The sequence below is a fragment of the Pan paniscus genome, chromosome 12 (assembly GCF_029289425.2).
Source record: "Pan paniscus chromosome 12, NHGRI_mPanPan1-v2.0_pri, whole genome shotgun sequence".
In the NCBI taxonomy this organism is placed as follows: domain Eukaryota; kingdom Metazoa; phylum Chordata; class Mammalia; order Primates; family Hominidae; genus Pan; species Pan paniscus.
In genome coordinates this window covers 98,892,368-99,021,033 of record NC_073261.2, presented here as the reverse complement: position 1 = coordinate 99,021,033, position 128,666 = coordinate 98,892,368, and the positions used below count along the sequence as shown (strand labels likewise).

The 128,666-nt window shown below is 42.9% G+C and overlaps 4 protein-coding genes across 6 annotated transcripts; 3 read left to right on the top strand and 1 right to left on the bottom strand.

Annotated features, from left to right (window-relative positions):
* Nucleotides 1-920: 920 nt before the first annotated feature.
* On the bottom strand, nt 921-4,302 carry FNDC4 (fibronectin type III domain containing 4). Of its 2 annotated transcripts, XM_034952848.3 has the most exons (7): nt 3,930-4,302; nt 3,599-3,755; nt 3,403-3,518; nt 2,980-3,184; nt 2,434-2,523; nt 1,704-1,828; nt 921-1,516 (listed from the first exon to the last, which is right to left on the bottom strand). In XM_034952848.3, exons 2-7 carry the CDS (start codon nt 3,729-3,731, stop codon nt 1,481-1,483), a joined length of 705 nt encoding a protein of 234 aa, XP_034808739.1. In that variant the 5' UTR covers nt 3,732-3,755; nt 3,930-4,302; the 3' UTR covers nt 921-1,480. The 2 variants fall into 2 exon arrangements, with proteins under 2 accessions (XP_034808739.1, XP_034808740.1); XM_034952849.3 differs by lacking the exon at nt 1,704-1,828 and having other exon boundaries at nt 3,930-4,282.
* Nucleotides 4,303-4,610: 308 nt separating this feature from the next.
* On the top strand, nt 4,611-32,777 carry GCKR (glucokinase regulator). The gene is made up of 19 exons (XM_003827113.5): nt 4,611-6,025; nt 6,305-6,460; nt 6,623-6,691; nt 7,318-7,386; nt 7,787-7,860; nt 8,205-8,271; nt 8,460-8,513; nt 10,205-10,299; nt 12,599-12,704; nt 14,807-14,925; nt 15,567-15,665; nt 15,874-15,971; nt 16,321-16,397; nt 16,766-16,862; nt 17,063-17,160; nt 17,254-17,337; nt 27,880-28,029; nt 31,551-31,685; nt 32,357-32,777. Exons 1-19 carry the CDS (start codon nt 5,966-5,968, stop codon nt 32,525-32,527), a joined length of 1,878 nt encoding a protein of 625 aa, XP_003827161.1. The 5' UTR covers nt 4,611-5,965; the 3' UTR covers nt 32,528-32,777.
* Nucleotides 32,778-45,179: 12,402 nt separating this feature from the next.
* On the top strand, nt 45,180-87,618 carry SPATA31H1 (SPATA31 subfamily H member 1). Its single transcript, XM_055108122.2, has 6 exons — nt 45,180-46,780; nt 70,085-70,163; nt 70,792-70,846; nt 71,037-71,132; nt 71,485-86,342; nt 86,424-87,618. Exons 1-6 carry the CDS (start codon nt 46,637-46,639, stop codon nt 87,401-87,403), a joined length of 16,212 nt encoding a protein of 5,403 aa, XP_054964097.1. The 5' UTR covers nt 45,180-46,636; the 3' UTR covers nt 87,404-87,618.
* Nucleotides 87,619-87,895: 277 nt separating this feature from the next.
* Nucleotides 87,896-127,873, top strand: ZNF512 (zinc finger protein 512). 2 transcript variants are annotated; one of them, XM_008952485.5, is made up of 14 exons: nt 87,896-88,018; nt 88,535-88,593; nt 102,861-103,045; nt 104,377-104,472; nt 104,764-104,847; nt 105,486-105,610; nt 106,151-106,237; nt 107,248-107,346; nt 107,925-108,092; nt 112,662-112,856; nt 119,934-120,035; nt 121,028-121,090; nt 122,239-122,337; nt 125,932-127,873. In XM_008952485.5, the coding sequence occupies exons 1-14, from the start codon at nt 87,989-87,991 to the stop codon at nt 126,238-126,240; spliced, it is 1,701 nt and encodes a 566-aa protein (XP_008950733.1). In that variant the 5' UTR covers nt 87,896-87,988; the 3' UTR covers nt 126,241-127,873. The 2 variants fall into 2 exon arrangements, with proteins under 2 accessions (XP_008950733.1, XP_003827166.1); XM_003827118.6 differs by having other exon boundaries at nt 102,858-103,045.
* The last annotated feature ends 793 nt before the right edge of the window (nt 127,874-128,666 follow it).

Here is a 128,666-nt window from a genome sequence, read left to right as displayed (position 1 = left end):
CTTTGGAGTCCCGTTCAGAATTTTTGGCCTATCTTCTACCATACCAGAGAGATTGAAATGCAGAAAGGAGTTATTCATAAGCCTGCTCTGAAATGATCCAAAGTTGGGAAGATCTGTAACTCTCCAGGAAGTGTAACATATGCTCTCCAGACAGACTGTGGGTCCAGAAGCCTTCCCCCACAGTGGTTTGCAAGTGTCAACAGGTGTTTGTCTCATGGCCACCAACCACCCCTTAGAAAATAGGAAAGAGCAGAGGACAGCCCCTATTTTCACAGGAAACAAGTAGGCCTCAGAGCTCAAATGAGAATTATTTTGACAGGGGAGTCCCAACCCCTCAGTTTTATTTTCAGAATCCTCCTCTGGATATGGTGGCAGAGCATGAATATAAACTCACTTATGAATTACAGTTATTACTGACTTTGACTGACTAAACAGAGACAGAGATGAAAGGGAATGCAAAAGAGGGAAGAACAGACACAGGAACACATAGGACAGGAGCATGTGGCACCAAGGAATCCATGAGTGTAGATGTCCTTTCATTAGTCCCCAAGACACTGCTTAGTCCTTTTCTGACCATTAGCCCAGGGTTGATGGAGGAGTCAGAAGAGTAAGTGGTGAGGAGCTGTGCTGTCAATGCAAGCAGTGAAGATAAAAAGGCTACTACCCTCTCATATGATATGTCTTAGTTTTCAGTGGTGCAGGAACTTATATCTTTCTCTTCTCTTTTTCCCCTTCTCACCCAACAAAGCAAAAGAATCTGGGGTTAGTTTTCTATACCTCTTCTTCCTGGCCCTATCCTAGGGTGGGGTATTATCACACCTTGCAATGCTCCTGTCAAGTAGGTGATGGTGTAAGGGGCCCTTGGAGGGTCAGGAGAGAGACAAGGTGAGGAAATGTCTTCAGCATACTATACAGTCAGCTCCAGTTTGTCCAAGAACCTTTATTGGAAAAATGTCCAACAAGTGATATCACTAGCAGCTGAAGGGGCTGCCAGGTGAGAGGGGGAGCACCTGAGGCTCCATGGAAGACATTGGAGTAGTGCAGTGCAGCATCTGCCTCTAGTGTCAGACAATTCCTTTTATTTGCTGGGGTAAGAGGAGTACCCACAGAAACACCCCTCTCTGAGGCCCAGAGGCAAGATGTGGGGCAGCTGGGGATGCTCAGAGTCCTGATACAGGTGAAATGGGGCCCCCATTTGGGACCTAATGGAGTAGGGTACAACTAGTGACTCTCGCCTGGACCGGGGAATGGAAGGAGATACCCCATCTGATATCCACTCCCCAGGTCCAGGGGCACAGACTCTAAACAGACCTACCTTCTGGCTCTGCTCACAGTGGAAAGAGGATGGGTACCAGGCCTGAGATTGTGGGAGTGGCATTACCCTCTGGGAGTCTCGGGCAGATCACCATCTTGGGCTCCCCCTGACCCCATCCCTATCCCCAGTTGTTAGTGCATCTCTCTTCTGGGTGTGTTTCTTCACTCAAACGTCGATGGTGTTGATAGATGGTGACTTTTTCTGTGAAAGAAAATGGCCTGAGTCTCAACTTCAGGAAGGTAATAGGTGCCACCCTTTCTCTCCAGCCTCCCCCATCCCAGATCTTCCATTCTCCATCTTTTTCTGCCCCTCTTTGACCTTCTTCCTTTCCCTGGCTGCCCCTCAGGGGCAGAATCACCCTTTCCGCCCTCACTGGCCCCCACATCACCTGTCTTGTCCCCACTGGCCTTCCCTGAGGACTCTGTTCCGGCCCCTTTCCCTTCTCCTTGGGATTGTTGTTGGAGTCATTGTCCTTGATGATGTCATACTGACGGCAGAACAGCCCAATTACAGCTGAAACACAATACAGTCTGAGCCTTCATCTCCACTTCCCCCCTCATAGGGAGATACCTACGTAGCTTCTAGAAAATCCATGAAGAACATCCTGAATTCCTGGTGCCCATGCAGTCCTCCTCTCTGGGCTCTCAACAGCCTCCTCTCCCTCTCTTCAAAGTTCAAATCATCCCTCCTGAACTAAGTATCTCCCCACTCCACTCTATTTCTCTTACTTTTTTTTTTTTTTTTTTTTTTTTTTTTGAGACAGAGTCTCGTTCTGTTGCCCAGGCTGGAGTGCAGTGGCATGATCTCGGCTCGCTCACTGCAACTCCCACCTCCTGAGTTCAAGCAATTCTTCTGCCTCAGCCTCCTGAGTAGCTGGGGTTACAGGCGCCCTCCAACACACTCTGCTAATTTTTGTATTTTTAGTAGAGACGGGTTTCACCATGTTGGCCAGGCTGGTCTCAAACTCCTGACCTCAGGTGATCTGCCTGCCTTGGCCTCCCAAAGTGCTGGGATTACAGGCGTGAGCCACTGTATCTCTCACTTCTTTTTCTCCTGACAACCTTTGCCACCTCACACCTTTACTGAGTCCCTGGTCCCCTGTCTAGCTGCTTACTCACCAGCCCACATGAGCAACACCACCACAATGATGACCACTTCCCCAGTCTGCAGTGGCCGCTCTCCATCCAGACCTTCCACTGTGATGTCACCTGAGAAGGGAGAAGGCAGAAGGCAGACTCCAGGTTACTGGGGAATAGCTATCTATGCAGACATGCAGGATGGAGATGCTGGGGATTAGAAAGGGTAGACCCATCATAATGTTGCCCTTGGAGTGTAGGGTAGCCCCTCCCTGGGAGGAAGCCATTGGTGGACAGGTGGTTAGCGACCAAAAAGCGGGATGGCTGCAGGTTAATTACTCACTCATGCAGGCTGCAGCTGATGTGAAGTTGGGTAACAGGAAGCTTAAAAGGCCTTCCCCCGAACAACTCAATACCAGCCTGTCTATACCCAATCCCCTTCCCACCTGCTTTTCTTTCCTTTCCTGGCAGTACAATGAATTAAATCATCCTATTCAACTCAGCTAGTCTGTTGCTTGTCTTGGGGAAGTAAGTAAGAGGCTGCAAGCCAGGTAAGCAGCCAGAGAATCCAATAGCACAGATCCTCACCTGGGCTTGAACTGTTTGTAGGTAGCCGGTCAGAACCCTTGAGAGTTCGGAAGTGCACCCGGGGCCCTGGGGGACTCTCTCCCCGAAGGCCGATGCTCCTGACCTGCACTGTGTAGTCACTGTCTTCAGCCAGGCCCCAGAGGGCACAGGCCCGGGTGGTGGTGTTCACCTCCCGAATCACACGCTGCCCTGGGCCATTCTGCCGCTGCAGGGAGATGAGGGGAGAGGAGGACAGCCTCACCCCAGTGCCAGGCCACAAGGCTCAACCAGAGACTCTTCAACATCCAAGCACTCCGGGGGAGTAGCGTGAAAAGGGCAGCCTGAGCCAGGATACGCCAGCTTCTAGATCCCCCCCCCACTTAAGTGAAGAAATGTGCCGAAATCCAAGGACACAGGTTGGGGGAGCAGAAGGGTGATTCATACTTGCTGGGAAATGGAGTAGCCAATGACAATGTTGCCTTCTGGGACGTCCCAGGACACAGTGGCCGAGTTGGCTCTGAGGTGAGTGACCGTCACATTCACAGGAGAGGGAGGCCGGTCTGCGGGAGCCAGGGTGTTTAACAGGTTTCACCCATTGACTAGCTGTGGTTGACCCTCAGCCCCGTTCCCCTTTACTTACCTGCTCGCACGAAGCCCAGGTCACAGCTGACCAGCAGGAGGACCGTGGGGCTTAGATATGGGGAAAGGGGCACCAGCGAAGCCATGTCCCCACGGAGTCCGCTGGGGGGGGAACTGTGGCATCCGCTTGGCATCCGCTTGACATCCAGGCGGGGCTCCTGGAGATGGCAGGAGTTGTGGGGGGTCAAGGACTGCCCAGAACGCACGGAGGTGGGGGGGCAGCAGCTCTCCTGGGCTCCCCACAGCTCACAACAGCCCTATTTTCTCTACGCCCTCCCGCCCCCGCATTGCCCGGGCGGCCCCAGAGTGCGGTCCGCCCTGCCCACACCCACCTCCGCCGGTCCTCGCGGTTGGTCAGGCCTCCGGGGGCTGCTCGGTGCCCAGAGGGCGGCCCATCGCCCGACTCGGTGGCGCTGCCCCTACCCCATCCCGGCGCGGGCCCGGCGACGCGGGCAGCGCGGGGCCGAGCTGCGGGCGGAGCGGGCGCGGGTCTGCGGAGCCCCCAGGGCTCGAGCGGGCCACGGAGTCTGTCCGGGAGCAGGGGGCGTTGCCCGGACGCTGGCCTGGGTCCCCGGTGCGGGAGGCAGTGCGGCGGCCTCCGCCCGCCCCTGCAGCGGGATGTGACCGTCCCGGAGAGCCAGCCGCCGCCTTCTGCAGCGCTGGCCCCGCTCGCTCCGCCGCAGCCCGGCCGGGACGCGCGGGCCCGCCCCGCCCAGCCGGGGTTCTCGCCGCCGTCATTCCCCTCCCGCCCCCTCACTCCCGTCCTCTCGGGGCTCCTCCCACGACCCTCCCAATGGCGCCTCCGGAGCCCCCATCCCTTATCCCTTCTCTCTCCCAGCTGAAGCGGACGAGTCGGCGGGGGCGTGGGGGGTGAGACGCGGGTGCTAGGGTCTCCGGCACCTGGGAGATCCCCTTCCTCCCCGCATGGAAGAGCCAAGTTGGGAAGAGGAATTCCACCTCCAGTGCCCGAGGGGCTAACAGGAGAGGGGAGAGAGTGAGGGAGATAATAATTGCTTTAACAATCCCTTACTTGTAGACTGCGTCAGCTTTTAAGTCTCTTTCCCATTCATAATCTCATTTAATTCCGTTCGCTTTCTCATTCATTCTTTCATTTATTCACCAAATATTTATTGAGCATCTCCTATGTGTCTGGCATTATATTAAAACCTGGAGATACAGTGATTGTTAAGAGTGTTGGGCTTCTCGGGAGAATCAAAGCGCAAAGACCTATGGCTTTTTAAAAAAAAAATTATTATTCCTTTCTTTTCTTTTTTTGTTTTTCTAAAGCTCTACCACTTACGGTGTGGTTTTGGAGAAACTGGTTTATCTGTGCTTCAGGTTTCCCACCTGTAAAGCAAAGCGTGTGAAATCTCACAGGGTTGTTGTGAGACTCAAATGAGACAATGTTGGGGAAAGATCTTTATAAATCTCACAACACTATGTGACTGGATGATGAAGATTAATTTGCACCAATCTGTTAGTTACTTCTTTGTTCAATAATATGTAAGCCCTTACATTATATCATGCTTTGGTTGAGCTTGAAATCTGAATTGAGAACCTGGGTGTGAGTCCCAATTTGTCCAGCTGTGTGATCTTAAGCAACCAACTAAACTACTCTGAGCCTGTTTCATCATCTGAAAAATGAGGGTGTCAATATTGACCAACATCTTAGTGTTGGTGTATCCAATGAGATACTGTCTGTGAAAAGTGTGTTGTTCAGTGTAAATAAATGTTGGCTAACATTGTATTTAGGGCAGATTCTTTGGTTTCTAATTCTCAATGCAGTATTTCTGTTTCTGTGGGATTTTTCCCGCTGTAATATCCAGTACAGTGTGTGCACACTTGGGGCTCAGAAGCTTCTACTGCCTTCCTTTCTGAGAGGAGAGGATAAAATGGGACCAGTGGGACTGACTGTGCGTGCTGAGCATGTGATCAAGCCATGGGCCAGGTCCTCTGACTTGTGCTGACTTGGTGACCCTGATCTCTGGCCTCGGAGGACACTTGCCCAGGGATTCTCACTGCCGTGGGTGTTGTCCTGCACTCCCAGGCTCCAGGTCCTCTGTAGAAGAGGGCATTGTCCCGGTAGGGCAAGAGTCCCGAGCCTCAGGTCTTCCTCTTCAGGGGCCAAAGCAGAGGCTGGCGAGTCAGGGTGCTTGCAAAGAGGAAGCCCAGGAGTTTCCCTGGGGTTACCAGAGGGCTGGGGGCCTAGTGACCAGGAAAGGGTGGTGCTCTGAGAGCCCAGGGTGCTTGGGTTAATCATCACTGGGGCTCAGATAAGGCCCTGCCAACTGGAAGCAGAGTCATTGTGACCAGAGGGGTTTGTGTGGCTGAAGAGGCAGGAGGAACAGTGTATCCACAGCGTGGGACCATGCCAGGCACAAAACGGTTTCAACATGTCATTGAGACCCCGGAGCCTGGCAAGTGGGAGGTGAGACCCCTTCTTCATGTTGGCTTTCTGTGCTGATTCCTAGAATTATTTTTCATCCAGTCTTCCCTCCCCGCTGGTTTCTGCTCACCTCTTCTTCTTTCCTGATGTTCTTTCCCTAATATGCCCAGAGCACCAAGTGCAGGCTGAGTTTCTGGTGTGGTATGTGTGTGCGTGTGTGTAAGTCCAAACTCTGTGCCTGCTGCCACTCCCACCTCCAGCTCAGCAGGCATGAATGAGGCTTTGGCTTCCTGCTCCATCCTTGTCCCCTCTTCCTTCTAGTTGTCTGGGTATGAGGCAGCTGTGCCAATCACAGAGAAGTCAAACCCACTGACCCAGGATCTAGACAAAGCAGATGCTGAGAACATTGTTCGACTGCTAGGGCAATGTGATGCTGAGATCTTCCAGGAGGAGGGGCAAGCCCTGCCCACATACCAGGTAACCAAGACCCAAGACCTGGACCCTGGAAATAAACATGCCAACCCCAACCCCACCTCTGCTCTCCCTCACCATGGCTCCTAATATTGGAAACCCTGAGACCCCCTCCCCCATTCATCGTCCTCCTTTTCTTGGCTTCTCATTCCTGCATATTCCCTACAGAGACTCTACAGCGAATCCATTCTGACCACCATGGTACAGGTGGCTGGGAAAGTTCAGGAAGTGCTGAAGGTACTAACCTTCCTTCTGTTCCCTGCCTAAACTTTTCTGTTTCCCTCTTTCTCTTTTTACTGTCTCTATTTCTCACTTTGATAGATCTCATTCTCCTTTCTCCCTTTTGGAGATCCTCCCTTTTGGATCCTTATTTTCATCTTATTAATAAATAATAATGATAACTTCTCTGCTTAATACTTTATAATTGACAATCTACTTTCACACCTGTTACCCTCACAAAAGCCTGTGAAGTTGATATGACTTCTGTTTGTTTTCCTCAGATGAAAAAAAAAAAAGATTTAGAAAGGATAATCACTGTAGCTTGCTCAAATACACTGAGCTAATAATTGCTGGATAATGCTGCTTTTATTATTTACTTTTATTTAGATGACAAAGCTGCTTTCAGTTCTTTCTGGGAGAAGTAAGGATTTGAACAAGTAGTGGAGCAAGACATGGGAGTCAAACTGGTTTCTCTAATCCAATGTTCTTTTTGCTACACTACATTGCATGTATTTGTTCAATTTTGTGATGAGAGGAGGGATAAGGAGTCTTTCCAATTCCTCTTGCATTACTGACAAAGAAAAGAATATTCTTCCCCCAACCTGAGCCAGGCCCCGGTAATATATGCCTCTTTCCTTCTTCAGGAGCCAGATGGGGGGCTGGTTGTGCTGAGTGGAGGGGGCACCTCTGGCCGGATGGCATTCCTCATGTCGGTGAGCACCCTGGTCTCCAGTTTTCTTCCCCCTCCACTTCTGGAGGTGACCCTCAGGACCATAAAGATCATCATAACTAAGCTCCCAGGTGGCCCCCTCACTAGACCTGGACTCCAAGCCTGGCTCTTTCTCTCTTCCAAAAGCTAGATGTCACCATGAAGTCCCATTTCTTCTGAGCCCATCTGAGTCCCGCCAGTATGTTGCCAATGTCTCTACATCCCATGCACCACCAACTAATCTTCTCCAAGTAGCAGCTTTAAGTGCGAGATTCCATGTAGGACTGGGTTAAGCACTGGTCTAAGAGAATCATTATATAGTCTCTGCCCTCTAGGAGTTGAAAATCCAAGATAATTGTTTCTTCTCTGTCATTACCTCTTTACATCCTCTCCCTGCTTGACAGGTGTCCTTTAATCAGCTGATGAAAGGTCTGGGACAGAAACCTCTTTACACCTACCTCATTGCAGGGGGTGACAGGTAAGCCAAGTTAGCCTATGAATATTTTGTTTGACCTAAATAGTATTTCTTAGAAATTCAGTTTGAATACCTTTAGACAGAGATTGTGTCTGGCTTGTCTTAGTCCTCACCATTCCTTATTCCCTTACACTTGGCCCACTTCACATACTTATGTCGCCTGACTGGCTGTTGTAGGTATTTGAGTTTTTCAACTCTATGGAGTGTCTATCATGCACCAACAAACTGTGGGTGCTCATTCAATGATAGTTTTCCCTTTATGCCCATCTCTTAATGTAGCCTGCCCTAATACACCATAGGCTTCTGCTTCCCCGCCACTGCCACTGACCTTGAGTCTGTCCTCTTAGGTCTGTGGTGGCCTCTAGGGAGGGGACAGAAGATAGTGCCTTGCACGGGATTGAGGAACTGAAGAAGGTCTGTGCTTTTCACTGACATTGACCAGAGACCTCTATCTGTTCCTTCTCATGGGGACATAAAAGCCCCAGCATTCAGCCAAAGCCTATTTCCTCCCTCCCCTGTTCCTGGCCCTGATATCCTCACACAGTAGATTTGTGCCCTGGAATCCTCCCAGTTACACTACCTTGTCCATCCTCCTCTCCTAGGTGGCTGCCGGGAAGAAGAGAGTGATTGTCATTGGCATTTCTGTGGGACTCTCTGTGAGTAAAAAGATGGGTTGAGTGGATCAATTTTAGAGAGAGGAAGTGAGTGGGAATGGAATAGCATGGAAGATAGATCAATGAGATCGGTGCTAAAAAGCAGGAAGTTTGCTCAAGGAATTTTGGTTTTAGTTTCACTAACTTGGATCAAGTTGTGTGAATGTGGGAAGATGGGGAAGGGATTCTATTTCAGAATAACTGTGTATCAATCAATCAACAACCAAGATAGGTGGACTAGTCCAGGGGTAAGCAAACTATACTGGCTGGCCAATGCAGCCAGCTGCCTGTTTTTAAAGTTTTTTTTTGTTGTTGTTTGTTTGTTTGTTTTTGAGATGGAGTCTCGCTCTGTCACCCAGGCTGGAGTGCAATGGCATGATTTCGGCTCACTGTAAACTCCACCTCCCAGGTTCAAGCGATTCTCCTGCCTCAGCCTCCCAAAAAGCTGGGATCACAAGCGCCCACCACAATGCCCGGCTAGTTTTTGCACTTTTAGTAGAGACAGAGTTTCACCATGTTGGCCAGGCTGGTCTCGAACTCCTGACATCAGGTGCTCCACCTGCCTCGCTCAGCCTCTCAAAGTGCTGGGATTATAGGAGTGAGCCACTGCACCTGGCGCTAAAATAAAGGTTAGTGTTTTTTTTTTTTTTTTTGGTTGTCGTTGTTGTTTTTGAGAGTCTCCCTCTGTCTCCCAGGCTGGAGTGCAGTGGCATAATCTTGGCTAACTGCAGTCTCCTCCTCCCAGGTTCAAGCGATTCTCCTGCCTCAGCCTCCCGAGTAACTGGAATTATAGGCACATGCCACCATGCCTGGCTGATTTTGTGTTTTCAGTAGAGACAGGGTTTCTACTAAAAAAGAAAACTGGGGACCAGGATGCTCACCGACATGAGGAATGCCATGTTGGCCAGGCTAGTCTTGAACTCCTGACCTCAAGTGATCTGCCCACCTTGGCCTCCCAAATTGCTGGGATTACAGGCATGAGTCACCATGTCCAGCCCCTAAAATAAAGTTATTGGAACACAGCCATTTTTGTTTACATATGGTCTAAGGCCTCTTTTATGCTATAGCCATAGGGTTGAGTAGTTGGACAGAGACCATAGGGCCCACAAACCCTAAAGTATTTAGTATCTGGCCTTTTACAGAAAAATATGGCCCCTGGACTAGTCCCTTGCTACTTAAAATGTGGTGCCTGCACCAGCAACATCAGTGTCACCTGGGACTTGTTAGAAATGCAAAATCTCAGGCCCCACTCTGGACCTACTGAGCATTTTAACAAGATTTCCAGGTAGTTTGAGAAGCACTGAGCCAGATGACTCCAAGTTTCCTCTCAATTCTGCAGCTCTCTGGCTCTAAGAATTCACTTCGCAGAAACTAGATCCCACCAGTGTTATATATGGAAGGAAGCACACAAAGAGAAGAGGATATTGACTTCAAAGAGTTTACGATTTTAGTTCAATAGTATTCCAACTTTACCGTGCAGAAGATTTCCTTGGGGAACTTGTTAAAAATGTAGTGCCCTTGAGGTGCTTGTTAAAAACGTGCTCCCCCTTCAAATTTGGATCCAGTAGATTGTGACTGTACCTGGGAATCTGCATTTTGAATAAGCATTCTGAAGGATTCTGATGCACTTGAGCCTTGGGCACCACTCAGAGTAATGACCCCCTCATCATGCCCTTCTCTCTCTTCACCATCAGGCTCCCTTTGTGGCAGGCCAGATGGACTACTGCATGAACAACACAGCTGTCTTCTTGCCAGTCCTGGTTGGCTTCAATCCAGTGAGCATGGCCAGGTGAGCCTTCTGGAATGACTGGGCAGCCCTGGGGCAGGCTGGAGGGGAACATGTCAAAGTCTACAGTACAACCACAAGGGAGAGAACAGATAGTCTTGTTCACCAAATCTCAGAATATTAAAGTAAATATGGGGTGCCCCTAAGCTTATAAGGTTTTTTGTTTGTTGGTTGGTTGAATGATTCTCTTCTTGTTTCAGAAAGCATTAAAGGCAGCTTATAAAGGATGCATAAAATATAAGATAGCATACATTCAAAACAGGGATTGAAGAGGCAAGAGAAACAAGGGATAAAATGGAGGATAAAATGGGGTCAGGAAGATGCATACCACAAAGATTTGTGCTTTCATATGGGGGTGAGCCACAAGCACCTTTTCAAAGTAGTAGTAGTGGGTGCCAGATGGCCTCCTACTCCTCTTTGTCCAGTTCCCTTATTTAGTGCCCATTCTCTCTCATCATTCCAGGCACCCCTTTCCTCCCCCGAGGATCCTCAGATCTCTCACTGTCTTCCCTTCCCTGAGAGCCCCTCATTACCAAATCACCTCCCTCTTATTCTCTATGTCAGTGGTCACTCTTATTTCAGAATAAGTCAACATATTAAACCAGTAGTGCTCAGATGTGGTTCTGTGCACGAGCTGCCTGGGGAATGTTACAAAAAAATAAAGAAGATTCTTAGTTCCTTGTGTAAGAGGTCTGATTTTGTAGGTTTGGAGTAAGGCCCTGAAATATCTATTTTTTGAAAGCAACCCTGGAGATTCTGATGCACAGCCAGGTTTGGGGAACTCTGCTAAATAAACCATTGGAGTGGGCCACCTGACAAAGCTGAGGGCTTCCTGACACCAGAGGGATGCGGCAAAGGCTTGTTGATTATTTTAGAGCAGCTTTTTGTATTTAGCGGTGGTCTTGGGAAGGGGGACAAGTGGGTTTTTCCAAGGTGCTTTTTCACCTTCCAGATTCTAGGCGGTAGTATAATTTATGCGAAGGTGTAAATGAATCTGAAATACTCCTAACCCTGATCCTTTTCATGGAGGGCTCTCCTTCACCAAAAATGTATCTGCTGCAGTGGATGCTAATTTCAGGCCCTATGACTAAGTGAAATGAAGAATTTCAAACAACGTAGGCGTGGAGATCTTCCAGTTGTTCCTTAAATCAGTGGCTCCCAAACTTGGCTGATTTTCAGAGTCATCTGGGAAGCTTTTTTAAAATACAGATTTTTGGGCTCCACTCCAGAACTACTGAATCTGAATCTTAGGGTGGACTTGGTACCCAGAAATGGGTAGTTATTAAAAAACAAAACTCCCCAGATGATTTGGATGCCCAGCTGTGTTTAGGAATCTCGACGTTAAACCATACGATATGAACCCTCTCTGCTTTAGTCTCCTCTTTCTTAGGACTCTAGGAAGTTTCAGAAATAGTTTGAGGAAGAATGACAGGAGACATTTAATACAACGGGCATGAAATATGTGAAACTTGTCTGCCCTAGAAGTAATACAGAAGAAAAAAAATACAAAAATAGTTCAAGAAGGGAGGGAACCTTTGCAGGATGGGATGATAAGGTGAAATTAGGGGTGCCATGTACAGAAGTAACTAACTCTTTGAGGTCCTGCCACAGTGGGCGATTCACAAATTATCCCCTAGCAAAGCCATTAGAAATCAACTAAAGAAGATCGTCATTCTTTGAGATTCCATGATTTGTAACTAAGCAGATAACAAGTCTGTAGCTCTCTTGCCTCATGAACACGTTTATTTGTTCCCAATTAATTTACTCAAGGAATGTTCAACAACTGTGAGGTGCTACCTTGAAGCTTGGTTCCCTCACTGTTATCCCTCCCTCTGGTACTGAGGGTTCACTCTTTGGAGGGATGTATTCCCTCCAAATGGGAAGAATGCATTCCCACAAATGGGAAGGGCTTCTGATGGACCCTAAGATGGAAAATAAGGTGACAATTTTGACATTTGAATAACAGGCCTTCCCTAAAGGACCTGCAGAGAGTGACATTAGTATAGCCATGGCATTGGGGCTTATGCAAGGAGCAGGACACAAGATAGTTTGGGTCTCAGGCTGGGACTTTAAACTTGAGTGTTGGCTTTGCTCTGGGCTTGAGGTGCTGCATGTTTTATTAACCACTGTCCTTGGGGTTCAGGGACACAGTGCCTCTAAAAGTTCCAAAGCATATGTCTGTATGAAGTTGTTGACCTCTGACCTCAATCCCAATGCAGTCTTTGATCATGACTCCCAGCTGAGGCCCTTCTTTGAGATCCTCATAGACAATCTCCCCACCTTGTGTCTCTCTGGACCTCAGAAATGACCCCATTGAAGACTGGAGTTCAACATTCCGACAAGTAGCAGAGCGGATGCAGAAAATGCAGGAGAAACAGAAAGCTTTTGTGCTCAATCCTGCCATCGGGGTAGGGCCTCTCCTTTTTCTATGTTCTCCACCCCTCCAACACCTGGGAACTGCTTGCCACTTCCTTGGGGCCTCTGATTTTAGGTTCTATTATATCTTGTTTAAATTCCTGAGGTATTGTGAGTCAGCTAAAGTGTTATAAACCAAATCCTATTTTCCCATTTACATTTTCACCTTAAGATATTTCGTCTTCATTCCAACCCTCTCTCTCAAATTGGTAAGCCTTAAACACTTCAGCGGTCTGGGACAGTTTCTATTTAAAGAAGCTCTTTGCCATCTATGTATAGAGAGCGTTGAATAGCCATTGTTATGTTTCAGTCTGTCTCTCTCACATATTTACATTTTAAATATGGGCTTTAAAAAATGGGGTGCAGCTTTGTTTCATTCTTCTGCCTTTCTAAATCCTCTCCAAAATTGGGTGGCCCTTCTTAGGTTGAAAGCTGTTTTCTCCTGTTCCTTTTTTTCTCATCTGGATTGCGCATACATTTCACTAGCACCATTTCTCCTTACTTGGGCCTTACGAGGGCCTTAGCCAAATTCCAGCCCGTGCCTCCCTCTACCAGTGGTGGGCACACCATCTGCGACATTCTCCTCCATCTTCCTTTTGTGAGATAAGAAGGTAGAATTCCATATGACATAAGAATTCCACGGCTTTCACCTCCTAAATGCTCATCTGTCTTTCCTCCTCCCTGCAAATGTTGACTTTCAATGGCTTTCAATCTTCTTTTCTCAGTCACTACTTTTTTTTTTTTTTTTTTTTTTTGAGACGAAGTCTTGCTCTTGTCACCCAGGCTGGAATGCAATGGCCTGATCTTGGCTCACTGCAACCTCTGCTTCCCTAGTTCAAGCGATTTTCCTGCCTCAGTCTGCGGAGTAGCTGGGATTACAGGTGCCTGCCACCACATCTGGCTAATTTTTGTATTTTTAATAGACAGCCTGTTGGCCAGGCTGGTCTCGAACTCCTGACCTCAGGTGATCCGCCCGCCTCGGCCTCCCAAAGTGCTGGGATTACAGGCGTGAGCCACCGCACCCAGCCTCAGTCACTACTGTTATCATTCTGTTTGCTGTAGCCTCTTTGTCTGTCTGGTGTGCTGTGTGCCACATCTGGACTGCTGCAGTCACTTCTTCATTGGTCTGTCCAAAGCATATGACATGTGGTATTTGGATTGATAAACTACCACAGAAAATGGTGGAAGTGGGGGAGAAATTTCTTGGAAAGAAACACACTCTCTGGTGTGGGTGTGGTGGCTCACGCCTGTAATCCCAGCACTTTGGGAGGCCAAGGCGGGCAGATGACTTGAGGTCAGGAGTTTAAGACCAGCTTGGCTAACATGGTGAAACCACGTCTCTACCAAAAATACAAAAATTAGCCGGGCGTGGTGGCAGGTGCCTGTAATCCCAGCTACTTGGGAGGCTGAGGCAGGAGAATCGCTTGAATTTGGGAGGTAGAGGTTGCAGTGATCCAAGATTGTGCCACTGCACTCCAGCCTGGGTGGCAGAGTGAGACTCCATCTCAAAAAAAAAAAAAAAAAAAAGCACTTTGGGAGGCCAAGGTGGGCGAATCACGAGGTCAGGAGATCGAGACCATCCTGGCTAACACGGTGAAACCCCATCTCTACTAAAGATACAAAAAATTAGCCGGGCATGGTGGCGGGCGCCTGTAGTCCCAGCTATTTGGGAGGCTGAGGCAGGAGAATGGCGTGAACCCAGGAGGCAGAGCTTGCAGTGAGCCGAGATCCTGCCACTGCACTCCAGCCTGGGTGACAGGGTGACAGAGCAAGACTCCATCTCAAAAAAAAAAAAAGAAAAAAAAAAGAAAACAAAGAAAAGAAAAGCACTCTGAAAAACCCTTGACCCAGCTGACAAGAGACCCAATCACTGTGACTTCCTCTCCAGAAAGTCCTGAGTATACCTAGGAGTGATCAGAGGAGGCCCTTCCCCTCTTTCTAATCTTCCTCTCGGTCAAGCCCACCCCAGCACCCTTCCTCACAAGCACACTGGGGGCCACTGGTACTATCACATGCATGCCCGGGGGTTACTAACAAGTGGTCTACGGGGTCTTCATCCTCTCCCAATTCCTCTTGGGTGTCTTCACCTCTTCAGCCCGAGGGTCTCAGCGGCTCCTCCCGGATGAAAGGTGGAAGTGCCACCAAGATTCTGCTGGAAACCCTGTTATTAGCAGCCCATAAGACTGTGGACCAGGGCATTGCAGCATCTCAAAGGTAGGGAGGATCTGGATAAGAGAGAGCTCAGAGTCAGGCGAGTGTGAGATGGTGTGGATGGAGATTGGCAGGTCTAGATCCAAGGACTGGGCTGGTGGCAGTAAGACTGCAGCCCACCACGCCTCCCCTGGGAAGGGAGCTGGGTAGTACATGCTGTTGCTCCCACCTCATAGTTGCAGAGTCCGAATTGTTTCCAGTGGATCCTGGATTCCTCAGGCCCAGACCTAATCCCTGAGCCTGCCTGGGGCCTCCAAAGCTAGCCTGGCTCCCTAGGGTCCTTTGATTTGGGGGTGGTCCAGGCCATGCAGGTAGAGCTTATCCTACTCTGGACCTGCCTCCCTCTCCAGGGTCTCTAGCCTCACTCCTAGGCTGCTCATGCCCCTTCCCAGTGGCTCTCAGATCCTGCTCCTCCTGGTGCTTTCCTGCTGCACTCGTCCCTCTTTCTGCTCTTTTGTTTTCTGCCCATTGAAGCCCTTGCTGCCCCTCCGGAACGCAGTCTGGGCCTACTCTCTGCACCTCTCCAGGGACCAGCAGAATTTAGTTCTAAGGGAGCTGTGCCTTCACCTCCCCGCTCAGGGAGGCACCTAAGCTTTCTGAGGGGGAATTGGGCCCTTCTTGAGAGCTGGTGGCTTTTCTCCCAGATGCCTCCTGGAAATCTTGCGGACATTTGAGCGAGCTCATCAGGTGACCTACAGCCAAAGCCCCAAGATTGCCGCCCTGATGAAGAGTGTCAGCACCAGGTGTGTGGATATGCGTTTAGAGGTGAGGATGTGGCCCGGATGGAGAATACTGAGAGCAGGGAGACTCTGTGAGACATGTTAACATGGTATGGGCGATAGGATTGCATGTTGAAGGGTCATGGTTTGTTGACTCCTGTGTTCTTCTGTGGACATATCTGGCCTCTTTGCACTGTGATCTCTCATGTCCTGACCTCTGACCCATTCTCAGTCTGGAGAAGAAAGGCCACGTGTACCTGGTTGGCTGGCAGACCCTGGGCATCATTGCCATCATGGATGGAGTAGAGTGCATCCACACCTTTGGTGCTGGTGGGACCCCAGTCCAGATGTTCTTCCTGCTTCCTCCTGATCCCAACCATTCGGGCTGCTCTCCAAACACTGTCCTACTCCCAACCCATGGGTGTTCCTCAGTGTCCCACCTTCCCTATCTAAATAGGCACTTCAGTCAAATTCTTCTTCCTTAGAACCCCAACTCAGTCCTTGATCCCTTCTCAGCTCCCACCCCTGTGCTTAACTATGGCCTCCCACAAGGGCTACTCCTCACTCTACGCCCCACTTGCCACTTTTCCTCCCAGTCCCATTTTCTCCCCATGAAGCCTAGAACCTTCCTTTCCTATATAGCCAATCACTCCTCTCTCCTTGTTCTTAAACTTCCTAGATTTCCGAGATGTCCGTGGCTTTCTCATTGGTGATCACAGTGACATGTTTAACCAGAAGGCTGAGCTCACCAACCAGGTCGGAGAAGAACAGGACTTGGGGAAGCTGGGGAGATCACTAGTGTGCTGAGGGTGGAAGAAAAGGGGAAGGCGGAGCTAGGTGGGAAGTTCATTGGAATAGACGGTCCAGAGAAGAGAATATGGGTCAGAAGTCATGAGGCTTTGGCTTAGCATGGGCAGTGTGGAAAGCTCTAGATCCAGTCCCCAAACTTGGCCCTAGTCCACTGACTTGTTACATAATCTTGGGCAAAACACTGTACCTTTTGAACCTCAGCTCTTTCACCTGTGCACAAAAGTGTTAGATCTCCTCCACGGCCCCCTTTAGTCCTCAAGTCTGTGCTTTAGATGTTTTCATGGGAGGGACCCTCCCATCTTCTTCTGCCCCAGGGTCCCCAGTTCACCTTCTCCCAGGAGGACTTCCTGACTTCCATCCTTCCCTCTCTCATGGAAATCGATACTGTGGTCTTCATTTTCACCCTGGATGGTGAGAGGGAAGATGGGAGTGGTGAGGGGTGGGGAGGGGGGAAATAGAATGATTCAGAGGAGCTGTTGTTTTTCTGGGTCTTAGGGTACCTGCTCAGAGGGAGGGACGGGGTGAATATCCTGACTGGACCCCAGCCAGGGGAGCAGGAGGAACAGCTGCACAGCCAGCCTTTCGACTCTGATGCCCTCCCCTTCTCCTAGACAACCTCACGGAGGTGCAGACTATAGTGGAGCAGGTGAAAGAGAAGACCAACCACATCCAGGCCCTGGCACACAGCACCGTGGGTCAGACCTTGCCGGTGAGAGTCCAGCCGTGACAAAGGGACCCAGGTGGCAGTTGCAGCCAGGCCTTCCTGGAGATGCCTCTCCTGCTCCTCTTTCTCTCTCTCCAGATCCCTCTGAAGAAGCTCTTTCCCTCCATCATCAGCATCACATGGCCACTGCTTTTCTTTGAATATGAAGGGAACTTCATCCAGGTATGGGGAATGAGAAGGTCCTATCTGCAGTAAGGGGCTCAGAGGGTGAGGGATTCCAGGAATGAAAAAACCCAAGGCTGGAGGGCAGAAAGCTTGGAGACCTCTCTGACCCTCACAAAGCCAGCTGGGCAAGGTCATGGGTTACCAGGTTACTAGTCAGAATTCCCAAGGCAATGAACTACTGGGCTCAGCTGTCTCTAGGAATATGCAAAAAGTTGCGGGATAAGCCTCCAGTCACCTGACAGATGTTCATTTGTCCTTTGGGACAGGTTAATTATTTTTACTTTGAGACGGAGTCTCACTCTGTCGCCCAGGCTGGAGTGCAGTGGTGCAATCTTGGCTCACTGCAACCTCTGCCTCTTGGGTTCAAGCGATTCTCGTGCCTCAAGTAGCTGGGACTACAGGTGTGCACCACCATGCCCGGCTACTGTTTGTATTTTTAGTAGAGATAGGGTTTCCTCATGTTGGCCAGGCTGGTCTCGAACTCCTGACCTCAAGTGATCTGCCTGCCTTGACCTCCCAAAGTACTGGGATTACAGGTGTAAGCCGCTGCGCCTGGCTGGGACAGGTTAATTCTTGATACCAAAGTCATCATCATTATCCAAAAGCTTTTACCACACCTTTTTTTTTTTTTTGCAAGTTTACTATGCTGAATTCATTGCAGATAACTTTATGTGCATATAGTCCCTGCTTGCCAATGAATTATAATCCAGCACAAATACTGATAATAATTACAGAAATAATAATCAGTGTGTGTGCTCTTTGCAATTTAGAGCTTTGTGTGGGCATTGGGAGCTCTGGATGCCGGTCTAGCTCTACAGTGTGGCCCAAGAGAGCAAGCAATTTTACATCTCTGGTTCTCAGTTTTCTCATACACCACCTGCCCACCCTCCATGGGCAGAATCAGGGCCCTGAAGGGTTGCTCTGGAGAGATGTGGTCTCTTATTCGTTATTCAAACCATGTCTGTCAGAAGTTTCCTGGCTTGACCAGACACTGCTGAAACACTGACTTACCTGGACTCAGAACTCGTATAGAAGCAGAAGTTTCTCTGCCCCTGAACAGGGAATCCACTCTCCTTCCAATGTCTTTCATTCTTTTTATTTTTTAAAGACAAAGTCTCACTCTGTGGCCCAGACTAAAGTGCAGTGGTGCCATCTCAGCTCACTGCAACCTCCGCCTCCCCTGCTCAACTGATCCTCCCACCTCAGCTTCTCAAGTAGGTAGGACCACAGGCACTCACCACCATGACTGGCTAATTTTTGTATTTTTTTTGTAGAGATCGGGTTTCTCCACATTGCCCAGGCTGTTTGCCAACTCCTAGACTCAAGTGATCCACCCGCCTTAGCCTCCCAAAGTGCTGAGATTGCAGGCGTGAGCCACTACACCTAGCCAAAACACTGTATTTTTAAAGAAAAATGTTCATTTCAACAGCCATACATTTTTTATAGATACATTTTTTATAGTAAAACGTTACAAATTACAGAAATGCAAAAAAGAAAAAATCACTCCAAATCCACCATCTTCAAAAAAAAAAAAAACACTCTAACAAATTTTGGAGAATGTCCTTTTAAATTTCTATTATATGCATATATAAATATATTTGTACAAAAGTAAGACCATACTTGATATGCTGTTTTAAAGTTGCTTTATGAACATCTTTCTGTACTAATAGATCACCATCATTTTCAAAAATTATTATTATTTATTTTTATCATGCCGGGACATGTTCTCATCTGATAGATCACTACTATCATTTTTTTTTTTTTTAAGATGGAGTCTCGCTCTGTCGCCCAGGCTGGAGTGCAGTGGCGCGATCTCCGCTCACTGCAAGCTCTGTCTCCCAGGTTCACGCCATTCTCTTGCCTCAGCCTCCTGAGCAGCTGGGACTACAGGCGCCCGCCACCATGCCCGGCTAATTTTTTGTATTTTTTAGTAGAGACGGGGTTTCACCGTGTTAGCCAGGATGGTCTCGATCTTCTGAACTTGTGATCCACCCGCCTCGGCCTCCCAAAGTGCTGCGATTACAGGCGTGAGCCACCACGCCCGGCCACTACTATCATTTTTAGTGTCAATGTAATATTCCACTGTATGGATGTACCATAAATTGTTTACTCTAACTCCGATTATCAGACACAGAGACTTCAATATTATGGTTTTTATTAAAGTGCTGCAGTGAACATCCTTATAAACACATCTTTTAGGCATTTCAATTGTTTCACCAGGATAAACCCCAAAAGCGAAATCACTGGGTCAAAGGGGATGTAAAATTTTGAAGCTTTTTGATACATATAGCCAAACTGCCCTCCAAAGAGGTTTATAAATAAAGCGTGAAGTTGCTTGTTCCCTTACACCCTTATACATACTGGATAGCATTCTTATAAAAAAATCTTTGCTAATCAGTAAAGCAACAAAAGGGCATTTTAGTGTTGTTTTAATTTATATTTCTTTAATTATTGTGTAGGTGGACTACTTAAAAATATATATTGGCCATTTGATACTTTTTTTTTTGTCTTTCATGTACTGCTTCTTGTCTTTTGGGTCTATTTACCCATTCTTTCTTTGGGGGGTATTTTTTTTTTTCTTATTTGTAAGAAGGGGTGTGTATAGCAAAAACAGTAGCCCTTTCTTTCTTTTCTATATTTTTCCCAGCTTAATATTTTCTTTTGTTTTTACGTTTTTTATGTAGAGACATTTTATTTAAAATTTTACATAGTCAAATCTATCAATCTTTTCCTTTGTGTTTTTTGCCTTTTGGTTGATGTTGGTTTTATTTATTTGTTTATTTATTTGTGAGACAGAGTCTCGCTCTGTGGCCCAGGCTGGAGTACAGTGGTGTGATCTTGGCTCATTGCAACCTCCACCTCCCGGGTTCGAGCGATTCTCCTGCCTCAGCCTCCTGAGTAGCTGGGATTACAGGCACATGCCTCTATGCCCTGCTAATTTTTTCATTTTTTTGTAGAGACAGGGTTTCACCACGTTGGCCGGGCTGGTCTCGAACTTCGGACCTCAGGTAATACGCCTGCCTTGGCCTCTCGAAGTGCTGGGATTACAGGAGTGAGCCACTGCACTCAGCCTGGTTTTATCTTTCTAAATGAATTGGAATTGTTTGAAATAAAGAGGCTTTGTTTGGGCTGGTCAATCTTTAGCTATAGAAATATTTTTGACAGACGCCGTGACTCACGCCTGTAATCCCAGCACTTTGGGATGCCAAGGCGGGCAGATCACCTGAGGTCAAGAGTTCGAGACCACCCTGGCCAACATGGTGAAACCCTGTCTCTACTAAAAATACAAAAAAATTACCTGAGCATGGTAGTGGGTGCCTGTAATCCCAGCTAGTCGGGAGGCTGAGGCAGGAGAAGCCGAGGTTGCAGTAAGCTGAGAACGCACCATTGCACTCCAGCCAGGGCAACAAGAGTGAAACTCTGTCTCAAAAAAAATAAAATAAAATAAAAATTAAAAATAAAAAAAAAGAAATATTTTCGATGTAAACTGTTCCTACACTTTTATTTTGTTTTGTTTTGTTTTCTTTTTTGCCCTCCGAAGTGACAGTGGATACACTTTTATTTTGATAAAAATCAAACCTACAGAAAAATACGAAAATGGTGCAAGGAACACCCATATACTTTTCCCTGGATTCATCAATTATTAACATTTTGCCATATTTGCTTCATCTCTTTCCTTTCCCCTGAATTATATGAAAGATAATTGGAGCCAGGTACGGTGGCTCACGCCTGTAATCCCAGCACTTTGGGAGGCCAAGGCAGGCAGATCACAAGGTCAGGAGTTCGAGACCAGCCTGATCAACATGGTGAAACCTGATCTCTACTAAAAATACAAAAATTAGCCAGGCGTGGTGGCTTGGACCTGTAATCACAACTACTCAGGAGGCTGAGGCAGAAGAATCGCTTGAACCTGGGAGGCAGAGGTTGCAGTGAGCTGAGATCATGCCACTGCACTGCAGCCTGGGCGACAGAGCAAGACTCCATCTCAAAAAAAAAAAAAAAAAAAAAAAAGCCGGGCGTGGTGGCTCACGCCTGCAATCCCAGTACTTTGGGAGACTGAGGTGGGTGGATCACAAGGTCAAGAGTTCAAGACCAGCCTGGCCAACATGGTGAAACCCATCTCTACTAAAAATACAAAAATTAGCCGGGCATGGTGGCACATGCTCATAGTCCCAGCTACTTGGGAGGCTGAGGCAGGAGGATCACTTGAACCTGGGAGGTGGAGGTTGCAGTGAACCGAGATCATGCCACTGCACTCCAGCCTGGGTGACAGAGTGAGACTCCATCTCAAAAAAAAAAAAAGAAGATAATTGGAGATACCTGATACGTTATACTAATTACTTTGGCATGTGTCCTCTAAGAACAAGGGCATTCACCTACATAATTACAATATACTTTTCCACTCAGGAAAATGACAATTAATATACTATTATCTATTATCTAGACCATATTCAAATTTCCCCAAATATTCCTGTATTGTTTTTATTTCCCAGATCCAGGATCCAATCAAGGATAATGCACTGCATTCAGTTATCAGGTCTTTTGGGTTTTCCTTTACTCCAGATGAGTTTCTCAGTTGTTCTTTATCTCTTTGATGACATTGATATCTTAGAAGTAAGTCCAGGTCAGTTGTTTTCCAGAATATGCCTCACTTTGGATTTGCCTGATTGTTTCTTCATGATATTCAGGTTAAATTTTTTGGCAGGAGTACTGCATAGGGGAAGTTGTGCCCTTATCAGTGTATCACATCGGGAGGTACCTGATGTCAGTTTGCCCCTTTATTGGTGATGCTACATTCCATTGTTTAGCTAGGATGGTGTCTGTTAGATTTCTCTGTATCCTATTCCTCAGCAATCTTTCACCCAATGGTTTTAGCATCCACTGATGATTCTTGGTTGAATTAATTATTACTATGGTAGTTTTTCAATGGTGATTTTCTATTTCTATCCCTTCCATCTATATTCAGTAGTTGGCATTCTTCTGTAAAGAAAATCTCTCTCATCCAGATGCGGTGGCTCACATCTGTAATCCCAGCACTTTGGGAGGCTGAGGCAGGTGGATCACTTGAGGCCAGCAGTTTGAGACCAGCCTGGCCAGCATAGCAAAACCCCATCTCTACTAAAATACAAAAATTAGCTGAGTGTGGTGGTGTGCACCTGTAGTCCCAGATACTCAGGAGGCTGAGTCGGAGAATTGTTTGAACCAGGAGGTAGAGGTTGCAGTGAGCTGAGATCGTGCCATTGCACTCCAGCCTGGGTGATAGAGCGAGACTCCGTCACAAAAAAAAAAAAAAAAGAAAGAAAGAAAATCTTTTTCTTCTCTCCCCGTCCTATCTACCCTATCTATCTTTGTTTTTTTAGTGTCGATATGGACTCATGAATTTTTTGTTGTTGTTAAATGTGTTTTAATCCATTCTTATTATTCATTATTTATTTTAATGCTCAAAATGAGAGTTCATTCAAGCTGGTTCCTGTGTCCTTGTGACATATCCACATCAGTATTTGAACACTCTTTGTTGTGTTTCTTTTTGTAAAGTAATAATAACCTTCTTATGCAAAAGGTAGCATCTTTTTTATATCTTGCATTTTTTGCTTAAGATATTCTGAAAATCACCGCAGTGCAGTTTATAGATCTCTTCCTCATTATTATTATTTGCATTTTTGTGTGTGTGTGTGTGTGTGTGTGTGTGTGTGTGTGTGTAACAATAGTTTGCCCTGTCAATCTCCTATGCAGGAACACAAAACCACTGACCCAGGCTCACCTATACTTTCCCTGATCCAGCCCTGGAGTCAGTCATTTTTCTGAGGAGACCTGATCTTGTTAGTGGGTTCTAGTATTTAGAAACCCAAATGCTAGGTATGTTCACTGCTACTGGTGTGTCTTTGCCTCTAAGCCCTATCAGTAGAAAGAATAAGGGTGTGTGTATGTGTGTGTTTATGTATATATACATGCATACATACATATACATATGTATATTTGTTTACATACAGATGAATGTGTCTGCGTATATATATATATACACACACATACATCTATATATACATCTATATATATACTGTATATATATTCCCACTCTTCTTCCTCTTTCCCTTAGTGATAATGTTGATTTCCAACATCATCAATATATCTGCCGTCTCATTCCATTTCCATTCATACCTGTAGGGAATTAGTTTAATTAGTTACTGGCTTATCCTCCTATGTTTCTTTTTGGAGAAAAGTGTGTGTGTACATATGTATAAGTTTGCACTTCCTATACAAAAGGCAGTCTACTATACTCTTTTGTGCTTTAAGAAGATATTCTGAAAATCACTCCATATTGGATCATAGAGCTCTTCCTCATTAATTTTTACCTTTGTGTGTTTCCACATATGTAATAGTTTACTCAGGCAATCTCCTATGTAGTACATATAGGTTTCCCATATTTTGCTATGATCAATCATGATGTAATGAATGTACATGTATTTTTATAATGTCAGAAGAGTATCTTTGGGATAAATTCCTAGAAGTATTAGAGCTGGGTCAAAGGGTACATACATATGCCATTTTGTTAGATATTGCAAAATTTCCTTCCATAGGGTTTACTATTTTGCTTTCCATACCAGCAATATACAAGAATGCTGCTCTCCTACAGCCTCTTGGAGAGTTTCATGAAGTTTTTGGATTTTGTCAACCTGATAGATTAGAAATGCCACTTCTGTATAGTTTTCATTTATTTATTATTATTTTATTACTATTATTATTATTGTTTTTTGAGATGGAGTCTTGCTCTGTCACCCAGGCTGGAGTGCAGTGATGTGATCTCAGCTCACTGCAACCTCTGCCTCCCAGGTTCAAGCAATTCTTCTGCCTCAGCCTCCCAAGTAGCTGGGATTACAGGTGCCCAGCACCATGCACAGTTAATTTTTGCATTTATAGTGGAGACAGGGTTTCACCATGTTGGCCAGGCTGGTCTTGAACTCCTGACCTCAGGTGATCTGCCCATGTCGGCCTCCCAAAGTGCTGATTACAGGCGTGAGCCACCACGCCCAGCCTTATTTTATTATTTTTTTGAGACAGGGTCTCATTCTGTCACCTAGGCTGGAGTGCTGTGGTGTGATCATGGCTCACTGCAGCCTCAACTTCCTGGGCTCTGGTGATCATCCCACCTCAGCCTCCCGAGTGACTGGGACTACAGGCGCTTGCCACCATGCCTAGCTAATTTTGTTTCACCATGTTGGCCAGGGGTGTCACCATGTTGGCCAGGCTGGTCTTAAACTCCTGACCTCAAGTGATCCACTCGCCTCTGCCTCCCAAAGCACTGGGATTATAGGCGTGGTCCAGAAAGCTTTTTCTAACATCTAAATTGTAAAGGAATTCCATCCATGTTTTCTGCTAGTAGAGATGGTTTCTTTTTTTCTTTTTTAAACACTTAGATCTTTCATTTATTGGGAGTTTATTCTTATGTATGGGGTAAGGCATGAATCCAATTATTTATTTTTCCAAGTGATTATCCAATTGTTCATATATATATATATATATATATATATATATATATATATATTTTGAGACAGAATCTCACTCTGTCACCCACGCTGGTGTGCAGTGATGTGATCAGATTTCACTGCAACCTCAAACTCCTGGGCTGAAGCAATCATCCCACCTCAGCCTCCCAAGTAGCTGGGACTACAGGCACATGCCACCATGCCTGGCTAATTAAACAAAAAAATTTTTGTTTTTTTTGTAGAGACAGGTTCTTGCTATGTTGCACACGCTGGTCTCAAATCCCTGGCCTCAAGCAATCCTCCTGTCCCAGCCTCCCAAAGAGCTGGGGTTACTCGGGTGAGCCACCGTGCCTGGCTCCAATATAATTTTTTTAAGTTCATCTTTTCCTGAGTGATTTAGGGTGCTATCTGTGTCACATACTCAATTTCTATGTGCATTGGTCTATTTATGGACTTTCTATTCTGTTCCACTGGTTTGTCTATTGATGTGCTGGTACCATATGTTTTAATTATGGAGGCGTTATGGTATGTTTGGTATCCAATAGGGTTTGTTCTTCATTCTTGTTTTTTTTTTTTTTTTTGAGATGGAGTCTCATTCTGTTGCCCAAGTTGGAGTTCAATGGTATGATCTCGGCTCACTGCAACCTCTGCCCCCCAGGTTCAAGTGATTCTCTTGCCTCAGCCTCCCAAGTAGCTGGGATTACAGGCACGCGCCACTACACCAGGCAAATTTTCTTTTGTATTTTTAGTAGAGATCGGGTTTCACCCTGTTGGCCAGGCTGGTCTCAAACTCCTGACTTCAAGTGATCCACTCACCTCAGCCTCCCAAAGTGCTGGGATTATAGGCGTGAGCCACCGTGCCCAGCCTATTCTTCTTTTTAAGGATTTTCCTGGCTATATCCAGGCCGATTTTTCCATGTGTACTTTAAAATGAATGTGTCGCACTCCAAATTTTGTAAAATTTAAAATATTTTTGTGTTAATGGTGTTAATGTTAATGGTATCAATGGTTAGTGGTATAACCTAGATCTAATTGACCTCTCTCCCAAAGTGCAGTCTGACACGCACCCTATAGCATCAGTACTGCATACTTACTGGCCAGTTTCATGCTGAAATTTCATGCTGTTCTTATATTTAGTGTTGTGGACATTCACTTATTAAAATGTTTTCAATATACCCTCTTCCAGGGTTTTGTGTGAACAGCTATTTCTAGAGTTTCAGAATAAAGAGGTAAAAGTAGCAGTAGCCTGTTTCCTCAGCCTGGCTAGGACCACGTGTATTAGTACCTTTTTTTTTTTTTTTTTTTATGGAGTCTCATTCTGTCGCCAGGCTGGAGTGCAGTGGCGTGATCTAGGCTCACTGCAACCTCTGCCTCCTGGGTTCAAGCGATTCTCCTGCCTCAGCCTCCTAAGTAGCTCTGACTTACAGGTGCTTGCTACCATGCCTGGCTAATTTTTGTATTTTTAGTAGAGACGGGATTTCACCATGTTAGCCAGGATGGTCTCAATCTCCTGACCTCATGATCCGCCCACCTTGGCCAGTGCATTTTCATACTGCTCTAAAGAACTGCCCGAGACTGGGTGATTTATAAAGGAAAGAGGTTTAATTGACCCACAGTTCAGCATGGCTGGGGAGGCCTCAGGAAACTTACAATCATGGTGGAAGGTGAAGGGGAAGTAAGGCATCTTCTTCCCAAGGTGGCAGAAAGGAGAAGAGCCAAGTGAAGGGGGAAGAGCCCCCTTATAAAACCATCAGATCTCATGAGAACTCACTATCCCAAGAACAGCATGGGGGAATGCCCCCTGCCCCCCATGATTCAATTACCTCCACCTGGTCTCTCTCTTGACACATGGGGATTATGGGGATTACAATTCAAGATGAGATTTGGGTGAGGACACAAAGCCTAACCATATCACCAATTAATTAATCCCCTCAACACCTTTACTGGGCCCCAGTTTCCCTGCTAATGTGCCAATAGGTGTTATAAGCGCCCCAAGGTGGACAAGATATAAGGGCCAAAAACAAGGGGCAGTTTTATACTCGCGATACCACATGTTTGTACAACTTTTTAGTTTTCAACATGCCTTTACATAGGTTGTCTCATTCATCCAGGAGATATTTGTGGCAAAGTAGGAAATGCCCTCATCATTGAATCAGAAGACCTGGATTTAGGTCCTCATTCTCCATCTCGTTATCATATGAGCTTCTCCAAGTTAATTTACTTCTGACCTCTAGTTTCCTCATATGTAGAAATGAGGATAGGTAAACTTATTCTGTAGGGCTGTTAGAAAAATTAAATAGAATTCATTTTTCAACAAACATTTTTTTTTCCCCTGAGACATAGTCTCACTCTGTTGCCCAGGCTGGAGTGCAGTGGCACAATCTAGGCTCACTGCAACCTCCACCTCCCGGGTTCAAGTGATTCTTGTGCCTCAGCCCCCCGAGTAGCTGGGATTACAGGTGTATGCCATCACTCCTAGCTAATTTTTGTGTATTTAGTAGAGACAGCGTTTCATCATGTTGGCTAGGCTTGTTGAGAACTCCTGACCTCAGGTGATCCCCCCACCTTGGCCTCACAAAGTGGTGGGATTACAGGAGTGAGCCACTGTGCCCGGCCTCAACAAATGTATTGATCAGCAAACATGTGTCAGTCATGGTCTAAAAAACTGGGGCCCTGGAGCAGAATAAGTCACCATCTCTGCCCTTTCAAGAAGCCTGTGGTTTAGTGGAATGAATCCCACTCCTCCTGTCTGATACCCGGGGAGAAAAAGGAATGATTCAGCAGGATCAGAATTCTAATGTGGAAGGACTCAGAGAACATGTCTGTCTACCTAGGGGTCAAAAACACAAATGGGTGAAGCTACCAGGTTTGCCTGAGACAATCCTGGTTTACATCTATTGCCCTAACATTTAAACCCTGGGCTGCTCAAACAAATCATGTTTGCATTTTGGTCCGTGTTTCTTGACAGTTGGTTTCTTGTCTGATAACAGGGCCCTGTTCACTCTGCTGCTTTTCTGTCCTCTAATTTTTGACACTCCCATGTGTCTGCCCTTTTCAGAAGTTCCAGCGTGAGCTAAGCACCAAATGGGTGCTGAATACAGTGAGTACAGGTGCTCATGTGCTTCTTGGTAAGATCCTACAAAACCACATGTTGGACCTTCGGATTAGCAACTCCAAGCTCTTCTGGCGGGCGCTGGCCATGCTGCAGGTAGGGATATGATGGGGCAGGGTTGGGTGGGGCCTGGCCTCAATGCTTAGGCTGCCAGAGGAGGGTATTTTGCAGAGGTATGGAAATGTGCAAGGGTACAGGCTGCCTTTTCTGTGTGCTTCTGCTCCTCCTATTAGGTGCATCTTCCCCTTAAGGAGTGTGTGTGCACACATGGGTGTGTTTGTGAAATTGTAATTATTAGGCAAGACTCTTTCAGTTACAAACGTGATGGAAAACAAGTTTATACTGGTTTAAGCTAAACAAAGAAAATGATGGCTGATATAACTGAACAATCTTAGGGCAGCTGAATCTAATGTGTTCCAGAACTTTCCACCCTTAACTCTGTTTTCCCCTGTGTTGCTCTCATTCTTTTTTTTTTTTTTTTTGAGATGGGGTCTTGCTCTATCACCCAGGCTGGAGTGTAGCGGTGCTATTTCAGCTCAGTGCAACCTCCGCCTCTGAGGTTCCATTGATTCTCCTGCCCCAGCCTCCCGAGTAGCTGGGATTACAGGCACCCCCCACCATGCCCAGCTAATTTTATATTTTTTAACAGAGACAGGGTTTTGCCATGTTGGCCAGGCTGGTCTCGAACTCCTGACCTCAGGTGATCCACCCGCCTCAGCCTCCTAAAGTGCTGGGATTACAGGCGTGAGTCACTGCACCCGGCCGTTGCTCTCATTCTTAGGCAAGTTTTTTCCATTAGGTGGCAAACTGGCCACCAGTAGTGCCAGCCTGACAATTTACGTAGCAACACTAGTGGGCAAAGTGCTTGCCTGTCCTGTGGTTCTTGCAAATGCCTGGTCGGGGGCTCTTGCTTGGGACACATGCATGTCCCTGAAGCAATCACTGTTCTCCAGAGCAAGGGATGCTCTGCCCAGTCTGGTTCATGTGCTTTCCCTTCAGGATGGTGGTGGAAGAAGGGCTGGGAGGTGAGCCTCAATCCAACCTCATTACCTGAGCATGGGGAAGCGATAGATCCTCAGAGGAAAACCAAGGTGCTGATACCAGAAGGAGGAGTGGATGTTGAGCAGACGGCATGACAGATGGTCATGAAAATGGGGTCGCCAGATTCAGCAAATAAAAATACAGGACGCCCAGTTAAATTTGAATTTCAGATAAATATGGAATAATTTTTCCATCAAGTATGCCCTATGCAATATTTGAGATATTTTTGATTTTTTTCATTATATATTTGGATGTCCTGTATTTTTATTCACAAAATCTGGCAACCCTATGTGAAAGGAATCAATCAATGAACATTTAGTGAGCACCCACCAGGTCCCCAAAATAAACTATGGTCCTTACTGAAGTCCAGTGGAGGTATAAAGAAGGTGGGGGTCAGAATGCATTATAGCAAAAAGAAGGCCTCATGGAAGGGGTGATATTTGAGCTAGGCCTGGTGGTTATGGCTTGGATAGGTGGACAGAAGAGCATTCCTGTTAGGTCATTCACCAAGTCCCAGAAGGGGGACTGGGCATGATATGTGAGGGACACGGGTCTAACCAGAGTGGCGAGTCACTTTAGAGCACAGTGAGGGATTGTGAAGAAGTAGGAAGGGGAGGGATGTGGGAGGTTAAAGCCAGGCAGGAATTTGGACTTTGCCAAATGTAGCTAGACCTGCGCTGTCCAAAACATTGGCCACCAGCCACATGTGCCTATTGAGCACTTGAAATGTGGCTAGTGTGACTGAGGAACTGAATTTTTAATTTTATGTAAAAACCAAAGCTGTATACTTTTTAAATTAAATGTAACTTTAATATTTTGGTAGGACTACATTTCGCTTTTTAGCATTGCAAACCTAGCACCCAAATTGAGGTGGGCTGGCTGGGCACGGTGGCTCACGCCTGTAATCCCAGCATTCTGGGAGGCCGAAGCAGGCAGATCACTTGAGGTCAGGAGTTCGAGACCAGCCTGGCCAACATGGTGAAACCCCGTCTCTACTAAAAATAAAAAAATAGCCGGGCATGTTGGTACAGGCCTATAGTCCTGTCTACTAGGGAGGCTGAGGCAGGAGAATAGCTTGAATCTGGGAGGTGGAGGTTTCAGTGAGCCAAGATAGTGCCACTGCACTCCAGCCTAGGTGACAGAGTGAGACTATCTCTCAAAAAATAAAATTAAAATTAAAAAAAGCCACAAAAAAACAAATTGAGGTGTGCTCTAGTTGCAAAATACACACTGGATTTCAAAACACAAAATCCGAATATAGAAAAATATTGCAAAATATCTGACTAATAATGTTTAATATTGTTTACATTGGGTTATATATTGGGTTAAATAAAATATATTATTAAAATTGATTTCAGGCCAGGCGCGGTGGCTCACACCTGTAATCCCAGCACTTTGGGAGGCCAAAGCAGGCAGATCACAAGGTCAGGAGAAATAGGTGAAATCACATTTTTTTTTTTTTTTTTTGAGATGGAGTCTCACTCTGTCTCCCAGGCTGGAGTGCAGTGGCATGATCTTGGCTCACTGCAACCTCCACCTCCTGGGTTCAAGTGATCCTCCTGCCTCAGCCTCCTGAGTAGCTGGGATTACAGGCATGCGCCACCACACCCAGCTAATTTTTTTTTTTTTTTGTATTTTTAGTAGAGACGGGATTTCACCATATTGGCCAGGCTGGTCTCCAACTCCTGACCTTGTGATCCACCTGCCTCAGCCTCTCAAAGTGCTGGGATTACAGGCGTGAGCTGCTGTGCCTGGCCAATTTCACCTATTTCTTTTTTTAATGCAGCTACTGAAAACTTAAACTTACATATGTGGTTTGCATTATATTTTTTTCTTTATTTTTATTTTTTTTAGAGACAGGGTCTCACGCTGTTACCCAGGCTGGAGGGCAGTGCATTGGCACCATCCGGCTCACTACAGCCTCAAACTCCTGAGCTCAGGCAATCCTCCCACCTCAGCCTCCTGAGTAGCTGGGACGATAGGCAGGTGCCACCATGCCCAGCTAATTTGTTTTATTTTTTGTAGAGATGGGGTCTTGCTGTGTTGCCTAGGCTGGTCTCGAACTCCTGGGCTCAAGTAATCCTCCTGTTTTGACCTCCCAAAGTGCTGGGATTACAGGTGTGACCCACTGTGCCCAGCCTTGCATTATATTTCTACTGGACAATGCTGAGCTAGACAGAGAGGAGGGTAGTGACAAAATGGAAGCAGTGTTTGCAGATGAACAGTCTTACATTAGTGTGCAAGATGGATTTGGTTACAGAGGAAACTAGAGAGAGGGAGTCCAGATTACCAACCTACAGGATTGGTGGAACACATATGCAAATTTGAGTAATTTGCCATTAATCCTCCAGTTTAACCCAGCCAGTCAAGCCCACCACCAACCCCTTTAACCTAGTTTTTCTTTACACCTGGGAATTACAATTTAGGATTGCCAACATGGACAAATCATCTACAGCCTCTATAGCCAGGCCTCGGGATCCCAGCCTCTCACTCTCATAGTTCATTCTTCTCCCTTGACTCCATTCTTAGTTCCTCTGGCCTTTAGCCTGACACTGATCTTACCACTTCTTCCTTAGCGGTTCTCTGGACAGTCCAAGGCTCGATGCATCGAGAGCCTCCTCCGAGCGATCCACTTTCCCCAGCCACTGTCAGATGATATTCGGGCTGCTCCCATCTCCTGCCATGTCCAGGTTGCACATGAGAAGGAACAGGTATCCTGCCCACTGCTGGTCATTCAACAAATACTTTTTGAGCACTTTCAGTGTGTCAGGAAGTTTGTTCGGCACTGGGTTTACAAAGCTCAGTGGCACTCTGCTCACAAGGACCTCCACATTCATGGGGTCTTTGGACTGGGTTTTGAAGGATGAATAGGAGTTTTCCTGGTCAAAGTGAAGGTTTCTCTCTGCTCTTAATCCACCTCGTTACCACCTTCTAATCTTCATAACATCCTATTTGCATCTAACCTAGTGGCTCCTGATTCCTGTGTCAAATGCTTTAACTCCTCCAGGGTTCTGTTTTTTTTTTTTTGAGAGAGAGTCTTGCTCTGTCACCCAGGCTGCTGGAGTGCAGTGGCGCGATCTCGGCTCACTGCAACCTCTGCCCCTGGGTTCAAGGGATTCTCTTGCTTCAGCCTCCCAAATAGCTGGGATTACAGGTGCCAGCCACCAATGCCTGGCTAATTTTTGTATTTTTAGTAGAGATGGGGTTTCACCATATTGGCCAGGCTTGTCTCAAACTCCTGAACTTAAGTGATCTGCCCACCTCGGCCTCCCAAAGTGCTGGGATTACAGGCATGAGCCACTGCGCCCGACCTTCCTCCGGGGTTCTTTCTCTGATGACCTCATTCCCTCAGGCTTCAGTGCCCACTGCCTCTTCCTCACAGGTGATACCCATCGCCTTGCTGAGCCTCCTATTCCGGTGCTCGATCACTGAGGCTCAGGCACACCTGGCTGCAGCTCCTTCTGTCTGTGAGGCTGTCAGGAGTGCTCTTGCTGGGCCAGGTCAGAAGCGCACTGCAGACCCCCTCGAGATCCTAGAGCCTGACGTTCAGTAAACCCATGTTTCTGGGTGGGTGAAAGGGGCCCAACCCTGCCCACTTCAGCCCAGCCCGCCCAAGGGGACTTGTGCCAGCAGAACATGTGGGAGGAAGAAGCCCCGTTTCCAGGGCATCCGCAGCCCAGGGTAGGGAGAAATATTCTCTCCACTTTGGGGGAGAGTTCTTGCTCTCGACCTACTGGTTTCTACTGTCACCGACTTATTCTGATTTCAGAAATAAAATGAAATGTCTTATTTTGGAAAGTTAACCTTTCAAAGTCAGTAAATCAAACAGTAGATCAGAGGTGGGATAGGATGGGTGGCATGGGTTGGTCTTAACAGCAGATTTGTTTCTTTAATTCTGTCCCCAACTCCATTTCATTGGTCCCTAACACAAGCCTTATACTGGCATCCCTGTATTTTCATTACCAACATGCAGCCACGTGTGCATGCGTGCACACACACTCCAGTCCCACACAGACACACAATGAGAGGTGGGAACTTTTAGATAATTCCAGGGGAAGAGGGAAGAAGTTGTGTACCTAACATAGGAAACCCAGAAAAAGGGCAGTCTTAATCAGACATGACAAGATCTAGAATGACTGCTACATCCACGCATTAGACCATGAAATGAGGGTCACATCCCCTGCCCCGTGTTTGTAAGAGGAACATAAGGAACTCTGGGGGTGCTGAAAGCCCTTGGTGGTGGGACCCAACAAACACTAGAAACCCTGGGCTGTACATTTTAGACATCAGCTGCCCCATGTTTTGACAAATTAAAGACACCCTTGTTCATCCTAGATTCATGCCAGCTCTTTAGGGCCTGTGATATATGGCCCTGACAGTAGAGAGCTGGTTCCTCCTTGTGCCTGAGAAATATCCAGGTAATAGATACTCAGGAACATTCCTCTGGGGATGAAACTCTCTGGAAAGGTCCCTGGAACTTTTAGGCAGGAGGGTGACTGCAAAGGAGCCAGATTTTGGTTTTATGAGGATAGAGTAATCAACCTTTTTAAGGTGGCCATAGGCCCCTCTGTGCATCTGAGGGCCTGCAGCCTCTATGTGAGCTCTGTTTTCCTGTTCCACATCTTCACACTGATGCCTTGGATGATCAGTAATCCCCCTTTCCCCAGCCACTACTCTCACGATGCTTCCTGAGTACCACCCCTTTCATCTTCCACAAACACCTCTCCCAAATTCAAGATGGCTAAAGTTAGGAAAGGCTCCTGCAAAGTCCCTCTGCTTCTCTTTACCCACAACTCTCTACCACGTTCTTTCATCGGGTCAGTTCATCTCTCAGCATGGTGTCATGAACAGTGTCAAGTCTGAGAAGATACCTAGCATTCTGGGACCCCAAAGGGCAGAGCACCCCTTGATCCTGTTGATGATGCCAACTGTACAGTAGCTCCCCTCCCACATTTGGAGGGGATAGGGCACAGGGTTAGATTTCTCCAGGGCTGGATGCAGAAGAACTCTAGAAGCCCTGAGTTCTTTTAGTTGCCAAGTACGTGGATGGCATGAAGACATCAAGTGAATTCAATTCTTATGTAGTTGGACACAATATTCAGGTATTATGAATATTGTGGGACATTATTGTGGGACATTATGAATATTGTGGGACAGCCTTGGGGGACATTAGAAGCTAGACACACTCTGGCCTTGTGGCAGAGATGAAGATGACTAAGATCTGATGCCTACCCCCTAGAAACTCACAAGCACATAGCAATTCGAATACAAGACAGAGTTGAAGTGGATTAAACAGCGGGATAAGTACAGAGAGCTGCTGAAATTACAGGGTAGGCCAAGAGTCAAGGAAAGTTTTGGAAGAAAGGAGGCTGGGGTGGGGTAAAGGAACAGCCAAAGAAAACGCAAGAAGGTTTGAAGATTCACACTGGGATATGGATCTGATAGCAGAGAATCTGGTCATTGTCAATGGGATTTGTGCTCCAGGCAGAGCTAAAGAAGTTCAAAGATTTTTTTAGAACTATCCAGACACAAATGATAGGGTGACAACTTTTGCAGTTATTTGGAGAAAGTAAACATCTGAGGGCAAAAACAGCAAGAGAATAATCCATTATTAATACAAGGCAGTAATTATGTAGAAAGGACTAAAGGGCCTGGGCCTGAAGACTGGATTAGATTGTGGAAGATGAAGAAAACAATTTCCCAGCACATATATTTGCTGGATCAAAAGCAAAAGGGGGCTAGGTGTGCCATCCTAGCTACTTGAGAGGCTGAGATGGGAGGATCACTTGAGTCCAGGAGTTCAAGGCCAGGCTGGGCCACATTACAAGACCCTGGCTCTAAAAAAGAAAAAAAAAAACAAGAGGGGGTGGGGCAAAATATATTTGGATATCGCACATACTCTAAGCCTGACGTTATATATATATATGTGTATATATATATATACACATATATGTGTATATATATATACACATATATATGTGTATATATATATATACACACACATATATATGTGTATATATATATATACACATATATATGTGTATATATATACATATATATGTGTATATATATATACACATATATATGTGTATATATATGTGTATACACACACACACACACACACATATATATGGAATATATAATATATATCCATATATATATACGGAACTCATGAACTCGTCTCCAAAATATAGCTAGCTATTCTTTTCATAATTTAGATGGTCTCTCTCTCTTTTTTTTTTTTTAAGGAAAGTGTCTCACTATGTTGTCCAGGCTGCAGTGCAGTGGTGTGGTCATAGCTCACTGCAGCCTCGAACTCCTTGGCTCAAGCAATCTTCCTGCCTCAGCCTCCCGAGTAGCTAGGACTACAAATGTGCACCACCACACCTGGCTCATTTTTAATTTTTTTTGTAGAGATGGGGCCTTGCTATGTTGCTCAGGCTGGTCTTGATTCCTGGCCTCCAGTGATCTTACTGCTTTAGCCACCCAAAGTGCTGGGATCGTGTGTGTGAACCACCACACCTGGCCAACATTCGTCCGGTCTAACATTCAGATTGTTTTGAATGTTACACAGCCTGGAGCCAGCTCTTGAATATTAGATAAGCTATAACGTTGAAAGAGGATGTTGGGACCAGGTAGGAGACAGAGGGGTCTCCATCTGGTTCCAGGGATGGGCTCTACAAATACAGCAAAATGCCTAAGATCCAATGGAAACTTAGGGTTGGACCCAATTGGACAGGTGAGTCAAATCCTAGGGTTGAGAGGACAGGTACTATATCTAGGTGATGCAAAATGCTCCCATCCTGGGAGAGAGAAGTGGGTCATTTTTAAGCTAGTAACTGGGGTGCTGTGGAAAAGACAAGGAAAAAGACAGGAAGAGGATCCCTGGAGCATCTTGTAGTCACAGAAAGTAAAGAATTGCTCAAAACCTCCACAAGGATGACAATATGTCAAAGGGGTACAAGAGCCAATGTGAAAGAGCTCCTAGTGCCTAAAGTGGGAACAATTTGAGCAACAAAATAAGTAACAAGCTGGTCATGGTGGTAGGCGACAGCAGTCCCAGCTACTTGGGAAGTGAGGTGGGAGGATCGATTTCTTAAGCCCAGGAGGTTGAGGCTGCAGTGAGCTGTCATCATGCCACTGCACTCCAGCCTGGGCGACAGAATGAGACCCTGTCTCAAATAAATAAATAAAATTTTAAAAAACCACTTGGTTTAAAAAAATACATAAGTACGCGTGAATTCGTACCGTTATAAGCAAAAGATTGAATAAATAAAGTGGGGGAAAGTACCAATTTTTCCTAAAGAAGAATTCTAAATAATAAACACACACACACACACACACACACACACACACACTCCTTTAGGAAATGGAGCTTAATCATCCCACACCACCTCTCCTCCAATGTGGGTTAGATTTAGGGGCTCACTTACAAAAAAACAGAGTATGGGAAAGGGAATGGGTTTTACAGTGGAAAAACCAGGCAAGCACTACCCTAATCAAGTAATCAAGATGGGCATCACCAGCAGGTATCACGTACCTCCTGATATGATATCATGAGAAAGGCATGTCACCTCTGTGGTATTCTTCCCCCAAACACATAACCTCAGTCTAAGCATAAAGAAAACATCACAGTAACCCAGCTTTAGGGACATATTATAAAATACCTGCTCATATTACAAAATACCTGAAAATTTTCAGTCATGGAAAACAAGAAAAGACTGAGAAACTGTCATAGACCAGAAGAGACTCAGGAAGCATGACTCACCTACAGGGTGCTACCCTCGGTTGGATCCTGGAAAGATAAAGGACTTTAGTGGCAAAACTGGTGAAATTGCATGAAATCTGGAGTTTAGTTAATAGTAAATATACCAATGTTAATCTCATAGTTTTGACAAACGTACCAAACTTATGTAAGATGTTAATGTTAGGTGAAACTAGGTGAAGAATATATGGGAATTTGCTGTACTATCTTTGTAACTTTTCTGTAAACCTGAAATTTTTCAAAAATAAAAAGTTTATTCAAAAAATAAATTTAAACTGAAAGCCTTTCCTCTTAGATCTGGAACGTGACAAAGATCCCCACTTTCACCACTGATATTCAACACAGTACTGGAAGTCCTAGCTAGAGCAATCGGACAAGACAAAGAAATAAAGGGCATCCAAACTGGAAAGGAAGAAGTCAAATTATCCTTATTTGAAGGAGATGTGATTTTTTTTTTTTTTGAGACAGAGTCTTGCTCTGTTGCCCAGGCTGGAGTGCAGTGGTGTGATCTCGGCTCACTGTAACCTCCGCCTCCCGGGTCCAGTCGTTTCTTCTGCCTCAGCCTCCTGAGTAGCTGGGATTATAGGTGCACACCACCATGCCTGGCTAATTTTTTTTTTTTTTTTTTAGTAGAGACGGGGTTTCACCATGTTGGTCAGGCTGGTCTTGAACTCCTGACCTTGTGATCCACCTGCCTCAGCCTCCCAAAGTGTTGGGATTACAGGCTTGAGCCACTGCACCTGTCAAGATCTCTACAATGAAAGCTATAAAACACTGATGAGAGAAATTGAAGATGGCACAGAAAAATGGAAAGATATTCTATAATCATGGATTGGAAGAATCAATGTTAAAATGTCCGTAGTACCCAAAGCAATCTACAGCTTCAATGCAATCTCTATCAAAATATCAATGACATTCTTCACAGAGATAGAAAAAACATCCTAAAATTTATATGGAATCACAAAAGACCTAGAATAACCAAAGCTATCCTGAGCAAAAAGAACAAAACTAGAGGAATCCATTACCTAACTTCAAATTACATTACAGAGTTATAGTAACTAAAACAGCATGGTACTGGCATAAAAACAGATACATAGACCAATGTAACCGAATAGAGAACTCAAAAACAAATTCACACACCTGCAGTGAACTCCTTTTTGACAAAGGTACCAAGAACATACATTGGGGAAAAGACAGTTTCTATAATAAATGATGCTGGGAAAATTGGATCTCTGATATGGTTTGGTTCTGTGTCGCCACCCAAATCTCATGTTGAATTATAATTCCAGTGTTGTGGGAGGGGCCGGGTGGGAGGTGACTGGATCATGGGGGTGGAGTTCCCCCATTCTGTTTTCATGATAGTGAGTGAGTTCTCACAAGATCTTATGGTTTAAAAGTGTGTGGCACTCTCCCCTTTGTGCTCTCTCTCTTTCCTGCTGCTATGTGAAGAAGATGTTGGCTTCCGCTTCACCTTCCACCATGATTGTAGGTTTCCTAAGGCCTCCCAGTCATGTTTCCTGTTAAGCCTGTGAAACTGTGAGTCAATTAAACCTCCTTTATTCATAAATTACCCAGTCTCAGGTAGTATATCCATATGCAGAAGAATGAAACTAGACCCGTATCTCTTGCCATATACAAAAATCAAATCAAAATGGATTAGAGACTTAAATCTCAAACTATGAAACTACTATCAGAAAACACTGGGAGAAACTCTCTAGGACATTACCCCGGGCAAAAGTTTCTTGAGTAATTCTCTACGAGCACAGGCAACCAAAGCAAAACTGGAAAAATGGGATCACATTAAGTTAAAAAGCTTTTGCACAGCAAAGGAAATAATCAACAAAGTGAAGAGACAATCCACAGGATAGGAGAAAATTTTTACAACTACCCATATGACAAGGGATTAATAACTATATATATGTATATATATATGGAGCTCAACTCTATAGGAAGAAATCTAATAATCCAATTTAAAAATTGGCAAAAGATGTGAATAGCCGGCCAGGTGCGGTGGCTCATGCCTGTAATCCCAGCACTTTGGGAGGCCAAGGCGGGCGAATCACGAGGTCAGGAGTTCAAGACCAGCCTGGCCAACATGGTGAAACCCTGTCTCTACTAAAAATACAAAAATTAGCTGGGCATGGTGGCACGTGCCTGTAATCCCAGCTACTAGGGAGGCTAAAGCAGGAGAATTGCTTGAACTGGGACCCAGCAGGTGGAGGTTGCAGAGAGCTGAGATTGCACCATTGCACTCCAGCCTGGGCTACACAGCGAGACTCCATCTCAAAAAAAAAAAAAAAAAAAAGAAAAAAAAAGAAAAAGAAAAAAAAGATTTGAATAGACATTTCTCAAAAGAAGACATGCAAATGGCAACCAATCATATGAAAAAGTACTCAACATCACTGATCATCAGAGAAATGCAAGTCAAAACTACAATGAGATATTATCTCACTCCAATTAAAATGGCTTTTATCCAAAAGACAAGCAGTAACAAATGCTGGAGAGAATGTGTAGAAAAGGGAACACTTGTATACTGTTGGAATGTAAATTAGTACAACCATTACAGAGAACAATACCACTGCTGGATATAAAGACAAAAGAAAGGAAATCAGTATATTAAAGAGATATCTGCACTCCCATGTTTGTTGCAGCACTGTTCACAATAGCCAAAATTTGGAAGCAACCTAAGTGTCCATCAACAGATGAATGGATAAAGAAAATGTGGTACATATACACAATGGAGTACTATTCATCCATAAAAACAATAAGATTCTGTCATTTGCAACAACATGGATAGAACTTATTTCACTTATTATGTTAAGTGAAATAAGCCAGGCACAGAAAGACAAATGTTGCATGTTCTCACTTATTTGTGGGATCTAAAAATCAAAACAGGCTGAGCATGGTGGCTCACCTGTAATCCCAGCACTTTGGGAGGCTGAGGCAGGTGGATCACCTGAGGTTAGGAGTTCAAGACCAGCCTAGGCAACATGGCAAAACCCCTTCTCTACTAAAAATACAAAAATCAGATGGGTGTGGTGGCAGGCACTTATAATCTCAGCTACTTGGGAGGCTGAGGCAGGAGAATGGCTTGAACCTGGGAGGAAGAGGTTGCAGTAAGCCGATATCGTGCCATTGCACAGCAGCCTGGGTGACAGAGCAAGACTCCGTCTCAAACAAACAAACAAACAAACAAACAAATAATTGAACTTATGGAGATAGAGAATAGAAGGATGGTTACCAGAGGCTGGGAAGGGTAGTGGAGGGGTAGTGGTGGGGAGGTGGGAATTGTTAATGGGTACAAAAAAAAAATAGAATGAATAAGGGTGGGCACAGTGGCAAATGCATGTAATCCCAGCACTTTTGGAGGCTGAGGCAGGAGGATAATTTGAGCCAGGAGTTCAAGACCAGCATGGTTAACATAGTGAGAGCCCATCTCTACAAAAAATATAAAAAAAATTAGCTAAGCATGGTGGTATATGCCTGTAGTCCCAGCTACTAAGGAGGCTGAAGCAGGAGGATCCCTTCAGCCTGGGAAGTTGAGGCTGCAGTGAGCCATGATTGCATCACTGCACTCCAGCTTAGGTGACAGAGCAGTATCCTGTCTCAAAAAAAAAAAAAAAAAAAGAATAAGGCACAGTATTTAATAGCACAACAGGGAGACTAAAGTCAATAATCAGTTAATTGTACATTTAAAAATAATTAAGAGTGTAATTGGATTCTTTGTAACACAGAGGATAAATGCTTGAGGGGATGAATACACAATTTTCCATGATGTGATTATTCTGCACTGCATGTGATATGGTTTGGATCTGTGTCCTCACCCAAATCTCATGTTGGATTGTAATCCCCAGTGTTGGGGATGGGGCCTGGTGGGAGGTGATTGGATCATGGGGGTGGAGTGCTCATGAATGGTTTAGTACTATACCCCTTGGTATAGTGAATGACTTCTCAAAAGAGCTGGTTGTTTACAAGTGTGTGGGACCTCATTCTCTATTTCTTCTGCTTCGGCTGTGTGAAATGAGCCTGCTTCCCTTTCCCCTGCTGCCATGAGTGTAAGTTTCCTGAGGCCTCCCCAGCAGCTGCTGTGCTTCCTGTACAGCCTGCAGAACAGTGAGCCAGTTAAATTTCTTTTCTTCATAAATTACCCAGTCTCAGATATTTCTTTATAGCAATGCAAGAATGGACTAATACTAATCATAGTATCATAATTGTGTTATGGAATATGTATTATGATCTCAAAATAAAAACATGTATTATGGAATACAGTATCATAATACAAATATCTCATGTATTTCATAATATATATTATGTACCCACAAACACTAAAAATTAAATTTTTAAAAAAATTAAAAATAAATATATAAAGTTAAAATTCCTAACTACAATAACATATATTTGGGAAGGGATAAATTGAGTTAAAATATTCTAAGGGCCTTGATTTTTCCATAAAGAAGATAAAAGTTTTTATTAATTTAAGGCTTTGATAAGCTGTGTGCATATTGCATTTTAAAAGGTATCTGCTAAAAACAGGGTTGGCAAACTTTTTGTGTAGAGATAGATAGTAAATATTTTAGTCTTTGCAGGCCCTGTGGTCTCAGTCATTACTGTTCAACTCTGCTGTTGTAAGCTTGAAAACAGCCGTAGACAATATGTAAAATGAGTGTGGCTGTGTTCCAATAAATCTTCATTTGCAAAAACAGGCAGCATGCTGGATTTGGCCCACAGGCCATAGTTTGCCAAGCCTTGCACTAAAAGAATAAAAACAGTATAATTTCTAATTAGTAAAGGGGAAAAATGAAGTAATTAAAAATAGTCATCTAATTGAAAGGCAAGAAAAGAGAGAAAAAGACTGGGCCAGGTGGCTCACGTGTAATCCCAGCACTTTGGGAGGCTGAGGCAGGTGGATCACCTGAGGTCAGGAGTTTGAAACCAGCCTGGCCAAGATGGCGAAACACTGTCTCTACTAAAAATATAAAAATTAGCTGGGCGTGGTAGCATACACCTGTAGACCCAGCTACTTTAGAGGCTGAGAAAGGAGAATCGCTTGAACCTGGGAGGTGGAGGTTGCAGTGAGCCAAGATCACACCACTGCACTCCAAAGTGGGCAACAGAGCGAGACTCTGTCTCAAAAAAAAAAAAAAAAAAAAAAAAGGAAAGAAAAAGAAACTTAAAATATAGGACAAAACAGGAAGTACTAAGAGGACAGATCATGACCCAAATACTTTGGTAATTACATTAAAGGTAAATGAAATACATGCCCCAATTAACACTTTTTTTGTTATAGATGTGTCTCTTGCAAACAGCATATATATGGATTTTGTTTATTTTGTATCCAGTATTAAAGCAAAAGCATATAGAAAGGTTGATAGTAAAAGAATGGGAAAAGATATACTGTGAAATACCAACCAAAAGAAAATAGCTATGGCAATTGTCATGCCAGAACCCTATTGGCTTCAATAGGGATAGCGTCATGTTGCAGAGGCTAGAGAAGAGACCTGGAGCTAGCAAAGAAGACATTGGGCTTATTGAGGGAAATTACATACAGGGCAGTCCACTGGTGGTGGGCTAAACAGGAGAACCACAACTGCTTATAAAAAGCATGCAGTTTATATAGTATTTTCACTTAGCACCCTCCTCCTAGCAACCTCCTCCTGGCAACTTTCATTTAACTCAAAACAAAAGGCCTCAGTCCCCTGTATGTCCTGCATGTCACAGGCCATGCCGGGGGTTCAGATGTTCGTTATACATAAGGAATAAATAAATCTCCAGATTGGCCACTTCTGGATTCCTTAGCTTGGAAATCCAAACACACATTCTTCTTAGAACATAGGGTCATTCTCAGGCTATGCTTAAGTTAAGTTGATACTGTCAGATGTATCTGCCATACAGGGTCATTCTTAGGGGTATGCTTAAGTTATGCTATCAGGTCCATCTACCATACAGCAATATTAATATCAGACAAAATAACTTAAGGCCAAAAGTATTACTAGAAATGAACAGGGACTTCATAGTGTTAAAATATTTAATTTACCAGGAATGTATTGTGATTTTAAAGAATGATTAAAAATATATAAAGCAAAAATCCACAGCTCTCAAAGGAGATATAAACAAATACACAACTGTATTAATAGGTGATTCTACATGCCTGTCTTAGTAATTGATGGATAATCAGACAAAAGCTTAGGAGTATAGATTTGAACATAAAGACTAGCAAAATTGACCAAACGGACATATAGAGACTGTTTTTATCACTTGTGGAATACATCTCATTTTAAAACACACATAGAATTTTTATAATTGACCATAAACTGGGGTAAAATCTCAAACATTTCAATGGATTGAAATGATTTAAAGTATGTATTCTGATTACAATGTGACTTGGTTAGATAACTAGAAAATCCCCATATATGTAGAAATTTTAACATGAATTTCTAAATAATCCATGGGTCAAAGAAATCAATATGGGAACTAGAAAATAGTTGGAACTAAATGATAACAAAAATTCTACATATCACAACTGGTGACATGCAGCTGAAGTAGTACTTGGGAGGAAACATGCCCTGATTTGCATATATTAGGAGGAAAGAGCTGAAAATGAATGATTTAGGCATTCATCTCAAGAAGAAAGTTAGAAAAATAGCATCAAAATACATCCAAAGAAAGTAGAAACGAGGAAATAAGGCAAAGGCAGAAATTATTGACATAGAAAACAAACATACAAAGTTAGTTCTTTGAAAGGATTGACAAAATTGACCAATCTCTAGCAAGATAGGCCAAAGAAAAGGGGAAAAAACCCACAAATAACCAACACCATGAAAACAAAGGAGACATGACGACATTTGAATAACTTTGTCAATACATTTGAAAATGTAGATTAAATGGAAAAATTACTAGAAAATATACCTTCCAAAGCTGACTCAAAAAAAACCTCTCATGGCTGGCTACAATGTCTCGTGCCTGTAATATCAGCTACTCAGGAGGCTGAGACAAGAGAATTGCCAGAGGCCAGGCGTTCAAGACCAGCTGGGGCAACATAGTGAGACCCTCATTTCTAATTTTAAAGTAATTAATTTTTATTCCCCCCCATTCTCAATAGTATAATAATCTTCAAAAATGGAATATGTAGTCAAAAATCCTCACTCAAAAAGAACTCCAGGTTTGTATGGTTTTGCTGATGAGTTCTACCAAAAATTGAAGGATCAAAGGGTTCCAATCTTACACAAACTCTTCAGAGCATTTAAAAAAAGAGGAAACATTCTCTAACTCTTGAATCCAGCATAACTTTGATACTAAAAACCTGACAAGGACAGAAAAAGAGAGAAAAATTTCAGGCTGGCCTTGATCATGAAAATAGATGGCTGGGCGCGGTGGCTCACGCTTGTAATCCCAGCACTTTGGGATGCCAAGGCGGGTGGATCGCTAGAGTCCAGGAGTTTAAGACCAGCCTGGGTAACATGGCAAAATTCCATCTCTACAAAAAATACAAAAATTAGCCAGGCATGGTGGCACATGCCTGTGGTCCTAGCTACTTGAGAGGCTGAGGTGGGAGGATCGCTTGAGCCCGGGAGGTGGAGGTTCTAGTGAGCCGTGATCATGCCACTGCACTCCAGCCTGGGGGACAGAACAAGACCCTGTCTCAAAAAAAAGAAAAGATGCAAATATTCTAAACAAAATATTAGCAATTGGAATGCAATAATTTATTTAAAGTCTAAATGGCCAATTAACTTATGAAAGTGTGTTTTAACTTTAGTAATCAGAGAAATTCAAGTTAAAACCACAATGAAATACCACTATCACACACACCACATTGGCTTAAATTAAACAGTTTGACAATACCATGTGTTGAGATGAAAATAGAGCAAGAAGAACTACCATTCACCACTGGTAGAAGTAGAAATTGACATATCCACTTTGGAAAGCAGCTTGGCACTGTCCACTAAAGTTTGTTACACATAGGCTATAACTTAGCAATTCCATTCCTAGGTAGACACTGTACAACAGGTATTCTCAAAGTATGGTCCCTGCATCAACAGCATCAGCATCACCTGGGAACTTTGAAATGCCAAATCTTTGGGCTCCACCCCAAACCTACTCAACCAGCAACTATAGGTGTAGGGCCTGGCAATCTGGTTTATAATAAACCCTCCACATGACTGTAATGCATTTTAAAGTTTGAGAACTACTGCCATAGAGAATTAGGAACTTGTGTTTACCAAGATGCATGGACAAGGATGTTTTTGACAGCATTGTTTATAATAAGCAAACACTGAAAAGAAGCCCAATATCCATGAATACCATAATGGATAAATATGTTATAGAATAGTTATATAATACAATGAAATATTAAAAAATGATGAATTACAGCTATACAAAATATGATGGCTATCTCAAACATAATGGTGAGTAAATATTTAAGACACAAATAATACATTTTTATATCCATATAGAGAAAGGTTCTTGTCAAACTATATATAATATATAAATATATTTTGTATATTATATATATAATGTTTTAAGAACCCAAAACTATGTCTTCAGTTCTAATCTTTTTTTAGAACTCCAGGCTGGCATATAACTAGTACCTGCCACTTAATGTGTGTTCAGCTCATATTACATATCCATATCTTATTCTTTATCATTATAATCTGTATAGTGACCACAGAGTATTCATAATATGGGTATAGCACATTTATTTAACTACTTTCTTCTTGATGGGCTTTTCTAGAACATTGCTTAGGCTGCCCCTGTAGGCTGAAAATTCTGTGAGGTAGATACCTCATCTGTCCTCTAAGACATTACCTGCTGTTCAATAGTTCATTGAGTTGCTTTTCCAGATTAACTTTCCTATAAGAAAAAAGAATGCCTTGGCCAGTTTTATTAATCTTTCTTATAGCATGAATTGATTCCTTGTACATTTTTTGTTTATAGTGAATTAGCCCTAGAGAATCCAGTCAAGTCTGGATGACATGACGGAATAAATGTTCTAGACTTGGAAAATGAGACTGTAGATTCTGGGGTAGAGTGATCCTCTAAGGTAATTTAATTTCCCTCTCTGACATCTCTTTTCCATCTCAATGCAGTAGCAGCTAGAAAATGTGTCAAGCCTTAGACTTAGGAAACCGTTTATCTCAAATTTTCTGAGAGTACCTACTTAAAATATCCTAGCTTTCTTAAATTTACTTGACCTTGGCCGGGTGCGGTGGCTCACGCCTGTAATCCCAGCACTTTGGGAGGCCGAGGCGGGTGGATCACGAGGTCAAGAGATCGAGACTAGCCTGGCAAACATGGTGAAACCCCGTCTCTACTAAAAATACAAAAATTAGCTGGGCGTGGTGTCGCGTGCCTGTAATCCCAGCAACTTGGGAGGCTGAGGCAGAGAATTGCTTGAACCTGTGAGGCGGAGGTTGCAGTGAGCTGAGATTGTGCCACTGCACTCCAGCCTGGAGACAGAGTGAGATTCCATCTCAAAAAAATAAAAATTACTTGACTTTGTATTCTAGTTTGTGGTTTGGGGCATTTAACACCATATCCGGACTTCCAGGGAGTGACTGGCTCCAGAGAAAATGCTTGTAGGGCAGAACAGGCCACTTGGGAGGCCTGCTTCTTTAAAACCTTGCCTACATACTCCCTACTTAATGACAAGCTGTCTAGCCCAGTCCTAGAAGAGTCATAAAGGAGTTCTTCCCTGAGCTTTGGCTGTCAGAGTGGAGCCTGTGGACAGCTGCAGGAAGGGGCAGCAGATGGTACTTTGGGTATGGCTCAGAGAAGAGAGCTAAGTAGCATGCACATTGGCTGGATGCTGTCAGATTTACCTTGGGATGCCCATTGTGATGTCATATGAAGTCACAGCCTTGAGGCAGAAAACGCTGGCTGAGAAGAGCATGGGGTTGAGAAATGGCACCAATTTGGGGGATGGACGTCCCACTGCCATCAGATATCAGCCTTCTATTATTGTTTGTTTATTTTATATGGGGGCTTTGGACACTGTTTTCCAGGAATCGGAGCCGGAAGCAGGTGGCAGCCAAGATAAACTCAGAGGTATGTGATGTAGCCCTCCCTTGAAACTAACTGGCCCCGCTCCTGAGGCCATAGAAACTGCCATACTTTGGGCCATGGGAGGAACTGGATGCAGGGAGAGGGGAGTTGAGACAGTGCCCATGGATAGTCTTCCTATAGGTCACTATAAATCCTTTTTCCTTCAATTCATTTCAACAGACCTAGAGACTATCGCCATTCTCTAGGAGCTCGAGGTGAAGTGGGGGAGATGGATATACACATAACTGGAAAGAGAATGTGATTAAGAGTTAATAGAGGTATAAATGTTGCTGACATGGGAGGTAGACAGTATTTTGAACTAGGGGGCTCTATAAAATGCCACCTGGGAGAGCTCAGGTTTGAGTGTGCTTCAGAGGAAGAGTGGGATTTTGAAGGTGGTTAGAGTGAATAGAGGAAGGCAGTGGAAACCTTTTAAAAAAGAGGGAATACATTGGAAAAAAGACGTGGGAGAGGGAAGCGTATTGGATGTGTTTGAGGAGAGATGTCACCAATCTGGATGGAGCATAGGACTGTAGGGACTCAGAGAGAGAAAAGGTTGACAAGTTAACAGAGGTCACACTGTAGAGCTTTGAACGCCAGGCTGAATACTTGGTATAAATACAACTCTGTGCAGTTTGAAAGACATCAAAGATTTTAAAGCCAGATAAAAATGTGCTTAGATCTGTGCTTTGAGGAGCACTTCTTAAACTTTAACATGCATATGAATCACCTGGGGGATCTTGTTAAAAAGCAGATTCTGATGTAGTAAGTCTGGGGTAGGGACTGAGTTTCTACAATTCTAGCAAGCTCCCAGATGCTGCTGCTGCCCTTGGAATGAGGGCCACACAGTAAGAGTGAGGTTTTGAATACCTCCAGTAAGCTTATATGGTAGTTCTCTGGCATAGCTAGGCCATTTTCATGGTTTAGTGGGAAGAAGGGAGGAAACAAAAATATCAGAGCGGCACAGTGAAAAAGAGAACGTAGCCGGGCGTGGTGGCTCTCGCCTGTAATCCCAGCACTTTGGGAAGCAGAGGTGGGCAGATCACTTGAGGTCAGGAGTTGGAGACCAGCCTGGCCAATGTGGTGGAACCCCGTCTCTACTAAAAATGCTAAATTAGCCAGGCGTGGTGGCATGCACCTGTAGTCTTAGCTACCGGGGAGGCTGAAGCAGAGGAAACACTTGAACCCGGGAGGCAGAGGTTGCAGTGAGCTGAGACCACGCCATTGCACTCCAGCCTGGGTGACAGAGCGAGACTCTGTCTCAAAAAAAAAAAGGAAAAGAGAACATAAATTAATTCCCCAAGTATTTATCACCTACTCCTACCCCCATTTCCACTCCTCTGTGCACTATTGATACAGCAGTAAGTGGAAGAGAAAAAAATATCTGCTATCAGGGATGTGAAAGTGGAGGAGGTATTGGGGTGAATGTTTGGATGTGGAAGGTGTTGCAAGATTCCCTTGCAAAGGAGGGAGAAGGGACTGAGTCTGTTTTTCCTGATGCAAAGAGTTAATTATAAACATTATCATCATTTTCTATGAGGACTGCATTCATCATGGTATTTCCAGTGCCTAGTATACTGGCTGGCATATAAGTAAGTGCTCCGTAGTTGTTTGTGAAATGAACGAACGACTTCTCAGTTTTAACCCTGAATGACTCACAAGATGATGGTGTTTTAAACGACATAGGCAACATTACACATGAAAAGTTGTGAATGTGGTGGGAGGCAGAATATGAACCATTGTGTTGGAAGTGCTTGTAAAATTTCTGTGGAGATATTCATCAAGCAGCTCAAATTAATGGCTGAGACCTGTGATGTTCAATATGGTATCTGCTAATCATATGTGACCATTTAAATTTTTTATTTTTGAGACAGGTTCTCCCTCTGTCACCCAGGCTGGAGTGCAACACATGGCTCACTGCAACCGCAACCTCCTGAGCTCGAGTGATTCTCCTACCACAGCCTCCCAATTAGCTGAGACTACAGGCCCATGCCACCATGCCTAGCTAATTTTTTAATTTTTTTTGGTAGAGAGAGGGTATCGCCATGGTGCCCAGCTGGTCTCAAACTCCTGGGCTCAAGCAATCCACACACCTCAGCCTTCCAAAGTGCTGGGACTACAGGCATGAGCCACCACACCCGACCTTAAGTTAATTAAAATTAAATAAAATTTAAAATTCTGTTTCTGGCTGGGCGTGGTGGCTCATGCCTGTAATCCTGGCACTTTGGGAGGCCAAGGCAGGTGGATCACTTGAGGTCAGGAGTTCGAGACCAGCCTGGCAAACATGCTGAAACCCCATCTCTACTAAAAATACAAAAATTAGCTGGGCGTGGTGGCGGGTATCTGTAGTCCCAGCTACTCAGGAGGCTGAGGCAGGAGAATCGCTTGAACCTGGGAGGCGGAAGTTGCAGTGAGCCGAGATCGTACCACTGTACTCCAGCCTGGGTGACAGAGTGAGACTGTCTCAAAAAAATAAAAATAAAAATAAATAAAATTTAGTTCCTCTATTGAAGTAGCTACATTTCAAGTGCTCACATGTAACTAGAGGCTCTCATATTGGATAGGACAGATATAGAATATTTGATATATTTGACAGATATGGAATATTTGATATAGATGATATTCCATCATCATAGAAAATTCTATAGGATAGCGCCAGCCTAGACCTAGATCTTGAAGACAGATATGGCTATAGTTATATGGGGGTCACAAGGTCCTTTCCATTTTTTTCTCAGAAACATCTCTCAAATTCAGCAATCTAGATCTAGATTGTCTTAACTAAAACTTCATCTCTTGAACTATTTACAGTCTTATATAACTGGGGTCTCCTACTTTTCCAGCCTGGAGCACAGACCTTGCCTCCACAAAACAAAAAGACAACATACAGTCTGGGAGTGGTGGCTCATGCCTGTAATCCCAGAACTTTGGGAGGCTGAGGCAGGCGGATCACCTGAGGTCAGGAGTTCGAGACCACCCTGTCTCTACTGAAAATACAAAAATTAGCTGGGTATGGTGGCATGCACCTGTAGTCCCAGCTACTAGGGAGTCCCAGCTACTCCAGAGGCTCCCAGGCTCAGTGGCTTGAACCTGGGAGGCGGAGGTTGCAGTCAGCCAAGATCGTCCCACTGCACTGCACTCCAGCGTGGATGACAGAGCAAGATGCTGTCTCAAAACAAACAAACAAACAAACATAACACACACAAACCCCCCAAAGCTAATTGTGTCACTCTGCTAAAAGTAACTAAGCACACAAAATTTCTGTGTACTCTATTGCCTGCAGCAGCATTTCCAAACCTTTTTTGACTCTCAAACTTCTTTCATCCTCATAATTTTGTCAACCTCCTTAGGAACTTAAAAAGCATTTTGTCCATTTTTCATAAGTTATTTTAGATAAATTTTATTTTAAAACAATATCTTTTTATAATTGCGAAGTTATTTTAACATCATGTTTAAGAGTAAAAGACAAATGTCTACTTTTTCTTCTGTAACAAGTGATGCATGACATTTAATTGATTTTATATTAGGTATGAGAATTTTCACATCAATTGCGTATGAGAAATGGCAAGGGCTTTTTTTTTGTCTATATCAAATATAATCTGGCTTAAGCTTCCCTTTAACTAGGTTGGCAAAAAAAAAAAAAAAATAGTCCAGTATCATTTTTCCTCCCCAACCTTTGTGTTGTATAAGAACTCCACAGTTTCTGCAGTTTATCCAGAGTAGAAGTGAGTCAGGCCCTTAAGCCACAGGGATAGCTCTTCTTTTCTTCTTAGCCATCTGAAGGCAAAAAGTGTGTCTCAACCCCTCTCTACCAGCCTCAGGGGTCTTTGCTAAGGTCCCTAAGCTGCTGCACCTGGGCTCTTAACACCAGAAGGGCTCCGGGACCCCCTACCCAAGGTTCTCCTACCCAGTGCACCTGCAGCTTCAGCATTGTTTCCATTTCAAGGAGCCAGCTTCCCTCCTGTCTCAACCCTCTGGCACATTTCAGCTTAAAATTTTCGCAGATCTAGACTTATTGATGGTTGTTTTTTAGGTTCCCGACAATTTTTTTCAGTCCTGAAAAACTAAGTCCCTGCTGTGCATTAGGAGTTCCAAGACCCTATGAACAAAGGCCTGGCTACCTTCTTTGGTATGGGAAAACATGAATCTACTTCCTTTCTCAGAAAGATGCCGCAATAAAAATACAGTGTAAATTACTCAGGAAGTCACTCTGCTTCATAAATCAACAAATACAATTTCTTTCTACATATTTATGTAATAAAAGCTTTTTTGTTAACAAATACATTTTTATTAAGGTATAATTGAATACCATAAAATGCACAGATATTAATTGTATAGGGTGATGAGTTTTGATAAATTTATATACCCATGTAACTAAAACCCTAATAAAGATATGGCATAGCCATAACCCTGAATAGTTCCCTCATGTTATTTTCTAGTCTCTGCCCTCCTCTCTGCTCAGACACAACCTCTATTCTGAGTTCTATTGTCATGGACTAGTTTTGCCTGTTCTTGAACCTTGCAAAAAGTAGAATCATACAGCATATATTCTTGTGTGTCTGACTTCTTTTGCTAAGCATAATGTGTTTGAGATTCATGTTGTTGACAACAATTTTTTTTTTTTTTTTCTGAGACGGAGTCTTGCTCTGTCACCCAGGCTGGAGTACAGTGGCGCAATCTTGGCTGGCTGCAGCCTCTGCCTCCCAGATTCAAGCGATTCTCTTGGCTCAGCCTACCAAGTAGCTGGGATTACAGATGCATGCCACCATGCCTGGCTAACTTTTGTATTTTTAGTAGGGACGAGGTTTCACCATGTTGGCCAGGCTGGTTGGTCAGGCTGGTCTTGAACTCCTGACCTCAGGTGATCCGCCCACCTCAGCCTCCCAAAGCGGTGGGATTATAGGCCTAAGCCACTTCATCCGGCCGACAACAACAAATTTTAAAGTGACATTATACCATATCATGCTTGTTAATTTGGGGACCCAGCGTATATTGAAATGTAGAATGAAATTTAACGACCTATTGTGGCATTAAAAATAGCCAAAAAAAGGCTCTGTGATCTTATATTTGGAATTCTTGCACATTGCATTTCAAAAAGTCAATTTTTTTTTTTTTTTTTTGAGATGGAATCTTACTCTGTTGCACAGGCTGGAGTGCAATAGCTCGATCTCGGCTCACTGCAACCTCCATCTCCCAGGTTCAAGTGATTCTCCTGTCTCAGCCTCCCAAGTAGCTGGGACTACAGGCATGCACCACCATGCCCAGTTAATTTTTGTAGTTTTAGTAGAGATGGAGTTTTGCCATGTTGGCCAGACAGGTTTCGAACTCCTGACCTCAGGTGATCTGCCCGCCTTGGCCTCCCAAAGTGCTGGGATTACAGGTGTGAGCCACCACACCTGGCCTGTTTATTTTTTGTGGTTAAAAAAGTTATATCTATATGATAAAGAAGAAGGTTTCAGGATTTTAATTACACATAATGCATTGTTGGTGGGTTTCTTATCTCCAATAGGAGAGGAATTGCTTGGTCATGTGGTATATATGTTTAATTTTAGTAGATGACACCAGTTTTCTAAAGTGATTATACCAAGAATAGCGTCTGAGAATTCTAGTTGCTCCACCTTCTTGCCAACACTTGGCATTGTCCATCTTTTTCTTTTTCTTTTTTTTTTTTTTTGAGACGGGGTCTTGCTCTGTCTACCAGCCTGAAATGCAGTGGTGCTATCTTGGTTCACGCAACCTCTGCCTCCTGAGATCAAGTGATTCTCCTGCCTCAGCCTCCTGAGTAGCTGGGACCACAGGTGTGCGCCACCATGCCTGGCTGCTTTTTTAGGTGGGGTTTCCCCATGTTGGCCAGGCTGGTCTTGAACTCCTGACGTTGGGTGATCTGCCCCCCTCGGTCTCCCAAAGTGCTGAGATTACAGGTGTGAGCCATTGCACCCAGTTCATCTTTTTCATTTTAGTCACTCTGGTGAGTCTGTGTGGTATTGCATTGTGGTTTTAATGTGCATTTCCCTAATGACTAATGATGATGTGCAACTTCTCATGTTTATTGGCCATTTGGAAATTCTCTTTTGTGAACTGGCTGTTCAAGTCTTTTGCATATTTTTAATAATTGGGTTTCTTTTACTTAACTGATTTGTAGGAATTCTTTGAATACTATGGACATGAGTCCTTTGCCAGATAAAGGTATTTAAAATAAATTCTACCACTCTGTGACTCACTTTTTCATTTACAATTGTGTCTTAATGACCAAAAGTTCTAAATTTTAATGAAATCCAATTTATGAAGTTATGTTCTTAAGATTAGTTTTCCCCTCCCTACCCCTATCCCCAGTGCAAGAAACCTTTGCTAACCACTAGGCCATGAAGATACCCTTCTATATTTCTTCTAGAACCCTTATTTTTTTTCTTTCACATTTAGCTCTATGATCCATCTCAAATTACTTTTTGTGTGTGGTGTGAGGTAGGGGTCAACACTCCCCTCCTCCCCATATAGATATCTAATTCTTCCAGTAGGGCAGGAACTAGGATAAAAATGAGTGAGGTACTCACCTTGAACACAAAATATAAGGAACACCAAAAAACTTAATAATCGAGATATTTAATGAAACGTTCTTATTCTTTTTCTTATTGAGACAAGATTTTATTCTGTTGCCCAGGCTGAAGTGCAGTGGTGTGATTACAGCTCACTGCAGCCTCGACCTCTTGGGCTCAAGTGATACTCCCACCTCAACCTCCCAAGTAGCTGGGACCAGTGACATGCTTCACCACACCTGGCTAATTTTTGTGTTTTTTGTGGAGATGAGGTTTTGCCATGTTGCCCAGTCTGCTCTCGAACTCCTCAGTTCAAGTAATTTGCCTGCCTTGGCCTCCCAAAGTGTAGGATTACAGGCATAAGCCACCATGCCTGGCCTAATGCAATATTATTTAAAAATAAAAATTAATGCAAAAAAATCCATGATGAACAAAATATCAGAATTTAAAATCTGACCCTACACTTTCACGACTCTTTCTCACCACTTCACTGTAATCCCTGTCCTTTCCTCCAGCACCATTTATTGAAAAGACCATCCTATTCTCATTGAATTTTATTGGTGACCCTGTCATAAATCAGGTAAATGTATACATATGGGTCTATTTCGGGACTCTCTGTTTTGTTACATTGGTCTGCCTATCCTCACACTGATATCTTGCTATTTTCAATAATGTAGCTTTGTAGTGACTTAAAATTTGGTAATGTAAGTCTTCCAACTTTGATCTTTTTTTTTTTTTTTTGAGACAGTCTCACTCTGTCACCCAGGCTAGAGGGCAGTGAGGTGATCTCAGCTCACTGCAACTTCCGCCTCCCAGGTTCAAGTGATTCTCCTGCCTCAGCCTCCCGAGTAGCTGGGATTACAGGTGCACACCACCATGCGCAGCTAATTTTTGTATTTTTTAGTAGAGATAAGGTTTCACCATGTTGGCCAGGCTTGTCTTGAACTCTTGACCTCAGATGATCTGCTCACCTTGGCCTCCCAAGGTGCTGGGATTACAGGTGTGAGCCACCAGGCCTGGTCCCAACTTTGACCTTTGAAGTTGTCTTAACTATTCTAGGTCATTGACATTTCCATATAAATCTGTGAATCATCCTGTTAATTGTCACACAAAACATGCAGGGTTTTAGATTGAGAATGTATTGGATTTATAGTTTAATTGGAGATAACTGACATCCCCAAAATAATAAGCCTTCTGATCCATGAGTGTGTTCATGTCTCGTTTATTTAGACTTTCTTAATTTATCTCAATAATAGTTTTCAATATAGAGGGGTTTTTTGAAGCTATAGTAATACTTTTTCATTTTTATTAAGAACATTTTAAACAAATTGAAAATACATAGAAGTGTGTCATGAATCTTCATGGATCCATCACCCAGCTTCAACTCTCTTACCTTATTATTTTGAAGTAAATCCCAGATAATATAATTTCATTTGTAAATATTTTAGTATGTATATCTAAAACATAAGAACTCTTTAAAAATAGTTAAACACAATACCATTATCATGCCAAAAAATTTAACAGTAATTTCTTTTTTTTTTTTTTTTTTGAGATAGAGTCTTGCTCTGTCGCCCAGGCTGGAGTGTAGTGGCACAGTCTCAGCTCACTGCAAGCTCCACCTCCTGGGTTCACGCCGTTCTCCTGCCTCAGCCTCCCGAGTAGCTGGGACTACAGGCGCCTGCCACTGTGCCTGGCTAATTTTTTGTATTTTTAGTAGAGACGGGGTTTCACCGTGGTCTGGATCTCCTGACCTTGTGATCTGCCCACCTCGGCCTCCCAAAGTGCTGGGATTACAGGTGTGAGCCACCGCGCCCGGACTTAACAGTAGTTTCTTAATACCATCAAATACCCTTCAGCATTCAAACTCCAATTATCGCCTGGGTGCCGTGACTCAAGTCTGTAACCCCAGCACTTTGGGAGTCTGAGGCAGGAGGATTGCTTGAGCTCAGGAGTTGGAGATCAGCCTGGGCAACATGGTGAAACCCTGTCTCTACTAACAATATAAAAATTAGCTGGGTGTGGTGGTGTGCGCCTGTGGTCCCAGCTACTCAGGAGGCTGAGGTGGGAGGATCACTTGAGCCTTGGGGGAAGAGGTTGCATTGAGCCAAGTTTACTCCACAGCACTCCAGCTTGGGTGACGGAGCCAGGCCCTGTTTCAAAAAAAAAAAAAAAAATCCCAATTGTCTCCTAAGTGATATAAATTATTATTTATAGTCTGTTTGATTCAAGATCACAGATTGAAATGGATTTGTGAGTCTCTTAAGTGTCTTCTAATCTGTAAATTCTCCGTCTTCATTTCTTTCTTTTATTCTGTCCATTTATGTGTTGAAGAAATGGGGCCCGGTGCAGTGGCTCAAGCATGTAATCCCAGCACTTTGGGAGGCTGAGGTGCTTGGATCACTTGAGGTCAGGAGTTCAAGACCAGCCTGGCCAACATGGTGAAACCCCATCTCTACTAAAAATACAAAAAATTTGCCAGGTGTGGTGGCACGCGCCTGTAATCCCAGCTACTGGGGAGGCTGAGGCAGGAGAATTGCTTGAACCCAGGAGGTGGAGGTTGCATGAACTGAGATCACGCCACTGCACTCCAGCCTAAGCAACAGAGTGAGACTCTGTCTCAAAAAAAAAAAAAAGAAATGGGTTATTTGTCCTTTAGATTTTGCAGTTAACATTTTGCTGATTAAATGTCCGTATTGTCATTTAACATGTTCCCTTATCTCCTGTATGTTTTGTAAATGGGGAAGTTGGATCTAAGACTTATCAGAATTCATATTTTTTGAGGAGGGGAAGAAGATATTTCATAGGTGATGATAATCATCAAGAGGCACATAATGTCTGGTTTGGTGTGGTATTTTAAATGTCATTTTCTTTTATTTATTTACTTTTTTTTTTTAAGAGATAGGATCTCTTTGTGTTGTCCAGGCTGAAGTGCAGTGGCACAATCATAGTCACTGCAGCCTTGAACTTTTGGGCTCAAGTGATCCTACCACCTCGGCCTCTTGAGTAGTTAGGACTACAGGAATGTGTCACCATACCTGGCTAATTTTTAAAATTTCTTCTGTGGAGGCCAGGCGTGGTGGCTCACACCTGTAATCCCAGCACTTTGGGAGACTTAGCCAGGTGGGATCACCTGAGGTCAGGAGTTCAAGACCAGCCTGGCCAACATGGTGAAACCCCATCTCTACTAAAAATACAAAAAATTAGTCTGGCATGATGGCATGCCTGTAGTCTCAGCTACTTGGGAGGCTGAGGTAGGAGAATCACTTGAGCCTGGGAGGCGGAGGTTGCAGTGAGCTAAGATCACACCACTGCACTCCAACCTGGGTGACAGAGCAAGACTCCGCCTCAAAAAATAAAAATAAATAAAATTTCTTTTGTGGAGATGGGGTCTCACTATATTGCCCAGGCTGGTCTTCAATTCCTGGCCTCAAGCAATCCTCTCACCTTGGCCTCCCAAGGTGCTGGGATTACAGGCATGAGCAACCATACCCAGCCTTAAATGTCATTTTCTAAATGATCCTGCTACTTGAAAACAAAAGATTTTTATATATTGACTTTCTACCTAGAGACTTTGCTAAATTTGCTTATCAATTCTAATTATTTATCTATAGATGTTTTGGATATTCTACACAACTATACTGTCTGCAAATGATAATTTTATTTCTTTCTTTCTGATTCTTATACCTTACTTTGCTAAATTTGCTTATCAATTCTAATTATTTATCTATAGATGTTTTGGATATTCTACACAACTATATTGTCTGCAAATGATAATTTTATTTCTTTCTTTCTGATTCTTATACCTTTTCTTTTTCTTGTATTATTCCATTGATTAGGACTTCCTCTACAATGTTCAATGAGATGGTATAGTGGGGATTCTTTTTTTTTTTAATGTAGAGGATAGTTTGCAATAATTCATCATTTATGTGTAATGTTTGCTATATAAACATTACACATCATTTATGTGTAATGTTTGATAGAGTGTATTTACAAAATACTCTATCAAATTAAGGAAGTTCCCTTTTATTTCCAGTCTGCAAATAGTTTTAGTATGAATGGGTGTTAAATTTTTTTTTTTTTTTTTTTTTTTTTTTTTGAGACAGAGTCTCACTCTGTTGCCCGGGCTGGAGTGCAGTGGTGCAATCTCTGCTCACTGCAACCTCCGCCTCCCGGGTTCAAGCGATTCTTGTGCCTCAGTCTCCTGAGTAGCTGGGATTACAGGCAAGTGCCACCACGCCTGGCTAATTTTTGTATTTTTAGTAGAGATGGGATTTCACCATTTTGGTTAGGCTGTGCTGAAACTCCTTTCCTCAGGTGATCTGCCGGCCTTGATATCCCAAAGTGCTGAGATTACAAGCATGAGTCACTGCGCCTGGCTGGGTGATAAATTTTATCAAGTGATTTTCATGTCTCTATGTGAGATGGTTATATGGTTTTCTTGTTTATCCTATTAATGTGCTGAATTACACTGAGTTTTGAAAATAAAACAACTGTGAATTCTTGGAATAAATCTAATATGTTCATGATGCTTTTCTTTATTTTCTTTTCTTTTTCTTTTTTTTTTTTTTTTTTTTTGAGATGGAGTCTTACTCTGTCACCCAGAGTTGGAGTGCAGTGGTATGATCTCAGCTCACTGCAACCTCCGCCTGCTGGGTTCAAGTGATTCTCCTGCCTCAGCCTTTCTACTAGCTGGGACTAAGGCACCTGCCACCATACTCGGCTAAGTTTTTGTATTTTTAGTAGAGACAGGGTTTCATCAAGTTGGACAGGCTGGTCTCGAACTCCTGACCTCAAGTGATCCACCTGCCTTGGCCTCCCAAAGTGCTGGGATTACAGGTGTGAGCCACTGTGCCTGGCGGATGCTTTTCATATATTATTGGATTCACTTTGCTGATATTTTGTTTAGGACTTTTGCATCTGTGTTCATGAAAGAGATTGGCTTATGATTTTTCTTTCTAATATTGTCCTTATTAGATTTTAGAATCAAGGTTATCCCTGCCTCCTAACATAGGAGAAGTAATTTCTCTTTTTCACCTCGTATATGAGAGACACCCCTAACACAAAATTCTAAAGGCTTCTGATGTTTTATGCTAGGCACCTGGGACAAAACCAGATTATTCTTTATTATAACAAACACACATATATGAAAAAGAGACAGGGAGAGAGAGATTTTAAGAAATCGGCTCACAAAATTGTCAGGGCTTACAAATCAGAAATCCATAGGGCAGACCAGAAACTCAAGAGTTGATGTTGTAGTCTTGAGTCCAAAGTCAGCATAGGCCAGGCTAGAAACTCAGGCAAGGATTTTCCATTGCAGTCTTGAGGTAGAATACGTTCCTCTTCAGGAAACCTCAGTCTCTGCTCTCAAGGCCTTCAACTGATTGGGTGATGCCCACCCACATTATGGACATTAATCAGCTTTAAGGTGTACTAATTCTAAATGTTAAGCACATCTGAAAACTACTTTCACAGCAACAAGCAACATCTAGACTAGCTTTTTTTTTTGTTGTTGTTGTTAGATGGAGTCTCCCTCTGGAGTGCAGAGGTGCCATCTCAGCTCACTGCAACCTCCGCCTCCTGGATTCAAGCAATTCTCCTTCCTCAGCCTCCCGAGTAGCTGGGACTACAGGCGTGCACCACCATGCCCAGCTAATTTTTGTATTTTTAGTAGAGACGAGGTTTCACCATGTTGGCCAGGATGGTTTTGATCTCTTGACCTCTTGATCCGCCCGCCTTGGCCTCCCAAAGTGCTGGGATTACAGGCGTGAGCCACCGCGCCCAGCCCTAGACTAGCTTTTGAACAAACAGCTGGGCACATAGCTTAGCCAAGCTGACGTGAAATTAACCATCACAATCCTATGTTTTCTTCTGAGAGTTTTATAGTTTTACAGCTCTTACATTTAGGTCTTTGCATCATTTTGAATTAATTTTTTGAATTAGATGGTGTGAATTAAGAGTCCAACTTCATTCTTTTGCATGTGGCTATCTAGTTGTCCCAGCACCATTTGTTGAAGAGATTATTATTTTCCTATCGAATGGTCTTGTTACCCTTATAGAAAATCAATTGATTTGTAGATGTATGGATTTATTTCTAGACTCAGTTTGATTTCATAGATCTATATGTTTATCCTTATGCCAGTACCACACTGTTTTGATTACTACAGCTTCGTAAGTTTTAAAATCAGGAAGTATGAGTCCTCCAACTTTGTTCTTTTTCAAGATTGTTTTGGCTATTCAGGGACCTTTGTAATTCCATATGAATTTTAGGACCAGCTTTTTCATTTCTGTAAAAAAGGCTATTGGGATTTTGATAGGGATTATACTGAATCTGTAGATTGCTTTGGGGAATATTGCCATTTTAATAATATTAAATATTCCAATCCTTGAACAAGGGATGTTCTTTCCATTTATTTAGGTCTTCTTTAGTTTTTCAACAATGCTTTGAACTTCTCAGTGTACAATCTTGCATGTCCTTAATTAAATTTATTCCTGAGTATTTTATTATTTTGGATGCTAAAAATGGAGTTGCTTTTATTAGCTCTAATAGGTTTCTTCTGGTTTCTTTCTGATATTCTGTATGTAAGATATGTCATCTGTGAACACAGTTTTACTTGTTCCTTTCTAATTTGCATGGCTTTTCTTTTCCTTGCCTAATTGCTCTGGTTAGAACTTCTGTACAATTTTAAACAGATGAGGCATCACTGGGGCAATGTTCCTGACTTCTAGACCCACCGGAGTGAAGGACCTGCTCCAGTGGCTCTACTTGGCAAGAGTTGCACCCCCAGGACTTTGCCAGGTGGCCCTGCCCACACAGCTTTGGGTAGAGGTTGTCTAACCTGTTGAAAGTGAGGCAATGGTCCCTCTTTTTGAAACTGAGGTGGCAGCCCCGATGATCTTTGAATCACCTTCCAGGTTATTCTTTCCTTGTCTTCCAGAATAGTGTATGTTTGTGGCTGAAGAGCTCTATGGTCCCAAATTGTAAAATTCAAGAAGACCAACAGCCTTCTCTCATTCCCTCCCATCTCCTGCTCCTTCAGTTCAACCTGGCAGTTTTCCTGCTGTGGTGGCTGATTAAGTCCATGTTTCACACATATACTGATCTCCTTATCAAAGGGTCACTTGGTCACACCTTTAGTGTTCTCTTTGAATACACTTTCTCATTTTTTGCAATAGGGATAGGCTGAAAACTTTTCATATCCTTAAATTCTAATTCCTTATAATTCCATCTTCAAGTCAATTCTTCTCTCATTTTACCACAAACAGTCAGGAGAACCAAGGCACTTCTTCAAAACTTTACTTAGAAATCTCATTAGCTGGCCAGGCATGGTGGCTCGTGCCTGTAATCCCAGCACTTTGGGAGGCTGAGGCAGGCAGATCACCTGAGGTCAGGAGTTCGAGACCAGCCTGGCCAACGTGGTGAAACCCTGTCTCTACTAAAAATACAAAAATTAGCCAGGTGTGGTGGCAGGTGCCTGTAATCCCAGCTACTCGGGAGGCTGAGGCAGGAGAATTGCTTGAACCCGGGAGGCGGAGGTTGCAGTGAGCTGAGATCACACCACCGCACTCCAGCCTGGGCAACAAGAAAAAAACTCTGTCTCAAAAAAAAAAAAAAAAAAAAGAAAAGAAAAGAAAAGAAAAGAAATCTCATTAGCTAAATACCCTGTTTCATGACTCACAAGTTCTACTTTCCATAGAACACTAGAACATGAACATAATTCTGTTAAGTTCTTTGCCACTTTACAAGGATCACCATTTCTCTGTTTCTAATAATATGTTCCTTATTTCTCTCTGAGACCTCGTCAGAATGGCCTTTACTGTGCATATTTCTACAAACATTGTGTTCGTGATTACTTAGATATTCTCTAAGAAGATGGAAGCTTTCTCTACAATTCTCCTCTTTTCTTTCTGAGCCCTCAGCAGCATCACCCTTAATAGTTCATTTATGGCAATGTAGGCTTTTTCTAGCATGCACCTCAAAACTCTTCCACCACCCTCTTCTCATTATGCATTTTTTGGTGTTTGTGGCAACAGCACCCTCACTTCTTGGTACCAATTTCTATCTTAGTCCATTCAGGTTTCTGTAACAAAATATCATTAACTGGGTGGCTTATAAACAACAGAAACTTTTTTCTCACAGCTCTGGAGGCTGGGAAGTCCAGGATTGGGGTGCCAGCGTGGTCAGATTCTGGTGAGGTACTTCTAGGTTGCAGACTGGCAACTTCTTACTGTGTTTTTATATGGTGGAAAGACTGAGAGATATCTCTGGATTTTTTTTTTTTTTTTTTGAGACAGAGTCTCGCTCTGTTGCCAAGTCTGGAGTGCAGTGGCATGATCTCAGCTCACTGGAACCTCCTCCTTCTGGGTTCAAGCAATTCTTGTGCCTCAGCTATTTGAGTAGCTGGGATTACAGGCATGTGCCATCATGCCCGGCTAATTTTTGTATTTTTAGTAGGGACAGGGTTTCGCCATGTTGACCAGGCTGGTCTCAAACTCCTGGCCTTAAGTGATCCACCCACCTCAGCTTCCCAAAGTGCTGGGATTACAGGTGTGAGCCACCGTGCCCAGTCCTCTGGAGAATTTTTTGTAAGGACACTAATCCCATCCAAGAGGGAAACCCCTCATGACCTAATCACTTCCCAAAGGCCTCATCTACTAATACATTACATTGAGGGTAAGGATTTCAACATATGAATTTTGGGGGGGACATAAACATTGAGCCCATTGCAATGCGCTTTATCATGCTAAGGAAGTCTCCTTCTATTCCTGTTTGGTTGAGTGTTTTTATTATAAATTATTGTAGGATTATGTCAAATGCTTTTTTCTGCATCAATTTATATGATCATGTGAGTTTTTCTTTTTTATGTTATTAATGTGGTATATTACAGTGATTTATTTTCTTATGTTGAAAAATCTTTGCATTCTTGGAATAAATCCTGTTTTCACTACTTCTATTCAACATTGTTTTGAAAGTCCTAGGCAGACCAATTAGGCATACTATGAATAGTTTGCTTTTCTTTGACTGAAAATTTCTCTATTTTGCCTTAAATTTTGAAGGGTAGTTTCACTAAGTATAAAAGTCTAAGAGCCATGTCCTATGGTTCATGCCTGTAATCCCAGCACTTTGAGAGGCCAAGACAGGAGGATCACTTGAGGCCAGCAGTTTGAGACCAGCATGGGAAACACAGTAAGATCCCATCTCTCCAAAAACCAAAAAAAACTGGCTGGGTGTGGTGGTGTGCACCTGTAGTCCTAGCTACTCAGGAGGCTGAGACAGGATGATTGCTTGAGCCCAAGAGTTTGAGGTTACAGTGAGCTATGATTGTGTCACCGCACTGCAGTGCGGTGCAGTTTCCTTTTAGAGATCTGGTCTCTAAAAGGAAAAAAAAAATCTAGGTAGGCACTTATTCTCTTTTAGCACATTAAAAGATGTTATTCTATTGTTTTCTGGCTTCCAATATTTCTAAAAGATATCAACTATTCATCTTATTCCTCCTTTGAATATAATGCATCTTTTATTTTTGCCGGTTAAGACCCATTGTGTTAGGGCTGGGTGCGGTGGCTCACGCCTGTAATCCCAGCACTTTGGGAAGCTGAGGCGAGTGGATCATGAGGTCAAGAGATCGAGACCATCCTGGCCAACATGGTGAAACACCGTCTCTACCAAAAATACAAAAATTAGCTGGGCATGGTGGCATGTGCCTGTAGTCCTAGCTACTTGGGAAGCTGAGGCAGAAGAAGTGCTTGAATTGGGGAGGCGGAGGTTGCAGTGAGCCGAGATCGCGCCACTGCACTCCAGCATGGTGACGAGCTGGACAAGACTCCATCTCAAAAAAAAAAAAAAAAAAATTCATTGTGTTGGTATTCAGCATTCTGTAGTGTACTTAAGTTTAGGTTTTCTTTGTCTTCATGCTGCTTCATAACACTTCTTGCATCTAAGGCTTGCACCTTAGGCTTTCTCAGTTTTGGAAAGCCCTTTTTTTTTTTTAATAGACTGTATTTTAAAGCAGTTTTTAGGTTCACAGCAAAATTGAGCAGAAAGTACAGACAGTTACCATATACTCCCTGCACTGTTAGCTTTCAAATATTGTTTCTGCTTGCCTTTGTGTCTGGGACTCCTGTCTCCCCTTTCCTTCTGGGACTCCTATTACTGTGTCCCATATACCTATTGGCTCTTTTATCTATTTTCTTTCCATGCTTCATTATGGATATTTTCTTCAGACATTTCTTCAGTTGTGTCTAATCTGTACCCCTTACTGAGTTCTTTATTTTTCCTGTTCTAGAATTTCCATTAGATTTTTTTTATTTTTTTTTCAGTTTTTAGTTCTTGGCCAAAATTCTCCATCTCGTCATCTAATTTCTTGTATATATAAAGGGCATATATTTTAAAATCCATGTTTTATTACACCAATATCTGGATTGCCTTGGATTTGTTTTTATTCCCCATGTTTATCTCTTAGTCTTCAGTCAGTCAGTCTTGTCTTCTAGTAAGCATGGCAATTTTTAATTTAATACCAGAGATTTTATATATAATTTTGAAGAGAAAATTCAAGGTTCTGGATAAAGTTACTTTCCTCCAGAGAGTAGCGATATTTTTGCTTCTGGCAGTCATTTAGATGAGGGATCATCTCAATCCAATAAAGGATTAAATTTATCAGAGGCTGAGCTTCCATTTTTGAGCCTGGTTTATTTCAGGTTTATTCTTACTCCTAGGTATAGCCCTTCGGGGATTCCAGCTGAAAGCCGGGGATATTAGGGGTTCTCAACTCATTTTTTTGTTCATCTATTCCCATAAAACTGTGAAATTTCAGTTTAGCTGGGCTTATTTCCCTCCACTTCCTTTTTCTCTAGGATCTTGGCTCTTCTAGTTTTTGATCCCTTGATAGGTCTCTAATGACTTTAAATGGATATTTTAAAACATATTTTGTCCAACTTTTCTTGTTGTTTTCATTTGGAGGGTTCAAACCATTACTATAAATTGAAATCCCAAACTGGTGCTTTTTTTCTTTCCATTTTTTCCCCTTCTACTAGCTTGGAAGTTATGAACTCTGTTTCTATTCTTTTAGTGGTTACTCCTCAGATTTAAATATATGTGCTTATCCATTCTTTATTCAGAAATGTTTTATCAATGCTAGTAAGCCCATCCATTTCAGTACTTTGCATTCTTATTAATTTCTGGAAGTAAGATTTGATTCTGTTTTCAAATCTGCTAGATCACTTTTTATGGGTTTCTGTTTCTTACAAATTTATACTTGTATTTTATTTATTTTTTTTCTTTTTCCTTTCTTTTTTCTTTTTTCTTTTTTTTTGAGATGGAGTCTCACTTGGTTGCCCAGGCTGGAGGGCAGTGGCGTGATCTCAGCTCACTGCAACCTCCACCTCCCGAGTTCAAGCAATTCTCCTGCCTCAGCCTCCCGAGTAGCTGGGACTACAGGCACGCACCACCATGCCTGGCTAATTTTCGTATTTTTAGTAGAGATGGGGTTTCACCATGTTGGCCAGGATGGTCTCAATCTCTTGACCTCATCATCCGCCCACCTCAGCCTCCCAAAGTGCTGGGATTACAGGCGTGAGCCACCATGCCTGGCATTTTATTTCTTTAAATATAATATGCATAGGTGTTTTCTAATCTACCTCCGAAAATTCCAATACCTGACATCTTTGCAGGTTTGTTTCTGCACTTGTCCTTATTTTTTAATAGTTAACACTTCTGAAATTGGAGTATGTCTTACAATTGATGGTATTTAATAATTTAATTGATTATTTTTTCATTCTACTACATATAAATTGATGGTACATTTTATAATCAATAGCATCTTAAATTTAATAAAATACGATATTTGTGAGGATTTTGAAGCCTAGGATGAAGATTTTCCTCAAAGAGTTTTTTTTTTTTTTTTTTTTTTTTTGAGATGGAGTCTCGCTCTGTCACCCAGGCTGGAGTGCAGTGGCAAGATCTCGGCTCACTGCAAGCTCAGCCTCCCAGGTTCACGCCATTCTCCTGCCTCAGCCTCCTGAGTAGCTGGGACTACAGGCGTCCGCCTCCACACCCAGCTCATTTTTTGTATTTTTAGTAGGGACGGGGTTTCACTGTGTTAGCCAGGATGGTCTCGATCTCCTGACCTCGTGATCCGCCTGCCTCGGCCTCCCAAAGTGCTGGGATTAACAGGTGTGAGCCACCGCGCCCAGCCTCCATAAAGAGTATTTCATTTACTTTTGACTCTGGCACCATCAATCAGTCCAGGACCACTTTAAATTCATGGCTTGAAGGTTTTTTGGGACAACCCAGATAATGTGAACTTGAGCTGCCAAATATACAAAAGTTAGTCTGTGGTTATGACTTCTCAGGGATTTCACCCCAGACCCCTGGAATTCTCAGTGTGAAGGCAACTTTCTTTGCAGTTACCCAAGATTAGGAGTGAGTGGTAGATTTGTCATTTTGAGGTTCCATTTGCATGTGGGAAGGTCTTCTACTGGATTAAAAAATTTCTGAGGAGCCTGGCACAGTGGCTCATGCACTTCAGGAGACCGAGAAGGGAGGATCACTTGAGGTCAGGAGTTTGAGACCAGCCTGGCCAATATGATGAAACCCTGTCCCTACGAAAAATACAAAAATGGGCGGGGCATGGTGGTGCATGCCTGTAATCCCAGCTTCCCCAGGAGGCTGAGGTGTGTGAATTGCTTGAGCTTGGGAGGCAGAGGTTGCCATGAACTTTGAGCTACTGCACTCCAGCCTGGGTGACAGAAGGAAACTCTGTCTCAAAACAAAAAACTAATTTGAGACATACCAATGTATATATTTATGGTGTATAATGTGATGGTTTGTTGCATGTTTACACTGTGGATTGATTAAATCAAGTGAATTAACATATCCATCATCTCACTTATCTCTTTTTTGTGTGTGGCGGAAACATTTAAAATCTTCTTTTTTAGCAATTATGCCTATGGTTTATTTTTCTGAAGTTTTCCTTAAGGAGTTCTCTGCTCTAGGCCACAAAGATTTTCTCCTACCTTTTTTTCTATGTTCCAGTCTTACATTTCACATTTTAGTTTTTAATATACTTGGAGTCCACCTCTATATGTGGTATTAGGAAGTGATACAATTTTATTTTTCTCTATAGTGAGCCAGTTTTCCCATAACCATTTTTTTTTTGAGACAGGGTTTCGCTCTTTCACTCAAGTTGGAGTGCAATGGTGTGATCTCAGCTCAAAGCAACCACCTCCCGGGCTCAAGTGATCTTCCTACCTCAGCCTCCTGATTAGCTGGGACCACAGGCATGTGCCACCACGCCCAGCTAGCTTTTTGTATTTTTTTGTAGAGATGGGGTTTCGTCACATAGCCCAGGCTGGTCTCAAACTCCTGAGCTCAAGCAATCTGCCGGCCTTGGCCTCCCAAAGTGCTGGGATTACAGGCGTGAGTCACTTTGCCCGATTTCCATCACCATTTGCTAAACAATCATTTTCCCATTGATTTATGGGACTCCCTTTATTATAATAAATGGCCATGTATACATAAGCTTGTCTCTGAGCTCTCTATCTGTTCCATTGGTCTATGTGTTCCTGTTTTTATTTCCTACAGCTTTGTAATGTATCTTAGTGTTTGGTACAGCAAGTCCCTCCTTTGCTCTTCTTTTTAAGGTTGATTTAGCTATCAGTAGGCCTTTATTTTGTCATATTAATTTTAGAGCATTTAACAAGTTCTTGAAACATTCCAAATGAAATATGAATTGGGAATGCATTAAAATATAATTTAAGCCTGGGCAACATAATGAGACCTCGTCTCTACAAAAAATAAAAAAAAATTAGCCAGGTGTGGGGTCATGCACCTGTAGTCCCAGCTACTTGGGAGGCTGAGAATTACTTGAGCCCAGGATGTTGAGGCTGTTGTGAGCCATGATCATGCCACTGCACTCCAGCCTAGGCAATAGGACGAGACCTTGTCTCAAAAAAAAAAAAAGTAAATAAATAAATATATATATGTGTCTATATACAGACACACACACACATATATATAATTTTATATATATATGTCATTTAATTTGGCTGGGTGCGGTGGCTCACGCCTGTAATCCTAGCACTTTGGGAGGCCGAGGCGGGTGGATCACGAGGTCAGGAGTTTGAGTTCGAGACCAGCTTGGCATGGTGAAACCCCATCTCTACTAAAAATATAAAAATTAGCTGGGCCTGGTGGTGCGCACATGTAGTCCCAGCTACTCAGGTGGCTGAAGCAGGAGAATCGCTTGAACCTGGGAGATGGAGGTTGCAGTGAGCTGAGATCGCGCCACTGCACTCCAGCCTGGACGACAGAGTGAGATTCTGTCTCAAAAAAAAAAAAAAAAAAATTGGGGGAGTACTGACATCTTTGTGATTTCAAGTTATTCCAACCAAGAACTTGGCCTATCTCTCCATTTATTCAGATCATCTTCTATGTTTTTTATTAGAATTTTACAGTTTTCTACATGGAAGTCTTCTGTATTCTTGGTTTACTTAATACCTTGATACTTTTATAATTTTTATTGCTATTGTGAAGAATATCTTTTATTAAATTATATTTTTATAGTTTTTACTGTAGTAGAGAAATGCTCCTGATATTTGTAAGTTGTTCTGGTATTCAGAAACCTTGGTGAATTATTTTATTATGTCTGACGTAGAATGTCTGATTATCATTTCAACTGCTTTCATACTTACTGTCTACTCAAATGATCTATTTCTTTTTGGCCAGTTTTGGTATCTTATATTTTTTCTAGGAATTTAACTATTTTATCAGAGTTTTCATATTCATTAATGTGTAGTTATTCAAACTGTTTTCTTCTTCCTCTTCTACTTCTTTTTTTTTTTTTTTTTTTTTTTTGAGACAGGGTCTTACTGTATCACCCAGGCTGGAGAGTGCAGTGGAAGGATCACATCTCACTGCAGCCTTGACCTCCCAGGCTCAAGAGATCCTCCTACCTCAGCCACCCAAGTATCTGGGAACACAGGCACACACCACCACACCCAGCTAATTTTTTTTTTTTTTTTTTTTTGAGACTGAGTCTTGCTCTGTCACCCAGGCTGGAGTTCAGTGGTGTGATCTCAGCTCACTGCAACCTCCACCTTCCAAGTTGAAGTAATTCTCCTGCCTCAGCCTCCCAAGTAGCTGGGATTACAGGTGCACGCCACCATGCCTGGCTAATTTTTTGTATTTTTAGTAGAGACGGTGTTTCACCATATTGGCCAGGCTGGTCTCAAACTCCCAACCCCAAGTGATCCATCTGCCTCGGCCTCCCAAAGTGCTGGGATTATAGGCATGAGCCACTGTGCCTGGCTGCCCCAGCTAATTTTTTAAAATTATTTTTTATTTTTTGTAGAGACAGGGTCTCACTATGTTGTCCAGGCTGGTCTCAAACTCCTGAGCACAAGTGATCCTCCTGCCTAGCCTCCCAAAGCACTGGGATTACAGGCATGAGCCACTGCATCTGACCACTTCTACTCCTTTTTAATTTCCAAGGAGATTTACATACTTTCATCTTTTGCCCTAAAGCATTACCAGCTCAGGTTCACTCCACTTTTATTTTCAATTTGAGGGTTCCTGGCTACACAGTGGGTATAAATTAGAACTCCAAGCCAGTATGAGGATAGACTCATGGTTAAAATTCTCAGAGAAGGTGTTTTTTGTTTTTTCCCACCTAGAGTACAAATTTTCTTGTGGTGGGCAGATTTTTTCCTATCCACTTTTCCGCTAAACATGTAGCACTTTTGAGAATTCTGGCTTTTTCTCAGGGTCTCCATTCCAAATACGCACTTCACATGGGCCTTGTCTTTTGCTCCTACCTTGTTGTTAACCCAAATCCCTTCTGACTGACACTACAAATGATATGGGGCGTTGAAGTATCAGATGATTTTCTACTCATGTTTTTCAGTTTTCTCCTTAATTTTGGCCTGTAAGGATTTCCCTTACTCTTTTTCGAGGAACTTAATTTGGCATTTAAAAGGATGCTGGGCTGGGTGCAGTGGCTCACACCTGTAATCCTAGCACTTTGGGAGGCCGAGGTGGGCGGATCACCTCAGGTCAGGGGTTTGAGACCAGCCTGGCCAACGTGGCAAAACCCCGTCTCTACTAAAAATACAAGAATTAGTCGGGCATGGTGGCTTAGCTACTCAGGAGGCTGAGGAAGGAGAATCGCTTGAACCCAGGAGGCAGAGGTTGCAGTGAGCCGAGATGGCGCCACTGCACTCCAGCCTGGGCGACAGAGTGAGACTCCATCTCAAAAAAAAAAAATTGTTTTATTTGAAATTGTAACAAATGTCATTACTGCCTTTAAAATGACCTGGAGCACTTTGAAAAAAATCCCAGAAGTTTTCCAACTACAGAATAAAATTAAAATTCTACCATTAGGCATAACCTGGCTTCCATCTACCTTGTCAGCCTAGCATCTCCCACTACTTAGCAAAAGTGCACCTGACAATCATGACATGCTGATCTCGGTGATGTTCCCACTTGCCTGAAATACTCTTTCTTCACCTAAAAGTCTTGTGCTGATTCTTTAAACTCCAGTACAAATGCAACTTCTTGAATAATTCTCTTCCCTTCTCTCTTAGGAAGTTAATCACTGTCCTCTATATTCCCTGATATTTATATGATTGTTACGGCATTTACATGTGGTTATGGATGCCAACTGTATCAATATCTGATACATGAGATGTATCATTATCTGATATCTAAAAGGTGAGAAGTGCTGTCAATAAAGTCTCTAACCTAGAACATAATCTGATTTTCTTTTTTCTTTTTGTGCTTCTCTAGACTTCAAAGCAGCATAGATTGAAAAAGATCCAGAAATTAACAGGTCAGAGAGATCCTATCCTTTACTCTTCAGCTCAAGGTTAATAACAGACCAATTGTGGGTCAGCCTTATGACTCTAGCCTTAAATAGCAGGTGGAGGGAGGTTGAAAAAGAGGATGTAAATGGAAGAAGTGTGCCTCTTCTTTCTGGCATCTTCATGTCTAAAGATATGTATGTATACGGCTCCATAATTCTTTCCATGGTTCCTTTGCTTATACTTCCTTTCCTCAGCTCCTTTTGTGCAAAGCCCAAGGTATTGGGAAGGAAACTTGGTGAGATTTAGAATGGACAAAGGGTAACTACCAAGAGTTTGGTGAGGGAAGTTTCCCTATCTTTTCCCCCCTACCATAGATACTGGATAGACTCCTTTGGAGAAAAAGATATGTATCATGACCTCTGTTTCCCCTACTCTCACTGCTTATTACTATGATTATTCCTATTCTTCCCAAAGTATATAGCTTACATCTACTGTATGATGAAGGCAGCATAGTATGGCTTTTTGAAAAATCTTGAGATGGGTTAAGTCTGAGATCTACCACTAATTAGCTTTATGATCTTGGGCATAACTTCATCTTTGTTTCCTTATTTGCAAAAAGAGGAGGTTGGACAAAATGATCATGATCATCAATAGTCATGAGGCTGACAGATTCTTCACCTCTTCTCCCAGATCCACAGTGGGAAGAAAACCTCAGGATGGGTTGCACTGAAGCTAACCTGACATGGTGAGTAAAGCCTGTCTTCAGCCTATTCTACTGATAAATTCTGTGAAAGTTAGACGTAAAGTACCTGGACTCTGTTTTACTTCCTTCACTGTGATAGCTTTCTCCTTTCTAAGTTAAATCTCTCTTATTGTTTTCCTTACTGGTACTTTAATGAAACTTCAATTACATTGACATACACTGTTGCATCCAGTGTTTCAGAACTCCCTGTGGGCTGGACCCAGGAATATATACTCTGGTCAATGGAGCGGAGCCTTCAACAGATCTTCCGATACCTAGAAAGCGCAAGGTCAGGCAATGTAGTTTCTGGGTGGGGATTGAAGGTGGTAGAGGTTTTAAAAAGAAGGAAGGAAGGGAATGAAGGAGGGAGGGAGGGAGAAAGGGAGAAGAGAGAGTTTGTTTTGTCTGTGGGGGAAGTTCTGGGTTCAAACTGGTGGAAGGATCATTTCTGGGTGGAATGGGAACAGTTTCCTCCCTTTGTCCTGGTGGAGAAATTATTTCTATAAGTAATTGACGTTGGGGAAAGAAACTTTTTTTTTTTCAAATTCTCCTTCAGGCCAAAAATATTTTGCATGTGAAATGGCCACTTTTTTCGTTTTCCTATTTCAATGCAAACTGAAACATTTCTCTTTATTTCTTAGATCAAGGCTTATGGAACAGGATTTGCCTGAATCACAGGATATGATTTCTTCCTCTACCACCTCTGTTCTTGTGGCTCAGAAGACTGTTCTATGCTGTTGTGACTATAAGAAAGCAAAACATTCTACTGACCACAGCATCTCCTTTAGTTCATCATGCAATGACTCCAGTCTGTCTCATCTTCCTGTCTTTTCTGAAGGAACAACTTGGGAATTCCAGAGCCATAGTTTACCTATTTCCCACAAAAAGCAATCCTCTGTGTTCAGGAACCAAGGCACAACCCTGCCTCTTTTTCAGCTCTCAGAGCCCCAGAAATCAAAACTTTTTCAGAATTTGGCAGATCTTTCACCCTTACAACCTCAGAGCTCTTTTATCAACTCTATTTCTGAACCCCTAAATATCTGCAAACAAAAAAGGAAAAAAAATGATGACAGAATGAGCAAGAGTCATTTGACATCAGATCATGAGCCAAATTCTGTTTCCAAGGAGAGACCACGACTTCCAAGGTGGGCTACATTCAAGCTCTCTCCTTCAGTTAGAAGGGAGCTAGAAGGACATATGTCTCAGAAGGTTTTTGCTTTGCGGCAACAAACAGCACCTTTACCTTTGAGGAAATCATGGGCAATGCTGAATTATATAACTGAAGTACAAGGAGGAGTTGCTGAATCAGAGAAACCCCAAACTCAGTTATCTATGCCCATTCATCAAAACACTGAGCAAAATATCAACAACAAATCCTCAGACCTTCCATCATTTCAGCTCCATGTGAATGCTGGAGTGGGATCTGGATCAAATAGCACAGAAACAAAACTTTCACAGTCACTTATCTCAGATAAGCAGTTACAACCTGGGGATGGCCCCCAAATCCTTGGATTCAAGCCTTTAGTTACATCAATGGGCAGTCTACCTCCAAGAAGTTTAGAACTTAATGTAATTCAAGAGGAAACTCCTTTACTGAAGAATGATCCAAAACATGTGCTAGAGCTTAGTATAGAGGAGAGGGTCATAGGTTTTCCAGAAAAAAGGATACAGCAGCACAAGACACAAGTGACTAATGTGGAGTTTACCCCAAGGCTATCATATCAAGTCAAAGATAGCCTAAAGGTAACTCCATTGGCACTACTTCGGGTCATGGATTCAATGGGGATGATCCCAGAATCACATTCAGAATTTGCGGGTTTGTTCCCACAGCTGCCAAGTCAAGTTGTGAAACCAATGGAAACCATGGAAACAGTGAGCATAACCCCCAAACCACCAAATCAAGTCATTCAATCAATGGAGGCAGCCCCAAGGTCTCAGCACCAAGTTATGGAATCAGAGAGGGTGGCCACAAGATTACTGAATCAAGTCACAGATAATAAGAAAGTAACTCCTGTAGCACTGCTTCAAGTTATGGATTCTATGGGGATGATTAACAAATCACATCCACGTATAGAATCAGTGGGAACGACTCCAACACCACAATATCAAGTCATAGAGTCAGTGAAAATGAACACATTGTTGAACCATCAAGACACAAAACCAGAAAAGATGAATCTAAAGCCACAACATGCAGTTACGGAAACTGTGGAAATGATGCCAGGGCCACAGCATAAAGTCATGGAATCTGCAGGCATGACCTCAGGGTCACAAAGTCAAGTCATGGAACAAGGAAAGGCTACTCCAGGGCTAATATGTCAAGACACAAAATCACTGGAAATGATCTCAGCACCATTACATCAAGTCATGGGTTATGTGAAAGGAATTCCAGTGGCACTATTACAAGCCATGGATTTCAGGGAGATAATTCCACCAGCACAGCCACATGTTATAGAATCTGGGGGCTTGACCCCAAGTTCACAGTTGCAAGGTAGGAGATCTGTTCATCTGGTCCTACCACCAGAGTTTCAAGATATAAACACTGTGGAGCTGACCCTAAGACCGCCAACGGAAGATACAAAATCTGCGGAGTTGGCCCCAAAGCCATGGTTACACGATGTCAGATCTGAGAAGGTAGCCCCAGTACTATTGCTTGAAGATGTGAAAACTCCTCAAATGGTAGAATGTAGGAGGTCAATTCCTGAGACACAGGTGCAAGGTATGAAATATGGGGAACTGAACAAAGGGACACAATTTAAGGAAGTAAAAGCTGCAGAGATGAGCCCCAAACAAAATCATGAAGCCACAGAGCCTGAAAGATTGACCCCATGGCATCAAGCCTCAGAATCTTTAGAGATGATTTCCAGACCAGGATATCAAGGAAAAGAAGCAAAGTTGACCTCTGACAACTGTCACCAAGTGGAAAAATCTATTGGGTTGACACAACCATCTTTAGGAACTAGCCCAGGGCCACTGAGCCAAACTTCAGAATCTGTGGAGATGAGCTCAGTGTCATTCCAAGACATTCTCAAGACAATGCACCAACTTGGAAAAGCAATGGGGGAAACTCCAGTATCACAACACACAACAAAAGAATCTCTGGATTTGATACCAGGATCAGAAATGCAAAGTGTGAAATCAGAGGGGGTGACCACAGAGCCACAGCCCCATGATATGAAGTTTGTTTACTGCAATCTAGGGCCATGTTCAGAAGTTACTGAGTTGTCAGAGATACCCCCTATGTCAGAATATAAAGAAACTGTGGGGTTGGCATTGCCTCAAGTTGATAAGACCCAGGGGGTCATCCCAGTACCACCACATTCAGAAACAGGATTTTTGGAGTTGACTCTAGGACCAGGCACTCAATATGAGAAATCAGAGCCACTACTGCAAAATTTGAAATCTATGGAGTTAACCAGTGAGTCATCTCCATTATTGATAGGATCTAAAAAGTTAATTACAGAACAAAAACCACATGTTATGGACCTGACCCCAGGGCCACAGCTCCAGGGAGAAAAGTCTAAGCAGCTGGATCTAGAGTCACAGTTGCAAGATATGAAACACATGAATTTAATCCAACAGTCAACTACAGGAGTGGTAGAATCTGAGGAGATGATGCCAGAGCTACCACTACAAAGTATGCCATTGGAGGATTTGACTAAGAGGGAAGAGTTCCAACGTGTAAAATCTGTGGATTTAAATCTAGGCCCATCTCAGCCAAGTGTCAAATCTTCTGGATTGACCTCAGGGCCACAGTTGCCAAGTGTCAGATTTTCAAAGATATTTCCAGGACCACTTCTTCAAGGCAAAAAACCTGTAGAATTAATCTCACAACCCCCACATTATGGTGTGAAATCTGATGAATTGACCTCAGATTCCCCAGTTCAGGACATCAAATTGTCAGATTTTATCCCAGAGCCAACACATCAAAGTGTCAAATTTGTACAGCTGACTCCAGAATCACAACCTCAAGATGTGAAATTTGTGGAACTAAGCCCAGGACTATTCTTGCAAGATGTCAAATTTTCTGATTTGATCCCAGAGCCAAAGCATCAAGGTTTCAAACATATGCAGTTGACACCAGGAGCTCAGCTCGAAGATATAAAGTCTCTAGATTTTGTACCAGAGTCATCTTTGCAGTCAAGCCAAGGGACACATATTGAAGATATGAAATCTGTTCTGTCTACTGAAGGATCACAGTTTCACAGCATGAAATCTGCGAAATCGACCTCAGAACTACCATTTCAAAGTGTAAAATCTGAGGAAGTAAACCTAGGGCCATGGCAGCAAGATATCAAATTTTCTGAATTGACTTCAAGGCCAAAGCTGCAAGGTGTCAATTCTGTGGATCAAACTCCAGGATCAATGTTTCATAGTGTGAATTTTGTAGAGGTGGTTCCAAAGTTAGGGCTGCAAGATTCCAAATTAGCAAAGATATTTCCAGGAACTCAAAGTATGAAACAGGTAGGGCTTAACCCAGAGCTGCAGCGACAAGATGTCAAATGTTTTGATTTAGTACCAGGAACTCAACCTCAAGGTGTGAAATCTTTAGAGTTAAACTCAGGGCCACAGCTACAATGTGTAAAAGTTTTAGAGATGACCCCAGGGCCAAAGATGCAAGGGGTACCACCTGTGACAATGGCTCCAGGGCCAGAGGGGGAAGGGGTTAAGCCTGAGTTGTTAGTGCCAGAGCCACTGTTTCAAGGTGTAAAATATGTAGCAGGCAACCAAGAACCAAGCCTTGAAGCTGAAGTTTCCTATAAATTAGTCTCAGAGCCACAAATGCCAGATGCAGAATCCATGGAGTTGACTCCTGGGCCACAGTTGCCCAGTGTAAATCATTCTGAGTTGACCAGACAACCACAGTTACAAGGTATTAAATCTTCTGAATTGATACAAAGACCACAGTTACAAAACCTAAATTCTGTGGAGTGGAGCCCAGTCTTGAAACTTGAAGGTTTCAGATCTGAAAAGCTAACCTCAGAGCCACAGCTAGAAGATATGACATCTGCGGAATTAATCCCAGGGCCACATTTGGGAGATGTGAAAACTATGCAGTTAACACCAGAGCCAGAATTGGAAGATGTCAAATCTATGACGTTAACCCCAGAGCCACAGGCAGGAGGTGTAAAACTTGAGGAGGTAACCCCGGGCTCAAAGCTTCAATCTGAGTTGCTGACTTCAGGATCACAGTTGGAAGATATGAAATCTGTGACCTTAACTCCAGGACCATGCCTGGAAAGCATGAAATCTATGGAGATAACTCTAAGTCCACAGCTGGAAGGTGGGAAATCTGTGGCGATAACCTTAGGGTCACAGACAGAAGATGTTAAATCTGTGGAATTCACCCCTGATTCTGAGCTTCAAGGTGTAAAATCTGTGGAGTTGACTCCATGTTCAAGAATTCAAGATTTAAAAACTGAGGAGTTAGTCCTAGGTACACAGCTGCAAGATATGAAAACTGCTAAATTAAAACTTGGGCTAAAGATGCAAGGTGAGAAGTCTATGGCTTTTGCACCAGGGCCATTGCTTCAAGGGGTTAAATCTATGGAGACGCTTCAAAGGCCTCAGCTACAAAGTGTGAAACCTGAAGAACTGACCTCAGTCCCACAAATGCAAGATATGAAATTTGTGGAGATTACTCCATGTTTAAAGCTTCAAAGTTTAAAATCTATAAAGGAGACTCAAGATCCACATCTGCAATGTGTAAAACCTGTAAAGTTGACCCCATGGCAAAAGAGGCAGGCAGTAAAATTTGTGAATATAACCAGAGGAGAAGAGTTTGAAGAAGTAAAATCTGTGGATTTAGCCCTAAAGCAACAGTTTCAAGGGATGGCACCTGTGGATTTAACCCTTGAGCCTGAACAGGATGGTCAGATATCTGTAAACTCACAAGAGCAGCAATGTGTGAATTTTGAGCAAGTAAAGAAAGGGTCTGAGTCAGAAGGTGTAATGTCTTTGGAGTTAATTCCAGAGCCAAAATCTGAAGGTATAAAATCGGTAGACCTCAAGTCTGACCTACAGTCGAAAGGTATAAAATCATCTGAATTGACTCCAGAATCAAATATGCAAGATGTAAAAGCTAAAGAGTTCAAACATGAACCACAGTTGCAAAGTATGAAATCTCCCAAGTTGACCCCAGGACCACAGTTGCACCAAGTGAAACCCTTGGGCTCGACTGTAGAGCCACAGATTCAAAGTGTGAAAATTGTGGAGTTAAACAAAGAGCTAGAGCTTGGAAGAATGAAATCTGTTCAGTGGATAACAAGACCTGAGTTCCAAGGTCTAAAATCTGTAGGGTTAAATCTTGGGTCACAATCTCGAAGTGTCAAACCTGCAGAATTGAAACTTTCCATACAGTTGGGAGATATGATAGCATCTAAATTGGTTCTAGAGCCAAAACTTCAAGGTGCAAAACCTATGGAGTTTAACCGTGGGCCACAGTTGCAGTGTGTAAAAACCTCTGAGTTGTCTTCAGGACCACAGCTGCAAAAAGGGAAAATGCTAGCATCCACCTCAGAGCCACAACTTCAAGGTGTGAAAACTGTGGAGTTAAACCAAGACTCACAGCTTACAAGTGTGAAATCTGTGCAGTCGATACCAGGACCTGAGTTCCAAGGTGTAAAAACTATAGGGTTAAATCTTGGTTCACAATCTCAAGGTGTCAAACCTGGAGAGTCGAAATCTTCCATAGAGTCAGGAGGTGTAAAGTCATCTCAACTGACTCTAGGGCCAAAACTTCAAAGTGTAACATCTATGGAGTTTAACCTTGGGTCACAGTTGCACTTTGTGAAAGCTCCTGAGTTGTCCCAAGGACCACAGCTGCAAAAAGGGAAAATTCCAGCATCGACCTCAGAGCCATATTTTCAAGGTGTGAAAACTGTAGAGCTAAACCAAGACTCACAGCTTGGAAGTGCGAAATCTGTGCAGTGGATATCAGGACCTGAGTTCCAAGGTGTAAAAACTGTAGGGTTGAATCTTCGTTCACAATCTCGAGGTGTCAAGCCTGCAGAGTTGAAATCCTCCACAGAGTCGGGAGGTGTAAAATCATCTGAATTGACTCTAGGGCCAAAACTTCAAGGTGCAAAACCTGTGAAGTTTAACTTTGGGCCACAGTTGCAATGTGTGAAAACTCCTAAGATGTCCCGAGGACCACAGTTGCAGAAAGGGAAAATTCTGGCGTCAACCTCAGAGCCACAGCTTCAAGGTGTAAAAGATGTGGAGTCAAACAAAGACTCACAGCTTGGAAGTGTGAACTCTGTGCAGTGGATACCAGGACCTGAGTTCCAAGGTGTGAAATCTGTGCTAAAATGTGGTTCACAATCTCGAGTTGTCACAACTGTAGAATTGAAACCTTCAGTACAATTAAGAAATGTGAAGTCATCTGAGTTGACTCCAAGGCCAAAGCTCCAAAGTATACAACCTTTGACATCACTCCAGGAACATCAGTTGCCAGGGCTCAAACCTATTGCTTTGAAATCTGGGCTACAGTTGAGAAGTGTGAAATCATGTGGCCCAATTTCAACATCAAAGCTCTGTGATATAAAATCTATGGCATTCAAACCTGGGCTTCATTCGCAAGATGTGAAATCTTCTGAGTTGACCCCAAGACCACAGCTGCACAAAGTGAAACCCTTGGAGGCATGCCCAGGAACACAGCTGCAAGATGTGAAGTCTCCAGCGTTTACGCAAGCGCCACAGTTTTCAGGGGTGAAATCTGGAGTATTAAGCCAAGAGCTACCATTACAAAGTGATAAAACTGTAGCGCTGAACTCCTTACTACACTTGAAAAGCATGAAATCATCTGAATTGGCTCATCAGACAGAACTTCCAGGTATGAAATCTGAGGAGTTCAACTCTGGGCCACAATGGCAATGTGTCAAATCTTCTAAGCTGAACCCTAAGACAAAGTCCCAAGACATGAAGTTTAGAGAGTTAAACCCCAGTTCACAATTGAAAGATATCCCATATTCTGATTTGACCACAAGGACCAAGATTCAAGGTGTCAAATCTACAGACTTCAAACCTGGGCCACAGTTGCAAGGAGTGAAATCTTCTGAGTCGATACTGAAGACAAAGCTTCAAGAAGTGAAATTAATGGAATGCAACTCAGGCCCACGGTTGCAAGATTTGAAATCTTCTAGGTTGATCATGGGTATAAAGCGTCAAGACATTAAATCTATGGATTTCAGTTCTGGACCACACTTACAGACTGTGAAATCTTCTGAAGTGATTCCAGGGGGAAAGCTTCAGGGTGTGAAATCGGTAGAATTCAAACCTAGTCCAAAGTTACAAAGTGAGAAATCTGATTTGACCCTGGGGAGGAAGTTTCCAGGTGCGAAATCTGTAGAGCTGGAATCAGGCCCACAGTTACAAGATATAAAATCTTCTGATCTGATCATGGGTATAAAGCTTCAAGATGTAAAATCTATGAAGTTCAGTTCTGGACAACACTTTCAAGGTATAAAATCTTCTGAGGTAACCTCAGGGACAAGGCTTCAAAGTATGAAATCAATGGATTTCAATTCTGGACAACAGACACAAAGTGAAAAATCTTCTGAGTTGATTCAGGGAACAAACCATCAAGATGTTAAATCTGTAGAATTCCACCATGGTCTAAAGTTACAAGGTGTGACATCTTCTGAGTTAACACCAGAGACAAAGCTTCAAGGTGGGGAATCTGTGGAGTTCAACTCGGGCCCACAGTGGCAAGATACAAAATATTCTAACTCAATAATGGGGACAGAGCTTCAAGATGTAAAATCTATGGAGTTCAGTTCTGGATCACACTTGCAAGGTATGAAATCTTCTGAAGTGATCCCAGCGACAAAGCTTCAGAAAGTGAAATCTGTGCTCATGCCTAGGCCAATGTGGCAAGATGTGAAATCTTCTGAATTGACTGTAGGTACAAAGGTACAGGATAGGACATCTTTGGAGTTAAGCTCAACTTCACAGTTACAAGATAGAAAATTATCTATGTTGACACCAGGGATACACCTTCAAGGTGTGAAATCTGTAGAATATAATCCTGGGACAAAGTTGGAAGATATGAAATCTGGGTTGATAAGGCTTCAGATGGTGAACTCTACAGAAGGCAACCATGACCCAGAATTGCAGGTTGCAAAACTCTCTAAGTTGGCCTTGGAATCAAAGATTCATAGTGTGGCACCTTCTGAGTTCAATGCTGAAAAGCTGCAGCAAGATGAGAAATCTCATAAATTGAATCCATGGCCAGACCTTCAAAGTGTAAAATTTATGGTGTTCAATCCTGAGCCACATCTGCAACATAGAAAATCTTCAGAATTATGCACAGGGACAAAGCTTCAAGATGTAAAATCTATGAAATTCAATCTTCAGCAACAGTTGCAAGGTGTGAAATCTTCTGAGTTGTGCCTAGGAACAAGGCTTCAAGGTGCACAATCTTTAGATTTCAACCCTGGACCACAGTTGCAAGGAACAAAATCTGCCAAGTTGAATCCTGGGCCTGAGCTTCAAGGTATAAAATCTAAGGTGTTCTGCCTTGGACCACATTTGCAAGATGTGAATTCTTCTGTATCCATTCCAGAGCCACCACATCAGTATGTAAATTCTACTGGAAGCAACCGTGGGCTACCTTTGCAAGGTGTAAATTCTGCATCCATTCCAGCACCTAAACTTCAGTGTATAAGTTCTAATGGGTGCATCCTTGGGCCACATTTGCAAGGTGTGAATTCTGCATTCATTCCACAGCCAAAAGCTCACTGTGTAAATTCTATTGGGTGCAACCCAGGGCCGTATTTACAAGGTATGAAATCGCCTGAATTAACTCCAGTTTCAAAACTTCAAGGTATGAAGTGTTCTGAATTGAACCCAGGGACAGAAATTCAAAGTGAGACACCTATGATGTTCAACCCTATACCACATTTGCAAGGTTTAAAATCTGAATTGACTCCAGGGTCAAAGCTTCCACGTGCAGCACCTATGGAATGCAACCCTGGGCCACAGGTGCAGTATGTGAATTCTTCTGAGTTGAATCCAGGGCTAAAATTGCAATGTATAGATTCTATGGAGTGCAAACTTGCGCCACACTTGCAAGGTGTAGAATCAGGGACAAAATTTCAAGTTATGAAATTTTCTGAGTTGTATCCAGGGCCAGAGCTTCAAGGTATAAAATCTGTTGTGTTCAACTCTGTGCAACATTTACAAGATGTAAAATGTGAACTGACTCCAGGGACAAAATTTCAAGATATAACACCAAAGGAGTTCAACTCTGGCCCGCAGCTGCAAGGTATGAATTCTGAGGAGTTCCATTCACACTTCAGGCAGCATAATGTGAGATCTGTGGTATTTGTACCAGAGCCATGTTCTCAAGATGTGAAATCTGTGAAGTCAACTCTATGGCCACAACCTCAAAGTGTAAATTCTTCAGGGTTGACATCATGCTTTGGGTCACAATGCATTAAATCTGTGGCCTTTGCATCGAAGCCATGCTTTCAAGATGTAAAACCTATGGAGCTGACACCAGGGGCCCAACAGCAAGGTATAAATTATCAAGAGTTGACTTCAGGATGGCAAGATGTGAAATCAATGATGTTGGCACCAGAGCCAACTAGGAAGTTCCCATCAGGACCACTGTTGACTAGTGTCAGATTTTCAAATTTGTCTCCAGAATCACAGCAACAGGATGTGAAATCTTTGGAGTTTACTGTAGAGCCAAAGTTGCAAAGCGTAAAACATGTGAAATTATCTTCAGTGTCTCTGCAGCAAACTATAAAATCTGTGGAATTAGCACCAGGGTCACTGCTTCAAAGAGTGAAATATGGGGAGCAAACTCCAAGAACAAATTATCAAATCATGGAATCCTCTGAACTAATCCCTAGACCAGGGCATCAGTTTGCAAAATATGCAGAGATGATCCCACAGCCAAAGTATCAAATCCCTAAATCTGCAAATTTGATTTCAATACCAATTTATCACGCCACAGAATCTTCAGAAATGGCACAAGGATTGGCATATAAAGGCATAGATACTGTAGAGAAATCTGTGGGGTTGACCCCAAAGCTAACAGGTAGAGCTAAGGAATCCTTAGGGATGCTGCTGCAGCCAGATCTTCAGGTACCAAAATTTGTTGATCTGACTCCAATGGTAAGGGATCAAGGCTCAAAATTCTTAGGATTAACTCCAGAGAAAAGCTACCAAATCCTAGAAACTATGGAATTGCTCTCTCAGCCACGGCCCCAAGTTAAGGATGTGGGGGAGTTATATATGAAGCCACTGCAGCAAACTGTGGAATATGAAGGGATTACTCCGGAACTCAAGCATTACTTTACAGAAGCTATGGGGTTGACCGCTGAGGCAAGGATACAAGCAAATGAATTCTTTGGAATGACCCCAAAGCCAACAAGTCAAGCCACTGGATTTGCAGAGAGATCCCCAAGGCTCTGTCCTCAAAACTTAGAATGTGTGGAGGTGATCTCTGAGAAAAGACTGCAAGGGGAAGAATCTGTGGTATTGATTCCAAAGTCATTACATCACATCCCAGATTCTGCTTCAGGGATGACACCTGGGTTAGGACATCGAGTTCCTGAATCTGTGGAGTTGACTTCTAAGTCAGGAGTGCAGGTAGAGAAAACTTTGCAATTAACCCCCAAACCACAGCATCATGTGGGATCTCCAGGGATAATATCAGGGTTAGGACATCAAGTCCCAGAATCTGTAAATCTGACCTGTAAGCAATGGCTACAAAGGGAGGAATCTTCAGAGGTGCCCCTGAAGCAAACGAGTCAAGTTATAGGACATGAAGAATCTGTAGAGCTCACCTCTGAGGCACGGCAGCACAGGGAGGTATCAATGGGGCTAACAAAGTCAAAGAATCAAAGTATGAAATCTCCAGGGACAACCCCAGGACCACTGGGTCGAATTGTAGAATTTATGAGGATTAGTCCAGAGCCACTAGATCAAGTCACAGAATCTGCAAGGACACAGCTTCAAGTTGCTCAATCTGAAGAGGTAATCCTCGTAGATGTCCCAAAAGTTGTTCAATCTGTGAAAGTGACCCCTGGACCACCATTTCAAATTGTAAAGTCTGTGACAATACCAAGGCCAACCCCTCAAATGGTAGAATATATTGAGTTGACTCCAAAACTGCAACATGTGAGACCTTCAGAGCACCACGCAGGGCCATGTTTGCAAGATGTGAAATCTACAAAATTAATCACAAAGCCAAAACACCAGATTTTGGAAACAGTGGAGTTGACAGGGTTTCAAATTGTAAAAACTATGTTAATCCCAGGGCCATCCCTTCAAATCGTAAGATCTGAGGAGTTAGCACCAGGACCAATTCCTCAGGTTGTAGAACCAATAGGAGTAGCCCTAGAATCAGGAATTGAAGCAATAAATTGTGTGGATTTACTTCCAAGGCCACATCTTCAAGAACTGATAGTACCTGCAGAATTAACCCCAAGGCCATGTATTCAAGTGAAATCTGAAGAATTAACCTCACCGCAAACATCTCCATTTGAGGAACATACAATATTGACTCATAAACAAGGGCTTCAGGCTGTGAAATCTACAGTGATAAAAACAAAGCCTCCTAAAGTTATGGAAACTGAGGATTTGAATCTAGGACACGTGTGTCAGAATAGGGACTGTCAGAAGTTAACATCAGAAGAGTTACAAGTAGGGACTGACTTCTCTAGGTTCCTACAAAGCTCTTCAACCACACTCATTTCAAGCTCTGTCAGAACAGCATCTGAATTAGGAGGACTTTGGGATTCTGGGATACAGGAAGTATCCAGAGCTTTGGATATAAAAAACCCTGGGACAGATATTTTGCAGCCTGAAGAGACCTATATAGACCCTACTATGATACAATCTTTAACTTTTCCTTTGGCCCTTCATAATCAAAGCTCCGATAAGACAGCTAACATTGTGGAAAACCCATGTCCTGAGATTCTAGGAGTGGATGTAATATCTAAAGAGACAACTAAGAGGAAGCAAATGGAGGAGCTAGAGAACTCACTTCAGAGACATCTACCACAAAGCTGGAGATCACGATCTAGGACATTCCAGGCAGCATCAGGGGTTCAAAAAGGTCTCATCAAGTCTTTCTCGGGCAAACAACACAATGTCTGGGAGAGTCATGCCTGGAAGCAGCGACTACCAAGAAAATATCTCTCCACTATGCTAATGCTGGGGAATATTTTAGGGACCACTATGGAAAGGAAGCTTTGTTCTCAAACATCTTTAGCAGAAAGAGCCACTGCAGATACCTGTCAATCTATTCAGAATTTATTTGGGATTCCAGCTGAACTGATGGAACCTTCCCAGAGCCTGCCAGAGAAGGGTCCAGTTACTATTTCTCAGCCTTCTGTGGTCAAAAACTATATTCAGAGACATACTTTTTATCATGGTCGTAAGAAAAGAATGGCCTTAAGGATATGGACACGTGGCTCCACATCTTCCATAATACAGCAATACTCTGGGACTAGAGTGAGAATAAAGAAGACAAACTCAAGGTTCAGTGGTATATCCCAAGACGTCATTCAACATATGCCTGTCTCATGTGCAGGGGGCCAGCTTCCTGTCCTGGTAAAGTCAGAGTCTTCCCTCAGCATATTTTACGATAGAGAAGATCTTGTTCCAATGGAAGAAAGTGAGGACTCACAGAGTGATTCCCAGACAAGGATTTCTGAGTCCCAACACTCCCTCAAGCCAAATTATCTTTCCCAGGCTAAGACTGACTTCTCAGAACAGTTCCAGTTGCTACAAGATCTGCAGCTAAAAATAGCAGCAAAACTCTTAAGGAGTCAAATACCCCCCGATGTGCCTCCACCTCTAGCTTCAGGTCTAGTCCTAAAATACCCTATCTGCCTACAGTGTGGCCGATGTTCAGGACTTAATTGCCATCATAAATTACAGACCACTTCGGGGCCTTATCTTCTTATCTATCCACAGCTCCACCTTGTACGCACTCCTGAAGGCCATGGTGAGATTCGGTTGCATCTTGGCTTTAGGCTGAGAATTGGGAAAAGACCCCAAGTCTCAAAGTATCGTGAAAGAGATAGAACCATCATACGGAGAAGCCCTATATCACCATCACAAAGGAAAGCTAAAATCTATACTCAAGCTTCCAAGAGTCCTACTTCCACAGTAGATTTGCAGTCTGGGCCTTCCCAGTCCCCTGCTCCTGTACAAGTCTACATCAGGCGAGGACAACGCAGCAGCCCTGACCTAGTAGAAAAGACAAAAACTAGAGCACCTGGGCACTATGAATTCACTCAAGTTCACAACCTACCAGAGAGTGACTCTGAAAGCACTCAGAATGAAAAACGGGCTAAAGTGAGAACCAAAAAGACCTCTGATTCAAAATATCCAATGAAGAGAATCACCAAGGGACTTAGAAAACACAGAAAGTTCTACACAAACAGTAGAACCACAATAGAGAGTCCCTCTAGGGAATTAGCAGCCCATTTAAGAAGGAAGAGGATTGGAGCAACTCAGACAAGTACTGCCTCTTTAAAAAGACAACCTAAGAAACCTTCCCAACCCAAGTTCATGCAACTGCTTTTTCAGAGCCTAAAGCGGGCATTCCAAACAGCACACAGAGTTATAGCTTCTGTTGGGCGGAAGCCTGTGGACGGGACAAGGCCAGACAATTTGTGGGCAAGCAAAAACTATTATCCAAAACAAAATGCCAGGGACTATTGCTTACCAAGCAGTATCAAAAGAGAGAAGAGGTCAGCTGACAAGCTAACGCCAGCAGGCTCAACCATTAAGCAGGAGGACATATTGTGGGGAGGAACGGTCCAGTGCAGATCAGCTCAACAGCCAAGAAGAGCTTACTCTTTCCAACCCAGACCTCTTCGACTGCCCAAGCCCACAGATTCCCAAAGTGGTATTGCTTTCCAAACTGCCTCAGTGGGGCAGCCTCTGAGAACTGTTCAAAAGGACAGTAGTAGCAGATCAAAGAAAAACTTCTATAGAAATGAAACCTCCAGCCAGGAGTCTAAGAACTTGTCCACACCAGGAACCAGAGTTCAGGCCCGAGGAAGAATCCTACCTGGTTCCTCTGTGAAGAGAACCTGGCACCGACATCTTAAAGACAAACTCACACACAAGGAGCATAACCACCCCAGCTTCTATAGGGAGAGAACCCGTCATAACCCCTCTTGGAGAAACCATCGCAGTCCCTCTGAGAGAAGCCAACGCAGTTCCTTGGAGAGAAGACATCACAGTCCCTCTCAGAGGAGCCACCGCGGTCCCTCTAGGAAAAACCATTCCAGTCCTTCTGAGAGAAGCTGGCACAGTCCGTCTCAGAGAAATCACTGCAGTCCCCCCGAGAGGAGCTGTCACAGTCTCTCTGAAAGGGGCCTTCACAGTCCCTCTCAGAGGAGCCATCGCGGTCCCTCTCAGAGAAGACATCACAGTCCCTCAGAGAGAAGCCATCGCAGTCCCTCAGAGAGAAGCCATCGCAGTCCCTCTGAGAGAAGACATCGCAGTCCCTCAGAGAGAAGCCATCGCAGTCCCTCTGAGAGAAGACATCGCAGTCCCTCTCAGAGGAGCCATCGCGGTCCCTCTCAGAGAAGACATCACAGTCCCTCAGAGAGAAGCCATCGCAGTCCCTCAGAGAGAAGCCATCGCAGTCCCTCTGAGAGAAGACATCGCAGTCCCTCTCAGAGGAGCCATCGCGGTCCCTCTCAGAGAAGACATCACAGTCCCTCAGAGAGAAGCCATCGCAGTCCCTCAGAGAGAAGCCATCGCAGTCCCTCTGAGAGAAGACATCGCAGTCCCTCTCAGAGGAGCCATCGCGGTCCCTCAGAGGGAAGCCATCACAGTCCCTCTAAGAGAAGCCATCGCGGTCCCGCTCGGAGGAGCCATCGCAGTCCCTCAGAGAGAAGCCATCAAAGTCCCTCTGAGAGAAGACATCACAGTCCCTCTGAGAGAAGCCATCACAGTCCCTCTGAGAGAAGCCATCACAGTCCCTCTGAGAGAAGCCATCACAGTCCCTCTGAGAGAAGCCATCACAGTCCCTCTGAGAGAAGACATCACAGTTCCTTGGAGAGGAGCCGTCACAGTCTCTTGGAGAGGAGCCATCGCAGTCCCTCTGAGAGGAGATCTCACAGGTCCTTTGAGAGGAGCCATCGTAGGATTTCTGAGAGAAGTCACAGTCCCTCAGAGAAGAGCCACCTCAGTCCCTTGGAAAGAAGCCGTTGCAGTCCCTCTGAGAGGAGAGGACACAGTTCCTCTGGGAAAACCTGTCACAGTCCCTCTGAGAGAAGCCATCGCAGTCCCTCCGGGATGAGGCAAGGGAGGACCTCTGAGAGGAGCCATCGCAGTTCCTGTGAGAGAACCCGTCACAGTCCCTCTGAGATGAGGCCAGGGAGGCCCTCTGGGAGGAACCATTGCAGTCCCTCTGAGAGGAGCCGACGCAGTCCCCTTAAGGAGGGACTCAAGTACAGTTTCCCTGGAGAGAGGCCCAGCCATAGTTTGTCTAGAGATTTCAAGAATCAAACAACTCTCCTCGGGACCACACATAAAAATCCCAAAGCAGGGCAAGTGTGGAGGCCTGAAGCTACTCGATGAGGCGAGGTCCGCCCCTATTATTCATTGTCCTAAGTCTTCATCGTGCTGCCCTTTCCAGGCTTCTTTCCTGCTCAGCCACTGCCTCCAATTCCTGCGCCCCCAGCGTGGAAAGGCTTCCATTTCTCTCTGCCGGGGGGGAGGCGGGTGAGAATGGGTCTGTAATTTCTCTAAGATGAATAAAGGGGCAGTAAATGATCTTCCTGTGCATCTGGACTGAGACCACTGGGCGGGTGGATGGGGAAGGCAGGCTGGAGGGACACGAGGAGTTGTGCAAAGATTCGGAATGAGAGCCAGGGGTTTTGAGGCCCAGCCGAGGCTCCAAGCTCCGCCCCTTCACTCCAGACCCCACCCATAGGTTCCCGGGTCCCGCGTCGCGATCCCAGTGGGGCGGGGTCTCAGAGGAATCGGAGGGTGACTCATCACGTGACTCGCTCCGGCCGCAGCCCCCTCGGAAGCTGCTAGGCGGAAGTAGAAGTTCAGAAGAGGGCTAGGCGGAGCCGAGCCCACATCCGGGAGAGGAGAGCGGAAGTGGCGTTGGTCTGGCCGGAGCCCTTGGGTGAAATTGTTAGGCGTGGAGAGGGAGTGATGTCTTCCAGACTCGGTGCTGTACCCGCCGTGAGTTTCATGGTTTGACCGTTATGCTTTAGAGGTAGCGCTGTCGAGCCCGGAACACGCGGTCCCTCGCTTTTGTCCCATGCTGAGTTGGTTTTATCAGAGGCCATCGTAGGCCCCACCCTTCTAGATCAGATCACCTGTCCCCTTTTTCTTTACCCACGTTCTGCTGCCTGTTCCCCACCTCCTTGGATTTAATTCCTCGCCACATTACCATTAGTTTCTATTCCTTTTACATCCCCAATGTCTCTCATATCCGTTGTCTTTTCTTTTGGCCTCCCTTTTAGAGCCTGGGACAGGGCTTTGAGAATGGGGGAAGACGAAGGCTCTGGTATTGTTACCCGCCTTTGCACTGCTGGAAGATAGGACAGCATATTTTTCCTAAAAGGTGTTGCCTTCTTGTGTTTGAGGTGGTTGCCCCGGGAGAACTTCATTTCTTCTGGGCATAGGGGAATTCGTCTTTTTGTGGTCGAGGTTCAGAGGTCCCTAGCACTCACTCGTGTGCTTGTGATTTGCTAGACTTCGGGACCCACAACCTTTAAGCAGCAGAGGAGCACGAGGATCGTGGGAGCTAAGAAGTAAGTGAGGTTTTCTAAGGTCCTTTTATGATTGTGTCACCAGCGCTGACCAGTAGAACTTCTTCCTGTGACGAAAATGTTCTGTATCTGCATTGTCCAGTATCATAGCCACTAACCCGGTGTGGATTTTGAGCAGTTGAAATGTGGCTAGTGCAACTGAGGGACTGAATTTTAAATTTTATTTGCCAAGTGAGTGAGGTTTTTCTAAGGTTCTTTTGTGATTTTGTGGCCAGCGCTGTCCAGTAGAACTTCTTGTGACGAAAATGTTCTGTATCTGCACTGTCTAGTATCATAGCTACTAGCCCCGTACGCCTTTTGAGCGCTTGAAATGTGGCTAGTGCGACTGAGGGATTGAATTTTAAATTTTATTTAATTTTAACTAACGTTAAATAGCCACCTGTAGCTAGTGGCTATCGGATTGGACAGTGTAGGTCTAAGTCTAGTGTGTGGGAGAAAAACCTAGCTTGCAAAAAAAAAGTACAAATTGTAATAAAAATGGAACCAAAGACTCAGTGGTAATTCTGTATTTCTCCAGACATGAAATTCGTGCTCATAAATACATTGATGAACTTGGGATGGATGATAAAAATGGCCGTAAGAAATCCTTGTATTTTTAAACTACTTGTCTGTAAGACTGGTTTATTATTTAGTACACTGAAGGTGCTTAGTTTTTCCATGGTTAATACAAAAGAAAACATTCTTGTTAACTAGACATTAAATGGATTCATTCATTCAGGTGACATTTACTACATGTTTGCTGTGTGCCAGTTCTGTAGTAGGTTAGGAATACAGGCATGAAAAACAACTAGCAGTCTAGAAGGGGAGATAGGCAAGTAGGTCAACACAGTTCATTGTAATAAGTAAGTATTTTTAAGTAGGAATTTAATTTAGCCTTTGAGGAAGGGGAGTGATAGTTTGGAAGGGAAGGATTATCAGAGCAGGTCACTCCTAAGTAGAAACTTGAAAGTTGAGGAATCATACAGTTAGTGAGAAGGAGAAAGGTTTTTCAGAACAGAGAACAGCATGTGAACGTGTGGAAAAAGTTAATGGGATAGTAAGTAGTTCTGTATGTCTGGAATAGAGGATGAGGGATTGCAGGGAGAGCGTTTAGAGAGGTTAGTAGGGGCTAGACCATGTAGGACCTGTTACGGCATGCTAAAGTGTTTGGATTTTATCCTGGAAGAGATAATGAGGGAATGACATAGCCAGATATTGGTCTTAGGCCACTCTGGCAGCATTATGAAGGATGGATTTGGAAGGGTACTGGGAAACTGGTTCAGAGGTTATTATGATAACCTAAGAGATGAATAAAGAACATGTAGCCTATGGTGGGAACAATATACAGGGAATACGTAGGGAACAACGTATAGGGAATGTACAGGTGGTGATGATGAGAAGTGAGTAAGAGAAGGAAGATAGGATGTCTATGGGTTTCTGGCTTTGGCCATCAGGTGAATTTTGGAGTAATTCACAGAACTACGAATTTCTGAATGAGGAGCAACATTTGGAACAAAAACAAATAGGTTTGGACCTCAGATGAAGAGCTGGTCTGAAATACAGAATTGGGAATCATCAGCTATAAAAAATAATTGGAAACATGATGTTTTCTTCCACAAGCTGAGAGTTTTAATGAGCTCTTCTAGTTAAAGTGGTTAGAGCAATGTTTCTCAGTATGTACCTTGGTCACCTAGAGATAATTGTTAAAAAATAAGATTATTAGGCCCCCATCCATTAACCAGATTTGGAATCATTGGGTTTAGGGCGTAGAAATCTTTACTTTTAACTAGCTTCCTAGGAGATTGTGACATTTGAGAGTCAATGGTGAGAAGTGAGACCAGAGAAGAGTAGAGGAGGAAATCATGGAGAACGCTAGCTTTTAAAGATTGGGTAGAATTAAATAAGTTTACAAAGGATACCGAGATGAACTAAAGTACTTTTCTAATGAAATCTAAATATTTGCACATGGAAGAATGAGCTAGGGGCTCTTAAAAATTTTTAGTAGATCAGAAAGGAGTTGAAAATAGGCTAAACTTTTTATGTTTGTGATCAGAAGCTGAGAGTTGCCACACTGGTGGCAACAAATTATAAAATAAATGCAATTATGGTAGTCATTGTATCACAACAAAGCTTTTTCTTGTTATATGTATGGAAAGGGAAGTTTGAGCTTAATCTGTTTTTTTTTTTTTACAAATAATCAAATGTCCTGGGGTTGATGGGTAGATATTGTAAAATACTTGAGAATTGTTTTTGTTGAGTGCTTTAAAAATAAAACATGAGACCTGGAGGAGGGATTCCCTAACCACCTTGATTTAATCTCCAAGAGTTAATTATGATCATATGAACTGTTGCCTTTTCAGTATGCTTATGCTTATTCATAAGAGGGTATATGGGTACTGTATTTCTGAGTCCTGCACTGATAGTAAGAAATTCCTACATGGAGAGTTTCCTAAGAGTTATTACATGGGACTCGGCTCTTAATGGCCTGTTGGTACCATCAAGTCTTTGTTGTTGTTGTTGTTGTTGGAGATGGAGTCTTGCTCTGTCGCCTAGGCTGGAGTGCAGTGGCATGATCTCGGCTCACCACAACCTCCACCTCCTGGGTTCAAGCAATTCTCCTGCCTCAGCCTCCCGAGTAGCTGGGATTACAGGTGCACACCGCTGCGCCCTGCTAAGTTTTTGTGTTTTAGTAGAGGGGGTTTCACAGTGTTGCCCAGGCTGGTCTTGAACTCCTGAGCTCAGGCAGTTCGCCCATCTTGGCCTTCCAAAGTGCTAGGATTACAGGCATGAGCCACTGCGCCTGTCCCATCAAGTGTTTCTAGCATTGTTTGGGATGGTAGATTTTGGCCTTAGAGGCCTGCCAATCCATTAATTTTTAAAAATACCTTTATTGAGGTATAATTAGAGTACAATAGACTGCACATATTTAAAGCGTACACTGTGGTCAGCTTTGACGTATGTCTGTACCCGTGAAACCATTGCCACAATGAAGATAATAAACATTTTCATCTCTCTCAAAAGTTTGTTCATGTCTCTGCCATTTCTTCCTCCACTCCTGTCCACGGGCACCACTGTACAGTGGTTTGCATATTCTAGGATTTTATATAAATGAAGTCACACAGTATGTTCTCATTTTTTTCATGATTTCTTTCACTCAGAATAATGATTTTGAGATGACAAATAGTTTTTATTGCTGGGTAGAATTCCATTATGGATACCATAATTTGTTTAGCCATCTATCTTGATTGACATTTGAGTTATTTTCAGTTTTAGGGTGTCAAACAATAAGGCTGCTGTGAACGTTCATGTACAAGTCTTGTGTGGACAAATGCTTTCATTTCTTTTGATAAATATCTAAGACGGTATTTACCATCCTAGGTTGGTTGATTCATATGGCAGGAGTATGTTTAGCTTTTTAGGAAACTACCTGCTTTCCAAAGTGGTATTATTTTGCATTCCTACCAGCAATGTATGAGTCAGTCTTTTCAATTTTAGCTAATTTAATGGGTGTGTAGTGGTATCTCACTGTGGTTTTAATTCATGGGTTTTTTTTTTTTTTTCTTTTTTTGAGACAGTGTCTCCCTCTGTCACCCAGGCTGGAGTGCAGTGGCCTGATCCTGGCTCACCGAACCCTTTGCCTCCCGGGTTCAACTGATTTTCCTGCCTTAGCCTCCTGAGTAGCTGGGATTACTGGTGGGCATCACCATGCCTGACTAATTTTGGTATTTTTAGTAGAGATGGGATTTCACCATGTTGGCCAGGCTGGTCTCGAACTCCTGACCTTAAGTGTTCTGCCCACCTTGGCCTCCCAAAGTGCTGGGATTACAGGCTTGAGCCACCACACCTGGCCTAATTTGTGGTTTTTAATTCATCATATATGAATAATAATGTTGAGCATCTGTTCGTATTCTTTTTTTTTGATCTTTTATTTTTTTTGCTTCTGTTCATATTCTTTTTTATTTTATTTTTTTTGAGACAGAGTTTCACTTTTGTTGCCCAGGCTGGAGTGCAATGGTGCAATCTCGGCTCACTGCAACCTCCGCCTCCCAGATTCAAGCGATTCTTCTGCCTCACCCTCCGGAGTAGCTGGGATTACAGGCATGCGCCGCCACGCCTGGCTAATTTTATATTTTTAGTAGAGACGGGGTTTCTCCATGTTGGTCAGGCTGGTCTCGAACTCCAAACCTCAGGTGATCTGCCCACCTTTGCCTCCCAAAGTGCTGGGATTAACGGTGTGAGCCACCGCGCCCAGCCTTCATCTGTTCCTATTCTTATTGGCCATTTGTGTGTCTACTTTTGTAAAATGTTTACATTTTTGTCCATTAAAAAAAGTGGGTTATCTTATTGAATTGTGGTATTTAAAAAAATCTGTCCTGAATACAACTCGTTTGTCTGTTATACTTCCTTCCAGTCTGGTTTGTCTTTCATTTTCTTAATGATGTCTTTTGAAGAGCAAAAGGTTTAAATTTATCATTTTTTTCTTACATTTCATGCTTTTATGTATCCTATTTAAGAAACCTTTGCCTCCCTGGAGGTCGTAGCGAGTCAAGGTGGTGCCACTGCACTCCAGCCTGGGTGACAGAGCGAGATTCCGTCTTAAGAAATAATAATAATTAAAAAAAAGAAACTTTTGCCTCCCTAATTGCAGAGATTTTCTGTGGTCTTTTCTCCTAGAAGTTTTATAGGTTTTATATTTAGGTCTGTGACTCATTTAGAGTTAATTTCTGTGAATGTTTTATGGTAAGGGTCAATGTTGACTTTTTTTTCTGTTTGTATACCCAGTTGTTGGAAAGAGTTTTCTTTCCCTACTGAATTGCCTTGGCATCTTTGTCAAACTTCCCTTGGACATGTATATGTGTAGGTCTGTTTCTGGACTCTCCTTATTCTGTTCTACTGATGTTTATTTAGACTCTTGAAATCAGTAAGTCCTCTAACTTTAGTGTTCTTTTTCAAAATTGTTTTGGTTATTCTCAGTTCTTTGCGTTTTTATAAGAAGTATAGAATTGGGTTGCCAATATCTATTAAAAGAAGCTTGCTGAGTATTGATTGGTATTATATTGAATCTATAGATTCCGTTGGGGAAAATTGCTATTTTAACAATATTGAGTTTTCTGATTTATGAACATGCTATATTTTCCCCTTTAAGTCTTCTTAATTACTCTCAGCAATGTGTTGTAGTTTCATTGTTTTTAAAAGTCTGGAACGTCTTTTGTTAGGTTTGTTCCCAGGTATATTATGTTTTTCTGATGTAATTGTAAATGGTGTTATTTTTATAATGTCATTTTCTAGTTGATTGTTGCTGGTATATAAGTATTCAGTTGACTTTGTATGTTATCCTTGTATCCTGATACTTTATAAATTAATTTATTAGTTCTAGTAATTGTTTTGTAGATTCCTTGGGATTTATTTTGTAAACAATCATATAATCTGCAAGTAGGGACAGTTTTGCTTTTTTCCTTTTGATCTTGTTTTAAACCTATTGCAATGGCATTCAGCAGTGAAACTACATGGGCCTGTAGTTTTCACTGTGGGAAGGATTTCATAAATTCAGTTTATTTAATAGATATAGGGCTACTTAGATTTCCAGTTTCTTCTTGTGTCAGTTTTGGTAAGTAGTATTTTTAAAGAAATTTGTTCATTGTAATTTTTCCATTGATTAGCATAAAGTTATTCAAAGTATATTATTACTTAATGTCTACATAATCTGCGATAACCCCTTTTTCATTTCTGATATTGGTTATTTGTAGTGTCTTTTTTTGTAGATCAGTCTAAGTCTAGCTACAGGGTTGTCAATTTTGTGATCATTTCAAAGAACCACATTTCCCCTTTTGTCTGTTTTCTAGTTCATGGGTTTCTCCTCTTACCTTACCTTTTCTTTGGTTTACTTTGCTTTTCCTTTTAAGGTATCTTAAGGTGAAATCTTAAGTCATTGATTTTAGATCTTTTCTAGTATAAGCATTTAAAGCTTTAAGTTTCTTTCTAAGTATTGCTTTAGTTGCATCCTACAAATGTTGATATGCATATTTTTGTTGTTTTTCAGTGCAAAATATTTTCAAATTTCATTTGTGATTTCATTTTGGACCTATGAATTATTTAGAAGTAGATTATTTAATTTGCAGATATTTGGATTTTTTGTGTTTTTTGTTTTTAGATATCTTCCTATTATTGACTCCTAAGTTGATACCAATGTGGTCAGAGAATACACTGTGTAATTCTCATCCTTTTAATAAAAGTTAAAGTTGATGGCCCAGCGTAAGATCTAGCTTAATGAATGCATAATGTGCACTTGAAAAGAATATATATCCTGCAGTTGTTAGATGTAGTGTTGTGTAAATGTTAACTAGAGCAAGGTGGCTAATAGTGCAGTTCAGATCATTTATGTCTTTTACTGAATTTTTGTCTAGTTCTATCAGTTGCTGAAAGGGGGAGGTCTTAAATTTTCTGCTAAGATTGTGGAATTGTCTATTTTTCCCTTTAATTTTGTCAGTTTTCGCTTTGTGTATTTTGAGGCTCTATTATTAGGCACATACAGTGGGTAATTATGCCTTCCCAGTGATTTGACACTTTTGTCATTATGAAGTGTCTCTTTTTATCTCTGGCAGTACTCTTTGTCTTGAAGTCTGTTTTATCTGATATTAAAATAGTCATTCCAGCCTTATGTTTGCTGATTGTATGATACAATGTTTTCATCTGTTTATTTTCGATCTATAGATGTCTTTATATTTTAGAGTGTGCTTCTTGTAGGTAGCATGTAGTAGGGTATCACTTTTTATTTTACTCTGTCATTTGCTGACTTTTAACTGGAGTGTTTAGACTGTAAACATTTAAATTAATTATTGATATGGTTGGATAGGTCTGCCCTTTTATTTTTTGTTCTCTGTTTATCCATTGTTTTTTGTTCCTGTGTTTCTTCTTTTGGATTATTTGAATGCTTAGTGTCTGCCCCTCCTCTTGTTTTTTTAAGAGACAGTGTCTTGCTCTGTTGCCCAGGCTGGAGTTGGTGGCACATTCATTGCTTGCTGGGCTGAAGTGATCCTCCCACCTCAGCCTCCCAAGTAGCTGAGATAACAGAGGTGTGAGCCATCTACCCCGGCCTGTTTACCATTTCTGTTGCTCTTTCTTCATTCTTAAAAATCCAAGTTTCTCTCTGGTATTATTTTTCTTCAGCTGGAATCATTTGTTTTAGCATTTCATATGGAGCAGGTCTGCTTACAATGAATTCTCTTAGTTTTATTTCTGAGGATATTTTCACTGAATATAGAATTCTGAGTTGACAAATTTTTTCTTTCAAAATTTTAAAGATATTTCTTTTTCCTTTTCTTTTTAGAGACAGGGTCTCACTCTGTTGCCAAGGCTGAAGCGCAGTGGTGCAGTCATAGCTCACTGAAGCCTCAAATTCCTCAGCTCAAGGGATCCTCTCACTTTAGCCTCCCAAGTAGCTGGGACTATAGTTGCATGGCACCACACCTGGATAATTGCTTTAAAATTTTTTTATTTTTATTTTTGTGGGTACATAGTAAGGATATATATTTATGTGGTACATGAGATGTTTTGATACAGGCATACAATGTGAAATCACATCATGGGGAATGGGATATCCATCCCCTCAAGCATTTATCCTTTGTGTTATAGACAATCCAATTACACTCTTTTAGTTATTTTAAAATGTACAATTAAGTTCTTAAAATTATTATTATTATTATTATTTTGAGACAGAGTCTCGCTCTGTCACCAGGCTGGAGCACAGTGGCGTATCTTAGCTCACTGCAACCTCCGCCTCCCGGGTTCAAGCATTTCTCCTGCCTCAGCCTCCCGAGTAGCTGGGACTACAGGCGCATGCTACCACGCCCAGCTTTTGTATTTTTAGTAGAGATGGGGTTTCACCATGTTGGCCAGGATGGTCTTGATCTCTTGCCCTTGTGATCTGCCCACCTCGGCCTCCCAAAGTGTCGGGATTACAGGCGCGAGCCACCGCGCCCAGCCTTAAAATTATTTTTTGTAGAGACAAGGTCTTGCTATATTGCCCAGGCTGGTCTTGAACTCATGGGCTCAGTCCCCCTGCCTTGGCCTCCCAAAGTACTGGGATTACAAATGTGAGCCATTACACTGGTTCGATTTTAAAGATACTGTACTGCCTTGTGGCATTCTTGGTTTCTGTTGAGAAACCCATGGTCATTTAAATCATTTCCTGTAATGTAATATGTCACTTTTCTGAAGCTTTCTAGTTTAAAACAAAATCTTTGGCTTTGAATAGTCTTATTTATTTAAACAATTTTTTTGAGACAGAGCCTAACTCCCGTTGCCCAGGCTGGAATGCAGTGGCGCAACCTCTGCTCACTGCAGCCTCATCCTCCTGGGCTCAGGTGATTCTCCCACCTCAGCCTGCTGAGTAGCTGGGACTACAGGTGCACACCACCACACCTGGCTAATTTTTTGTATTTTTAATAGAGGTAGGATTTTGCCATGTTGCCCAGGCTGTTCTTGAATTCCTGGGCTCAAGGGATCTGCCTGCCTCAGCCTCCTAAAGTGCTGGGATTACAGGCTTGAGCCATTGCACCCAGCTTAGTTTTTTTTTTTTTTTTAATTTTTAATTTTTTTTTTTGAGATGGAGTCTCGCTCTGTAGCCCAGGGCAGCTGGAGTGCAGTGGCATGATCTCGGCTCACTGCATCCTCCACCTCCCAGGTTCAAGTGATTCTCCTGTCTCAGCCTCCCAAGTAGCTGGGACTACAGGCACCCGCTACCACACCCAGCTAATTTCTGTATTTTAGTAGAGGTGGGGTTTCACCATATTGGCCAGGCTGGTCTCCAACTCCTGACCTCAAGTGATCTGCCTGCCTTGGCCTCCCAAAGTGCTGGGATTACAGGTGTGAGCCACCATGCCTGGCCTAGTTTATTTTTTATTGAGGTAAAGTATACCCATATAATTTACCATGTTTACCTTTTTTTTTTTTTTTTTTTTTTGAGACAGAGTTTCACTCTTGTTGCCCAGGCTGGAGTGCAAATGGCGCGATCTTGGCTCACCACAACCTCTGCCTCCCAGGTGCAAGCGATTCTTCTGCTTCAGCCTACTGAGTAGCTGGGATTACAGGCATGTGCCACCATGCCCAGCTAATTTTGTATTTTTGGTAGAGACGGGGTTTCTCCATGTTGGTCAAGCTGGTCGTGAACTCCTGACCTCGGGTGATCCACCTGCCTCAGCCTCCCAAAGTGCTGGGATTACAGGCGTGAGCCACCACGCCTGGCTGATACATTTATATTCTTTTTCTTTTTTTCCTCTCTTCACTCCCTCATGTCTCCCCTCCCCTTCCTGGCTGAATAGTTTCATTAAGATGTGTCTTGGTTGGGTACCGTGGCTCATGCCTGTAATCCCAGCAGTTTGGGAGGCTGAGGTAGGAAGATTGCTTGAGCCCAGGAGTTTGATACCAGCCTGGACAACAAAGTGAGACCCTGTCTCTACACACACACACACACACAAAAGAATGAGCTGGGTACTGTGGCACACACTTGTGGTCTCAGCTACTCAGGAGGCTGAGGTGGGAGGATTGTTTAAGCCTGGGAGGTGGAGGCTGTGCTTGAGCCACTACACTCCAGCCTGAGTGACAGAGTGAGACCCTGTCTCAAAAAAAAAAAAAAAAAAAAAGTGCTTTGGACCAGCCTGGGCAACATAGCAAGACCCTGTCTCTATGAAAAAACACAAAAATTTAGTGGGTATGATGGTGTGCACCTGTGGTTCCAGCTACTCGGGTATGGTGAGGTGAGAGGATCACTTGAGCCAGAGAGGTCCAAGCTGCAGTGAGCCATGTGCCACTGCACTCTGGCCTGGAGAACAGAACAAGACTGTGTTTCAAAACAGAACAAAAAGATGTATCTTGGTATGTTTTTCTTTGAGTTATCGTATTTGGTGTTTGTTGAGCTCCTTGAATCTGTAAATTTATATCTGACCAAATGTGGGGGATTTTCCACCTTTTTTTTTTAAATGTATTTTTCTGCCTTAGTATCTTTCTTTCTTTCTTTTTTTTTTTTTTTTCCATTTAACCCTGAGTTGACACAGCACATGTTTCAGAGAGCACGGGGTTGGGGGTAAGGTTATAGATTAACAGCATCCCAAGGCAGAAGAATTTTTCTTAGTACAGAACAAAATGGAGTCTCCTATGTCTAATTCTTTCTACACAGACACAGTAACAATCTGATCTCTCTTTCTTTTCTCCACATTTCCCCCTTTTCTTTTCGACAAAACTGCCATCATCATCATGGCCCATTCTCAATGGTCACTGTCTCTTCGGAGCTGTTGGGTACACCTGCAGAAAGGCTGTCACTTCACACTTGGAAGATTGCACAGCGGCCAGTCAGAGGCGCTCCTCACTTCCCAGACGGGGTGGCGGCCGGGCAGAGGCGCTCCTCACATCCCAGATGGGGCGGCCGGGCAGAGGCACTCCTCACCTCCTGGACGGGGCGGCCGGGCAGAGGCTCTCCTCACATCCCAGACGGGGTGGTGGCCGGGTAGAGGCGCTCCTCAGTTCGCAGATGGGGTGGCAGCCGGGCAGAGGTGCTCCTCACCTCCTAAACGGGGTGGCGGCCGGGCGGAGGCGCTCCTCACCTCCCAGAAGGGGTGGCGGCTGGGCAGAGACGCTCCTCACCTCCCAGACGGGGTGGCGGCCGGGCAGAGGTGCTCCTCACCTCCCAGACGGGGCGGCCGGGCAGAGGCGCTCCTCACTTCCCAGACGGGGCGGCCGGGCAGAGGTGCTGGTCACATCCCAGATGATGGGCGGCCAGGCAGAGATGCTTCTCACTTCCTAGATGGGGTGGCGGCCGGGCAGAGGCGCTCCTCACTTCCCAGACGGGGCCGCCGGGCAGAGGGTCTCCTCCCATCCCAGATGATGGGCAGCCAGGCAGAGACGCTCCTCACTTCCTAGATGGGGTGGCGGCCGGGCAGAGGCTGTAATCTTAGCACTTTGGGAGGCCAAGGCAGGCAGCTGGGAGGTGGAGGTTGTAGCGAGCCGAGATCACGCCACTGCATTCCAGCCTGGGCAACATTGAGCATTGAGTGAGCGAGACTCCGTCTGCAATCCCAGCACCTCGGAAGGTGGAGGCGAGCAGATCACTCGAGGTCAGGAGCTGGAGACCAGCCCGGTCAACACGGCGAAACCCCGTCTCCACCAAAAATACAAAAACCAGTCAGGCGTGGCGGCGCGTGCCTGCAATCCCAGGCATTGTGCAGGCCGAGGCAGGAGAATCAGGGGAGCCCGAGGTAGGGAGATTGTAGCGAGGTGAGATCACGGCAGTACGGTCCAGCCTTGGCAACAGAGGGAGACCGAAGAAGGGAGAGGGAGGAGAGCGGGGAGAGGGAGAGGGAGAGTGAGAGCTGCATTAGTATCTTTCGCCTCTCCCTCTGGGATTACAACTATGCTTAAGTTAAAACTTTGGTATTAGGGTTTTGTTGAATGTTTTTCAATCTTTTTTTCTCTTTGTTCTTCAGACTGGTTTTTTTTTCTTTTCTTTTCTTTTTTTTTTTTTTTTTGAGATGGAGTCTCGCATTGTCACCCAGGCTGGAGTGCAGTGGTGCGATCTCTGCTCACTGCAGCGATGTGATCTCTGCTCATTGCAGCCTCCGCCTCCCAGGTTCAAGCGATTCTCCTGCCTCAGCCTGCCGAGTAGCTGAGATTACAGGCACCCACCACCAGGCCTGGCTAATTCTTTTGTATTTTTAGTAGAGACAGGGTTTCACTATGCTGATCAGGCTGGTCTCGAACTCCTGACCTTGTGATCCGCCTGCCTCGGCCTCCCAAAGTGCTGGATTACAGGCGTGAGCCACTGTGCCCGGTGGAGACTGGGTCATTTCTATTGAACGGTCTTCAAGTTCACAGACTCTTTCCTCTGTCATCTCCATTCTATTACTGAACCTATCTGATGAGTTTTTATTTCAGATGTTGTATTTTTCAGTTCTAAGATTTCATTTGGTTCTTTTTTATGGTTTCTTTTTCTGCTGATGATTCCCACCTTTTCCTTCATTTCTTGTGTGTTTTCTTTATAAGAAAGTATTTTTTTTTTGTTGAGAGTATTTGATAGTCCCAAAATCTGGATCACCTTGTGGCTGGCATGTTTTGGTCATTTGTTCCTTTGAAAATTGCTCACATTTTCCTGGTTCTTTATGTGTTGCATAATTTTGGAATTTATCCTCATCATTGTGAATACTTTTTGTGTAGATTTTGGGTCCTATTATAATTCTTCTGGGGAATGTTGCCGTTTCTGTTTTAGCAGGCCACCCTGCTTCAGGTTCAGGCCAAAACTTCTGGCTTGCTTTTGGAGGCATTGGTTAAAATCTCGGTTCTGTTCTTTATGTCTTTGCTATGTTGATTTGAGCTGTCCCAAACATGAATAGCTTAGGGGCTGGTCTGAGACTTCTGCAGGTGTTTCCAATCTTATTTCAGTTCTCCAAGCTTTTGCTGCTTTGGTTTGGGTCACATTAGAGTTCAAATCTCATTTTGGTTTTCAAAGTCTTTGCTAGGCTGGTACGTATGGGTATATGCCACACATTCATGGCTAAGGTTAAGTTGTGACTTGTTTGGATTCATACATTGAATTAAGAGATTCTTTTTTTTGCCTGTTTTCTCTCTAGCATTCCTCCCACCCCCAGTCCCCCAACTCTGGTCCACAGGGACCTTTTTTCCTGATTTACCTGGTAAGAAAGAAGGGAGTTTCTAGAATTAAAGCTGCCTATGCTGCTCTGCAAGTGGGGTTCATCCTCATTGCAAATTCTTACTTGAGGGAAAAAGACAGAATTGGAAAACTCACCCCATTTGGGGCACTTCTCCCAACTTTGACTCCCCTGCATAATTTACTTGTTTTTGTTTGTTTTACAGAGTCCAGTGAGCAGGAGGGGTGGGCCTTAGTGGGCTTAGCTGCCCCTCCAGAGCCAGGACTTCTGTGTATTAAATTTGTGTTATTGGACCTCATGTGTGGAGAGCCGAAACTCATTCTTCCCTGTTTGTAACATACTGACATAACCAGTCTCTGTTATGTTTACTCATCCCCATTTCCATCCCCTCCCTCCTAGAGGAAACTGTATAAACGAGTGTGATGTTTGCACTTAAATATTTATGACTCCTTTAAAAAATAAGCTTTAAAATAAGCTGCTTTATGTGTGGATTTGTTTTTAGCTTGCTGAACTGACATTGTGCTAGAGATACTGTTTTGTTTCTTTTTTCATTCAACAATATACTTTTTAGTTATGGTCGTGTCTCTATGTGTAGAATTAGTTTATTGCTTCTAACAGCAGCACAGTATTCCATAGTAGGCATCTATCACATTTTGCAAGGATGGTCACTGTGTTACTTCCAACTCCCTGATGTCATAAGCAAACCTCTCTATGTGTAATTCTTATTAGCTCTACATCTAAAGTGTTATCTTGAATCTGCCAATTCAAGTTAACTTTTTTCCTTTTGTTTACTCTTTCTCCCATGGGCTGTCTCCATAGAGCAGCCAGAAGGATCTTTCTGAACCATAAATCTAAAGTAGGCCTCACAGGTATTTAGCTGGAAAAGGGAGGTTCTAGGAGTCCATTGACCACTCTTGGAGAACTGCTGCTCTGCTGCATCTTGAACCACCTAGAAGAATGTCTGATGCTTTGTAGTTACAGAGTAATGTTTTTTAGCTGTCATACTGACTGGTCTTAGATTTTGGAATCTGGATTCAGCTGTATACCAGAAATCTCTGGCCGGGTTAATTCATGCAAGATAGCATCCATCCTTTAGCTGTGGAAGCTAAGTATCATGTTGCCTAAATAAAATAGGGCATCAGGTTTTAGGGAGAATGCTGAGGGAGAAGGAAGATGAGTCAGATTAGGGCCCACAGACTATTCCTTTCCCTTAGAGATACCCTTTAGTTGCCATCCCTCTGTCAGAGAAAGAGAGAGGCTGGGACATACCAGGTTACAAATCCAGGGAGTCTTCTGAAGGGTCATAGAACACCTTTATTGCTTTGCCTACTTTGTTTTATTAGATGAATCTAGGAAGGAATGTCTACTTGGGCTGCAAAGTGATCATTTATGTGTACTGCTTACTCTTATTACAATGAAGTGTGATAATAATTGTACATGTTGTGTTAGATCAACTATTGTTATTGTTAGGTGATTACAACTTACATTCTGTTTTTATAGCAGGCTTCTTAGTTTTCTGCAGAGGTAACCAACTTGGTTATAATATAAAAGAATGTATAGAAATTTTGCTCCAGACCTTCCTTTGTGGTATATATTTTTATGTTGTATTAGTAGCAGGACCCAGTGCTCCATAAAGGATAATAGTTTCCAGTACACTATCCCTCATGATGACTCCTTAAGTGGTTCATCGTCTGCATCTTCGTGTGAACCAGTGAGTGATTTTCCAGCATCTTTCCGAAAATCTACCTACTGGATGAAGATGAGAAGAATCAAGCCAGCTGCTACTTCGCATGTCGAAGGTATCAATATCAGTGTCTTATTCTGAAGACGGGCCACTTCCTAAAGTTATAGTTTGAGATTGTTATAAATACCTCTTAAAAGTATTAAATGGCGGCTGGGCGTGGTGGCTCACGCCTGTAATCCCAGCACTTTGGGAGGTCGAGGCGGGCGGATCACAAGGTCAGGAGATCGAGACCATCCTGGCTAACATGGTGAAACCCCGTCTCTACTAAAAATACAAAAAATTAGCGGGGCCTGGTGGTGGGCGCCTGTAGTCCCAGCTACTCAGGAGGCTGAGGCAGGAGAATGGCGTGAACCTGGGAGGCAGAGGTTGCACTGAGCAGAGATCGCACCATTGCACTCTAGCCTGGGCGAAAGAGTGAGACTCCGTCTCAAAAAAAAAAAAAAGAGTATGAAATGCCACATATTTGTTTCTCATTAGTGATTTAAAAAAATTTAAGGTGTTAGGCAATTGCATCCTGTCCCATTAGCTTCATGAACTGCTATGTGATAGAGTGAAATTCTGCTAATCTTACTCCTCTAGATTATATTTAGCATTTGATTTTCCTCTTTGTAGTATTTGAATTCCCCTTTTCTTCTTCTTCTTTTTGTTTTTTGAGACGGAGTTTCACTCTTCTTGCCCAGACTAGAGTGCAATGACTCGAGCTCAGGCTCACCGCACCCTCCGTCTCCTGGGTTCAAGCAATTCTCCTGCCTCAGCTTGTAATGCCAGCTGAGTAGCTGGGATTACAGGCATGTGCCACCACACCTGGCTAATTTTGTATTTTTAGCAGAGACGGGGTTTCTCCATGTTGGTCAGGCTGGTCTTGAACTCCTGACCTCAGGTAATCCGCCCACTTTGGCCAAAGTCTGTAATCTCAAAGTGCTGGGATTACAGACGTGAGTCACCATGGCTGGCCCCCCTTTTCTTCTAGTGTGATCCTCTGTTGATGATTTAGGGGCTGGTGTAAGGATTATTCAGGGGAGAATATTCTGGATCGTCACAATCTCAAGGGTCCTTGGTGGCTAGCCCTCTATCTTGAGCAATTCTTATCCTCTTGTTAGCCTCAAGTCAAGATTAAGCAAAACACATTGCTTGAATGCCCTTATTGTTCATAAGGAACTATGGATGATTTGGGATAGATAACAATATAAAAAGAAAGGGAGAGTGGGTCAGTTAATGAGAAGTTACACCAACTTCTCTAAAAATGTCACAGACATTTCTCTGAGGCCTGTGTTCACTGATGATCTTTCCTTTTGATGGTCTTGTGAATGATGTTTTGAAGACAGGCCTAGATGTTCATTTACAAAGTGTGCTGAGTTTTTGTTTTGTTTTTGTATGGTACTTCAGGGTCAGGTGGAGTATCAGCCAAGGGGAAAAGGAAACCCAGGCAGGAAGAAGATGAAGACTATCGAGAATTTCCTCAGAAGAAGCATAAGCTTTATGGTAAGGCAGTAACTTTGCTACTTCTTTTTCCTTGGGTGACTGAGCTTTATTCTTTGAGGGTAAAGGAAAGAGAAGCCTTAGTTTGAGCCCTTCAGTGACCTCTGAGCCCTTTGAATTGTTTGGGAGGGAATGGCCTCCATCCTGCCTCATTATACCCTTTCATTCTGTCCTGACTTAGGCAGTCAGTCGGTTGAGGGACTGGGAAATAGGGTGTTGAAGAGGAGGAGAGGGAAGAGATTTTGGTATTAGCAAGGGTGACATGCTGGGCTTCAAGTTTCTGTCTTATGTCAGGGAGGAAGCAACGGCCTAAAACTCAGCCCAATCCCAAATCCCAGGCCCGTCGTATTCGGAAGGAACCACCAGTTTATGCAGCAGGTATGTTTTCTTTTGGAAGTTTTGTGGGATGTAGTTCTCACACTCTGATTTGTTGTTGGTGTTGTCTGTGAAGGAATGAGGTACTAAAGCATTTCTTTAAGGAGGCAGTTACTAAGGGCTCTAGTTTGGAGTCAGACAGACCTTTGCTCAAGTTTTGGCTCTACATTAACTTTGTGACCTGCCTCAATTTATTTAACTTCCTCTTGCCTCAGTTTCCCTGTCTATGAATAGGGGTAATAAAGGCAGTTAGGATTATTTTGAAAATTAAATGGATAAAAACATTTAGCATAGTCTCAGGCACATAAGAATCACTCAGCAGACAGGCTGTGACATTTCTCAGTATCCTATTGTTACATCCTGTGGTGAAAAATGTTGCTGCCTAATTCTTGAAGCAACTGGGCTTTGGAGCCGTTCTCAGGTGGTTTTTTTTCATGGCGAAATGAGTAGGAGTTTTCAGAAACTCTTCACTGTCTAAAAAATACTACTTTTAGAAGTTATACCCAGCAAGAGCCTCTTCATTGCAGTCTACCAGGAAAAGGAAAAACCATTTTATGATACTTTTCCTAAATCGTGGGATTATGCTTTTTGTTTCTGGAGAATACTGCAGATTACAAAGTGTTTCTTTCTCTCCTTTGTAGGCAGTTTGGAGGAGCAATGGTACTTAGAAATCGTTGATAAAGGCAGTGTCTCCTGCCCTACCTGCCAGGCAGTGGGGAGGAAGACCATAGAGGGTTTAAAGAAACACATGGAAAACTGCAAGCAGGTTAGATATTTTGGCGTTTCATAACTGTTACGATATTTTTACCCAAACTTTAGACTTCTTTTGCTATGTTGGATATGCTGGTTATAATGGATGAAAAGCAGCATTGTATAATAAAGGAAACATAGGCTTTGGATCTGACAGAGTTAGGTTTGAATCTTCTCTTAGCCACATACTAGTGTGGCATTTAGCTTTTTATATGTAGACCTCAGTTTCATTTGTAAAATAGAGAAAAAATAATAAATACAAAATAATAAAAACCTTATGTAGTCCATGAGAGGATAAGAAAGAAGTAACACAGGGCTAAGTGCCTAGCCCATTACTTGGCAAATATTTGGTTAATGGTAATTCTTATTATTTTAAAAGTGAATTGCCTTTATTTTGCCCTTGAAGACATGACACTGAGTTTCTGGGATTTTGAGATTTATTGACTATTGAGCTTGAGAAATAAAGGAGACATAGATGAAAGCATTTGAGTAGGACTTCGTGACATTCTGTTTCTCTGTGGAACAACCTGGCACTGAGCAGTATTTTTCCTTCTAGGAAATGTTTACTTGTCATCATTGTGGGAAACAACTTCGTTCACTGGCAGGGATGAAGTATCATGTCATGGCAAATCATAATAGTTTGGTAAGAGTGTCTTCCGTCTTTTGTGAGTGTTTGGATGTCTTTTTTTTTTTGAGATGGAGTCTCACTCTGTTGCCCAGGCTGGAGTGCAGTGGCACGATCTCGGCTTACTGCGGCCTCCACCTCCTGGTTCAAGCGATTCTCGTGTCTCAGCCTCTTGAGTGGTTAGGACTACAGGCGTGCGCCACTGCGCCTGGCTAATTTTTTTTGTTTTGTTTTGTTTTGTTTTTTGAGACGGAGTTTCGCTCTTGTTGCCCAGGCTGGAGTGCAGCAGTGCAAACTTGGCTCACCGCAACCTCCGCCTCCTGGGTTCAAGCGATTGTCCTGCCTCAGCCTCCCGAGTAGGTGGGATTACAGGCATGCACCACCACACCTGGCTGATTTTGTATTTTTAGTAGAGATGGCGGTTTCTCCATGTTGGTCAGGCTGGTCTCGATCTCCCAACCTCAGGTGATCTGCCCGTCTTGGCCTCCTAAAGTGCTGGGATTATAGGCGTGAGCCATCGCGCCCAGAAATTTTTTGTATTTTTAGTAGAGACTGAGTTTCACCATGTTGGCCAGGCTGGTCTTGAACTCCTGACCTCAGGTGATCCGCCCTCCTTGGCCTGCCGAAGTGCTGGGATTACAGGCGTGAGCCACCGCGCCCGGCCTGGATGTCTTTTACTTATGTGAGTGTAGATATCTCAGTGCAGATGGCTTTGGGTTAGCAAGAAGACCGTTTTGATAAAAGAGTTATGCACAATGAAACCTTTGCAGTGAATCCATAAATATTTGTGTGTTTAGGTTAGCTCCAAAGGTTCATATCCTGGGAGGCAGAGGCTCAGAACTCTTATTTCCATTATATTCACTTCCTTTGTCCAGGAGAAGATGGAGAACACCAGGAGTCAGAAAACTTGGGCTTCATTGGCACCAGCTTAGCTGCCAGTCCAATCCTTGATTCTCCTCTGATATTTTTTTTCCCTGTGTCTATCTTTTCCATGAATCATCTTCTTGTTTACTTCTCTTGATTTCTAGCCCATTTTGAAAGCCGGAGATGAAATAGATGAGCCAAGTGAGAGGGAAAGGCTCCGAACAGTTCTAAAGAGACTGGGAAAGCTCAGGTGCATGCGTGAGGTAAGGGCCCAAGGACAGCAATTCCTTCTGCCTGAATTCTCAGGTCAATGTCTTTCGTTCTTCTTTCCATTTCTTCTCTTCCTCATTGTAGACTTCCTAGTTCTGTACTATCTTGGTCTCTTGAATCATTAATAGTTGTTTATTTTCTTCCTCATTTCCAAAAATTTATTTTTCTCCCCCTTCCCTTTGTTTGATGGGGTTTCCTTACCATCCTTTTTTTAATGTGATGAAGAGGATCCCAGTGACCCTTCACTGTGCTGGACTTTGGTATATATTGCTGGGTATTTGATATTGGGATGGGGTTGGATCACAGACCAAGGAGAAAGCTCTGACATAGAGTAGATGCACAGTTACAGTTTATCAAGGGCTGACTAAGCTGATTGAAAATTATGCTTGATCAGAGTAAGATGGCCAGAGACAAGGAAGGGTTGTGCTGATGGGAGATGTTGGAGAGGGTCTACTGAAATCAGAGGGTCTGTTTGTATTTTGTGGTGGTGAATGCTTTATGGCTGTTTAGAAATTTAGGGATCATGTCAAAAGATGTAAGATTATAGTTTAGGCTTCTCTCCTGTGTTCAGAGTTGCTCCAGTAGCTTCACCAGCATCATGGGATATCTTTACCATGTCAGAAAATGTGGCAAAGGGGCTGCAGAGCTGGAAAAGATGACCCTGAAATGTCACCACTGTGGAAAACCATATAGGTCGAAGGCTGGACTTGCGTATCACCTGAGGTCAGAGCATGGGCCTGTGAGTACTGATTCCTTTCTATACCCTGTGTGGGGATGTATTTCGTGGTGAGTCCTTACCCCTCTATCTTCCCATATGTGTTTGGTTCCTCATTTGTATCCTCTTTTAATCTCTGAATGCTTGTGTGTTGTCTCTTCTTTATTCGTTCTTTGTCCTTATTTCTGCCTTTTTAACATTATTAGGTTAGATAAATCAAAATTCAAAGTATAGTCCAGGCAGAAGTAAACTCATTATTATATATTTTATATCTTATATATTTTTATATAGTGTGTGTGTGTGTGTATATATATATATATATATATATTTTTTTTTTCTTCAAGAGACAAGATCTTGCTGTCTCAGGCTGGAGTGCAGTGGTGGGATCATAGCTCACTGCAGCCTCGAACTCTTGGGCTCAAGCCATCTTCTTGCCTCAGGCTCCTAAGTAGCCAGGACTACAGGCTTGCGTCACATGCCCAGCTAATTCTTTGTTTTTAATTTTTTGTAGAGACGGGGGTCTCATTATGTAGCACAGGCCAGTCTCAAACTCCTGGTCTCAAGTGATCCTCTTACCTTGACCTCCCAAAGTGCTGGGATTATAGGTGCGAGCCACCCTGCTCAGCCCATTATTTAATTAATTAATTTATTTATTAATTTATGTATTTGTATATTTTTGAGACAGACTTTCCCTCTGTTACCCAGGCTGGAGTGCTGTAGAGCAATCTTGGCTCACTGTGACCTCCGCCTCCTGGGTTCAAGCAATTCTCCTACTTCAGATTCCCGAGTAGCTGGGATTACAGGTGCGTGCCACCACGCCCAGCTAATTTTTGTATTTTTATTAGAGACGGGGTTTCACCATGTTGGCCAGGCTGGTCTCGAACTCCCGATCTCAGGTGATCTGCCCACCTCGGCCTCCCAAAGTGCTGGGATTATAGGCGTGAGCCACTGTGCCCAGCCCCATTGTTATACTTTTAAAACTAAAGGCATTCCCCCATAGCTAGAGCTTTTATGGGCATCTGTCCAGCTGGTTCCTCTTTCATGTTTTTGGTTTAAATTTTTTTTTTCTCATTACATTTCCAAGGTTTCCCACCCTGTGGTTTCTTTTTTTTTTAGAGTCATTTGTTAAGATACAATTTACACATGGTAATGTTTACCATTTTAGTGCATAATTATAAGAATTTTGACACATGTATACAGTCATGTAACCACTGTCACACTCAACACATAGACTAGGCGGGGTGCCTTAGCTCACACCTGTAATCCCAGCACTTTGGGAAGCTGAGGTGGGTGGATTGCCTGAGTCCAGGAGTTTGAGACTAGGTTGGGCTACATAGTGAGACCCTGTCTCTACAAAAAATGAAAAAATAAGCCAGGCATGGTGGTGTACACCTGTAGTCCCAAGTACTTGGGAAACTGAGGTGGGAGGATCACTTGAGCCCAGAAGGTTGAGGCTGCAGAGCTGTGATCATACCACTGCATTCCAGCCTGGGTGACAGAGTGAGACTCTGTCTCAAAACAAACAAAAAAAAGATGTTTTACAATTCCATCACTACCTCAAGTTGACTTGTGTCCCTTCAGTCAGCCTTTTCCTCCAGCTACAGCCTCTGGCAACCACTGATTTATTTTCTGATTTATTTAGTTTTACCCTTTTCAGAATGTCATATAAATTGAATCATACAGCATGTAGCCTTTCAGTCTGACTTCTTTCATTTACCATAATCCATTTGTGATTCATCCATGTGTTGCATGTATCATTAGTTTATTCCTTTTTTTTTCTGACTAGGATTTCATTATATGGATGTTTCAAGTTTGTCGTTTATCTGCTTACCAGTTGAAGAACATTTGGTTGTTTCTAGTTTTTGATGATTACGAATAAAGCTGCTATAAACATTCACAAAGGTTTTTGGGCTGGGCACAATGACTCATGCCTGTAATCCCAGCACTTTGGGAGGCTGATGCAGGTGGATCGCTTGAGCTCAGGAGTTCGAGACCAGCTGGGCAACATGGTGAAACCCCATCTCTACAGAAAATACAAAAATTAGCTGGGTGTGGGTGGTACACGCCTGTAGTCCCAGCTACTTGGGAGGTTGAGGCGGGAGGATGGTTTGAGCCCAGGAGGCGGAGATTGCAGTGAGCCGAGATGGTGCCACTGCACTCCAACCTGGGTGACAGAGCAAGACCCTGACTCGAAAACAAAAAATGAAAAGATTGTTGTGTTTTGTTTTTTTGAAACAGGGTCTTGCTCTTTTGCCCAGGCTGGAGTGCAGTGGCGCCACCTTGGCTCACTGCTACCTCTGCCTCCCGGGCTCAAGCCATCCTCCCACCTCAGCCTCCCAAGTAGCTGGGATTATAGGCGAGTGCCACCTCGCCCAGCTAATTTTTGTATTTATAGTAGAGATGGGTGTTTGCCATGTTGGCCAGGCTGATCTTGAACTCCTGGGCTAAAGTGATCTGCCTGCTTTGGCCTCCCAGAATGCTGGGATTACAGGCATGAGCCACTGCACCTGGCAAAAAAGGTTTTTATGTGAAAATAAATTTTAATTTCCCTTGGGTAAATACTTAGGAATGAGATTTCTGGGTCATATGATTAATGTATATTTAACTTCATAAGAAACTGCTGCATTGTTTCCTAAAGTGGCTGTGCCATTTTGCATTCCCCCCAGCGAAGTATGAGCACTCCAGTTGCTTTGCATCCTTGTCTACATTTATTATTATCAATTTTATTTTTTGATCCATTCTAATAGGTACGTAGTAGTACCTTACTGTGGTTTAAATTTTCATTTCCCTAATGACTAACAATGCTTAATCTTGTTGACCATCTTTGCATGTGCTTACTGGTGATTTGTATGTCTTTAATGAAGTGTCTGTTCAAATCCTTTGTTCATTTTGGGGGGAAGATTTTTGTTGTCTTATTAAGTTTGGGATATATTCTGGGTTTTTTTTATCATTCCGGATACAAGTTCTTTATCTTTTTTTTTAACATTGTCTTTTGAAGAACAGAGTTTTAAATTTTGATATAGTTTGATTTATGTATTTTTTCATTTATGGATAATGCTTTTGTTATATCTAAGAAATCTTTGCTTAACTCAATGTATAATTTTCTTTCTTTTTTTTTTTCTTGAGACAGAGTCTCACTCTGTTGCCCAGGCTGGAGTGCAGTGGTGCGATCTTGGCTCACTGCAACCTCCGCCTCCTGGGCTCAAGTGATTCTCCTGCCTCAGCGTCCTAAGTAGCTGGATTACAGGTGCCCGCCACCGTGCCTGGCTAATTTTTGTATTTTTAGTGAGATGGGGTTTCACCATGTTGGCCAGGCTGGTCTTGAACTCCTGACCTCAGGTTATCCGCCTGCCTCAGCCTCCCAAAGTTCTGGGATTACAGGCATGAGCCACTGTGCCTGGCCCTCAGTGTATAATTTTCTGTTGCTACTGTGAATCACCACAAACTGAATGGCTTAAAACAACACACATTTATTATCTCACAGTTCTTTAGGTCAGAAATCCAGTTACAGGATGCTTCATCTGGTTCCTCTGCTTAGAGTCTCACCAGGCTGGAATCTGTGTCGGTAGGGCTGTTCTTTTTTAGAGGCTCTAGTGAGAGAACATGTTTCTAGACTCATTCTGATTGTTCAAGAATTCAGTTCCGTGCAGTTGCAGGAGTTCCTTTCCTTATTTGCTGTGGGCTAAGAATTCTCCCTTTCCAAAGGCCACCTGCATTCCCTGGCTCATGGCTGTCTTCAAGTCAGAGACAGCAGGTTGGATGTCTCTCATGCTTTGAATCTCTCCTGCCTCTTCTTCTGCTGGATCTGTCTTACTTAAAGTCAACTGATTATAGACTTTTATCACATTTACAAAATACCTTCACATCAATACACTTAGATTTATGTTTGATTGACTAACTGATGACTGTATCTCAGCCAACTTGACACATCAAAAAACCGTCATACACAGGATCACACGCATTTTCTCCCTTGCTATCTTCTAGAAGTTTTATAGTTTTATGTTTTACATTTAGGGCTATGGTCCATTTTGAGTTAATTTTTATATATAGTGTGAGGGATGGGTTAAGATTTGTCTCTTTGTATACGAATGTGTCTTTTAACCACTAAGAAGCCTTTTTTTTTTTTTTTGAGACAGAGTTTCACTTTTATCGCCCAGGCTGGAGTGTAATGGCGCAATCTTCACTCACTGCAGCCTCCACGGACCTCCCTGGTTCAAGCGATTCTTCTGTCTCAGCCTCCCGAGTAGCTGGGACTACAGGCGTGTGCCACCATGCCAAGCTAATTTTTATGTTTTTAGTAGAGACAGGGTTTCACCATGTTAGCCAGGCTGGTCTCCAACTCCTGACCTCAGGTGATCCACCCGCCTCAGTCTCCCAAAGTGCTGGGATTACAAGAGTGAGCTACCACGCCTGGCCCTAAGAAGCTTTTTTTACCAGTAAAATATACATTAATATGGTGGAACTTGATGCTAGTGGTTAGCAATCTACTACATAGCTCTTTTGATATTTAGAGCAGGAAGCTCAGCCTTTAATCACTGGCTGTGATGGATGCCACTTATCAGGCCTATGTTTTGCTGTGTCTCATTCTTGCAGATATCCTTCTTTCCAGAGTCAGGACAGCCAGAGTGCTTAAAGGAGATGAACCTAGAGTCAAAGAGTGGGGGCCGAGTTCAGAGACGTTCTGCCAAGATAGCTGTATACCACCTGCAGGAGCTGGCCTCTGCTGAACTGGCCAAGGAATGGCCCAAGAGGAAGGTGCTTCAGGACCTGGTACCTGATGATCGAAAGGTAAGGCAGAAGCATGTATCAATTTGGGAACCATTATGTCTAACGTTGTGCCTACTGTACACAGAGAAGTAAATGCACTTGAGTAAGTACGTGATAGGCAGTATTTTGTTTGTTTATCTTTGGAGATAGAGTACATCTGATCTAGCTTCGGTGTTTGGATTCAGTTAGGTTCTAGAGTGACAGTCTGTTTCATAAGTTCCTTAAAGAGCCCTCTTAATTCTGGACTACTTCCAGAGGGAACCTGAATTCTCAGATTAGATTTTTGTGTAATGTGTTTTTGTTTTGCTAGGTCATATGTAGTAGTTTATATTTAGTTGAGATAAATGGTTTCAGTTTGTTTTGTAGTAACAGAACTCCTCTCCCCCGCTTTTTTCAAAATAAAATCCTCTGCAAAACACCAGTATATAAAATAACTTAAAAACAGATTTGCTTTGAGTAGCTGTGAGTAGTGAGCCCAAAGCCTTGTCTACTTGGCCTTCTTCTTCTTGATACTTTTATTGTTCCCCTACATGGCCCCAAGCATACTTCTGAGGGGTGCAGAACCTGTTTGGAAGCCCTTGGATCTATTAGAATCTATTAGAATAGATCATAGAAGAAGGGGCCTTATTTAGCCAAAAGAAGACAAGGATATATGACTATCGGATAGTCTTGGGAACAGGTTGAAGGGATACATAATAAGGAGTAAGAGAGGAGCAAAGGGCCTCTTATTCTCCAGGGTATCAAGAAGTTCACATTTGGCATAGGGCTCTGACATACGTGAGAGGAATGTTATGTCTTATAAGAAAATAAGGCTGGGTACAGTGGCTCAAGGCTGTAATCCCAGTACTTTGGGAGGCTGAGGCGGGTGTATCATGAGGTCAAGAGATCGAGACCATCCTGGCCAACATGGTGAAACCCCCTCTCTACTAAAAATACAAAAATTAGCCTGGTGTGGTGGCAGGTGCCTGTAATCCCAGCTACTCAGGAGGCTGAGGCAGGAGAATCGCTTGAACCCGGGAGGTGGAGGTTGCAGTGAGCCAAGATTGGACCACTGCACTCCAGCCTGGGTGACAGAGTGAGACTCTGTCTCCAAAAAAAAAAAAAAAGGAAAAGAAAAGAAAAGAAGGTCAAACCCTAGTTTCTAACACTTATGTCTTTTTTGGTCTAAAAATTAGTCCAGAGTGGTAGGTGTGCACTCCTGGTGGACGCTACTGGTGTCCAAGGAGTTGGATTGTATTTTTGAATATTAGAGTATACTTTCTTGTTTTGGACTTATTTCTACATTTTTTTTTCCTGCTACAGGCTAAAGTACATGGCTATCTAAATCCAATTTAAATGTGGGTTTTGCACAGTGATATTTATCTCATGATATTACAGTCAGGTTTCAGTATGCATAGGATGTCATAAGGAAATTTAAATATTTGTTAACTGGCTGGGCCCAGTGGCTCACGCCTGTAATCCCAGCACTTTGGGAGGCTGAGGTGGGTGAAACACGAGGTCAGGAGTTCGAGACCAGCCTGGTCAACATGATGAAACCCCGTCTCTACTAAAAATATTTTTAAAATTAGTGGCTGGGCACAGTGGCTCACACCTGTAATCCCAGCAATTTAGGAGGCCGTGGTGGGCCGATCATCTGAGGTCAGCAGTTTGAGAACAGCCTGGCTAACATGGTGATACCCCTTCTCTATTAAAAATACAAAAATTAGCTGGACATGGAGGCGAGTGCCCGTAATCCCAGCTGCTTGGGAGGCTGAGGCAGAAGAATCGCTTGAACCTGGGAAGCAGAGATTGCAGTGAGCCAAGATCGTGCCATTGCACTCCAGCCTGGGCAACAAGAGCAGAAATCTGTCTCAAAAAAAAAAAAAAATTAGCCGGGTGGGACACACGTGTAGTCCCAGCTGTAGTCTCAGGTACTGGGGAGGCTGAGGCAGGAGAATCGTTTGAAACTGAGAGGCGGAGGTTGCAGTGAGCCAAGATCATGCCACTGCAATCTAGCCTGGGCCACAGAGCAAGACTTCATCTCAAAAAAAAAAATAATAAAAATAAATAAATAAATAAATATTTGTTGCTGGGCGCGGTGGCTCACGCCTGTAATCATAGCACTTTGGGAGTCCAAGGCGGGCGGATCACGAGGTCAGGAGATTGAGACCATCCTGGCTACCACAGTGAAACCCCATCTGTACTAAAAATACAAAAAATTAGCTGGGCATGGTGGTGCTTGCCTGTACTCTCAGCTACTTGGGAGGCTGAGGCAGGAGATTCACTTGAACCCGGGGGGCAGAGGTTGCAGTGAGCCGAGATTGTGCCACTGCACTCCAGCCTGGGTGACAGAGCAAGACTCCGTCTCAAAAAAAAAAAATAAATAAATAAATATTTGTTAACTCATTGATAAAGTTGGGTATTCTCATCTAGCAGAGGCTTTCCTAAAATCATCAAATAGGTTATATATGTGTATATGTGTATATATATGTGTGTGTATATGTGTGTGTGTGTATATATATATATATATATATATTTTTTTTTTTTTTTTTTTGAGATAGCGTCTCGCTCTGTCACCCAGGCTGGAGTGCTGGCATGATCTCGGTTCACTGCATCCTCTGCCTCCCAGGTTCAAGTGATTCTCATGCCTCAGCCTCCCAAGTAGCTGGGATTACGGGCACATACAACCATGCCTGGCTAATTTTTTGTAGAGATGGGTTTTGCCATGTTGCCCAGGCTGGTCTCAAACTCCTGAGCTCAGGCAATTCGCCTGCCTCGGCCTCCTGAAGTGCTAGGATTACAGGCGTGAGCTACTGTGCGTGGCCTGGTTTATATTTTTGACAGCGTATAGATAAAAGGCATTATTCTTTCTTAAATATAAAAATTTAATCTTTTTGAGTAGATAACATATTCTTCAAATGGTTCAAAAACTCAAAATGATGCTGAACATTGAATTAGCCCACTCCCACCTTGTCCTTGTTCTGTCCTGTCCCCATGGTTAACCATTCTTATTAGCTTCTTGTGCATCTTTCCACTGTTTCTTGATGTACATATAAGCAATGTATATTCTTTCTTAAAAACTTTTAATTTTGAAATAATTTTAGACTAGTTAGCAGAGTTTCCAAATGCTCTTCACCTAGCTTCTCCTAATGCCAACATCTTACATAACCATATCTTAGGATATTATCAGGATACCACATTTTATTTCATTTCTGTGTCTCCTTAGTCTCTTCCAATCTGTTATAGTTCCCCTGGCTTTGTCTTTTGTGTCCTTGATGCTGTTGAAGAGAACTGGCTGGTTATTTTGTAGAATGTTCCCCAGTGTGGATTTGCATGATACTTTCTCAAGATTAGGTTGAGAGTATCATGACTCTCAGTGGTATTCTTGGCAAGAATACCACTGAAGCAATGTTGGCCCTTCTCCATGTATCATATCAAAAGGTATATGATGTTGATATGTCTCTTACTGATGATGATAATTTTGATCAGTTGCTTAGGGTGTGTTTTCTAAGTATCTCAATGGCAAAACTACAATCTTCCCATTTGTAATTAGTGGATATTTTGTGGGGAGATGGAATATGCACATATCCTGTTTCTTATCATACTGTTGCCTTCTTAGATTAGCATCCATTGACAATATTTGCCAGTAGCATTTTTTTTTTTTTTTTTTTTGGAGACGGAGTCTCACTCTGTCACCCAGGCTGGAGTGCATTGGCGTGGTCTCGGCCCATTGCAACCTCCGCCTCCCGGGTTCAAGCAATTCTTCTGCCTCAGCTTCCTGAGTAGCTGGGACTACAGGTGTGCACCACCACGCCCGGCTAATTTTTGTAGTAACAGTAGAGACGGGGTTTCACCATATTGGCCAGGCTGGTCTCGAACTCCTGATCTTGTGATCTACCCCCTAGAGTGCTGGGATTACAGGCATGAACCACCGTGCGTGGCCGCCTGTAACAGTTATGCCTGTGATGTTTACATAATGATTTTCAGTTTCCATCGTTTTTTCTGTAATTATTGATTAGAACTGTACTGTGAAAAGATCTGTTGTTTTTCTCTATTTGTATAAGTAAAGACTCAATGATGTTTATTTTATTCCATGAGTTATAATCCAATGCTGTTATTATTTATTTTGCTGCTCAGTGTGTCCTGGATTTGGCAGTTGAGAGCTCTTTCAAGTGGGCTCCTGTGTCTTTTTGACATCCCCTATCCTTTTTTGAGAAGATTTTTTACTTTATGACATGATAAGACAGGCCGTAGGCTTATCTTCCATTTTTCCTGCCCCAACCCTGGAATCAACCATTTCTCTAAGGAATCCTGGTTCCTTTTATTAAAGAATATATTTAGAAGTGAACATTTAAGTGCTAGTTCTACTGGAGTGTCATTGTTTCTGTGCCTTCTTGGTGGATAGAGTTAGGATATAAAGGCATGTATAGTCATACATGCACACATACACATCCATATTTATTTTATGGCTGTCTGTATGTATATTAAAAGCCATGAGACCTTCATTTCCAATCCAACACCACAAGTTTCCTTCTAGCCTTCCTTTTTCCTTATTTGTAACTTCTTTCTCCAACAGTGAGAAACCCGGTTCTGATTATCCACAGTATATTTACTTATTTACTCAATTCTAGTAGTATATAAAATAGTTTCAGAATTACCAACTTATTCCCTTGTAAAAAACAAATTTTCTGTATTTGTGTGTACTTCTTTTCATCTTGAGCCTTACAGTATATAGTGAAAATAGTATTTTCCAAAGTTACTGAGGTTAGTTTTTTCTTCCCTGCCCCCATCATTGTGTCATTTATTTGTAATAGGTTCATGTGTTATTTTTATTAAGTTTTGGGTTTCCCCTACATCCTATTTAATGTAACTATTCATTTATTTTGGGAGTATATGAAACTACCATGGTTCTAAATCAGACCTATTCAAAGAGATATGTTCTGAGTCACTACTCCTCATCCCAACTATTCCATTCCCATTCCCCTTTTCTTTCTACTGTGTTCCCACCTACCTCCAAAGATAACCAAACTCATTCGTTTTTAGTTTATCCTTCCTGTATTTTTATGTGATGGATCATCAGATACATGTATATTTTCTTATATCCCCTTCTTTCTTACTACAGATAATTTTTTTGATACTCTGCTTTATTTCACTTAATAATATAGTTGTGGCCAGGTGTAGTGGCTCACACCTGTAATCCCAGCACTTTGGGAGGCCGAGGCAGGCAGATCATGAGGTCAAGAGATTGAGACCATCCTGGCCAACATGGTGAAACCCTGTCTCTACTAAAAATACAAAAATTAGCTGGGCATGGTGGCGCACACCTGTAGTCCTAGCTACTTGGGAGGCTGAGACAGGAGAATAGCTTGAACCTGGAAGGCGGAGGTTGCATTGAGCCAAGATAGCACCACTGGACTCCAGCCTGGGCAACAGAGCGAGACTCCATCTCAAAAAAAAAAAAAATTTATATATATATACAGTTGTCCCTCAGTACATGTGGGGCATTTGTTCCAGGACCTCTGTGAATACCCAAATTTGTGCATACTTAAGTTCCGCAGTCAGCCCTGCCAAGCCTGTGTATATGAAAAGTGGTCTTCTGTATAGATGGGTTTTGTGTACTGAGAATACAGTATGCTTGATCCTTGTTTGGTTGAAAAAATCCACATATAAGTGGACCTGCACAGTTCAAACTCATGTTGTTCAAGGGTCAACTGTGTAACCTGGAAATAACTCCACATGTGTTCATAGAAATCATCCTCATCTTTTTTATAGCTGGATAGTATTTCATTTACATAAATGTGATAGTTTATTACTATTACTAATGTGATAGTTTATTACTATCATATTTATGATAGTAAATATGTATCATATATGATACATTTATAATTATATTTATATAAACTATGTACTATGGAGCTGTAAAAAAGATTTTAGATAGGCCCATTTACACTAGCTTCAGAGGAGACTAAATGCTTATAAATAAAGCCACTTCTGTACTCTATAAAAGTATTGTGTACCCTATTATTTTATAGATTTACCAGAGGTTCTTCGGGCTGCCTTCCTTACTTCCTCCATTACCTTTATGGGCTTTGGGTGTGTTTTTTTGTCGCAGAGAATCAGCTTCTTTTCAGACACTTCCATTGTCAAAGCAGAAAGATTGTTTACTCACCAGAAATATAGCTATTTACCCATGGTGGACTTTGCAAGAACTGTCTGTGCAGGTTGCTCTCTCCTCTCTGGAAACTCTAGTTGTAGTTGTAAGGAGAGATCAACTCACGTCAAAGCCTGTAAAAAGAAGTGCTAGAAATAATTCTACTTTTGAAATATAAGCAGATATTATGTATTCTATTATGTGATTTCTGTCACATCCCTGTTTTATGTTGAACCTTAATTTTTTTGTTTTAGAATTTTAAAAATACCAAAATTACCATGTTATAATTGAAGAAAAATTAGAAATGCAGATAAATAGGAAAAAATATTAAAATGATTCAAAATCCTACCAGAGATGTAGTCCCAGCTACTCGGGAGGCTGAGGCAGGAGAATGGCGTGAACCCAGGAGGCGGAGCTTGCAGTGAGCCGAGATCGTGCCACTGCACTCCAGCCTGGGCGACAGAGCGAGACTCCATCTCAAAAAAAAAAAAAAAAAAAATTCTACCAGAGAATACCACTGTTAATATTTTGATTTATACACTTCTAACCTTTTACTCATCTACATTTATTTCTATGACTGAGTACACGAATGCGAATTTGTATCCCTCTCTTTTTTTAAATTTATTTTTTTCTTTCCTAATCATTAGAACCTATGAATCTTTCTTTTTTAACACGTATTTTAATTCTATGTAGTACTCTGTAGCTTTTTTTTCTTTTTAAACTGTAGGTGAAGTATTATATCTGAGTCTCTTGTCCTCTGTTAAAAATCAAACTTTTCTAAGACAAACAATAGACCATTACACTTATCAGTTTCAGGTACTTTATAGGGTCTTATATCTTACAGTTTTTTTGTGTACAAGAGTATAGATTTCAGAATTATATAACCTAAAGAGTTGGGTGTGAAACTTTTGGGATATTTTGATTGGGAGTTGTATTTATCTAATGTTTCTGGTTGTCTTGTCTTGTAGTTAAAATATACTCGTCCAGGGCTACCTACCTTCAGCCAGGAAGTACTACATAAATGGAAGACAGATATCAAGAAATATCATCGTATTCAGTGTCCTAACCAGGTGGTTCTTTCTCATTCATTTATTCAGTAAATGTTTATCAAGCATCTGCTCTTGCTTCTGTTATTTATTCCTTCACGACAAAGTACCTGAACCTCAGTGGCTTAAAACAATTATTTTATTTGTTCACAATTCCATAGAGCAATAATTCTGTAAAGGCTCAGGAGGGCAGTTCTCCTGCGATACGTAGCATCAGCTGGAATCGCTCATAAAAGTGCGTTCAACTGGAAACTCAGACTGGAATGTTCAAGATGGTTTCTGTGCAGCTGCATTTATCTGGGAGCTTGGCTGTCCATATGGCCTCTCTCTCTAGCAGAGTAGTTGGGCTACCAGCAGGGTACACAGTGACTGACTTCTCAGAGAATATTTTGAGATCATGAAAGCAGGGCTGCAGATCTCTTAAAATCTAGCTTCAGAATTTGCACAGCATCACTTCCATGGTGTTTCATTGATCAAAGGAATCATGGGACTAACCCAGATTCACAGGAAGGGTAAATAGACGCCACTTCCTGATGGCAAGAGTGGAAGAGAATTTGCAGCCATCTTTATTTTTACGATTCTAAAAATATTTTTATTTTCTAGAGTCAAGATGAGGGAGAGAGCCATCTTTAAACTATCACAGCTATAGTAGATTCAGTACTTTGCAGAGGAGTAAATATAAAAGAAGTGGGAACACATTTGCACTAAATAAAGCAGATTTAAAAAAAAACTATATAATTTTCTGTGTTTCTCTTAAGTGTCAGAGAAAGTACTGAGGGAAGGAAATGGCTTAATCTTTCCTAAACAACTTGTTCACCTTCTGTTTCTTTTCTTTTTACCTTTCCTTGGCTTTCCTTCTTTTGCGGCTTGCATGTATATTCTTTTTTCGTTTGTTTTGTGGCACAAATTATTGGTTTTCTTCCTTCAAATGTGGAGTTGGTCAGTGTAAATGGCCAGATTGTTCAGAGAAGGGAGCTATTTGGCATAGTCTTCACACTATTTCTTCTCTTTTGCAGGGCTGTGAGGCTGTCTACAGCAGTGTATCTGGCCTTAAAGCTCACCTGGGCTCTTGTACATTGGTTTGTAACTTTTTAAACTTACTATCTTAACATGTCCTCTAAAATAGTCTGACATGGAAGAGAATTCAGTTTAGGTGAACAGCTAGTTGTCCTGTTTACCATTATCTTCAGAGGCTGCTTTAGATTTTTATGTCTCTAAGATTCTTGGTCTGGTATTGGGTGGGATGCCAGGGCATGTCCAAGACTTAGAAAAGATCACCATAGTCACAAGTCATTATCAATTTAAAGGAATTGGAAGAAACATATATTTGTTCTGAGTTCCTATCCCTGAATTTTAAGAGATTCAGCTCCTTGCATTTGAGCCTCTCCTACACTGGGCCTGCCCTGTTTAGGTGGGCCTAAAACTTTGTAGAATCACCTTACATGTGCTTACCTGGATTGGTAAAGATCCTCTATACCCATCTGAACCATACTGGCCTCTCGGGATGGGAGGTGGGATAGGGTGTCAGGCTAACAGCCATTCACCTCACTGAATCTTTTCCATGTTGACCCAGGTGTCCTACAACCTACCAGCCATGGGAATTGCTGCCATTTTCCAATCTCCTCACACAAAATGAGCACCATGGAAACCTGAAGCTTCAGGAGGGGAGAGAAGTCTCAGTTCAAGGCAACAAGGGAGTTGTAGGCATCTAAACCAGATCTGTCCAGGAATGCTTAGGAGTTTGTCATCTTGATCCTAGTTTCTGAGTCCTTAAACTAGGTATTACGGATGGTACTCTTCTAATTCTGGATTTTGAAGGCACTTTTTGCGACAGTAGATCATAGTGGGAAGAATTGTACATTGGTGCCTCTGGTGAATTTTGGGCATTTGATCATTTTGGGGGAGGAACCAAGACAACCTGGAAGTGAAGTGAAAGGAACATAGGAAGGTAGAAAGATGTGGCATATTACCTGAGAAAAAGTAGGAGACTTTCAGGTTGTGTTGAAGTAGGGTGGGTGATTGGAACAGAATTGCACTAGGATGGATTTATGTTGATAATCATCCATCCAAGCTGGTTTTCCTAAATCTATTACTAAATTGGATCTTTTTCCTTCTTATCTTTGCTGAAGTAGAATTCCCTCTTTTCATCTCTAACAATCCCTACACATAGCCCAGTTATGTTGCTGAATTTACCAGTAATTCTTTTTTGTTTCTCTCTTGGAAATAGGGAAACTTTGTGGCTGGAAAATACAAATGTCTTCTATGTCAGAAAGAATTTGTGTCAGAGAGTGGTGTCAAGTATCACATCAACTCTGTCCATGCTGAGGTGAGGTTTTTGTAATCCTGTGGGCCTGATATGTAAGCCACAAGAGAGGTAGACTTTGTCCCTATTGTTATGGACTAAGGCTGTCAAGGAAAGTATCTCTAAAGTGGTTACCAGAGCCATTAGAGTTAAAATATTCTCTAAACTTAGATATATAATTGTATTTTTCTGTGAAAGTATTTGAAGTCACTGTTGAGGGGTGGGCGGGGTGGCTCATGCCTCTAATCCCAGCACTTTGGGAGGCCAAGGCAGGAGGATCACTTGAACCCAGGAGTTTGAGGCTGCAGTGAGTTGGTTGCGCTATTGCACTCCAGCCTAGGCAACAGAGATCCTGACTCAAAAAAAAAAAAAAAAAAAAAAAATCACTGTGACTGTAAGCATCCTTGAACTCTTTTTTTTTTTTTTTAGACAGAGTCTCGCTCTGTTGCCCAATCTGGAGGGCTCACTGCAACCTCCACCTCTCGGGTTCAAGCAATACTCCCTGAGTAGCTGAGATTACAGGCACCTGCCACCATGCCTGGCTAATTTTTGTATTTTCAGTAGAGATGGGATTTTGCCATGTTGGCCAGGCTGGTCTTGAACTCCTGACTTCAGGTGATTCACTTGCCTTGGCCTCCCAAAGTGCTAGGATTACAGGTGTGAGCCACCATGCCCGGCCTGAACTCTTCTAATTCCTTTAAATCCAATTAAGTCAAATGTTTGGGAACCAGATTGAGTTTACATGTTTGAAATTCTTATTTCACAGTGATCTCTATACATTCATGCCTTCTAGCATTCTAATGTCTTCCAGCAACCCATTTTTAATGCTGTTTAAAATACTGGATAAAACAACTAAAGGACATTATTGAGACAGTTGGGGAAATTTGAATGCTGACTATATTAAATAATAGTATTGTGTCAGTGTTAACATTCCCAAAGGTGATAGTTGTAGTCATGCAGGAGAATGCCCTTGTTCTTAGGCAGATATATGCCAAAGTGTTTAGGGATGAAGTATTATGATGTCTGCAACTAACTTGCACATAGTTCAGCAAAAGAAAGAAGGAGGGAAGAAGGAAGAGAGGAAGGAAAGAAATTAACAGTGGTAAATTTGATTGTTCATTGAACTGTTGCAACTTTTCTGAAGGTTTGTAATTTTTCAAAATAAAATTTTAAAATTGTGTATAAAAATGCTTTAAAGTTCAGAAGGTCAAGGGTTTTCTCTTGGGGAAGGTTTTTTAGTAATACAGGTGAACAGAGAAATCGTTTATGATATAATTAAATAGTCCTACTACAACAGCTTAGGAATACAATTTGCATTCTCTTGGAATATCTCACTGCAGAAACTATTGCTGCCTGATGTGGAAAAATAAAGGGAATACCTTTATTTATTTTCTGCCCTCAAATTTGATAGTACTTAACAATGTGAGCTTTAATTACTTCCATAAAATTTGGTTTCTGTTGCTTTACTGGCATAAGCTTTCAGAATCCCTAACCAAAGCCTGAGATGTCTTCTGAAGGCAGTCATATCTTTTTAGTAATAATAGCATATCTTTTTTTGCTTTAGGAAGTATTTAAAAGGTAATTATCGGCCAGGCACGGTGGCTCACGCCTGTAATCCCAGCACTTTGGGAGGCCGAGGCGGGCAGATCACCTGAGGTCAGGAGTTCAAGACCAGCCTGGCCATCATGGTGAAACCCCGTCTCTACTAAAAAGTTAGCTGGGTGTGGTGGCGGGCACCTGTAATCCCAGCTACTTGGGAGGCTGAGGCAGGAGATTTGCTTGAACCCGGGAGACGGAGGTTGCAGTGAGCCGAGATTGCGCCACTGCACTCCAGCCTGGGCAACAGAGCAAGACTCTGTTAAAAAAAAAAAAGGTAATTATCTCCTGACAAAATCTGGCCTTTATATAGTTAAATGGTTTGTCTATTTTCTTCCTAAAAAGTTAAAACCAACAGAATTGGAACCAACAAATTTCACTTGGTTTGGGGCATGCTCCCAGGCATTTGTTTATTGATTTATGCCTCTATGAATTTTGTGGGTGGTAAAACATCATTACCCTGTTTCTTCCTCCCTCCATCACATTTTCTTACACTACTTTTTTTTTTTTAACAGAAAATTTCAAACACATGAAAGTAGAGAAAATAGCATAATGAACCCAGTATGCTGTCAGCCATCCTCAGCAATCATCAGTGTATGGCCAATCTTGTGTCATTTATAACCTCACTTTTCTCCTCCCTTAAAGGCTTACTTTAAAGCAAATTCCACATAAAATTTCAGCTGTAAGTGCTTCTTTCAATATATATCTGTAAGAGATAAGGACTTTTGAAAACATATGACCACAAACATCATTATACCTAAAAAAGTTAAGAATTTTAATATTATCATATGTCTAGTTATTATTTAAATTTCCCTGATTATCTTATAATGTTTTTTCAGAGTTGATTTTTCAAATTAGGATCTAAAACAAGGTCTAAATATTGCATTTGTTTGTTTTAATCTAGAGCAGCACTATCCAAAAAAATGTACTGTGAGCCATGTATATAATTTAAAATTTTCTAGTAGCCACATTAAAAAAGTATTTTAAAAGATGAAATTAATGTTAATAATTAAGCCCAATATATCTAAAATTATTTTTAACATTAAATCAATAAATTATTGAGATATTTTACATTTTTTTCATAACAAGTCTTTGAGATTTGTTGTATATTTTACATGAAAGCATATCTTAATTTGTTCTACTCACATTTAAACACATCACTTACCACATGTGGCTAGTGGCTATCTCATTGCATGGTGCAAGACTAAAAGCTTCCTCTTCTTTTTTACAAATTTGCCATTTATTGAAGAAACCGGATCACTTGTCACATACATGTACCCACATTCTGGAATTTTGCTGATTGCACCCTATGATAGTATTCCTGTATTCTGGCTATTTCCTTTTTTGCTTTTTGTTGTTGTTGTTGTTTGTTTTTGAGGTACAGGGACCACTGCAGTGGAGTCTTGCAGTGGGGCAGAGAGATTGGGCTCAACTCCCTATTCTGGCTTTTCCTATGAATTGGTAGATTTAGAAGATTGAACAGATCACTTGATAAGATTGAAGTTCTTTCTTTTTTGGCAAAAATACTTTATAATTGGATTTCATGTCCCCTACCCCTTAATTTTTTAAAGTGAGCCTCGAAAATGTTAAGTAATTCGCCCATGGTCACGTATCTAGAAACAGAGCTGGGATTTGCACCCAGGGGTCTGGCTGCAAAATTTATGCTCTTAGTTACGATGCCGTCATGGAATAAAAATCTCCTATGGCTCAGTGTGTTACATCTCATGATGAGATTTATACTCAGGAGATATAAGAGTGGGATGATGCTAAGTAAACAGACTTTGTAGATCATTTATTAAAGTCCCTAGAATTACGCCTTACAAAATATGTGCTTATAATAGCTGCTCTGTGTTGGATTTCTCCATCTTAAAATATAGAATCCTGAGGTATGGTTCCATATCTGTTTCCTTCTTACTGTGTTCTGCCCTAATCATGCCTTTTTTCCATTCTTCCTCCACCTTTCTTTATGTTTGTTCTTCACTATATTTTCGACTGGATGACATTTCTATTTTGCCTCTCTAGGACTGGTTCGTTGTAAACCCAACAACAACCAAAAGCTTTGAAAAGCTGATGAAGATAAAGCAGCGGCAGCAAGAAGAAGAAAAGCGGAGGCAGCAGCACAGGAGCAGAAGGTCTCTAAGAAGGCGGCAGCAGCCTGGCATTGAGCTTCCCGAGACAGAGCTGAGTCTTAGAGTAGGGAAGGATCAGAGGAGGAATAATGAGGAACTGGTAGTGTCAGCCTCCTGTAAGGAACCAGAGCAGGAGCCAGTGCCAGCACAGTTCCAGAAAGTAAAGCCCCCAAAGACTAATCATAAACGAGGAAGGAAATAGGCAGTCAGTGTAAAAGTGCTCCTAGGAAAGCAGATGTGATGCTGTTGTCACGGGGACCTGTGCTGGGAGGACTGAGTGAAGATTCTTTCAGCTGTTTGTGTAAGGCTGTGACTTTCTCAGCTCCTTCCTCCTGTGTAAATTTCACTGTCTTCCCTTCTTACACTTTGATTCCCCCTCCCCTTTTAGTAGGTTTTCCTGCTATTCCTCCTCAAGTCCTCTTGTTTTTTTATCTTGCCCAAAGAGCTCCCTCTCAAGGCCAACTATAGGCTCCTCTTGCCCTGTACAAAACTAAGAAACCTCTTTGGTTGTCCTTTCCTTCCTGGGGTATAGAATGTTCTTGGAAGCTCCATTGATTTAGTAGCTGCTCCATCATCTAGCTTGTGAAACCATTCCAAACTAATTTTTTAAAACCATAACTGATTTGTCATTTTGTATTTGTGATATAACAAGTCTAGAAGCTAGAAGTGTTGTCATTCACATAATAAGATTACTCTGTCTCCTTGGGAAAAAAACTTTATGGAGGCTGTTTGTCCTCTCAATATGGTTTTAAGATTGAAAGTAAGAAAACGGATTTAGGATGAAAACTCTAGAACTACCCTATGCTGTTTATACTGGGAAATGCTTTGTACCAAGTAGCAGTGACTAGACCCACAGACATGAAAAGCAACCTTAGGAGTAAAGTGACCCAAACATTAAAATGACAGGAAAGAGAAAGTAGAAGCAGCAATAAATACTGCCCCAACTTTCCTGGAGCCCGAGGCCTCATCCATAGCTATGATCACTTGCCCTCTGAAGCTTATTTTTGCTTCTTTGGTTTTAAGAATTGAGAAATATCACATTGCCCCTGATGTTTTGACAGTCTCCTAGTGCTCCTGGTAGTGCCACTAAGGGAAAACCAAGGTGCGCATTCCTTCTCCCTGGACTTTACCTTACTTGTTAGTCTACGCCCCACTGTTTTCACCCATCCCCTTAGCCAACCTCTGTCTTTTTGAATTTTCTGAGAATATTGTCCTATCCTCTTTTATATATGGAGTTCTCTCCTCTTTATATCCTGAGACTTTGACACCAGATGTAGATATTTATCTGGAGCTGGAAAGAAAAATTCTTTTTCTGTACCTCATGCCTATCTGGTAATGTTTAATGGGTTATTTCTCTTTGAGGGTGGCTTTCTCTGGAACATTGGTTAGAGCAGGTTTGTTGTCGTGTTTCTGGATTCTCTTCCCCATTTTGCGTAAATATTGGTCTTATATATTCTTGCCTATTTTGTGGCATATGCCACATAAAAAATGAACCCTGATACAGACAAGTACTACCTTTTCAAATTCTGAAAGGCTATTACCACTTTAACTCTTTGTGCTCCTCCAAATAGCTTTAAAATGTGGGCTTTTGTGAAGACCACTTTCAAACAAGGGAGCACTGAAACCTGAATTGGATACTGCCAGAATAGGTAGTTTTGAAACAAGTTAAGGACATGGTATATGCACTCTGCATTTTCATTGGCAGTGTGCCCTTAAAGCCCTTTCAGTAGATGAGGGTTGTCAGGGAGGAGAAATGAAGAAGCTATGTTAATTTCTGGTGAGTAAGACCTGGGGAATGTTTGGCAATGACAAAAGAAATAAATGACTCTCAGAAAGATGTTTCCAGTGTTCTTTGACGCCGACCTGCTGCATGACTCCTTGACACTGTATGGGGGTAAGAAGATGGCTAGAGATGGGGGTGAGTTTGAAATAAATTCCACATGCAGTTGTCTCAGTAGTTCTTTGGTTCATGAATTATGCTGGTTAAAATGAGTAGTTTGAGATTAAAGTGAATTAGTATAGGAAACTTGCCCAGTTTCATCCAGGGACCTCTTGCAGGCATTCCTTTCGTTTTTCCTGACCAAGACCAGGGATCAGCAGGACTCAGTATAGACTATTCTAATCACAGTATTGAGTTTTAAAGTTTTTTTTAAAAAAAATTCATTAGACTAACAAACTAAGTTTGACAGTATTATGAACTTTCATACATGGTTTGGAATGCAAATTGGTACAATCACTTCAAAAGTGATTTGGCAGTATCTAGCAGAGTTGAAGATATGTACCCGAAGACTTAGCAGTTTCTCTCCTGGGTATACACAGAGCAACTCCTTTTGTCTAGGCGTACCAAGAGACACAAAAAAGAATGATTATTGCAGTACAGTTTACAATAGAGAAATACTGAAAACAAGTATCAGAGATCTACTTTCACCTTTGCAAGTTATGGGATTATAGAACAAATGGCTAGACTGTATATTTCCCAGTTATCCCCCTTCCCTCCACTCTCTCTAGTGAAGGAGAAGCCAGCTAACTCCTTTCCCATGGAATGTGAGTGGAGTGATGAATGCCACTTGCAGGTTAGAACTTTTGAGTGGGTGTACCTCCAAGCTTTCTTTACCCTTCTTCTGGCTA

What these genes read in the sequence shown, in the direction of transcription:
- SPATA31H1 (XM_055108122.2), top strand. Translation starts at nt 46,637, where the DNA reads ATGGCACCAATTTGGGGGATGGACGTCCCACTGCCATCAGATATCAGC. An exon ending in CGATACCTAGAAAGCGCAAG is followed by an intron (nt 71,133 to 71,484) that starts GTCAGGCAATGT and finishes TTTATTTCTTAG; the next exon opens with ATCAAGGCTTATGGAACAGG. An exon ending in CTCAGAGAGAAGCCATCGCA is followed by an intron (nt 86,343 to 86,423) that starts GTCCCTCTGAGA and finishes ACAGTCCCTCAG; the next exon opens with AGAGAAGCCATCGCAGTCCC.
- GCKR (XM_003827113.5), top strand. Translation starts at nt 5,966, where the DNA reads ATGCCAGGCACAAAACGGTTTCAACATGTCATTGAGACCCCGGAGCCT. An exon ending in CGGAGCCTGGCAAGTGGGAG is followed by an intron (nt 6,026 to 6,304) that starts GTGAGACCCCTT and finishes TCTTCCTTCTAG; the next exon opens with TTGTCTGGGTATGAGGCAGC. An exon ending in AAGTTCAGGAAGTGCTGAAG is followed by an intron (nt 6,692 to 7,317) that starts GTACTAACCTTC and finishes TTCCTTCTTCAG; the next exon opens with GAGCCAGATGGGGGGCTGGT.
- FNDC4 (XM_034952848.3), bottom strand. Translation starts at nt 3,731, where the DNA reads ATGCCAAGCGGATGCCACAGTTCCCCCCCCAGCGGACTCCGTGGGGAC. An exon ending in TACAAACAGTTCAAGCCCAG is followed by an intron (nt 2,524 to 2,979) that starts GTGAGGATCTGT and finishes CTCCCTTCTCAG; the next exon opens with GTGACATCACAGTGGAAGGT. An exon ending in GGTGTTGCTCATGTGGGCTG is followed by an intron (nt 1,829 to 2,433) that starts GTGAGTAAGCAG and finishes ATTGTGTTTCAG; the next exon opens with CTGTAATTGGGCTGTTCTGC.
- ZNF512 (XM_003827118.6), top strand. Translation starts at nt 87,989, where the DNA reads ATGTCTTCCAGACTCGGTGCTGTACCCGCC. An exon ending in TGAGGTCAGAGCATGGGCCT is followed by an intron (nt 108,093 to 112,661) that starts GTGAGTACTGAT and finishes TCATTCTTGCAG; the next exon opens with ATATCCTTCTTTCCAGAGTC. An exon ending in ACCTGGGCTCTTGTACATTG is followed by an intron (nt 121,091 to 122,238) that starts GTTTGTAACTTT and finishes TCTTGGAAATAG; the next exon opens with GGAAACTTTGTGGCTGGAAA.